Raw genomic sequence first — 144,179 nt, 5'->3', positions numbered from 1 at the left:
GAGAGTTTCATTCTGTTGTCTATTTCTTCTTTCATTTAGCAAATAGTTACACTGCCTGCCTCTGTATGCGGTGCAAAAGAAAACACATTAACTCGGTAGCCAGAACGATTGCCTTTTAAGAACCTCCACCCTAGACAGGACAGAAGACAGTGTGGTGAGTGCTTATATAGGTGAGGAGTTATAAGTTGGGATACTTTGAACTGCAAGTAAAAGAACCTATATTAAAATTGACTTGACCAAGTAAAAGGTATGAAGGATAAAAATGCTAGGAATTCTGGGAGGAAGATGTAGCAATTAATTAATCCAGCAGTTCAATGACATCATTTGCAAGCTCCGGTCTTTTCCATCAGCCTTAATGTTTTTTTTTTTTTCTTCCTACAAGATGGCTGCTACATTGCCAACCAACATGCTGCCGTGTTATCATGCATCAAAACTGGAAGGGCAGTTCTCTTCTAAAAGAGGGTTGTTGTTGTTGTTGTTGCTTTGGGTGTGTTTGTTAGTTTGGTTTTTTTTTTTCCTTCAACTAGGAAAGACATTTTTCCCCAGAGTCCCATAGCACATAGCCACATTTTAACTGTACCGGGAGCTTAAACAAAAAGAGAATCTGGTCTGTCCACCCACTGAGGGCAGGAAGGAGCTGAGAATGGGAAAGACTGTGGGCAGTGCCTGCTTCCAGAGCATAGAGGAGGAACATGAAACCCAGAGATGGGGCTGGAGAGATGACTCAGCAGTTTAGAGCACTGACTGCTCTTCCAGAGGTCCTGAGTTCAATTCCTGGCAACCACATGGTGGCTCACAATCATCCATAATGGGATCCGATACCCTCTTCTGGTATGCATGAAGAGAGTGACAGTGTACTCACATAAATAAATAAATAAAATTGAAAAAAATTGAAGAAAGAAAGAAAGAAAGAAAGAAAGAAAGAAAGAAAGAAAGAAAGAAAGAAAGAAAGAAAGAAAGAAAGAAAGAAAGAAAGAAAAGGAACCCAGATATAGATGTGTGAACTCCTGGAAGAGAAACATTGGTCCTGTATGATATCGACCCTAGCTCCATTTCTGATGCTGTGATGAATCTGGCAAAAAAAAAAAAAAGAAGCAAGTTAGGAGAGAAAGAAAGGGGTTTGTTTTAGCTCACAATCCCAAGTTGCAGTCCATTGAGAAATCAAGATGGCAGGGACAATGGATACACCACACCTGCGGTCGTGAAGAGAGAGGAGAGAGAGTATGCAGCCTGCATGCTCAGGGCAAGGTGGAACTGACAGGATCTATTGAGGGTACATGAAGGGTGAAGGGGAAGAAATGAGAACAAGGCAAATTCATTCATCCCTTGATTGTTAGTACTCTCCAAAGACAGATAGACATAGACACTCGGGCAAGACAGACATCATCTCTATTCACAGAACTTAAAGATGTCTCACTGCTCAGCCTGGTCCCTGGAGTCAGTTTTCACTGCAGGAAGGAGAGCAGGATTGAGCGGAGGAAGGAGCAAAGAGGGTGAACCACTGCCCACTTCATTCGGATGTTCATGGCTCAATCAATGGTGGGATCCTCCAAGACTGGAATAATGCATTCAGGACTCTATGTGAGATCTGGCCTGGGTGGCAAGGCCTTGGGATCACCAGAATATACAAGGCAGTGATGTTGACTCATTCTGATGGTGGGCGTGTAGCTCAGTGATCAAGTGTATACTTATAGCTCAGTGATCAAATGTATGCTTACCTTGCAGAAGGATCCACCCTGAATGAGAGACCCACTGAGTACTAGGACTGACTTCTTCCAGGAGTGCTCAGAACAGATAATTGAATGAGGGAGTGACTGAGAGGGGCAAATGAATAAAACCCAATAGACAATTCTCTCTCATACTGCTTTACATAACAGAGAGGAAAGCCTTGCTCTCGCCTTTTCTAAAAGGCATTGCATGGCCCCAGAATATCCTCCCTTGTGGTTTAGATGTTGAGCTAAGTCTCTAGTTTCCATTTAGATCAGTTGGTGCTCTCAAAATGGATCCTCTCCCTGGATGACTCGAGCATTCCCTTGGGAGGAATCAACAAGCTGGGTGACTAATGCACTCACTCCCTTGAGAGAACTCACAAACCTGACTTTCAATGTTTCCAGAAAAGCAGATATTTCATTTCACAAGGCCGAGATGGTTAAAGCAAGGGTGGGCAATAGTGAAACTGGATGTGGTACCCATGTGTGCAGTTCACTGTTTTCCAACCTTTGGAATTATATATGGTGTATGCCAAGAAATTGACAGGCAACTGTGGTCATTTGAATAAGAGATAACTCCCATCATCTTGGGAGTTTAAGCACTCAGTCCCCAGTTAGTGGCTTGGGGAGATTTAGCTTGTCTAGCCTTGTAGGAGGAAGTATGTCACTGGGGCCTAGGTTTGAAAGTAAAAAGCTTTGCCTGCCTATATGTTTTGTGCTCTCTCTTTCATGGTTCGACTCAACATGTGAGCACCCAGCTTCCTGCTTATACTTGCTCTACCATTATAAATCTCACATTCTAGGACTATAAGCCCAAAGCAACTTTTTCTTCCCTATGTTGTCTTGGGCTTGGTGTTTTATCACAACAACAGAAAAGTAATTAATCCAGCAACCATCTCGAATACTGTAAGAAGTCTTTGGGATTAGAATCCAGGAGAAGGAAACCGTTGCACAGGTGATTAGGAAGGCGTTTGCTGATGTCAGGTACAGAGGCTAAAACCCTGTTCTTCCACATACCAACGGTGCAACTACAAGATGGTCGGCTTACCTACTCCATGCACCAATTCCCTCAACAGTAGGGAGCACTAACAAGTGTGGACACTATGCCCCTTCTTAGAATTGGGAACAAAACACCCATGGAAGGAGTTACAGAGACAAAGTTTGGAGCTGTGACGAAAGGATGGACTGTCTAGAGACTGCCATATCCAGGGATCCATCCCATAATCAGCTTCCAAATGCTGACACCATTGCATACACTAGCAAGATTTTGCTGAAAGGACCCAGATATGGCTGTCTCTTGTGAGACTATGCCGGGGCCTAGCAAACACAAAGTGGATGCTCACAGTCAGCTATTGGATGGATCACAGGGCCCCCAATGGAAGAGCTAGAGAAAGTACCCAAGGAGCTAAAGGGATCCGCAACTCTATAGGTGGAACATCATTATGAACTAACCAGTACCCCGGAGCTCTTGACTCTAGCTGCATATGTATCAAAAGATGGCCTAGTCGGCCATCAGTGGAAAGAGAGGCCCATTGGACTTGCAAACTTTATATGCCCCAGTACAGGGGAACGCCAGGGCCAAAAAGTGGGAGTGGGTGGGTAGGGGAATGGCGGGGGAGGGTATGGGGAACTTTTGGGATAGCATTGGAAATGTAAATGAGGAAAATACCTAATAAAAAATATTTTTAAAAAAAAGAGGCTGAAAGAAAGAGCTCGCTATGGGCGATTAATATTGGAGTTGCAGAACATGTTACCCAGTGTATCAGTTTCCCAAGGCTCCTGTTACAAATGACCAGGTAGCTTAGACAATAGGCTGGCAATTAGTGAGGGCTATGAGGGATGGTTCTGCACTGAGCCTGTCCTTAGTTCTCGCTGCTTTGCTGACAATCCTACTGCCCCTCAACTTCCTTGCACGACTCCTAAGAAGGTCTGGCTATACCATCTTAAGATATCTCCTTGTGTTCCCGTGTATGTCTAAAGTTCTACTTTTAATGAGGAAACAAGAAATATTGGATTAGGGATGCATCCTACTGCCCTAGGACCCCATCTTAATAATGACATATGTGGAAGCCTACATCTAATACATGTGAAAACACCAAGTTGCAGTTTCCTATATATGAATTTTACAGAAACATATCCCAACCTTAACAGCTAGGCATCTAGCTTCTAGCATTATTGCCATACTCATGCCAGATTGCCAAGTAAAGATATATATTTTTCTTTTTACCCTTTCAGCTTTTGTTTATTTGAGGATTTATAATATTTGTTGGTATTTCCTATTCCCAACACCAGATTTTCCCTAATGTTAACATAATTGCACTATAATTATCTAAACCTGGAATTAATATTTGCACAATACTATTGTCTTACTCCTACGTCTCAATTCAGATCTGTCCATTAATGTCCTCATGGTGATGTAGGATCAACTCCAGAATTCAATGCATTTAGTTTCCTACCACCACATCAACTCTAGGAACGTTCCTGGTCTTCCTCACTCGAACATTGCCCTGACACCTGTGAAGAACAGTGGCCAGTTTGTTGGTAATTGTCTCTCAGAGTTGTCTATTTCCTCCTGGTTAAATCCAGTTCTTCTTCTTTTTCCTCTTCTCCTTCTCCTTCTCCTTCCTCCCTCCCTCTCCCCCTCGCCCTCTCCCCCTCTCCCCCTCTCCCCCTCCTCTTCTCCCTCTCCCCCTCCCCCTTCTCTTCTTCTTCTTCCTCTTCCTCCTCCTCCTTCTTCTGTAATGCCACACTGATAATCTTATTTTTTTTATTTATTTACTTCTTTTTTTCTGTATACTGGAGGAGGGGGCTGAGCATGCCCCAGCAGGATGTAGAAGTCAGAGAACAACTTCCAGTCCAAGGTGATTTTGTTCTTCCATCCTGTGAATCCCAGGAACTGAACTTGGGTTGTTGGGCTTGGCTGCAAGCACTTTTATTCCACAGAGCCATTGCCTTGGTCCCTCACACCAGCCATCTTGTGCCTGGTTCAGCGAGTCCTCTCAGGGGGCTGACAGTGTCAGGGTTGGCGATGTTAACTTTGGCCACATGTTTTGGGTGGTGCCCTCAGTGGTTCTCTCCTGTGCAGACTCTTGTCTCTGTGGGATGAATGTACCTCTGGAGGTACACTACGAGACCCTGCTTATGATCACACTTACACACAAGAATATTATCACATATTGCTAATACTTGCTTGTAAGAATCATCCTTTAATGATGATTTCTTTTTCTTTTTCTTTTTTCCAGAGCTGAGGACCGAACCCAGGGCCTTGCGCTTGCTAAGCAAGCGTTCTACCACTGAACTAAATCCCCAACCCCTAATGATTATTTCTTATTTCCAGACATTATCAACCTGCATTCCACTGTAATTTATGTTACGATATGTAAGAAGAATCTATATACTCTTCTCATTACTATCATTTTTGTTTTAACTAAAGCCTCTCTCTAACTTTATATACTATCAGAAGTCATTCTGTGGCCGCCCTAAGACTCAATTCTTGAGTCTGCCCACATATTACACAAAGGGAAAAAAAAATCCTTCTTTATTTTGCATTTAAACCTTGTGACTTCCCATTAATAGAATCTTTGAAGGTCCCGTGTGCCAACTGCTTCTTGGGGCAAAGAGAATGTTTAAATTATTCAAGAGAACTGTTTTTATACAACTGGATATACACATAAAAATTAATGCTAATTACATACAATTTCCAGCTATTCATTAAAACAAACCCCAAGGCATTCCAGAAGTCCTTAGTTAGCCTAATGTTATTCTGGGTGCTTGAAAACAAATCAGCCTTTCTTTAGAAAGGAAAATTCTAAGTTGTGCTTCACACACACACACACACACACACAAACAAAAAAACAAAATGTGTATCCGCACTAGCGAGCACACCCTGCTCCCATTGGCTAGGTCTCCTTATTGCTTTCTCCCAGGTATCCATTCCACAGCCATGTTTGAAAACCTACTGTGTGCCAGCCAGTTGTCTACATGCTAGGTTGAAAGAAGTGAGCAAATAAATCACAAAACCAGTGACTCCAGGTTCCAGTTTCATGGGAAACGATCCTGTCTGTAGCAGCTGCTTGGTGAAAGCCTTAACCACGGAGGCACAGCAAGGTGACACAGGACAGAGAAGACTCTGTAGTTGGATGACCTGAACATGCCTCAGATGACACAGAAGAAGTCAAGTGGCGCAGAGGCCTGAAAAAAGGGGTCAGAAAGTGCTGTGACTTTAGGGGAAGGACAATCCAGGAGGGGGAGACCAGGGCAGAACAGTAATGGGCTACACTGGATAACGGGCAAGGTGGAGGCGGGATTGTCCTCCTACCAGCCACCTACTTTCTTCTGGCTAGGTTTTAAGCTTCCTTCCTCCACTTGATATTTCTGAATAGTCTTGAATATATTTCCTTTTCTAGAAAGCCAGTAAGTATATATATTATATTGCTGGACAGAAGTGGAGAGAGATTAATATAATACTCCTTTCTCTATATTTCTTCATATTATTGTTTAAATAGTTATATTATGTGTGTATTTGTGCACGAGCAGAGATTTGGGGCAACTTTCAGGAGTCACTCACTCACCACGTGGAGTGCAGGGATCAAGCACAGGTCATTAGGTTTAGGAATGAGTTCCTTTATCTGCTGAGTCATCTCATCTCTTTCTGTCATAGTTACTGTGTTTGATGCCAGGTCCCACCACCCTCTTAGCTTCTACTTCCACATTCAGACCTGGGTGAGCTGCTAAGAAAACTAGGAATGCTTCTCTAAATATCCCAATCCCAGGGAAGAAAACCACAGCCACCTATACCGCCCTGTGCAGACAGGCACTAGCACTTGGACTAGGGTAAGAGAACCTGTACCAGTAAAGGACACTCAGGGTTAGTGTAAGAGAATGTAAAATGACTCACTAATACCATCTGAGTTGGCTGTCTATTATAGTCATATCTTTTTTTATATTAATTTAAAGCATTGTTAACCTTTATGTCACCTCTCTGTTAAATGGAAGTACAAGAAAATTTTAAGTTATAGGAATGATTCATATTTGCTGTTCTCTCTTTACTTCTTTTAGATGGCATTCACCTATGCCAAAGTACTAATAGTGTTATGTCAGTCTTTTTGAATTCCTTCTTTGGGCATTTGTAGAATCTTTAAGTGTTATTTAAAACTGGAAAGATAAGTAGGAGAAATGACTCAGTGGTTAAGAATGTTGATGCTCTTGAGAGGACTCTGGGCGTGCATGTGATGCCCAGAGGCAAGCAGGAACACAAGTGTAAATGTAAGTAAAAATAAATACATAATTTTCAAATTAATGACAGCATTTCCTGGAGCTGTTATCATTAGTGAGGAAGAGGCTATGACCTGCCAAAAACTTCATAGGTAGAAACCATTTTTCAATCAGCCATGATTCTAAAACTGATGCCTACCTCCAAATGACTGTTCAGTTAAGTGAACAAAGACTGTGCCCGTACCTTGAATCCTACATAATAAACTAGAACCTATTTTTTTTTTTTTTTTTTGTCAAACGAATAGCTGAGTCTCAGCCAGCAGCAACACCCAAGCTTCAGACTATCACAGCCTGCCAGACCAACAGACTATACCCTAGTAAGGCAAAGGCCCCACTTCAGGGAAACAATCTCCTCTGCCCTGCACCCCACCCCCTTTCCTGTCCTTAAAGTTTCCCTGCCCTAACAGCAGGATAGTCACTGGGAGTTGCTAGTGTGGGCTGCCATGCTGGTGAGATGTGCTTCAGGATCAACTAAGATCTATCAAACTTATTATGTCTAAAGTTTCAACAGCATCCATACACCCCAAGGGACAAACAGCTTGGGGAAAATTACAGCAGTGGTGACATTAGAATCTAGAAATGCATTGATGTGCCTTGGCTTGTAAACCTTGGCTCCATATTTCAGGGCAGATATCATAGAAACCCCAATGTATGATGGAAAACGCACTGTATGATGGGAAATCCACTATATGATGGACGTCGACATTTCTAGGTGACTCTGTAGAGTACACACTGTGGTCTCTTTTAAAGAAAGTTTCTGTTTTCTAGACCCTTGTCCATAAATCAGCAGGACCAAGTTTGTTAGGACAGGCATGGACCAGCCTGCTTTGCAGGACGATGTTTTGAAACAAATTGTACAAACTAAGTCATGCAGAAACGTTATTGTGTTAAAGAGGTTAGAATTTAGAACATGCTTGGCGGATTCAGAAATTGTGCTTAATTAATTACTGCTGATTCTGATGAGCCGAAAAGAATCCATCTCTGATATTTAGTCAGTAATTTATGCCAAAGGAATGAATGCTCTGAGAATGCATAGTGTGGGGGAGGGAGTGAAAAATCAAGTGGATTTATTTGGATTATTGTGTAAAAACTGCTGAGGGGGCTGTAGAAGTGGCTCAGTGGGATAGCTGCTTGTTGCACAAGCATGAAGACCTGAGTTCAAATCCCAGCCAGCCTGGCACCTACAGTAGAAAATAGCAGAGACCCTGCCTCAAACAATGTAGGAGAGAGCTGAAATTTAGTTGTCCTCTGACTTCCACATGCTCCCCATAGCATATGTGAGCCTGTACACACACTAACACACACATACACACACACACACACACAACCACATATACACATACAACCACATACACACACACAACCACAACCACAAATGTCTTAGCACTTTTCAAGAGAAAAATGCAATGCTTTAAAATGATTTTTAAATTTATTTGATTATGTTTTGAAACAAACCAGAGTAATTCTAATTTCACTAGGTAAAAGAAATTATTAGCTCCTAACTCTTCATTGACAAATATACACACAAAAAGTAAATCCGTGAGTTTGTATTTAACCCATGGTTCACAAAAAGAAAGCATTTTTACTTCTAAATAGTAGAAAAATCACTCAAAATAGAGAAATCCATATATGTGATTTTACACTTCCAATTACAACTTGAAATTATCATTAAGCTTTATACTTTAAACTCAAAGCTATAATTTTAAGGTTGATTTTCAGTGTGTGTGTTTGTGTAAATATATGCCATATGTGTGCAGTGCTCACAGAGGCCAGAAGAGGAAATTGGGTATCCTGGAGCTCCGGTTACAGGCACTTGTGAGGCACCTGATGTGAGTGCTGAGAACTGAACTCTCGTCCACTGGAGGGACAGTATGGGCTGCTTACAGTAGACCCATCTCTCCAGCACTTAGTAAAGACCTTTATAACAAACAAATAGATAAATAACAGCAGACATTAATTAATGTATGTTGGGAAATAATGTACTTGGAAACTACACACAGAAAATAAAATGAGCAGTTCTCAAGAAGAAATCCCTTACATGTATGTCTTAGTCTCTTCAGGCTGATGACACAGAATGCTGCAGGCTAGGTTCATAATAAACCAGAATTTGTCTCATGAAGATTTCAAAGTCCAAAATCAAAGAGCTCCATCTAGCAAGGACCCTCTTGCTGTATCATAACTCAGTGGAAGGCATAGCCATTACCTGGTTGGGAAGCCAGACAGGGCTGGACTGGCTTTTATGTATTTATGTACTTATATATTTATGTATTTGTTTATGAACTGGCTTTTATGATAAACCCAATCCATCAATAAAAGCATTAGTTGATCCATGAAGGTAGAGACTTCTTGAGATCAACTCTCCTCTCACAGGTTCTTGCTCTGAGCCCTGTAGCTTTTGCCATTTCATTTTCAAGGCACAGGCTTTAACAGACATGTTGAAACCATAGCAAGATGGCAAAAGTGTCATCAGTTGCATGTACCAGGGTATGAGAACAATTTGACTTTTGACATGATGGCCAGGAAAAGCACCTGAATCAAGGTTACAGTTTATTGCAGGTCAAGCCAGTGCCTTCTCCATTGAGAAACGTTTCCTGTGATCTGTCTTATTGGGCTCATTTAATGGTACAGACATTAGAATGAAGGGCCTCCCCCATGCTAGTCCAGAGCATTATATACCACTGAGCTATGCCAGCTCTTCCAGTCACCCTGTTTCCTGGTACAGGGAACAAGCTGTCTTACATGTTTGTTTCTTATCCACACAGGCAGCTTCTCACCCCTATTCAGTCATCTATTGCCCAAAGGAATGGCTCAGAGTAAAGTGGAGAACAGAATGTCTGATTATTGGCTTTTGAGTCTCAGAAGCAAGGCAGTGAATTTAAGTAGATATTATGGTTCAAACCAAGCTTCCTGGTCTTCTTCAACCAATGAAATTAAATTCTTCTGTACTGAATGACTGCAAATACAGGAGAGGAAAATCAGCCTGTCAGGGCAGCCTAAAAGAATTCTGTTAGTCAGTGTTGTGACTTGACTGTAAAACACACCCAAAGGCTCATGTGTCCCAATAGGTGATTCCAACTGGTGGTACTTTGGGAAGACTGTGGAAACTTTAGGAGGTGGAGCCTTCTTGGAGGAAGTAGGTCACTAGGGGTGGGACTTAAGGCTTTATAGCCCTGCCCCACTTTTGGTTCAATTTGTACTTCCCACTTGCAGAGGCAACATGACCAGCCAGGCTTCAGTTCCTGCCATCATCTTCCCATGCCTGCTGCTGCATCTTTCACACCATGTTAAATTCTATTCCTTTGGAGATGTAAGCCAAATAAACCCTTTCTTCCTTGGGTTGATTTATCACATCAACAAGGAAGCCTCCACGATAGTTAGAGCAGCGACGAGAGTTGGATAAGCTTTGTTTTGTAAAGAATGTTGATTAATGCAGAGGGTTATGGCTGCTCAGAGTGCTGAGAATAAGTGCACAGGCCTAAACAAGACCACTGTAGTATCCCCTCTAAGGGTCAGCCTTATGAGTCAGAATATCCAACTAAGCTAGGCTTGGACTTTTAAGCTTAGAAAATTCGGGGTAATAAACATGTGGTATTTAAACCATAAGTGTGTGGTGTATGGCTAGTTTTATGTCTACATGACAATAGCTAGACTCATCTGAGAGGAGGAAACCTCAATTAAGAAAATGCCTTCATAAGAGCTGGCTGTAGGCAGGCAAGCTGGTAGGGCATTTTCCTTATTAGGGGTTGATGGGGGAATCCTATTGTCAGAAGGTCCACTCCTGGCATGGTGGACCTCTATGGCCTCTGTGCCAGCTCCTGCTTCCAGGTTCCTGCCCAATTTGAGTTTCTGTCTTGGTTTCCTTCAATAGACTGTAACTTGGGATATTATAAGCCAAATAAACTCGTTCCTCCCTAAGTTACTCTTGATCATGGGGTTTTATCACAGCAATGGTAACTTTAACTAAGACATTTGGGAATAGAAATATGTAAGGATGTTAAGATCTTGACATTTATGCATGGGAATACCCTGGTGACTTCATTCCAAAGCCCATGTTTACCAGGGATATACCGTTCCCTCCTGTTCACAAATAGTACTTTCACGGTTGTTTTTGGTCCCAGCTGAACTCTAACACACAGCTCAGCTGAGTTCCCCAGATCAGTCACACAAAAGGAGTTTCTCTGGCTTGAATCACACAGCAGAGCATTTGGGAGGCGGGGGTGTTTGAGACAGGGTTTCTCTGTGTAGCTCTGGCTGTCCTGGAACTCACTTTGTAGACCAGGCTGGCCTCGAACTCAGAAATCCGCCTGCCTCTGCCTCCCGAGTGCTGGGATTAAAGGCATGCGCCACCATGCCCGGTGCAGAGCATTTTTTTTTTCATGTGTATAGAGCTACTGGGAGAACAGTGACCATGTGGGTTCATCTTGGGCATATGTAAGACAATAAATGCCTAAGAGACATGTGACTCTCCCTACAATTGCTGCACACACAGAGGATATGAGATAGTGGTTCCCTGGTGACCTGGGTGACAGCAGGGCAACTATGTTTCACTTCCCACTTGTTGCTAGATGGCATCAGCTTTTTGTTTCACGCAACAGCCAACATTATTTTTTTATTAATCATTTTATTCATTTACATTTCAAATGATATTCCCTTTCCTGGTTACCCCTTCACAAAGCCCCCATCCCTCCTCTCACGCCTCCCCTTTGCCTCTATGTGGGTGCTCTTCCACTCAAAGGAAAGACAGGGACAAAAAAAATGGAGCAGAAATTGAAGGAAAGGTTATCCAGAGACTTAGGAATCCATCCCATATGCAGACACCAAACACCAACACTATTACAGATGCCAGGAAGTGCTTGCTGACAGGACCCTAGTGTGGCTGTTCCCTGAGAGGTTCTACCAGCACCTGACCAATACAGATGCAGATACTCACAGGCAGTCAACCATAGGACTGAGCCCAGGGACCCCAATGGAAGAGCTAGGGGAAGGACTGAAGGAGCTGGAGGGGATTACAACCCAATAGGAAGAATAATATCTTTTTTTTTTTTTTTTTTTGGTTTTTCGAGACAGGGTTTCTCTGTATAGCCCTGGCTGTCCTGGAACTCACTTTGTAGACCAGGCTGGCCTCGAACTCAGAAATCCGCCTACCTCTGCCTCCCGAGTGCTGTGATTAAAGGCGTGCGCCACCACGCCCGGTGCAGAGCATTTTTTTTTTCATGTGTATAGAGCTAGCCTCAAACTTACAGACCTGCCAGTCTCTGCCTCCTGAGTCCTGAGATTAAAGGTGTATGCCACCACAATCAGCTTCATATTTACCTCTTATCCAGTTGGGTTTCTATGGAGTTGTTCATTTGGTCATTATTTTTTCATATATTTTTTCTGAGTCATTGGGTCTTTGCCGCAGACTATCCCCTTTTTGGGTCTCCTATCTGCGTGGAACGGGTCTCTGGTTGCAGGTGAACAAGGAGTCGGCGAAAATTGACAGACAGACACAGACAGACACAGACACACACAGAGTGTGCTGTATCTGAATGTAATTTGTCAAATTGAGCATCAAACTTTTTATACAGAAGAAAATAGGGAAGTTGGGTGACACACCGGCAAGGTACAAAGAGGTTACTGGATTCTTACACAGAACAGAGGAATGCAAACATGGAAGGACTGGCTGGAACCAACTGGGATAAAATTCAATGTTAGCAACTGGGATCAAAACAGCTCCACCTAAGGTCCACTTAATCTTAGAAGCCAGGGGCAAGGGCTTCGTGCCCTTGCCATAGTTCCTACTCTAGTCTATTGTATAGTCCACCTTCCCCCTAGGCCATTGTAAATACTTGTGTATGGGTGTAACTCAGTTATCTATAGTTCTAAGCATCTACTTTGGTTCCTTCTTAGGTCACAAACTTCCTTCTTCCTAGATAATGGTAAATTCCTGCATAGGGCAGTGATTGCTAAATCAATGCCCAGGGTCGAATCAAGGTCTGCCTAGAATCTAACTTAGCTATATGTCAAAAAAAATCAATCCTTAGGAGCACTTGTAATAAAGCAATATTTTTTATTTTTTTTAATACTTTTTATTAGGTATTTTCCTCATTTACATTTCCAATGCTATCCCAAAAGTCCCCCATACCCTCCTACCCACTCCCCTACCCACCCACTCCCACTTTTTGGCCCTGGCATTCCCCTGTACTGGGGCATATAAAGTTTGCAAGTCCAATGGGCCTCTCTTTCCAATGATGGCCAACTAGGCCATCTTTCGATACTTATGCAGCTAGAGTCAAGAGCTCTGGGGTACTGGTTAGTTCATAATGTTGTTCCACCTATAGGGTTGCAGATCCCTTTAGCTCCTTGAGTACTTTCTCTAGCTCCTCCATTGGGGGCCCTGTGATCCATTCAATAGCTGACTGTGAGCATCCACTTCTGTGTTTGCTAGGCCCTGGCATAGTCTCACAAGAGACTGCTATATCTGGATCCTTTCAGCAAAATCTTGCTAGTATATGCAATGGTGTCAGCGTTTGGAAGCTGATTACGGGATGGAACCCTGGATATGGCAGGCTCTAGATGATCCATCCTTTTGACACAGCTCCAGCACACAGATGTGTTTACCAACTAAAGCAAGGACATTGGAGCATTCTTTCTACAGGATGCCACGATTCCAGGAGACTAAGTTTCCATGAACTTTTCGCCTTGGGACAGGGCCCAGGTTTTCGGGGCCTGTCGCGCTTGTCACTATTGGAGTGGATGTAGCAGTTCCCCGTTTTTTATTTTTTAGACGAAGTTCCAGAATGTCCCGCCTCGTGGTAGCTACAGATCTCAGAAGAACTCTAAAGATGAGTGGAAACATAATGATTACTAATAAAATAATGCCAGTAATAATAGCAAGCAAGATTATATATTGAACTCAATCCAAGGGATTCAATGGATGTAGCAGGTCTTTATATCTGAAAGTTCCTGGGCTGTTTAAAATGTGGTTAAAATACATTCATTTACACTCATAAAGTCTCACCAGCATGATTTGCCTAAACATGATCTGAACAAGGGGCAACACAGAAGACATGTTAACATATATGACAGAAAGCCCAGGAAGCCTTAGCCATAATGGGGAACTACAGGAAACTAAGGGATGCTGGGAGTGGGAGAAATAGTCTTCCTCGGGGAAGAACACACCACATGGTTAGCCAATAACAGATGGTCAGCCCTGAAAATATACGTTAGTAACATTATTAAGACTGAGCAGATTGTACATGTGTGTGTGTGTGTTTGTGTGTACGTGTGTGTGTAAAATGACAATACATGAATAAAGAGGCTATGATTTTGAAAGATAGCAAGATGGTATATGACAGGGTTTGGAGGAAAGGAAAGAAAGAAGGAAATGATGTGATTAATGATGTGATTATATTAAAACGTCAATGTTTAAATACATCTTAAAATAAATACATAAACGTGTTGTGCTTTTAGTTTTGCTAACTTGTCTTTTGTTACAGAAGGGCAAGCCTGGACTCATCGTGCACGATGAGTGAGCAAAAGGTATTAGATTTTTACCCCTACGAGATCTTTATAACCTTAGGTCTGCTGGGCAGTCATGAATCTGTAATCTTAGTACACCGCGGGGCTGAGACAGCAGAGGCAGCCTGAGCTACACAGTGAGATCCTGTCTTGGAAAGAAAGCGCTTGCTAGTTACTCTTCCCATTAGCATAACCTCATAACTAACAGGAAACGATTTAAAGAGGACAGGTTTTCTATTGGCTCTTAGGTCTTCAGGATCCAGCCCATCATGATAGGCAGGGAATGGTGGTAGGAAGATGAGCTAGCTGGCCAGTCACATAGCATCAGCAGTTCAAAACCAGAAACTTGGTGGAGCTAAGAAACCCCAGGGCCTACTGTCAGTGTTCCACTTCCCCCAGATAGCAACCACCTCAAGGCCTGTCTGAGGCTGGAAACCAAATGTTCCACCTCATGTACCTAGGGGGGGGACACATCAACGCGCTTCACATTCAAAGTAAAACAAAAATCAGGCCTCACATTGACTGCATAGATTCTCTAAAACAACTATACGTTTTATTTTCTTAAGCAATGAGCCAGCTAAGGGATAATAAAAGAGTAACTGTGGATTATAGAGATGCCTCGGCAGTTAGCAGCACATATTGCTCTTGCAAAGGACCCAGGTTCAGTTCCAAGTACCCGTCCAGAGGCTCACAACCATCCCTAAGTGAAGTTCCAGAGGATTTGATGCCTTCCTGCCCTCCACTGTCTCCTATATGTACATGATGTATATACATACATCATACATACATAAGTACATACATACATACATACAGGCAAACACTCATACACACAAAATAAATATGAAGAAATCTTCCTAAAAAGAAACATCTACATTCTTTTGAAAATGTTACAATTTTTTTTCAAATTGTGCACTGCACTATCCTCCCCCACCCCACCCCACCCCCCACCTTTGGACATTTAAACTTATTTTTTATATTTGCTTTGACTGAAATGTCCTACATCTTGTAGTAGAGTATGCCCTGAAGGACCTGATTGTAATGAAGCACCTTTCCGTCTATTTGTAAGAGGTGAGCACTGGAGGTGCTGAAGAGAGGGGCCTTGGGAATTGGGAGTCAGCAAGATTAGGGGACACGCCATAGCACTCATTAAAGTCTAGGGAGGAGGCGACAATAAAAACCATGAGAAAGAACACACACATAATGCTGTGTGAACTGACCACTTGTTCTCAGCTGCTCATGTATGACACATGGAGAGGGGTGCCCTGGCTACAGCAATTCCATGGGAAGAGATAGGGGGCTTCTTCCTGCATTTGCTCTGCTGCATGATGCATAGGCCATGGACATGCATGGACACTTAATGTCAGAACTCTGGACGGAGAGTGGATAGAAGTTACAGATGGCAATGAGACTTGGATACACTGAGCTTGCTGCTCTGCACATTGACTCTGTGACAGCTGAGAAACATGGGAGAGTAGTGGTCCCCATGCACGTGCATAGCCACTTTCTCCTGTTGCACGAACTCAACCTCTTCTTCCCACTTAATACTTGGCACCTCGGTTCATCATGATAGCTCAATAGTAATTGGGAAATTAAATAATAGAATGAAGACATGCACTTTCCTCTGAATACAATCTGTAGTCCCAGGACTGGCCCTAGCCTTTTACTTCTAGATGAAAAAAAAAAAATCATATCCTAAAAAAAAAAAAATGATACCCTCAATCAAGCCCAAAGCCTTACACATGTTGGTCAAGAACGCCACACCTGATCTAAGCCCCAGCTTGGTCATGAACTTTCTAGTTTTCAAATCTGATTTCTACACAAGAACCAGAAAGATTTTTTTTTTTATTTTAAAGATTTTATTTCTTTTTTTTCATACTGAAAGGAAATAAAACTTGAGATCTGTGATTCATGTAATGTATGTCAAATAGCCCAAAGAGTTGTTTGTGAGCTTTAAAACCTGGGGCTGAGCACATAGCAAAACAGGCCAGGACATGCCTGGTCAGGCCCTTCGTTACATGTCCTGACTGGCCTAGTGCCTCCCTATCTCCCGCCCTTCTGACAGTCTGTTGATGTTTAAATGAACCAATCATGTGAAACCGTGCCAATTCCTCCCCTGGCCCCACCCCTTTTCTATAAAAATCCCTAGCTTCCAAGCCTCAGGGTCGAAACCACTGTCTCCTGCATGAGATACGTTTCGACCCGGAGCTCCACCATTATGGCTCCACCATGTGGTCAACACCTCTGTCTCCTGCGGGAAATATGTGTCGGCCTGGAGCTCCGTCATTAAACTACCTCGTGTTCTTACATCAAGTTGTCCGTCTGTTCGTGATTCTTGGGTGCACGCCGAATCAGGAATTGAGTGGGAGTTTCCCCACTAGGTTCTTTCAATACAATATACTTTGATTATATTCTTCCCCTCCCAACTCCTTCCTGATCGTTCCTACCTACCCCATTTCATATTCTTCTCTCTCTCTCTCTCTCTCTCTCTCTCTCTCTCTCAAAAGAAAAAGACACTAAAAAACGAAAATCAAAGCAGACAAACAAACAAAAGACAGAACCAGTAAAACAAAAATATTAAAACAAGACAAAAATAACCAATAAAAATACATGGAGTCTTGAGTGAGGATCTTTTTGCATTTTCCATTTTCTTTGATTGTTGTGCCAATGTTCTCTATGGAATCTTCTGCACCTGAGATTCTCTCTTCCATCTAGTAATTGCCATATCCAGGGATCCATCCCATGATCAGCTTCCAAACGCTGACACCATTGCATACACTAGCAAGATTTTGTTGAAAGGACCTAGATATAGCTGTCTCTCATGAGACTATGCCAGGGCCTAGCAAACACAGAAGTGGATGCTCACAGTCAGCTAGTGGATGGATCACAGGGTCCCCAATGGAGGAGCTAGAGAAAGCACCCAAGGAACTAAAGGGATCTGCAACCCTATAGGTGGAACAACATTATGAACTAACCAGTACCCCGGAGCTCTTGTCTCTAGCTGCATATGTATCAAAAGATGGCCTAGTTGGCCATCATTGGAAAGAGAGGCCCATTGGACTTGCAAACTTTATATGCCCCAGTACAGGGGAACGCCAGGGCCAAAAAGTGGGAGTGGGTGGGTAGGGGAGTGGGTAGGAGGGTATGGGGGACTTTTGGGATAGCATTGGAAATGTAAATGAGGAAAATACCTAATAAAAAAAATAAAAAAAATACATGGAGTCTGTTTGGGTTCAACAACTACTTCTGAGCACGGCCCTGACCCCACAGTGTGGTTGATATACCCAGTGACAGTCCACTAGAGAAAACTGATTTCTCCTATGGTATCAATCACAATAGTTTCTGGGTTAGGAGTGGGACCCTGTGTCCATTTCCTTTCTCAGTGCTGGGACTTTGTCTGGTTTGAACTTGGGCAGGTTTTGAACATATTGTCAGTGTCTCCGTGAGTTCGGAATCATTTCTAGAAGTTTCCTTTTTAAAGGTTTACTTTGATTTCATGTGTGTGTTCACCTACATGTGAGTATGTGCCCATGAGGCAGGGAGCCTGCCGAGGCCAGAAGCACTGGATCCCCTGGAACTGGTAGTCATGAGCCACCCAAGGAGGATGCTGGGAAATGAACACAGGTCCTTTACAAGAGCAATACATGCTCTTAACTGCTAAGCCTTCTTGTCAGGATTCAGATGATTATTTTTTCTAAATATACATACGTGTATTTGTGTGTGTGTGATAATAAACATGATCACTGTGATTTTTATACAGCTTACAAGTATTATACGAGTCACAGAATCACACTTCAAATGGGGAGATTTCCTAGTACAGAAATTCTATCCCTGCGGAATCCTATCCTCTCTGTGAGCTTGCCTACCTCTCCCGCCACTTTTATCCCACTAGACCCTAAATCTGGCGACTTGATCCTGCCTGCAGGCTTGTCATGTCTTCCCACTGTAATCGTGTGAATAAATACTAAATAACAGCTTTTATTCAGATTTCTGTGCAAATGTCATTAGGCCTTGAATACAGTTCCATGGACCCATGGAAGATGCATTTGGTGAAGGCCTAGTCCTCCATATGTTAGGTTAGTGTTGTTGACAAGCAAGACCTATAACCAGTAGGACTCTGAGGAAGGCCTTCAGGTCCACTAGTAGTGTGCTCTTGAAAAGCATCATGGGAAGACGCCTTCTCTGGCTTCCTGCTTTGACAGTGCAGACTCTTCTAACCTGGTCTTATCGCTGTTGCCCACAGTAGTGTGATAGAATCAGGAAGACCTCGTCATGGGCTGGAGCCATGGACATTCAGCCTCTCACATTGTGAGTTAAACAAACAAACAAACAAATAGCCTGTCTCAGAGCCCCAGCTTTACCTCTGCTGCTGTGATTAAACATCCTGGCAAAAGCAATTATAAGGGAGAGAGAGTTTATCTGGATAAACACAGTTCCAGGATATAACTCACCATCATGGGGAAACCAATATGAAAACATGAAGCAGCTGGTCACACCATAGTCAAGAGCAGAGAGATAATGAATACACATATGTCTGTTCATGCCTAGTCAACCACCAGCCTAACTCCCACTACACACATAACTAGTCAGGCCTGAACCTCAGGGAACAGTGTCAAGTGGGTCTTCCTACATCAATCAACAGTAAACAACCCTCCTCAGACAAGCCTACAGGCCAACCTCATCAGGACAATCCCTCACTGAGACTCTTCCAGGTGATTCGAGAGTGTATCAAGTTGATAAATAAAACTATAGAGATGGAAAGATGACTCAGAGACAAGAACACATACTGTTCTTGCAGAAGACTCATATTTGGTTCTTAACACTCATGTCGAGCAGGTCACGTCACAATTCCAAGGGACTCCAATGCCAAGGAATCAGATGTCCTCTTCTGGCTTCCCCGGTCATAAGGATTCTGATGCACACACCTTCAAGCACGCATGCATGCATGCATACATGCACACACATCAAAATATAACACATTTTAAGCCTCTTAGGAAACCAAGGTAATATCTGCAAGGTATATGCCTAGTCCGTTTCTTTCCTTTCAAAGGTACACCCTTGGTGATGAGAATTCCAAGACTAATACGGCTTGTGTGGGGATGTAGGTCAGGGGTAAAGAGAGGCCCACAGTTCCAGCCATAGCACTGACAACTATAAAGAATGCACAGCTCACTTACAGACAGGTGGCTTGTACTGCACCTAACACCTGACTTCATACCAGCCTTTGCTCAAAATCACTTGAGCCTATGTTACCCCATTTGATCTTTGTCACAGCCAATGGGGAAGGCAGAACAGTTTCCTTTTTGGTGCTCTGTAAGGAGGAAAGACAAATGCATGGTTGAGGTCACTTGCCCAAGGACCTCCTTCCTGACTCAACACTTGCTGTTTCTTCTCAAAGCCTTAGAAGGGAAACCACAGCCAGAAGCAGAGAGAGGAGACCCCAGAGCAGGCTAACATCACATACTCACGTCAAAAGGAGGAGTAAGAGTAGATGGCAGAAGAGGTGAAGGGGAAAAAGGAGGAAGGAGAACTACTATTGAAAGGCGTTTAAGTTTCGTGAGGAGCTCTGTTGTTATTTTGTTGGAGAGGTCTCGCTACTACCGTATTCTGCAGAAGACCTCACTCTCATTTCTAGTCATACATGCCTAGCTTTCAGCTCTGAGAGTGGCCTGCCCTCTCTCTTCTAATGTCATGATCCATCCTAAGTCTTAGATCAACCAAAGAATCTCCAAGGGGTTCTAAGTTCAAAATGCTTGACATTCACACTAAGACCCACATGATTCCCCAAAACTATTCTAAAACTTAGACTTTTACATAAATAGCTAAGCATTTACTCTCCAAGGCACCTCTGAAGTTTTTGATGTACAAATACTTTAGTAGAAACTTGTATTATAACAATCTGTATCATAAAATAGTTCTGTTGATGACTTTGTGGGAGAAAATTCCACATAGACTTATTCACCGTTCATGGTTAAGTCAGTGCTCTGTCGCTGTAACAAAGTACCTGAGATAAACAACTGGGTACCTGGAAGGGTAACTGGAGGTGTCAGCAAATGGCCAGTTGATTGTACTGCCTCTCCGTATCTGACAGAGGTATGCTGGAGAAGGCTGCTTACCTGTGTAGGCAGGAGGCAGAGTTTGTGTCTACAGCAAAACCCAGCTTCCATATCTAGCAACCATCCTTTATTTATTAGGTCAGTACCCTTGGAGTCTGCCACACCCACTCCAGTGAACTCTGCATGACAGGCCTATAGGCTTGGACTCAGCCCCAAGGCAAAGAGTTTCACGGAAACTTAGCCTCCTGGAACCTTGGCATTCCCATAGCAAGAATGCTCCAAATCTGTCCCTGCGATAGTGTAGAGGGTCTTGCATGCTTTCTTACAGAATTGTACTGGATAGGAGTTAGAAATCTCAGGGCAAGCTTAGCGAAGTATACTTAGAATCTTCATTACAGTCAGGTATGGCAGACTACATTGTGTATTAGAAGAAAGTCGGTGAGTTCTTCTAACAAATGGAGATTCCCTACAGATACTTAAAAGAGCAGCCAAATTACTCCCAAATGCAAGAATTTACCATGGCCTAGGAAGAAGGAGGGTTGTGGTTTAAGGAGGAACTACAGTATTGCATTATTCATGAAAAGGTCTGCTAGAGCAGAAGTCTCTGGTGCAAGCTTTCACAATGCTTGGAGGAATAGCATAAATTGTGACTAGGGTGTGAAATCTTCACTTGGCTCCTGACTACAGCAGACTCTAGATAGGGCTGATCTTATCTCAATTGTAAACATTGCCTGGTTCCTGCCAGTCTTTTGTATGCATTTCTCTGTTTTGTGTCAGATAACGCCAGTGTACCTTGGCTGATGTGTTACCTAACTTCTTTGTTTTCTTCTGTAATATGTAAGTCTGATGCTCACTTTGACAAATTACAATCAGATACAGCACTCCCTTGTGTTTGCGTCTGTTTGTCACTCTTTTCTCCAACTCCTGCCCACCTGTACTGGGACTCTGATTCTCCCGCAGAATTGAGGGGCCGACTGAGGCAGGAGGGAGTTGTTTTCTCAAGGCCCTGCCTCTGAGCACCAGGGTCCAAGTCTTTAACACATGAGTTTTGGGGAGAAAGTTTTGAGAATCATAATAGTATTTTACTAGTATTTACAACTAAATGATACTAAGCATTTTTTTTACAGCTTTTCTAGTCTCTTGCCTCTGTTGTAGCTCTACCCCCACAGAAGACAACTAGTTCACTTTCCATAATTGAACATGCTTCAGTTGCTTGCTTGTTCACCTATAGGCCTGAATGCTACTATATATAGATACAAAGAATTCAATATCCCAGTGTTTGTTAATGCAAACTTAAAGGGCTCCTGGATCTCAAACCACTCTCTGAATGTAAGATTTCAAGATGTTATATAGTCATTAGACTAAATGTACACCCCTAAATATCAATTATTTTAATCTTAAAATTATGCGTGGCAAAAGTGAGTTTTAGCAGATACACCTTTGAACTGTCAACTGTGTGTCACAGAGAGAAGTCTTAAGAGTTAGAAGGTATAAAGGGTCTCATACCTTGTGAAATTATTATTCACACAAAGCTCAAGATCCCAAATGGCCTCAGTGATTAGTAACACACTGGCTCCAGACTTTGGTTGGAGTGCCACCTACTGGTAGGAGATGTAAAACCCCACCTGGCTAAATGTGGTTCCACTTCTGTTAAGAATGTGTTTGTTCTTTCCTGACCTAGGTTAATTAATAACTAATCTTTCATGTGCAGCTCACTGTGAAGTATGAAGCCCTTCTCTGTTATTTGGAACAATAAACTGTCATCACACATGGAAAATGAAACTAACCTTCAATGTTTTCTCTAGTCTAGGACAGGGGAGATGGAAGGGCCTGCATATAAACATGAGGACCTACCTGTGTTCAGATCACTGGCACTCACAGGAGCTAGAGGTCGTTCAGTGAGTAGAGTGCTTGCCATCTGCGTACTAAAGATGAGAGGTCAGATCCCTAGCACCTACACACAAGACAGATGGCAAAGTCTGTAATCCTAGCATTCAGGGGATAGAGACAGGGGATAGAACCCTGCTGGTAAATTGGCTTAGATTTATTCTACCTGATTCATCAAGAGACCCTGCCTCAAGTAAAGTAGGGAGCTATTAAAGGAAGTGTCCAATGTCAACCTTTAGCCTCCATGTGCACCCACACATCCACATGAGGAAAAAGCCAAACAATGCAAAATGAGCCTAGCATTCTGTACTGGGGATGTGCACAGGACTGAGCCAGTACTGGGGAGGCAGACAGGCAGATCCTGGTGTATCAGTAAGAGCAACTGAAAAGGACAAAGGCAATGCATACATGAATAAACACGTAAACATACTATTGGCCCTTAAATTTTCTTTTAAAAATTCCCAGATGTTTAAGAAACATTTTAATAAATTATTTTCATTATGCATGTTATCTAGCTGCTAAAATCATTTTGAATGTATAGTGATATACACAGAACAGCACACATACTTGTTTGAGATCATAGTTGCAGCTGGTCTTCAGCTCTAATTCTTTCTGCCTCTGCATTTAATTTTCAGAGGTCCTTGCCTGAACATGGTTGGTGAACTGACAAAGAGGTAAAATATTTGAGACATTATAAAACAGATAACCAATGTTTTAAAAAAAGATATTTATTATTTACACCACTGAAATAGTCCCATAAGAACAATGTACATCTGTTCATTTAAAAGGAGCAATTCCTTCCAATACAAGAACTGTATAAAGCAATACTGTCAACATAAAACAACAGTCACATACATAGTTGCAGGCTTAAGCATTGCAAGTAACAGGTATTTTTAATCTTATGGCTAGATGTTTGCTGCAACGGTGTTAGCAGTTACAATGACACCTAACTGGAGTAGGCAGAGATGCTATCCATGCTTCTGAGAGTCGAGTTGGTGATGGTGCCTTTTTACTACCGTGGTAAACTGTGCTCATAACTAGTTTTAGGCAGAAGTGCTTCTACTCGCCCTTGTCCTGCAGTGTTATTTCAGTCTGCTTGTCCTGTCCCTGTCGTGTAGGGCACAGCCTTATCATGCAGATGTCCTTCATTCTTAAGGAGCACTGGCACACCTCCAGCTTCAGGATCTTCCGGGTAGACTGCAGGAGAGAAACTCTGACAGGGAAGGACAACTCTTGCGAGTTTTCAGCATAACAAACCAGGTCTTTACTGAGAAGCTCATCTGGGGTTTTTGGTGCTGCTTTTGGTTTTAAGGGGGAAAGCACTAGCTAGTTTAAAGACAGATTTGGTCTCAGACTCAGGCAGCTGATTATACAAGGAGACAAAAGCAGAAAAGCATAAGACAAAACTCATTTCCAAAGTTGCAAGATGACAATTGTAGATATATTTTTCTCCTTTTTTCATTTTCCTTTCCTTTTTCCATTTTTAGAGGGTTTGGGAAACACCTCAATAATTAATGCCAGAGAACAATTCTTCAAGAGTAAATTAACATAGAGGGAAAAGAACTTTTTGTTTGTTTGTTTGTTTGTTTGTTTAGCACTTTGTTTACAAAGCATTGGAAGACCACAGCTAGGCAGGCTGGCATCTGCTTCAGTGTCCAGCACAGCCGTGGTAACCCCTAGCAAAGAAACAGAGGTCCACAGACCTCAGGATCTTCAACTCTGAGTGTAACTGCTATCTACTGTCCTTGCTTCTTTGATAGATACCTGCAGGAAATGAGAGAAACTCGTCAAAACAGAATCAGACTAAGCTCAGTAAAGCAATATACCTCTCATGCCAAAGGACTTATTTCAGGGCGGACCTTTTAAGATGAGTACAGTTTATAATTACTTGTGGAGTGCTATGTTCCTCGTATTTCTCAGGCACAAAGTGAAGCCAGTCACCAAATCAGGCTGCTCAGATTTACAATTAGCCTTGGGAGGTTGTAAGCACCAGATACCACATCACACTGCCTACATTCCAATGTTACATAGAGTTGTGATTTCTAATTAACTCAGAGTTCATCTAAAGATCTAATTTTTCCTGCATATAGTGAAATAAAAGATACTAAAGGAGGGCATACATGAATGCACACATATCACACGTAAAATATATTAACAAAACAAACAATAAAAGGACTCTAGTCAAAAACATAGAGGAGAAGGCTGTAGCTCACACAGAGACCTTGCCTTAAAGAATCATGGTGGGAGGAGTAGGGAATTCAGAGAGCAAGGTGATTACTGTCCCAAGTGACTCCAGCTTCTCAAGTTCCTACTACTGGAATATTAAAGACCTGAAGGAATGTGGTTATGAAAAAGTTAGGGGCTAGAGGAAATACCTTTGAGGGGACTCCAGTAGACTGAAAAAGTGGTTTCAGACTTTCCCCACCTCATACAAAGTTCAGAGCAGAGTTTGGCACTGCCAGTGTGTTTTCACTCATTGGTCCCGAGAGTAAAGCGACAGAGTTAGCAGTTACCTCTCCCAGTACTTGTGATTCAGCTCCAGGAAGTCATCAAGCTTGGCTATCTCCTTGAGGTACTGAGTGAGCTTCACCAGCTCCTTGTCTTTATCACGGTTCAGATGAGCTTTCATAAAAGGCCTTATCTGTCAGAAAATGAACAAATCTCATCAAACTTCATCCTGTGGCAAGAAAGTTAACAAAAGCCTATGCTACTCCACCATTTCAGTCAGTTGCTGAGGCTAAAATACCAGTGCAAGTGACTCTCATACCACCTAAGTTTCTAAGAAGTTGTGGGTATTATTTAAGCTCTTCCACCTACCTATTCTATCTCAGCCTAACTGACAGCACAGCCTCTCTTAGCCTGGGGTCTGCACAGCCACTTCTCTCTAGCGATGCTGCTCACACTTCATGTCCTTCCGTCACCTGAGTGCTCTCCACTAACTCATTTCATTGCCACTGTCTATTGTGGACAGAGCCAGCTAAGATCTGAGCTTGGCCTGAGCACAGCAGGGTTATCTTTACCAGAGCACTCTCTCATGAGCTTTCTATCCTTCTCTCTTTATTTGCTGTGTGTCTGTGCATACCATATGCACACAAAGAGGACACTTGCAGGAGTCAGCTCTCCCCCTCCACCATGTGGATTCTGGGGAGGGAACTGCCATCATGTAGGCCCCACTCTACACTTCTATAAGCTGAGACTATTACACATTCATACCAGTTTTCTGCCACATTTTGTCATAAACATTTCACTTTGCCATTTATTTATACAGAGCAGTCTCCATAAAAAGGGCAGTCAGTTATGTTCTCCCAAATTGTAAGGTTGATGTATTTTCTAATATTAATATTTCATTTTAAAAGCATTACTTCAAACTATAAAAGTCAGGAACACAAACATTAGTGAGAGACTCAATCTTGACTATAATTATGAGTTATTTAATTTGACACACTTCTGAATGATTTCCCTAATAACTTTTCTTTTCTTAAGATCAGCTCAGACATGTTTATACAACTAAATATAGCCTTTCACATTTTACATTGAATTCTAAATAAAATGTTTGGGGTTTGTTTCAGAGTACTAAAAGACAGAGGACAGAGTGAGCACACTTGCTTCTCGCCCAAGCCGACAGGCTACATCTGTAGGGATAAACTCCAGGGCTTGTGTCACCATTCCTGAGACTTATACTCACTACACAGCTAAAACCAACTCACTAATTTATAAAGGCTTAAGGACCTACTTTGTACACTCCCATCCTTGTCTGTACTCAGAACCTAACTGGCTAAGTAGTTCAGGACAGAGAAAAAAAAAAAACCTCTTAGCACCAGGATATCCACAGCACAGCACATGGAGACATCCTCACTGCTGACACAACACAGAGCACCTCCGTGTTACACGTGCAGCTATGTTAGCAGCATCAGAAGCACTCGAGCTCTAGAGTTCTCCACCACAGGGTAAATATCTCTAGTTCCTACACAGATTTCATATGACTTGTGAGAAGATTATCACTGACCCAGGAAACAAGTCACACAGAAGTTGTCCAAATTCTGTCAAACACCCATTGCATACATGATTTTGAGCAAGTCTTGACTTTCCATCCTAGAATGAAAATCACGGCATATACTCTATATACACCTAAGCCTGATGGTCTAGCATGCTGCTCCCAGGCCACAAAACCGCATGTTCCTGTGTTAAATACCATAAGCAACTGTAGCACAATGATTAAGTATCTAGACAAAAGACACAGCACAGTCAAAACACTAGGCAACAAAGTTTTCCACTCTATTATCTTACAAGAGCAATAATAATACTCATCCATTATTAACTGAAAGATCATCTAAAACTTCAGGACATGCCACAGCTCAGGTTACACCCACCAGCTTAAACAAGTAAAGCCGCCTTACCTTCAGTCCATTTTGTGGATTCATTAGAAAATTTCTTCCTATGTCATCGAACATAATGGTGTTCTTTTTGCTGTAGAATTCAGAAAACTTTCCCCAAATGACACCAAGAGGCTTCACCTTAAAATAAAGGTTTATATTTAACTCAGTTGTATTAACAGTTCCCCCATCCTAAGGTAAAGGAAGCTCCTTCCTGCCTGGGGCTGCAATAGTAATCACCAGGCACCCTGTGAGCATCTGCGCATGTCCAACCCACCCAACCCAACCATAACACCCCATACAATTTTCATATGAAGATTCTGGGCAAAAGAGACTAATCAACAGCCACCTCTCTCAAGACCTTTCACTAGGAACTTCTCAGTGAGGACAACTACACAGCTCTGGAGTTGATAATCTCGGCATCTAATGCAAAATAAATCCATGGCTTTTGTCTGTGGTGTCCCTTCAGCTCTGTCTCTGGAGTCTCACTCTGCAGCCCAGGTTGGCCTTAAACTCCTATTCCTCCAGACTCTGCCTCCTCAGCACTGGAACACAGGTGGTTACCTCTGTGTCCCTTTGATTTTTGTCTTTAAATCATGATACCGGTGCCTGATTTCCACAGCATTTGATCCATGAACTTCAAAAAGCAGCAGAATTTTAATTCCTGGTTTTTAGGACTACAAAGGTTTCTACACAGATTTCCAAAAGTCTAACACAATGAAAAATGAAAGCAATGCTTCTCTATAAAAGGGTCATCAGCTCTGCATGAGATGGAGGAATAGCTTCCTCGGACAGTGGTTCTCAACCTTCCTAAAGTTATGACCCTTTAATACAGTTCCTCACGTTGTGATGACCCCCCAACCACACAATTATTTTCACTGCTACTTCATAACTATAATTTTGTTAAGTACTGTAATATATAATACTGTATATAATAAAACATCTGTGTTTTCTGATGGTCTTAGGTGGCCCCGGTGAAAGGATCTTTCAACCCTCAAAGGGGTCTTGCCCCCCAGGTTGAGCAATGCAGTCCTAGGAAGATGAGTTCAATAACTATAAACCTGACTTTATTTTGAAGAATAAATGCAAATGAATAAAACATTGAGAAAAATGCCTTAACTACATTTTAAAAAGCAGATTCTTAGTTAGTGGCAGGAATCCCACTCAGTGATGTCAGGACTCAGCAGCCAGGAGAGAAACGCTGTCCCAGGGGCCTCCGCTCCTCCTTGGTCTAACATGACTTTTTCTTCCCTATGAATTACTATTTAAATGTTGCTAAACATTTTTTTCACCTAAATTATTTTCTATTTGTTTATTCTTGAAACAAAACTGCCTAATTCCTGAGACAAGAATATAGAAACACAATAAGGCAGAATCTAGGGGTTTGCAGGGAACTTGTCTCAGGATGTTCCCGGACAAGACTGTTCAAAGACACCAGGACCGAACAAGACAAGATCCCACATCTGCTTGGAAATTAAGTCTAGCACACCCGTTCCCTCAAACATAGACTACTTTTTAAAAATTCGTTTTCTAACATTGCTGACCATAGAATAATCTGAAAATACAGAAAGGCACAAAGGAAATTTCCAAATCAGATACTAGACAGTCTGATTTATTTATCTCCAGGCTTGTTTTGTTTTGTTTTTTAAATAAAAAACTGCCTCAGCAAATTCACCACTAAGCTGAAGAGACTATATAGGACACAAGGCTAAGACCCATTCTCACTGGCCTGCCAATGCCACCTAGATACTCCTACTTGAGTCCTTAACTACTCTACTACATCAATGGAGTAAGAGGATTACAGCACACTGCACCAAACCCAGCTCTCATTCTTAGCCAAGGGCAGTTAGCTGTCCTTCGATGTACAACTATTACAACCCTGCTGTGCTTAGCATTTCCCAAGCTCTCTAACACTTAGACTGCAGAAGGTATGCAGTAGGTCATAATTCTACTTCTCCCTTGGTGTGTGCACTGAGCAAGTCCTCACATACTTAAGACGACTTATTTTACCTCTGACAGCACCCATGCTAACCTCTCTCCATTCCTAGGTTGTTTTCAAAAGGCATGGATGACAGGTCCCTTATCTCTCTAACCATGCCTGTTGCAGGGCCTTGTAGAAGCAGTCACTTGAGGAGTCAACCATATTAAAATTAGCCAATTTAAAGCCTGATCCTCTTCTCTGATGAACTGCTGGTATTTTCTAGGGGTACATGTGCAACCTGATCCCTGTACTATAGTGCAGCAGCTTCTTCTAGAGAAGAGTGAGCAGAACTTGCTTTGTTTCAGCATGCTTCTTGCTAATGTTCAGTGTTTTTCTCATCTACCTTGTCTGACAATACTTCACTGCCATTATCACAGCCTTGACGCAGTTCCTTTCTTGATAGTCCTCCAGTATCCTTAATTGCATCATTATAATTCATTTTTTAATTTTTTAAAATTAATTCATTAAATTTAATTTTTGAGATAGGGTCTCATTATATATAGCCCTCACTGGCCTGGAATTCACTATGTAGACCATGCCTAGCTTTGAACACAGAAAGATCTGCCTGCCTCCTAACCGTTAAAAATCTTTTAAATACTATGTCTCTGTCAACATTCAACTGTCATTTTACTACTTGTTCAGATGAAATTCTAAATTCTTTGTAGGTTTGTTTTTTTTTTTTTTTTCTGTCAGCTTCAATACAGAAAGTGCACTATCTGAAAGTACAGTCATCGTTGCCCACAGTCACAGACTTACGTCAATGAGCCCTCTCCGGGGCGTGTGCACAGTGATCATGGCCGCACTGTCCAGCATGAAGGTAATCTTATAGTTGGCATTTGTGCTCACACCCAGCTCCTATAACACAAACATTCATGCGGTGAAAATACAAATGTGGAAAATCCCAGACTTTCTGAGCATTCTAGTTGCAAAATTCTCAAGCCAATTTCTACAGCAATGGCAGCTACAGTTTGCTACACAACAGCAAAAGTACTGGTTTGCTGAACTGTGTCAGTGAGTAAACCAGAAGTGGATTCATTCCTAACTGACCATTTTAGAAATGAATGAGCTCGTCAGTATCACACACCAGAGCAAAGGGCAAAACAAACATTACTGCAAAATAAGGGCGGTAAAAGGGGCCTTAGCTTTTTCTGGTAAACAGCTTAGGCATTCAGATGAATCCACCATTAAGCAAGCTCACACACACCTCTACTCCCAAAACTGGCATTCTGTATCTACTAAAAGATAGCCAAAAGAAGCGAAATTTATTTTGGTTCTAGAACCTTATTCTGTCAAATGTGATTTCAAAGCATTGTGAAATGGCTTGTTTCTAACACTTACTTTCATTTTAGCTTCAATCCACTTCATATTTGTTGCAGCTAAAACATGAGGAATAATACAATACATATGAAAAGTTTTGAGTTTCATTTTTAAAAATTTTTTTCTTCTGAATAAATAAGCTTCTTAAGCAAGACCACAATTGTTAAAACATCATGAATAAACTTACTTTAGTGTGTCTTCTAAAAAGTATAAAACTTAAACCACTTTAATTTATAAGACAGAGGTGACCATTACAGTAAAACCCAGACTCCTTTTAAATCAGCCCTGCCACTATTTGTTCATTCCACAGTCAGTGTGAGACGAGTAAATCCCGTCTCTCTGGCAGCAGGGCAGCAGACCAGGCAATGCATAAGCACGTGGAGTAGCAGAGCACGCACACTAACTAACGTGTGGCAGACCAGTCAGGACTAATGACGATGTGTACTTTGTCAGGCTTCCAAATTAAGCTCACTAAGCCCAGCACCTTAAAAGGAGCAGAGACAAATACATACAGTCCCTCTTCATTCCATGTCTGCTCCCATAAACGCTGACTGACAATCACTGACAGGAAAGTCACTCTCATCTTTCCATGCTCTCCTGCTCTCAACTTGCACTTTCCATGCAGTAAAACTCTAAGTTTAAAGTGTCCTATCTACAATGAAAACATTAGTAAGAAAAAGTTAGCCTAGTACCTGTTCTACATGTAATTTATAGATGAAAAACAAGGAGATAGAGTAAAATACTTGTTCATTGTGAAGTAATCCTTGTATGTTAGCAGTGGTGCTGGTTACCACACGGGGACATCTATTCTTACAATCCATCTAAAATATAGGCCAGGTTACTACCTTGAGGTGAAGAGCGTGAGGCTCACAGAGATTACATGCCCTGCCTGATTTCACAAAGGATACACTTAATATCCTAGTGTGTTTAGCTCCAAAGTGAAGTACCCCTTTCAATCTACAACAATAAAATAATTTACCACTTATTTTTAAATATATGACTATAAAGGTTGTCTAAAAGTCTAAGTCAAACTTAGTGAAACTGACTTCCTTTTGTCCTATGTCATGCCAAAATGCTAAAAAAGAAAATTGCTTCAGTGAGCTCTCTTCTACCAAATTGAACAATAAAATCAGCACATTCTGATCATGTTTTTAATCCAAAGAGTTGTGAGCTCAGTGTCACTGAGCAAGGGAAAGACTCTGAATCACAAGGAAGGCAGCAAGGAAGCTTACAGACTGCACTGTCTGGCCTCTCATCAATGCCGACTGCACACTCTTATACTTGATGGGATCTTATTCCATTCAGGGAAACTCTCTGATTATGAAACTGCCAAAGAGCTTCAAGTGTTTATAGGGGGTGGGATGGCAATCAGTGCTTAGCTTCAATGATCAGGACATGGGAAGAAGATGTCAACTAAACTCAACACATGTCCTTAGTAACACTTAAGTTCCTACTGTATTGCGGGTCTGCGTGTACTTCAACGTCCAGACCTCAACCTAACAAGCCCTGCTTCTGTTGTGTATTCATTTTTCCTGAAGCAAGTCACACTGTCTTCATTCTGTCCATCACTAAGATTTATCTTTAAAAAAAAAAAAAAAAAGAAGTCTGTCTCGAAATATCTTGAAACTAGAGTAAAGAAAGGGAAGGAAGCACTGAAGTAAGGGCTTGGAGTATAGCTCAGTGCAGAGTACCTAGTGTACGCACAAAGCCCTAGTTCACCCCCAACTGCAAAAACAAATAAATAGCTACTTTTATTCTAACACCATGGTCTATTCTTATCCTATATTCACCTATGTCTAAGCAAATATACATGTACTTCATATAATAATGTAAGAAAGTCAAACATCATTTTAGAAATTTACTTAAAAAGAGAAAACATTTACATTTAACAAGTCTTTTTAAGTCATGCTTTATACAGTAGGATAGTATAAGTAACCACCTTATTTCCATAGAAATCTAATAAAGAAAATTAAGCTTACACCAAATAACAATGTCATAATCTTCATATGCAGATGTTAGAAATTCATGAAGATATGGTCTCATTAACTCTACCCCAGTCTCTGCACAAGACCTATGATCTAAAAGAAAGTGGATCATAAAAACATTATTAGTTTATTATCTGGGACAAGTACTGGGTATACAAAGTAGTCTATGAGCTACAATACACTCAGCTGCAAAGCACAGGAAACTGAAAGACACTGAGGACAAGTAGATGTTTTACAAAACACAGAATTTGACACCTGTGACCTGCAGCATCAGTAGACCAATTCTGTATAATGTGCAGCAAAGAGCACAGAGAATTCAGGCTTCCATGACCTGCTGGACACTTTTCTTACTGAGTTTGAATATTATTTACAATAAGGAACACTAAGGCCCCCATACTCACATACAATTATCATCCTGAGAAAATCAACTTCACTGCACAACAGTTGGTTAATTCTTAAACAAAGTGCACATTAAGTTACAAAACATTTAACATTTAGGGTTACAAGCAAGAAAATTCTAGCATCAGAAATTATTTATTGCCAGCACAAGAAGATAAAATGAATGCCTTTCTTTTTCGATTAAAATCAGTAATTTTAAATTTAAGAAAGGTGCCTGAATATACTTAAACAGAAAACAAGGGTAAAATATAAAACACTATTTTTAAAATAGTCCTCATAAAAGTTTATGGTTGGTTAAATTAGGTCACATCCATATCCAGTGCCCCACGAACACCTATGTGCATACAGATATTTATAGGAGGCTTAGCTGGGGTTTCTATTGCTGCAATAGACGACCATGAACACAAAGCTCTCTTACAGCTCTCAGGTGACGGTCCCTCATGGATAGAAGTCACAGTAGGAATTCAGGGCAGGAACTGTAGCAGAAGCCATGGAAGAATGCCACTTACTGCCTTGTTCCCATGGCTTGTTCAGCCTGCCTTCTTATAGCATCCAGAAAAACCAGCCTAGGGGAGGCACCACCCACAATAAGCAGAGGCCTCCAGTCAAGAAAACGCACCAGAGTGTTGCCTATAGGCCAATGATATGGAGACATTTTCTTTATTAAGATTTCTTCTTCCCAGATGACCCTGGCTTGAGTCAAGCTGGCATAAAAACTGGTCAGCACAGTGTGTGATTCATAGCAATAACAAAAAAAAAAAGATACATACAAACACATTTAAAAAAAACATATCAAACTATTAAATGTGGCCATCTTTTGTTCTTAAATTTTCAGGTAATGCCTTCGTTTGCTCATCTGTTATTTCCTAAAGTGAATGATTTGCTTCTGTAACAATAAAGGAAGCTTTAAATACTTCATGTGCACACTGAGATGCTGGGGGACAACAAAACTGTTACGGGTAAAAGAGCATGCAGGCACCTGGACAGACTCACCAAATAGTGTATAGTCAACATCCAGCACCAGGAGCTTCTTGCCCTCCCGGGGCGGGTTCAGCACCTCCACCTTGTACTCCTTGACTCTGCGAGAGACCTTCAGGAGGTTTTCCTCCCTAAGAGAAATGGGCAACAGGGTGACGACCTCCTCTCTTCCCACGGGACAACGTCTTTGAAGGCCAAAAGCACTTACCTATTTTCTACTTCAACTACTTCATCTTCAATGTCAAAATCATTGATGACATCATCATTGTCAGGAGGAGGACATAAGACATCTTCCTATTAAGACAGGAAAGTTGTGTTTCACCGTAACAAACAAGTATTGGGAATTTGAGCTCAAGCAAACATGGTGGGAAAATCCCACTGTTAACTGCTCATTCTGTATGTCCCGTGGGCAGATCTGCCATGTTAAATTTTACCACACTGGTTGCATATACTTATAACTAACTACATACTAAAATATCCCACTACTTAATTCTGCAGAGTTAATACCACACTCACTGTGCAGTTATTTTTCACTGATCATTAGATGGCAAGTTTCACCACAATTTAAACTACACTATAATAGTACGCGCACATCATCGCATCACAACACCTCCAAAAGTCATCTGGTAACAAAAGTAAACATTTACCAAGCTCTCCTCACGAGTTCCCATCATCATGATTTTAGTATTTGGTTTCAGTTTGAGAGCTCCAAGCTTAACATCATTTTCTGCAGGTTTGCCTACAAGACAAGCAAATGACTGTTTTCTCACCAAGGTTCAGGTGCTGAGTCACTATTCCATTACATAAAAGCCATACGTTGATTGACGGGTCTGATAGTTTGAGGTTTATTTTTTTTTCCCTTACATTAAAGAAGAAAATAAAAATCATTACTACTAAATATGTTATCTAGCACAGTAAGTCACAAGTCATACAAGGGTTGGGTCCCTGAGTCCCATCTGGCCCATTAGTGTACTAAGCAAAGCTCAAGATAAAGCAAGTGCTGTCTTAGAGGCCCTGAAGCCAAAGACAAACCTACAGACTCTCTATTCCTCCAAACTCACCTGTCAATGGCACAAAAGATACAGGGAAGCTAGGAAGGAACAATGCCAATAAAACATAATCTCCACTTCTGAAAGGAGACACAATCTGAGGAGAATATAAGGCCCAAGACATAATGAAAGGTAAAGTGCAGATGCCAGAAATAAATGATTCAGCTGGGATTTCTGTGCCTTAACAAGTAAATATCAACTGTCAGGGGAACCAACATCATCCAAACAGTGGTGGTATTTTCAACTAAGTTCATTAATCCAATTTTTACCACTTAAACAAGTTAGGAAAATAAAAAGAAATCTTTTAAAAAATTTTTTAAAAGATTTCTTTGAAAAAAAAAAAAAACAACCTACAATGGCATATATGAAACCTCCTAACTGTCAGCGTGGAAACCATGCAGTGGGCATTACCTTTGACTTTGAGCCCTAGTAGTTTCTGGCGCTCTGGGAGCACTCCCGTAAGGGTCTTGAGAAACTGCTTAAGATCCAGCACAGTATCATCTTCTGAGAGCGTGGTCACTGAGTATTCCTGCCCACCCCATTTCACTATGATGGGGAGTGCCATTCTTCACGCATATGAAGCAGGACTTTCTGTCGGAACAAAACACCTAGGAGACAGGCACATGCAAACGAGGAAATGAAAACTGACAGGTCAAACACAAACTTGTATGTGCAGCCTGAACTCTGCTATATAGTCTGATGGTAGAGATAACTGTGCCTCCTCAGAGAGGACCTCCCCGAATTCTACACGTGACAATTTTCCTACTTGTTTTGGCTTAACGTTAGTATTTCCTACCACTCTTTCAGACTCCTCCTCTTGTTCACCTAGAGAGGACCAATGAGCTACCTACCCTGCTGCTGTTTGGCTGGATGTATGCTGGAGAGGCAAGTCCCTCCACCACGGACATCTGTGTTCAATGAACGTTAGAGGCATTCATTAGCACTGAACCCTGAGCAAACTATCTGGGCTTAGAGTCTAGATTTCCCATTTACTATCTGACTATTTCGCTTAGCATATGCCTTTCCTATCTGCAAAACAAAGGCATACGATTTGTATATTAGGGTTCTTATGAAGAGTAAATCGGTTCACATTTCTAACTCACATAGTGCCTGGTAAACTCCGTACTTCTTAAAATAACTCAAAAGCTGAACGTTTATTATGTTTCAGGCAGTCCTAGATTATATACCACTATGTGTTTTAAGTTTTATGAACTGACCAGATGTACGAAGATCATCTCATGTAATTAAGGTGTCTGATAAGAATATCCCTCTTTGCCATTACAAAAACAGCTACATCTGCAATAGTGTCTGGGTGCAGTGGTTGTTTATGGGTACCCAGGTAGGAAAGTCTCTGGATAGTCATTTCTTCCATCTCTGCTTCGAACTTTGTCTCTGTAACTCCTTCCATAGGCATTTTGTTCCCCCAGCTGAAAGGAGCCTGATATAGCTGTCTCCTGAGAGGCTCTGCCAGTGCCTGACTAATAGAGAAGTGGATACTCACAGCCATCCATTGGAAAAAGCACAGGGTCCCTAATGAAGGAGCTGAAGGGGTTTGCAGCCCCATAGGAGGAACAACAATATGAACTAACCGTATATCCAGAGCTCCCAGGGACTAAACCACAAGCCAAAGAAAACACATGGAGGGGACTCATGGCTCTAGCTGCATATGTAGCAGAGGATGGCCTAGTCGGTCATCAATGGGAGGAGAGGCCCTTGGTCCTGTGAAGGTTCTATGCCCCAATATAGGAGAATGCCAGGACCAGGAAGTGGGAGTGTGGGTAGGTTGGTGAGCAGGGCCAGGGGTTAAGGGGATAGTGAATTTTTGGAGGGGAAAACTAGGAAAGGGGAGAACATTTGGAATGTAAATAAAGAACATATCTAATTTTTAAAAAAGGAAAAGAAACAGCTACATAATCTACTCAACATGCGCAAAACTGGTGTTGGTTCCCTGACTAAATCTCACCACATCCTAAATCCAGTATGTCATAGCTGTCTAACTCAGAGTCCATCTACAGGAGTCAAAGCATCAAACTGTAGGATTTTTTTTTTTTTAATGCGCTCATACAGATCCAACCACAGAAATGTTACATGGCAGCTGCTATTCTCCCTAACAACTAAACACAGGTTGCTTGTCCCATTAAGCTGTCAACACTTATAACCTCACTTCCTTCATGGGTCAGAGCACTGAGTTCCTGAATCTCAGACCACTGGCGTTTTTGCAGCGCTTTCGCATGGGTGATGAAGTATTTGATCACATAATTCATGTAATCATTACAACCAATTCTGAGAGAAGGTAAATTTTAATTAACAATCTGCAAAGACTTAACATGGAAAATCTATTACTGTGCTTCAAAAAGCGTACCAAATCCATATTCACATTGGCTTCCCCGTTTCCCTTTAGAGTCCCACTTAGACTTACTTACTCATGTTAATGTTCTGCATAAAACCTGCAAGCATGCTAACTTAGGACAACGATGCCACTTTAGGCAGAATCTGCCCTAAGAAGTTTTATGACCTTGGCTAAAAAGGCATGTGGGGGTCAATTTGAAATCTGTAAGACACAGAAACAGGAATGATTGTTCGTAAGAGCTAGGAAGGCTTCTAGCTGTGCTGAGCTGTGCTGAGCTAACCTGTGCTTGGACTGGCAGGGTAGTCTGGAGACCATCAGAGTTTTTTGACCAGTGGTTCTCAACCAATACCACTGACTTAAATTTGACGAAGACTTCTTGGAAGTATCATCAGAGTAAGGAAAGGGAACTAACAATGTCCACTTTAACCAGTCTTTTTCTACCACCTCTGAAGCATGCCTAAGGCTGAGCATGCAACTCCTCTGGGCTCTTCTGTTACCGGTTTTAGAAAAACCTGCCAATGGGCCCCATGCACTTAACAACAGGCACTACTTCATAAAGAACTTGTGCCACAAATGGTAACAAGTTGACAAATGCCCCAAGACCCTGGGCATAGGAAAAAAAGGTTATACAAACCTTTCCCGCTTAAGTTTTTAAAACTTTTTTTAATTTTTGAATCTCACTTCATCACTACTGAGAATCATGCAGGACAAAAAAGCATGGGCATTTTTATACTTTCTCATACAATTCTAATGGTTTATCACATTTGTCCCCCAAATTGGGGGGTGGGGGTGGGTGGTGATGGCGATCCAACTCAAAGAGGACATTTTTATGGCATATGTAATCAACGTATGTTTATACTGGAGTTCTGCCTAACATCCTGTGTTGGGTTTGCCTAGTCTCTTACCTCTCTGGCCCTCAGCCTTCCAAACCCCGAGATGAGTCAGTTCACATGTATGTGTTTTGATAAGCGCTAACACCTGACTGCATTTGATAAGCCGTGAGGAGCTAGGAGAACGGTAGCAGTGAGGGCTGAGCACGTTAACTATCACTATCTTAATCTTCACAATCCTGGACTAACAAGCGACCTCACTGTACAGATTAGAATCCTGCAAAATAAGTCACAGCGACTCTCGCCCAACACCGCATCACGAAAAGCAGCCAACGGCGGCAATTTCAAAAGTGACAGTGTGAACTTTTCATCCAGCCCGGCAAGAGTGAGCGTGCGGTGCTGGACCGCGGGGGCCCGCAGGAGCCGCGCGGGGTGCAGCCGGGACTGCCCCGGGAGCATCCCAAGACAGGCAGAGACTCAGAAACAAGCTGCCTCGGACGCCTTCGACAACCCGCGTGAGGGGAGGACAAGACAGACCCTGCAGGAGCGGGGGACGAGGCCCGCGGACGCAGAACATTCTGGGACGTGGGCAGCCTTGGGGTCAGGTGAGAAGGCCGGATGCGAAGGCGGCGGCCACGACCCGCAGCGCGCCGGGACAGGGGCCTCTGGGGGCCAGGCGGGACAGCTGCGGTCCCAGCCCACCCGGACCACAGCGAGACAAACCACGGGGCGCATGCAGTTCAGTGGCATCCCCCGGCCGCAGCGTCGCCTTCACAGGCAGGCGCGCCGGAGAACCCCGCGTCCTCTCACCTGGAGCGCGGCGGAACCAGCTACAGCGGACGAAAAAGCCGGCCGCAGCGGAACCTAAGGAGACCGGAAGCGAGGGGCGGGACCGGAACCGGCGGGCGGACCGGAAGTGTGGTTGAGACCGGAAATGTATTGTAGGGGAGGGAGAAATGCGGCTGCCGCTTGTTTGGTTTCTCCTCCGATGTGACGCCTGCGGAGCCCCGGGCGGCCGAGTGTTTTCCAGACTGTGACCTCTGTGAAAGAGACCCCTCAGGGTTCCTGGTGGCCGCCGCCGGCTGTTCTGCGCATGCTCCGGCCCGGTGGCGATTTTTTTTTTTTTTTCCACCAGAGCTGAGCTTTGCGGAGCCCTGTGACTCCTGTGGCAGTGTCGCGTTCCGAATGAAGCCGACTTTGAGGACTGAAGAGGAGACTTTTCTAGAGACGCAAGGAGCCAGGAATATAATTTGCCCACTCCAGGGGAAAGCCGGCCAAAGTGATCCAAACACTCAAGGAACAAATATCCGTGTGACAACGGTGTTCCAGATCTGTGTGTCGGTCGGCTCCACCCACTCGTGCCTGCTTTGCCTCCTTCTTAAATGCAAGGAAAGCTAGTTCTCTTTACAGAAGAATGCCATGCTTTCATAGAAATAAATGCTGCAGCGTTCGAAGACACCGAGAGACCGGAGACTCCATTTAAATTATAGTTAGCCGAGTTTTTCTTCTTAAGCAGCCGCTCTCTTTAGTTCCGGTGAGCTAAAACAGGAAAGGGGCTTTTAAAGGCAGGTTACAATTACTTCATTTCTGTGGGATTGACAGGTATGTGAGGAACTGCCTCACTCCCCCTGTGCGTGATGATGAGTGGAGTTCGCAGAAATCAGAGCCAGCAATTAATCATTTCATGGCAGTTTTCCAATTCTGGGGAAGGGGCAAGGAGTCAGAGTTGCTAGGAACTTATCTTTTCGGAATTTAGAATGGGTGCCTCACATAAAGTGGAGTTTTTCTTAGCTATCAAAGTAGTCTCCATCTGAACTCCTGGAGGCGGCTCATGCCTGTAATCCCAGCTGAGGCAGTAGGATAGTGCATAAGTTTGAAGCCAGCCTGGGCATAGGGAATTCTAGTTCCAGCCCTGGGATACAGACTGAAACCCTGACTCAGACAGAAGAAAGCCTCAACAGTACCTAACCCTTCTCATCCATTCAAGAAATTCCCAGTGTTACTTGTTATGCAAAAGAAAAAGAAAAGAAAAACCTAAAAAGTAACTTGAAGAATGTTTAAATCATCAGCCTCTAGATAAGTGTATCTGATACTTTTTTAAACTTCAATTTCAAATTCAATCTCAGAGACCCGTAAGAGGCATGGCCACCTCTTGACAGTTCTCAGACTTCTGTGGCCTTGGTACAAACAGACCCACAGAAAAATTAATGTAATTAGGGGGAAACATGGTTTCTCTGTGTATAGCTCAGGCTTGCCTGGAACTCACAAAGATCCACCTGCCCAAGTGCTAGAATCAAAGGCATGCACCAGCATGTCTGGCTAAATTAATGTCATTTTAAAATTATAAAAACACAAATCCAAAACGTTTTCTTAAACCAGTTTCTTCCAGAAGGGGAGAATTAAAAGGTAATATTGGTTCCATGTGTGCCTTTTCTTGTTTGTAGTCAATAGAGCTGTACCTGCTTGTGTATGTTTTGTTTTTTCATTTCTTGAGCTTGTTAGAAATAAAGCAACTAAATTTTGTGTCTTACCAATTCTTTAAAAGACTTGTTTTTCAATGAGTATGAGTATTTTGCCTTTGGAACTGATCTTAAAGAGAGTTCCGGTTCTCATATGAGTGTTAGGAACCAAACCCAGGTCCTCTGCAAGAGTCATGGCTCCAGTCCCAACTTAAGGGTTCTTTAGTTAAGAGGTTTGGGGTTTTCTGTTTTGTTTGTTTGTTTTGTTTTGTTTTGTTTTTCCTGTACTTAATGAGAATATCTACTCATTCAAAACAAATCCCTTGCTTTCTTCAAAAAAGAAAAGACTTTCTACAAAACCCACACGGAAGTTTAACAACACAGTCAAAACGACCATCAAAAAGCAAGAAACTAATCTCCAAGATGAATATGCTTTTTCACCTGGATCATTCATCCACTTGCTGCTTGGCGAGGCCAGTTCCTATTTTCACCAGCACAATCAGTAAATTTGTTTATCATTAAGGTCAACTAAACTTTGTTTTGGTTTGTTTTGTTTTCTGGAAGTGAGTATCAAACCCAGGACTTTGCATATGCTAAACCAGTGCTCTACCAAGTACATCTCTATAGCTTTGTGTCCCTGTGTTGCCCTCCTGGCCGGAAACTCTTCATTCTCTTGCCTTGGTCTCCCTATTTCCTGGATTACAAGCATACACCAACATGCCAGGCTATCTGAGTTCATTTCTATTTAGCTCAACCTTCATGAAATGAAAAATACAATTAAGAAACAATTGGATGGCAAGTTCGGTGGCTCAGGGATACAGGATGTTGCCCTCAACCCTAACCACTTCAATTCCATCCCTGTGGCCCACAGGGTGAAGAGAACCAAACCTTGCAAATCCTCTGACCTCCACTCCTGTGTGGGAAAGTGTGTATGTTCTCACACATCACAAAATAAGTAACATTTACATTTTAAAAAAGAAAACATGGGATGAATGGGAAAGTATTATTATTCCTTTATTTTAATAAAGAAACTGAACTCTTAGTGATCAGGAATAACTGCAGAATTGACCTAGAAAAGGCCACACAGCAGTTCACAACAGCCAATAAGAGAAACTCTCTGTCATTGCTCCCTGGAGCCTCTCCTAACGCACGCAGAGTAAATAATAGTCTTGGCCTCTCCTAGTGTCTTTGCAGGAACCAAAGATCTGTAAACAGCCTAGTAGATGGTTGGTTAACAGGTCTAAAAGGCTTAAAAGAAATAGCCAGTTTAACAAAATTAGACGCTAAATTTCAGATGTCACTATGGCCATGATTATTTTGGAAGAACAAAAGATATTTCCTAAACCAATATCATTGCTGTTCTGGTTGATCTCAGCCTTTCCTAAGAACTACTTATTTTCTTTTCCCTTTCAATCCAATCCTCTTTCTCTAGTGATGCTTTCTCTTCCCACATGAGGCTCTGTAAAAGACATGCACTACATATATATTATATATATGCATATATATACATATGTATGTGTATATGTATATATTGTGTTATTTAGCTCAACTCTAGAATTGTATTTCCTCTTTCTCTCTCCAGATACCTACCTCCTTTCCTCTCTTGTCTGCAATCACCATGCTAAAAATAGCTAGAATTTTCCCCACAGGACAGATTCTACAGACTCTTAACTAAGCCTGGCAAATTACATCTCTGTTCAGCTTTCCCAAAACAACCACTTAAAACTTCCACTCTGCTCAGACTTCAGACCTTCAATTGCTCCCTTGTTCTAGGTAGGTGGTATTGTCCTAGATCTCTGCAGTTCCTCTGCAAACCTCTTCAAATCTAGAAAGGAAGCCCTGTCTGCTCTCATCTTCACGTCTTTTGTTTCTGAATGAATCAAAACAGTTCCTTTCTACCCAAAGCCAGCCCTTGTGCTTGAGTTCTGGCTCCATTCTTATCAGGAAATAGTCTGTAAGTCCAGGGTCCCAACCTTTCTGTCACAGGTCAATACTTCAAAGCATTTGTTTACCCTTGTCTAAATGTTGCTTACCACTAAGTGTACACTACCCTTGAGCCTTTCTTTGGAACATTATTGACATAATCGTCTCACCCACTGTACTGTCAACTTTGTGAGGAAACAAACCATGTTCTATTTATTAACAATTTTAGTTAATTTAGAGACGAGGGTGATGTTGGTTAAAGTTGGGGCTCAATAGAAATGGGATCAATTAGTGAATAACATGCTAAATGAGGATATATCATCATATAATACACCTGCATGTAATACTGTATATCAATGAATACTTAAATGGGTATATATATATATATATATATATCGATGAATACTTAAATGGGTATAATACTCAGTGTTTGGAATGTTCTAAAATACATATTATATATTAATATTTTAATATATCATATATTACAATGTTATAATATATTATAAGTTATAATATAATTATAATATATCTGCCTATATAATAATATTATATGTGTATTATGTAGTATGATATAATATGTAGATTTGTTGTATATTTATATATTAATATTTAAACATTAGATTACAATGTCAGCAGGTCATAACATCATCACTGTGAGAAAATACACAAGATGATCAGTTTGAAAGAGGAAAGGGGGCTGGTGAGATGACTCAGCGGGTAAGAACACTGACTGCTCTTCGGAAGGTCCTGAGTTCAAATCCCAGCAACCACATGGTGGCTCACAACCACCTAAATGAGATTTGACACCCTCTTCTGGTGTGTCTGAAGTCAGCTACAGTGAACTCATGTATAATAATAAATAAATCTTTAAAAAAAAAAAAGAAAGAAAGAAAGAGGAAAGGTTCATTTGCACTGAATGAGACGTTCAGTGCATGGCTGTCTCTCCTAATTGATTTGAGCCACTAGTAGCACACAAAGGTGGTCTCTTCACCTGATGGAAGCAGACAGAAGAAGTAAGGGCTCTAATTTTTCTTTCAAGAATCCACCTCAAATGACCTAATTTCCTCCCACTTGGCATCACCTCCTGAGTTTATATGACCTGCCCGTAGTGCCAGAGGCTGTGTGGGGAGAATAAATGTCACATGGCCTGGGGGTTGACATTCCAGATCCAAACTAGCAGTTTTTTTTTTTTAAATCAAATTATACAGATACACAGATATGTGTAAATTACACAGTTATGTTCTTACCCGTTATTTTTGTTATCTGAAAATAGGTTACATGTGTCATAGAACACACACACACATATGGTTTGGATATTATGTTTTTGAGAACAAGTGCTTGTTTTGTTTTGCTTCAGACAAGATCTCACTATGTATACCAGTATGAACTCCCTGCCCCACCTCCTAAAGGCTGCAATTACAGGCGTGTGCCATCATGCCTGTGTGTGTTTTTAAAAACAGATAATAATAGATTCACAAGAGGTTCCAAAAAGAGACAGGTGCGTCCCTTACTCTTTTTCCCCTAATGATTGCATCTTCTCTACCTGTGTACAATGTGTGCATATAGTTCTTCGTCCCTTTACCCTGTTGTAGGGTTATACAGCCATGACTCCAGTCAAGATGCAGAACTATGCATCACCGTTCTTGTCAACTGTGCTTATCTGTCACACTCCATCCTAATTCCTCCAGAATCCCTGGCCACAGTGTTCAAGCAATGAAAGCATACAACATAAACCTTCAGGGTCCCAGAACTTAAGGCAACTGCTGCCATGGTGGAGGTACCATTTGGGTTGTAAGCATCACCATAGAGACAACACCACTTGCCAAAATGAAAACAAAGACCTAATCTGGGAACGTCTCTAAATGTCCTAACTTAGCTTTTTCATAGTTCTGCTTCTAGCTAACTGAGGTGTGTCAACCCAGGATGTGGTTTCTATGCTTAAATGCTTACCCTGTGAAAGAGTTGGACTGCACCGGGACCCCGAATACCCAGTGTACTTGAGGGCCGGATAATAAAGACGTATTGTTGGCTTAAACCCATAGCAGACTAGTCTTTTCTGATGGACAGTCCACAACAAAATGACCTTTTATTCCACATAAGGCTATGAAATCCATTGTAACCAGTATGTACAATAGTAGTTTACTTTCTCTTACGACGGGGTGTGACTCTCTGGTATAGATTTATCACAATTTAGCCACCCTCTGTTGGGGGCTTTTAGAAATGAAGTGGAGCACTTAGATGGGATTGCTGACATGATACGGCTTAGTTGTTTGTATTCATTTTTGGCTCCTGTTGTTTCTGTTTTTGGTTTTCTGCTTCCCTTATCTTTCTGTTGCTTATTTAAATATTGTTTAGGATTTCACTGTGATTTGTGTATGGAGTGTGTGAGCCTTGGTGTACATTTTCTAGGGTACATACCTTTTTATAGTTGCTATTCTAGTGTTGCATGTACATGACTCGCCATAGTGACCAGATTATACCAGTTCAAAAACTCAAGACCATGAACTGTGTTTCTTTTTTTCTTTTCTTTTTTTTTTTAATTAGGTATTTTCTTCATTTACATTTCAAATGCTATCCCAAATACCCTCACCATACCCTCACTCACCTACCCACCCACCCCCACTTCTTGGCCCTGGTGTTCCCCTGTACTGAGGCATATAAAGTTTGCAAGACCAAGGGGCCTCTCTTTCCACTGATGGCCGACGAGGCCATCTGCTACATATGCAGCTAGAGACACGAGCTCCGGGGGTACTGGTTAGTTCATATTGTTGTTCCACCTATAGGGTTGCAGATCCCTTTAGCTCCTTGGTTACTTTCTCTAGCTCCTCCATTGGGGGCCCTGTGTTCCATCCAATAGCTGAATGTGAGCATCCACTTCTGTGTTTGCCAGGCACCGGCATAGCCTCACAAGAGACAGCTATATCAGGATCCTTTCAGCAAAATCTTGCTAGTGTATGCAATGGTGTCAGCGTTTGGAGGCTGATTATGGGATGGATCCCCGGGTGTGCCAGTCTCTAGATGGTCCATGCTTTCATCTAAGCTCCAAACTTTGTCTCTGTAACTCCTTCCATGGGTGTTTTGTTCCCAATTCTAAAAAGGGGCAAAGTGTCCACACTTTGGTCTTCGTTCTTCTTGAGTTTCATGTGTTTTGCAAATTTTATCTTGTATCTTGGGTATTCTAAGTTTCTGGGCTAATATCCACTTATCAGTGAGTACATATCATGTGAGTTCTTTTGTTATTGGGTTACCTCACTCAGGATGACACCCTCCAGGTCCATCCATTTGCCTAGGAATTTCATAAATTCATTCTTTTTAATAGCTGAGTAGTACTCCATTGTGGAAATGTACCACTTTTTTTTTTTTTTTTTTTTTATCAATTCCACTGTTGAGGGACATCTGGGTTCTTTCCAGATTCTGGCTATTATAAATAAGGCTGCTATGAACATAGTGGAGCATGTTTCTTTCTTACTAGTTGGAACATCTTCTGGATATATGCCCAGGAGAGGTATTGCGGGATCCTCTGGTAGTACTTTGTCCAGTTTTCTGAGGAACCGCCAGACTGATTTCCAGAGTGGTTGTAAAAGCTTGCAATCTCACCAACAATGGCAGTTCCCATGATGCCACACAGGACTTACTTTTCTCCTAACTGTAACAGGTAAAAGGAAGACTCCTGCCCAAAGGCAGAGTAGGTTATCCTGCCTAGTTTTTTGTCAGCTTGATACAAGCTTGAATTTTCTGTGAATAAGAGCGTCAAATGAGAAAGTGCCTTCATCACATCAGCCTGTAGACAGGTTTGGAGGGCCTTGATGGATGATTGATATGGAAAGGGCTGGTCCACTGTGGACAGTGTCATTCCTGGGCTGGTGGTCCTAGGGCATATAAAGAAGTAAGCTGAACAAGCTTTGGAGAGCAAGTTAGAAAGCAGCATCCCTCCGTGTTCTCTGCTTTAGCTCCTGGCTCAAGGCTCTTGCTTGAATTCCAGTCCTGTCCTCCCTCAATGGTACATTGTTACATGAAGATGTAAGCCAAGCAACCCTTTCCTAGCAGAGTTCCTTTTGGTTACAATGTTTATCATAGTGATTGGAAAGCTAACTGAGACATATGTTTTACAGCTACCAACGTCTTATATGCCAGAAGTCCCAGACTCTCAGAAGGAACACAAGTATAAGAAGTCTAAGTAACATAGTTTGCCATGGCTGCCATGGTAAGTTCCTCTTACCACTGAGGGGAAGTTCCACATCTACGTAGAAGGTTGTTGGTTATCAAGAAAGGACCGACTTTGCAAACAGGACTTCAAAATGAAAGTGAAACATATTTATTAGTATATAAACACATATGCAAATATAGAGTTAAAAGTCACCAACCAACCAAAAAAAAAAAAAGAAAAGACGAAGACGAAAGAAAGAAAGAAAGAAAGAAAGAAAGAAAGGAAGGAAGGAAGGAAGGAAGGAAGGAAGGAAGGAAGGAAGGAAGGAAGGAAGGAAGAAAGAAAGAAAGAAAGAAAGAAAGAAAGAAAGAAAGAAAGAAAGAAAGAAAGAAAGAAAGAAAGAAAGAAAAAACAGCCAGGCGTGGTAACGCACACCTTTAATCCCACAGCACTCAGGAGGCAGAGGCAGGTGGATTTCTGAGTTCAAGGCCAGCCTGGTCTACAAAGTGAGTTCCAGGACAGCCAGGGCTATACAGAGAAACCCTGTCTCGAAAACAAAAAACAAAAACAAAAAAATTCACCAACCAGAAAGGAAAAAAATATCACTTTATTGCATTTATCCTAAAAGAATGCATTTTCCCTAGATCTACAGAAAATATTTAATAACTATAGAAAATGAATTCACTTTTCTGGCTTAACATTGCAGTGTGTGTGTGTGTGTGTGTGTGTGTGTGTGTGTGTGTGTGTGTAAATGAAATGAAAATTTCAAAGTTAAAATGATTGCAGAGTAGAAGATCTAGAGTCATTTAATCTCGCCATTGTATTTTGTATCAAGAGAGAAACAAAGACAGGAGCGACTGAAAAGGAGCTGCAGCCCAAAGTGAAGGTGTTTCAGTACCGAGTAGAAATACCCTCCTTGAGTTAGGGAGCTCTTTTCTTGATATCCCACCCATAGTGAGCAAAAATTTCTTTCACAAATATCCTCTAAAGCCAGGCAACAAAATCTTGGCTGAAGATGAGCACAAGGAACTTTTTTGATAAGCTAGGGAATTTTATTTGCTGGTAGCTGGAGTTCATGTACAATGGACTTGGTGGGTGGCTCAGCAGGCATACTGAAACAGTGCCCCTTCACAGCTGTGAAGAGACACCATGACCACAGCAACTCTTATAAAGGAAAACATTTAATTTGGGGCTGTTACAGTTTCAGAGGTTCAATCCATTATCATCATGTTGGGAAACATGGCGGTGTACAGGCAGACATGGTGTTGGAGAAAAGGGGCTTTGGTCGGAAAAGCAGGAGTTTAGTATATGGCTGGCTTTTTATCTTCTAATCTTCCCAAAGACAGTGTTGAAGATGGTTCAACGTGCTTACGAAAACAACATGCTCACCACTCTAAATCTGTCTGCCCCAGGTCCTTCATGGACTCCTTGAATATAGTTATGCCTTATGTGCATAACCTTTTCAGAAATGAAATGGAATCTGCTGCCACTTCCTATGCTAGAGAGACCAAGGGTTTGAGATGACAGGCATTAAAGAGATAGAAAGACACACGCTCTTCCAAAGGTGAACTCAGAGAGGCAGGGAATCATGATCTTCAGTCGTGAGAGAGACTGACTACAGCTCCAGAAAACTCGCTGCTTCTGCTGTCTTAAGACCAGAAAGCAACTGGCGCAGGTGAAGTCGGCCATGCATTTGTTGGAGGGCTTCCTCTCTCCGATGTGCTCCAGCAAGGCCCCGGCTGAATGGGTGCATCTGTGCTGGGCATCGTGCAGCAAGCATCAGAGTTGACCTGGTTCTATCTTTCCTTCAGAAGCCAGGCCTCCACTGATGAAAGAACAGAAAACTCAGGCTGGGAAGCACAGACTTTGTTGTGCCTGCTTCCCTACAGTTCCCACGGAGAGAAAGGAGGACACCATCAGCCATCTTTTTCCACTGTAATTCCATCCTTAGGTTAGCCGGCCTAGAACTGCTCCCACGGTCTTCAGTCTCCAAAACGTATAAAAAAATACATTCGTTTCCAGTTTGTTGGTGCCTCTTAAATGTCAGACAGGAATATAACATTTCAATAGAATGTTTTATTTCATTTTCAACTCCTTTGTGAATTCATTTATATTTAGTAAATTGGCCAACGTTTTATATTTCTGCTTTAAATGCAGGAACAATTTAATATAAGATTTTTTTTAAAGGGATTAAACATAACACATCAATCTTTGGCCTTTGATATAAATATATTTAATTTAGAGGTGTGTGTGTGCACACATTGATAAGTTGCATGTATATACATACACCTAGTGATTGGTCAAATAAGATACAAAAGTGCTTATCATGCCAAGTTATTTCAAATACACTTCTCAATGTGCACTGAGCCATGGAGGACACTGGATACTCAAGCAATTCTCCTAACTTTGCATTATATTACAATATTAAAATCATAACCTGGCACTTGCTTATGTGACTCCGTAATTTGACACAAATAAATAAAAACTTGTTGGGGACTAAAGAGATGGCTCAGCGGTTAAAAGCACTGATGGCTCTTCCAAAGGTCTGGAGTTCAAATCCCAACAACCACATGATGGCTCACAACTATCCATAATGAGATCTGACGCCCTCTTCTGGTGTGTCTGAAGACAGCTACAGTGTACTTACATATAATAATAAATAAGTCTTTTTTTAAAAAAAAAGTCATAAGACAGCGGGCAAGAAGAGTAGAGATTTCCCTGTGATTGACATCTAGATGTAGCATGGGCTCCTCTTTTGATAGGTTGCTACGCTGCTTCCATGCAGTGTATTCGTGGGGACAGTAAAATATGTGGTTCCTAGTCCCAGGAGTAATCATCTCAAATATCCCTACCCACTAATTCTAGACTAATAAAACTAAAATGAATTTTAGCATAATATATCGATGCCTAATTAACAACCAATTGAAGATCATGAACATTGAACTGTTATGATATGGCAGTATTTCCCATTATGAGACAATTTCATTTATCTGCGTTTTCTGTCATCAGTGACTCATAAGCAAACAAATTAATGTCTCCCGTGCTTCAGTAAATATTGATGAAATGTCTAGACACTTCTAGTCTAAGCATTCACAACATGACAAACAAGTTTGATCACAGTCAGCCGGGGTAATGGATAAGCTCTCTATTGCTCTATTCATTACACATCTGGTCTACAAGAGATGTTTAACAGTGGGCTTATTTTCAAGGAACATGAAATATCTAGAAGCAGCTTTGTCTAAAATTATCCTCCTGACCTTGAAAACATCAATTTCCCCTGACCCCAACCACCCTGTTTGTGATAGTGAACTCACTGAGTAACCAAAAGATTTTATTTTAAAGTCATATCTTCCACAGCCAGTTCAAGTAGTTCTCAAATAACAGCCTAGGACCATGGACTAGTTTTTGATAACACTTCCATCAAACTTCCAATTGCTCAATAGAAAAGCATATAGAAGAGTTATGTAATACGGAAGTAAACTTCATATTGAAATAAGCTGCATATTGACAAACTTCACAGAGACTTTAGGTTTAGCTTTTAGAATTTTACTGATAACATCAATGTGGTAACATTTATCTTGATATTTTGTTAATGTTTTTGTAGTAGGGATTTTTTTTTTTGACATTTTGGTTGTGAGCCCAGCCCTTAACAGTTGAGCCATCCCTCCAGCCTGAGTGATTTTTTATTATTTTCATTTTTAAAATAAAAGAGAGCTCTGCACTCGGTGTGATGACATGTGCCTATGATCCTAGCACATAGAAGCAAGACTGAAGGGCCAAGGGTTCAAAGTCAGCCTCTGCTACTTCGTAAGTTTAAGTCCATCCTGGGTTATGTGGGACCCTATCTCAAACAGAAAAGCAACCTCCCCTCGTAAAGGGGCAGAGGCACCCAACTCCTGTGAAGTTTCCTGAAAACGAAATAAAACAAAAACCATTTTGCTTTATTCACTTTTTACCAAGGATATTCTGGCACACCTCCAATGGTATCCGAATACTCTGCTGTTTTTCAAACTCTTCCCAATTCAAAATTAGCGGCACCGTTTGTCAGACACGCTAAAACATCATTCCACTCTATTTTCCACTTCCTTCGAATCATGTTGTTGTCAATAAGGATGGCCAAGTTGACCTCCTTGCCCTATCTGATTGTCTTCAGAGTATGTTTGGACCCCGTGCACACTTCCCAGGGTTTTTATTGTTGAGATCAGATTCTGCTTCCAGCTAGGGATCCCCCTGCCTCAGCCCCTTCTGTGCTAGAATTAAAGGAGTAGGCCAGCATGCCCTGCTGTTTTCTCCCTACTTTTCATAACCAGTCAGCCAGAGCTGACTGAATTCAATTTGATCTTTCTTGTTGCTCTCTTTCCATCTTAGGTCCAAGATGGCCGTCAACCGGTAGCAACTACGGTGATGGCCCAGGTGAAAGAGAAGATAGACTTCCTATGATGCCGAGCTCTTGGAGCGAGAGCCAAGAGTTATAGATACTATTTCTGGTTTTAACGTCAGAAACTAAATCAGGTTAGCTTGAACCCAAGAGGAGTGGGTGAAGAGTGTGGAGAGGCATTGCCATGGCGTAGTGTCACAGACATTAGGTGAATATTGTTGATGTAAGAACCAAGGCGACGTTAAGGCCCTCAATAATAAATCCACAGGTCTCATCTCTAGGATTCTGCTCTCAATCTGCCTCAGGCCTCATGTCTCTGTAGTGCTTAGCTCCAATGCCTTAAACCTTATTGACCTATCTAATCATGTGTCCATTTCTGAACCAATTAGTTCTCTGAGGGAACCAGTATCTGTCAGGGATGGGGGCTTTTTACAAGCTGAATAGCCACTCTGCCTACACAGCTAGTCGATTCTTTTCCTAATAGGTTCCAATATTGATTTATTTTCTTTCCATTGCCTTATAATTAATTTGCTATTCATTCACCCATTCTATAATGATTATCACATTTTATCCACAAGCAAATAATTAATTTTCTTTCTCCATATCACAGCTCTTTGGATTTACATAAACTTTAAATTCTGCCTCTTGAAAATGTATTTTCAGGCATCATCATTACACGGATATGTAAGAAGTATTAAAGAGTTCCAAATTATTCATGGTTCTCAAATCCTGAAGTGTTTCACATTTTAAATTAGCACAGCTACCCACATTAATGTCTTCTTAGAATTGCTTCCTCCAAATTTGATTATATTTTAATAATTCTAATCTTGACATGGCTCACAGTTACTCTCTTCTTGACATGGTGAATCAAATCTATAACACTGATGAGGTAACTCCCTCATAATGTTACTCATTAATATTCATAAGCCCCTAACATCATAGATATAATATTTCATTTGATTGTTTTAAAATATTTATGTATATGTGTGCATGCCCAATTATCTGTATGTACACCGCATGTGTGCAGGTTTCTGTGGAGACCAGAAGACTGTGTCTGAGTCCCTGGAAACACAGTTATGGTGGTTTTGAACCACTCTATGTGGGTGCTGGGAACTATGTCTTTTGCAGGAGTAGCAAGTGCTCTTAATCTCTGAGCCACCTCTCTGGCCCCTTTACTCAATCTGTACAACAATTTTATGAGTAGTAGAATGGTTTTTTTTTTTTTATTTTGCCCAAATAAAAGTGATGGGTAAGCTCTATATTCAGGGGTTTGTTTGGGGTTTCAGACCACCACTGATAGCAGTCTTTTTAAAATAAGAATTTGGTGCTTCTAAGTTTGACTTGGTTTAGTTTCTGCTTCTTCAAGAGTGCCGAGAAAGGATGCCTCAAGGCCATTCAGTAGCCACACAGGTGTCACGGTCCTTCTTTTGTCAATGGTATGTTAGTTTTTAATGACTACAACAGAATACCCAAGACATGGGAACTTCTGAAGAAAGGTGCTTATTTGGTGTCTGAGACTTAATGGCATGGCGCCTGCAGTAGCTCAGGAGTGCTAAGAGGCCTCTTAAGCTGCAGCACACTATGGCAATGGTGAGATCATGTTCAGGAACAAGTCTCTGTATCATTAGACTAACAGAAAGTTAGAACTCATTCCCAAGCCCTTCCCAAGAACATACTCAGTAGCCTCTGCTTCTTGGGCATCCTCAACCTCATCAACACCACAATGCATAAATCAACCCCAAATCATAAATGTATTGATTTTCGTTGCATAGCAAAACGATAATCTGTTTCTGTTCCCTCCTTGTTTTTCTCTGTAGTGATAGGCGTGAGCAAGAGGAAGGAAACTCCAAACATTAACTAGCAACTTGTTTGATTCTCAACTGAAGAGGGTGGAGGAAGAGGAGGGAGCAATAAACTGTTCTAGCAGTCCTTCGATGTTCTTAGTTATATCCTGTTTTAGTTTGCTTCCTGTTGCTATAATAAATTGTGGCCTCCCTTCCCCCAGCCTGGAACCTGCTTGCTCAAGGGTGGAGCTACCGGCTCATTCGTCCTGTCACGCCTACCTACTGCTGGAACCTGCCTTTGCTGCCTGGAGGCACACACGTGTTCATCCTGCTACTGGACCCTGAGTTACTTGGCGGGATATTGGGTTCCCTCCCCCTTCCTTTATAACTGAGTGTCTGGAATTAGTAAAATTGAGCCTTGATCAGAACTTGTTGTCTTGGCTCCATTGTTTCTTCCGCCCCGTCTAGATTCCTCTCTTTTCAGCGAACTGCCATTCTCAGTTGAACCGTTCGTGTTGTGGACTGCGGGCAGGCCGCAACAATAAATGACCAAAAGTAACTTGGGGAAGAAAAGGTTTGTTTGACTTACATTTCTAGATCACAATCCATGACCGAGGGAAATCAAGGCAGGTACTATGGAAGAATGCTGCTTACTGGCATACCCCCATCTCCGTGGTTCATTCCCAGCTACTTTTCTTATATAGCATATGCCCACCTGCATAGGGATGGTTCCACCCACAGTGGCTTAGTCCCTCATACCGCAATTAGCAATCAAGAAAATACTTCACATACATATCAGGCCAATCTGGTGTAGGCAGTTCCTCAGTGGAGAGTCCATCTTCCCAGGAGGCTCTAGTTTGTGTCAAAGTAACAATAGAAACCAATCAATACATATTGGGTGTCCAAATCTGTGCTAAGAATGAGTTCACTCTTTGGTCATTCCACTGGTTATCTCACTTGTAAGTCAGTGATTACCTGACGCTTGCCAAGATCAATATATGCAGTAACAAATGATTCTCATTCAGGTTGAATATTAACATTACAACCCCTGAGCAGATAAGGAAACCATGATATTGTATTTTAAGTGCTTAAGGTTAACACCTTAAATCCATGAGAATTATTTATAAACTCCAGTAGTTTCATTTTAAAACAGTATTCTTTTAACAAAATAGCAAATTCTGTTGTATATACTGTTAAAATAGTATTTTAAGTTTTCAGTGACCAAACCTGAATATATAGTAACTGCAGAGATTAATAAGATATTTTATTTAATCCAATGTACCTAAACTATTTCAGTTTCTGATTAACATAGAAATGAGTGTGATTCATACAAAGCTCAATCTATTCTTGCTATATGATGTAATGATCTAATTAGTATTTATCCACTGGAGTTAAAAACTTGTCTACACAAGAACCTGCACCATGAATATTTATAGTATTTATAGGACTCATATGCTCTCCCATGCAAACCCAACCTCTCCACTTAGCAAGACCTTTCACATCCTTCTCCTGAGTCTGCCTGGTCCTCCTTCCACAAACCCTCCCCACCACCCATTTCTACTCCCACACGCAGGCTTGGACCAGGAGACACACCCCACTCCTCTGTGTCCACTTAAGCCATAGGTAACTTCTAAGCCCAACCTGACCTGCGCATCCTCTATTCTTCCCTAACCTGTTCTGTCCATATTAGACACAAAACTAACAAAAGAGGTGCACATGCCCAGATCTCACCACAAAAATATAGTAGCTTTATTATACAATTTGAAAGGAACCAAAATGTCCTTCAGTAGGCAATAGCCAAATAGCACTCGTGCATCTGGACAATGGTCAACTAACACCCCGAGGTGAACACTCTGTCTTCTAATGCCTCTCTGCACCCTCCAGCCACACCTGTGCACTCAAGCTAGCCTGGTTACTTTTCTGTTATTTAAAACCAGAAATGAGAGACTGGAGGAATGGTTCTGCAGTTAATAGCATGGGCTGCTTTTCTATAGGACCAGGGTTCGATTCCCAGCACCCTCAAGTGGCTCATAACCATTTGTAACTCCAGTTCTAGGGAACCCAATATCCTCTTCTGGCTTCTCTGGGTGACAGGCATTAAAATGGTGTGCATGCATATGTATATCCAGTCAAAATACTAACACACGTGAAATAATAAAATAAATAGTTGAATAAAACCAACAATGAAATCTCAAACAGGAAGGTCCTGGCATCCTAACTCTGCTATGAAAAGCTCAGTATTGTAGAAGTCCTTCTTTCCTTGATTCTGGGCTATTGTGGCAGTTACAAAGACACACACACACACACACACACACACACACACACATATGCAGGTATACATAAACATCCATGTCTGTGTATGTCAGAGGCCAGAAGCTAACCTTGGGTGTTATCATTCCTCAGGTACGGCCCATACCCATGTCATCTTTTGTTTGGGGACAAGGTCTCTCATTGGCCTGGAGCTTGCTATTTAGACTAAGTTAGCTCACCAGTGAGGCCATGAAATCTACCTCCACAGCAGGGAGATTAAAAGCCTGGGCCACCACAAAGTACTTTTTTACGTGGGTTCGAGGGGTATAAATCAGGTCCTGTGCTTGGACGGTAAGCAGTTTGCTACAAGCACAGCCTCACAGGGGTTCTTCTTCCTTGTCAGTAGAGACACATAGAACTTGATGGGAGCACCACCAACACAATCACATGAGGCTTGTTTCCCGTGTTTGGTCTGAGTACGCTATAGCTTCTTCAGCTGTGCCTTTTCAGAGACCAACACACGGACCCTTGATGTTCTATCCCAGGACTGGAATGGACCGAATTTCTCCCTGGGGTGAGTAGCCTACAAGATAAATGGTCAGCTTGTCCTGAGTTTCTATATGAGCATAAAATAAAACCAAGACATTTGCATATCTGAAGCTTTGTTTCGAAGACAGAAGAATAGAGAAATACTAAAGAATCATTTTTCTTCCATGCCATAGCTCCCCCACTCCCCAAGGATATTCCTTTGGACATACTACTTCAGCTATTTTGCTTTAGTTCTCAAATCACTAAAACTGACATAATAGTATTTATCTCACAGACTAATCTCCTGGTATATTGGTGACTGCTCAGTAAATACTGTCATTTTTTAAAACTTATTTACATCCTGTTCACTGCCCCCTTCCCAGTCATCCCCTCCTAAAATCCTTCCCCCACTCCCCATCTCCTTCTTATCCAAGAGGGTAAGAGTTCCCTGGGTATCCCCCCAACCCTAGTACATCAAGTTTCTTCAAAGCTAGGTGTATCCTCTACCACTGAGGCCAGACAAGGCAGCCCAGCTACAAGAACATATCCCACACACAAGCAACAGCTTTTGGGATAGCCCCTATTCCAGTTGTTTGGGGCCAATATAAAGACTAAGATGCAATCTACTATATACGTGCAGGGAGGCCTAGGTCCAGCCTATGTATTTTCTTTGGCTGCTGGTTCAGCCCCAAGGGTCCAGATTAGTTGACTCTGTTGATCTTACTGTGGAGTTCCTATCCCCTTCATAGCCTGCAATCCTTCCCCCTATTCTTCCATAAGAGTTTCCAAGCTCCATCCACTGTTTGGAGGTGGATGACTGCATCTGTCTGAGTCAGCTGCTGGGTAGAGCCTCTCAGAGGACAGCCTCCTGTCAGCAAGCATAACAGTATCATTAAGAGTGTCAGGGATTGGTGTTTACCCATGGAATGGGTCTCAAGTGGGGCCAGTTATTGGATGGCCATTCCAATAACTGAGGTCTCTGCCTTATCCCCTATCCGTTGAATCTCACTTAGAAGTAGGAATAAAATAGACATAAGAGGCAGGTGGAGGGAGGGCATTGGTCTGGAAAGGGGGTGGGGCAAGGAATGGGGTTTTCAGGATCAGATGTGGAGAGGGACAAGAGAGCTGGCCAGATGGCCATGAGAATGAATAGAAATCTGCAACTGATGGAGGTAAGAAGGTGGCGGGCATCTCCAGACAAGACAGAAACCTGGAATAAGGGAGGCACCCAAAAATAAATGGGGGTGACCTTAGCTGTGACTCACAGAATTAGGGATATGGACCTGAAGAGGCCACCTCCTGTAGTCGGGAAAAACCCCAGTGGAGCGATAGGGACACCATTCCACCCACAAAACCTTCTACTCAAATACTGTCTTTTTCAATGTGTCTATTTTACAATGATTTATAAAGCAGCCCTCTACACTTTCCGGTAATTGAATAAGATTCTATAGATTACCTTTCAGATAAGTGCATGAAAGGGGAATTAAGCATGCGCAAATGTAATGACATTCATTTTTGAAAAAAAAAAAAAAAAAAAGGTCTTCCAGACAGGATAATTTCTAGTAATTATGTGACACTGCATAGACCCAGAGAAACTTCAGTCGCAGCAAAGCTGGAGAATGGGGAGTCACTTAAAGTGTAGGGTTCCCCAGCATCTGCTCTTTGTTCCTCCTTGAAGACAAAAGATTTGAATAATCGATCATTTCCTTCTTCTTAGACCTTGCTTAATGCCCTTTCTGGCAGGGCTTACATTCATTTAGGTCTTGCCAAGAGCCTGCTCTCAATGTGCTCAAAGCATGGGGCACCCCTGCATCTGAGGATACGGCAGACAAAGAACTGTGGTGGTCTGAATGAAAATAAACCCCATAGACTCAGGATGGGGCACTGTTAGGAGGTAGGGCCTTGTTGGAGTATATGTGTCTTTATTGGAGTGGGTGTGGCCTTGTGGAGGAGGTGTGGCCTTGTTGGGATGGGTGTGGCCTTGTTGGAGGAGGTGTGGGCTTTGAGGTTTCCGAAGCTCAAACTCACTGTTCCTTCCTGTTTCCTGTAGACATGACATACAACTCCCAGCTACCTCTCCAACACTATGTCTGCCTGCCCGCTGCCATGCTTCCTGCCATGAAGATAATGGACTGAACCTCTGAACTGCAAGCCAACCCTAATTAAATGCTTCCTTTATAACAGTTGCTGTGGTCATGGTGTCTCCACAGCAATAAAACCCTAAGACAGACCCTTTCTATTAAAGACGAAGTGAGCTCTCCCAACTAACAATAGTTTGACTTATACTTTTCCAATTTTAAGACAAAGGCAATTTTAAGACAAAAGCCTTAAATGTGTCGTAGGGTAGGCATATGGTGCGCATGTGTGAGTGTGGGTGGGCGGTGCCCCTGTGGACTTGGAGGAGTGGTCTCAAGAGGCAGTTCTCACCTTTCCCTTTTATGTGACTCCATGAGGTAGCCAGGTTTACGCAGCAAATGCTTTTATCCACTGATAAGGCCATCTTGCTGGCTTTTAACTTTTTGGTTTTGTTTTGTTTTTCGAGACAGGGTTTCTCTATACAGTCCTGGCTGTCCTGGAACTCACCTGTAGACCAGGCTGGCCTCGAACTCAGAAATCCGCCTGCCTCTGCCTCCCAAGTGCTGGGATTACAGGTGTGCGCCACCACTGCCCAGCAGCGGCTTTTAGTTTTTTAACTCCTTGAATTTCTGTTTTTCCTCCAGGTCTCGTGAAAGGAGGTCTTGTGATGCAGGACATCAGAGCCAAGCAACGCTGCAGATCAGCCGTGCCACCAGGAGGGGAAACGTATCCCTTGTCTCTGACTGTGATGCTAGGCTGGGTTGCCCAGTGTGTGTAAAATGCACTTTTGAGTTACCGTAGGCTTAAGGATAAGTAAAGCCATTGTAAGTCAAGAATCATCTATGCATCTGTGAGAAAGTATGAAGGAATTTGTTACTGCCCACAGTAGTGATTCGCCAGTCTAACTGCCATCATCAGGTCCCACCCCGAGAAGACATGCATAATTATAGGTTTCTTATTTTCAGGGTATATTTTGCCGTTAATAAGCGTAAGATTGTGCTGCCTAAAAGAAAACTCGCGTCCCTAAGGGTCTGTGTAGCATGCTAGGCAGAAGAAAAATTAAAATCTACGTTTCCCTTCAATTGCCTCTTTTTTTTTTGTTTTTGTTTTTTTGTTTTTTCGAGACAGGGTTTCTCTGTATGTATAGCTCTGGCTGTCCTGGAACTCACTTTGTAGACCAGGCTGGCCTTGAACTCAGAAATCTGCCTGCCTCTGCCTCCCGAGTGCTGGGATTAAAGGTGTGCGCCACCACGCCCGGCTTCAATTGCCTCTTAAATCATGAAGAATAAAAAAAAAAAAATGCCTTTAGACAGAGGTTAAAATGAAAATTTATTTAGATAGATAGATCTTTCTTTTGAAACATTTATTTTATTTTTACTTATGTGTGTATATCTGTGTTAGTGTCTACAATGCATGTGTAGATGCTCTTACAGGCCATCGGAGTCACATGCAGTGGTGAGCCTCCTGCATAGGTGATGGGAACCAAATTCAGGTCCTCTGCAAGAGCAGTGCATACTCTTAGCCACAGAGCAACCCCTCCAGCCCCATTGTTCTCTAGTGCAAGTAATTTCCGTCCCCAGTATGCAGACACGACTGTTAGCTTTACATCTCTGCATGTGTTACAAACTGCTTGTATACAATTCCAAACTCAGCTGCTGCTCTTGGTCCTGTGGACTTGAGAAATGCCAACAGTTGAAACCCCATCCTTATACAATGTAGGAGCTAAAGAAAATTAAATTTCCTTTTAGGTGAATCTCTGAACATTCTCGTAAAACTTTTAGTCCTATTGATCTTCCATTGGAGCAGCTGTGTAATCAAATCACTACTCCACAAAGCTGGAGATGAAAAATGACTAAAGCAGTTCACAAGGCAAAAACTCCTGCCCTTTTCTGAATCGATACAATAGAAGAGTCTTGTTGAGCAGTAGCATCAAAATGCTATATTTCATGTAGAAATTAAATAAAATGGAATCAATTTTCTGATAAAAAAAAAAGAAAGAAAAACCCTTCACTTGCAAACTGCCCATCTGTGAAACCCTGCCCTGAGGTCTGTAATTACAATGCACTCTGCTGTGACTCCATTCCAGCCCTTGCCTCATCACTTAGGAAGAAGCCATGAAGCCAGAAGAAAATATTGGTACTTCCTTAGGGAGGCAAAAAGTCTTGTGTTTCTGGTTGATTCTAGTGAACACATCAAGTTAGTTTTGTTGTTTTCCATAGCAATAATTAAAAAAAAAAAAGTATTGTAATTGCCCTACCTCAAAGTGGACAGAAATGGTAACAATTTACATTTAGGTAAATGGACTGTTACAAAACAATGTCTTAAGAATTTCTATTCTGTCTACATTCCATTTCAAACTTAGAGTGATCACTTAATGACAATAAAATTTAGACAGGATGTCATAATAACATTAGAAGGAGATAAAATCATGTCTGGTCTCTGGAACTGGGCCGGCTAAAGGTTGGATCAGCCTTGAAGGTGCACAGCTTCTCTCTCCCAATTATGTGAACCAGAAATAAGTCTTGTGTGTGCACAGGTGGGCTACGGAAAAAAGTGTGGGGATGGTCTACACTGGCTTGTTAGGACATGATGGTGGGGGGGGGGGGGCGGGCTCTGTCTGGAACTTTCCCCAAGACAGATCTATAATATCTGATCTCTAGCAGGAGACTGAAGAACGACAGAGCATGGGAGGCAAGCTGCTTCCCCTTCTGGTGGGCGGATTGACTCTGTTATAATTCAATGCCCAAGGATCCCCAGTGATGTCATTCCTGCTAGGACATCAGTGACTTCAGACCTCCATTCTGAAGGAGTGTGTCTTTTAAACAAAAAATAAAAAATAAAAAACTACCAAAAAAAAAAAAAAAAAAAGCTCAAAACAAGGTCCTGATGCCTGGCAGTTCCAGGAGCCCCAGGAGAAGCCCTGTTTTGCCACCATGACGGATCAGGATAGGGTTGTCCTGACAGAAGAGTCTGATCTCCACCCAGTGCAATGTGGGATCCTTAGGCCATCCTTGATCCAGTCTTTGGTAGGTCCATTTCTGGAGACTAGAACATCTTTTTTTTTTTTTTTTTTTTAATTTCCTTCTCTAATGTAATTCTGACATCCTGTCTCATATTTCATCTTCCTCTTGCTTGGGATTCCAGTACCTCTTGAAGCTTTGCCACATGTCCTTTTGGAATTTGACAGGCATAAAGATGACATTTCTAAGGAACTGTAATTTAAGTTCTCCATAAATATTTTTCTCAAGTATGGATTTTATTTCCTTGTGTGGTCAAAGTTTTTCTCAGCCAGTAAAACTCTCAACTGTGTGTTTGTGTGTATGTGTATGTAAATGAATATGAACCAAAATGATTTTCTTTCTGAATTTTCTAGAACACATTTGGCTTGTATTCTGAAGATGCCAGCTCTTCATATGCATACACAAATATTTTTTATCTATTTAGGGATCTTCCCATTCCATTGTAAATAATTTTAAATGGAGTACAGTGTGATCATTTTGTCTTATGGATTTGGTTTAGAAATGACTTTGAGTTTTTGATAATACTCTGGGATCTCACTTTCAAACTGGGTTTTTCATTTTTCTTTTGGATTTTTGAAACAGGTTTTCTCTGTGGAGTTCTGGCTGTCATGGAACTCATTCTGTAGACTAGGTTGGCTTTGATTGGGAGGCAGAGGCAGGTGGATCTCTGTGAGTTTGAGGCCAGCCTGGTCTACAAACCAAGTTCCGGGACAGCCACTGCTACACAGAGAAACCCTGTTGTTTTAGTTAGGGTTTTACTGCTGTGAACAGACACCATTACCAAAGCAACTCTTATAAGGACAACGTTTAATTGGGGCTGCCTGACAAGCTCAGAGATTCAGTTTAGTATCATCAAAGCGGGAGCATGACAGCATTCAGGCAGGCATGGTGCAAGAGGAGCTGAGAGTTCTACATCTTCATTTGAAGGCCTCTAAGAGAAGGCAGACTCCCAGGCATCTAGGACTAGAGTATTAAAACCACACACACACAGTGACACAAGTACTCCAACAAGGCCACAACTTCTGTCTTAGTTAGGGTTTTACTGCTGTGAACAGACACTATGACCAAGGCAAGTCTTATAAAAAACAACATTTAATTGGGGCTGGCTTACAGGTTCAGAGGTTCAGTCCATTATCATCAAGGTGGGAGCATGGCAGTATCCAGGCAGGCATGGCACAGGAGGAGCTGAGAGTTCTATGTCTTCATCCAAAAGCTGCTAGTGGAAGACTGACTTCCAGGCAACTAGGGTGAGGATCTTATACCCACACCCATAGTGACACACCCATTCCAACCAGGTCACACCTATTCCAACAAGGCCACACCTTCAGATGGTGCCACTCCCTGATCCAAGGATATACAAACCATCACATTCCACTCCCTGGTCCCCATAGACTTGTTCAAAAACATGAGTCTATGGGGGCCATACTTAAACATAGCATAATGCAAAATGCATTTAGTCCAACTTTCAAAGTCCTCATAGTCTGTAGCGGTCGCAACAATGTTTAAAGTCCAAAGTTCAAGGTCTCTTCTGAGATTCATTCAACTTAATTAACTGTAATCCCCAAAGCAAGGCAGGAAACCAGCTGGGCAATCTCCAAACTGCATCTCCATGGCTGATGTCAAAGTGGTCTTCAGATCTCCACTCCTTGTTCATGTTTTTTGACTGCAACAAACTGCTTTCTCCTGGGCTGGTTCCACTTCCTGTTAGCAGCTTTCCTCAGCATGTATCCCATGGCTCTGGCATCTTTAACATCTTTGAGTCTCCAAGGCAATTTCAATGTTACAGCTTCTTGTTTCAGTGTCTGGGATTCCACTTGATCTTTTGGACTCCTCCTAAGGACTGGCATCACTTTTCCATCTCTGTGCTCTGTAGCACTCTATGCTCAGGTTGATCCACTCCACTACGGCTGCTGTTCTTGGTGATCATCCCATGGTACTGACATCTCCAATACACTGGAGTGTTCCACTCCAACTAGGCTTCACCAATAGCCTCTCATAGGCTCTCTTCAGGGTGCCAAGCCTCAAATTCTTTGCATGACCCCTTCAGTCCTGGGCCATCAACTACAGCTGAGGCTTCAACTTCTCCAATGGCCTTCCCTGGCCTCTCACAGTGCTAAGCCTCAGCTTCTCTCCATGATCCCTTCATTCCTTCATGATCAGTACCACCTGAGTGACTCTTACACATTACCAAGTCCAGCCGCAGCATGAAGTACAACCTTGGGTATCTCTGGAACACAGCTTCTTTGTGCTCCCAGAAAACAATTTCCAGAAGATTTCACCTCAGTAATGTTGGTCTCTTCTTAATCACTGCTAATTCCTTAGCTCCAGCTAACCAGCATCAATTTTCCCAGTGGTTCCTCCCATTCTTAACTCTAGAGCCAGAGGCACAATGGCTGAAGCTGTCGAGTTCTGCTGCTTACAGGAACTAGAACATGATTCCCTTGTACTATCACATTATCACTAGCTTTATGTTTTCTAAATCCTTCACTGCCTAAGCTTGGCTATCCTGGTTCTTGCTCTGTAGATTGACCTTGAATGTAGAGATCAGCATGCCTGTCTCATGGGATTAAAGGTGTGTACCACCATGCCTGGATCTAATTAAGCTGCGTAGAATCTTGTCCCAAGGTCCCACTCCCTTAATCTTTATCTCCTAGAACACAAGATTTTGCTCCATTTCACTTCCTGGTACTCCTTTAATACTCAAACCATATATTTTATATTTTTCCTTTCTAAGCTTGCTATGCTTGTTCAAACTTTTCTTCATAAGACTTAACCAGAGAACAAAGTCTCTGCTGGGCTTTTTTGAAACTTCTTTTGTCAATGCAATTAATCCAAGTCTCTTCACCTTAGCCTCAGGCAAACTTTTCAGACAAGGGCAAAAAGTAGCCACATTCTTCACCAAAATACCACAAAACCATTCTTTATGCCACATTCTGAAATTCTTCTCCTTTGAAATCTCTTGGGCCAGGTCAACACAGTTCAAATTACTCCCAGCAACAAAGTCTTCCATATTCCTACTAGGATGACCCATTAAGCCCCATTTAAAGAATTCCACTGCTTTCCAAATCCAAAGTCCCAAAATCCACATTCTTTCAAATAAAAGCATGGTCAGGCCTATCACAGCAATACCCCACTCCTGGTACCAACTTCTGTCTTAGTTAGGGTTTTACTGCTGTGAACAGACACTATGACCAAGGCAAGTCTTATAAAAAACAACATTTAATTGGGGCTGGCTTACAGGTTCAGAGGTTCAGTCCATTATCATCAAGGTGGGAGCATGGCAGTATCCAGGCAGGCATGGCACAGGAGGAGCTGAGAGTTCTATGTCTTCATCCAAAAGCTGCTAGTGGAAGACTGACTTCCAGGCAACTAGGGTGAGGATCTTATACCCACACCCATAGTGACACACCCATTCCAACCAGGTCACACCTATTCCAACAAGGCCACACCTTCAGATGGTGCCACTCCCTGATCCAAGGATATACAAACCATCACACCTTCTAATAGTACCACTCCTGGGCATGAGTATAAATGAACCATCACATCTGTCTCGAAAACAAACTAACTAGAAAAAACAAAATGTGGACCTAAGCCAAAAGTATACTCGTGGAGGACTGTGGGAGAAAAATATGTGGTAGATGTGTACAATCCCACTCTACTCAGCCATGAAGGGAGAGGAATACGAGGCTTAGTACATAGAACATCATGAACCTTGAAGACATAAAGGCCACACAATGAGATTCTTCAGTGCAACAGAACCTTTCACTGCCCTGTTAATCATACCCTATGCACCTAAGATGCCAAGGCCAGGCACCCATGGTCACAGAAGACTGACTAAGAGCAGCGGCTTGAAGTTCCTAGCATCACACCAAAGGTTAATGATGTGGATTCTCATGGGCGTATGCAAAGCAGAACCAGATGTTATGAATTATTACAGAACATGAGACTATGAGGGAAAATGAGAAAATTCCTGCGGTGGGGAAGGGTTCCCAAGGGAGTGAGAAGTTTTTTGGTTCTATGTGTAGGTGAGCTTTACAACTCATTGGCAGAACTGGAAAATGAAGTGACTACCATTGAGATTAGCTAATCTTTGGGCTGTGGTGGTTGGCGCCAATGAAGGGCCCCCACACTCGGTGCCTGTCTCCCTGGAGCGAGCAGGTCGTGCAATGTTCGTGTGCAGCTCAGCCAGTTAGGAGGGATGGAAGCACCTCTTTCCTCCAACTCTGACTCTGGCTGTGTTAGTCTTGATCTGGACTATTGTAATGGCTATCCCTGGATGTCAACTTGACTACATCTGGAGTGAGCTGCCATCCAGAATTGGAGGGCACACCTGTGATCCAGATTTTGAGGCTGGAAGACACAAGTTTCTCACCTGGATCTTGGCATGGAAATCTTAAGGCATAGTGGCCAGGGGAAGCTTAGGTCAAGGCAAGGTAGTACGTGCCTTTAATCCCAGGAGACTGAGGTATGGAGATCTCTGAGTTCAAGGTCAGCCTGGGACAAAGCAAGTTCCAGATCCATGGTAGTACACATCTTAAATCTGGGCCACACCTTCTGTTGAAGGCCTACATAAGGACATTGGAAGAAGGAAGATTCATTCTTCTTTGGCTGCTTGCACTTACTTGCCAGTCCATCTGTAGGAACTTACTTCTACAGAAGACCAGCTTAACAACTAGCCTCGTGGGACTGAGCAACTACTAGATTCTTGGACTTCCCATGCACAGCTGGCCATTTGTTGGGTTAGTTGGACTACAGACTATAAATCATCACAATTAATTCCCTCAATATAGAAAGACATTCCATCCATTCTGTGACTCTAGAGAACGCTGACTAATACAACAATCATTTGGCATCATTCATTAGTGTGTAGACCAAGTGCTGTTAATTATACTAAGTTCTGTGTGCTCTAACGCTTCCAGGGACAACTTGTATCTTTACTATGACAGGTATCTGTCACAACCACCAAGATATAGCTGATGGCTTTGTTGGCTTCTTCAGCTTTTTGCCTAGAGTGTCATCTGGGGTGGTCTTCTATGTGGAAGCTTGCAGGAGCCTTCCTTCCATACAATTAAGTCTGTTGCAATGAGCTGCCTTAGAAGCAAGGGCATGTGAAAGGCCAATAGCGCATATGTTTCTCTCGGACTTCCAGGGGTGGAGATGACAGCCCTACTGTCATTGGCCCAGAGCACAGTTCCTCCTGCTATCTGTCTGGTTTGGCTACCTCATGCCAGCTAACAGCTTCTTACCCATTTTCCTCAGTGCTTCTGATTCTGCAATTTTAACCCTTAATCTTCCTTTTGAACTTCAACCTGTGTTTAACCTGGAGCATAGGTGAGCAAGTGGGCAGTTTTTACTATGGGTCCTTTTCCGATAATATGCACAGAAAGTAGGTTCCTACCACAACATCCTGTGTGAGCCCAGTTGTGTTTAAGGTAGACAGGTGCCTAGAGACAAGCACTCCTCATTGGGTAAGGCAAGAATGGGGCATCGATTTACAGTGTGTGGAGTTTTTGTTGTTGTTTTTCCTCCCCAGCAGCCAGTGTTAAAAGTCTGCTTAAGAATCTGGCAAAACCTGAAGTTTTTAAGGCTCCACCAACACTCCCAAGACCAAAAGAATAGTGTTTACACTTCAAAAGATAGAACCACTTGTATATAATGGTGTATAAATTAGGAAAGAAGTTACCTTTCTTCCCATGTATCCAACTGCAAATAAACCCCATCAATGGCCACTCTACAATTTCTGAAAATGGTGGTATGGTGCTGCTGCTGCTGGTGGTGCTAGTGTTGCTGGTGGTGGTGATGCTGATGCTAGTGGTGGTTGTGGTGGTGCTGGTCAAGGGGTGGTGGTGGTGGTGGTGGTGGTAGTGGTGGAGGTGGTGGTGGAGGTTGTGGTGGTGATGGTGGTGGTGGTGGTGGTGATAGTGATGGTGTAGTCTCAGGAAAGCCAGTCTCCCAGAGTTGAGTTGGGAAGGCTGCTCCTTTCCCAAAGCCTGTCCTGGGCCTCTGCGCAGAGCCTCAGTCCAAGGCTTGTTCCTTAGTGCCACCTTCCTGGTCCCCAAACTCCAGAGCTTCTCCCAAGACCAGATTGGCCCCTGGGCTCTCAGTAATCTACATCTACTGCTTGAGAGAATTGCCTTGACTGGAGTCCACTCCCAGTTCCTTCTAGAAGTCAACATTATTCACGGAAAAGCTGGAACCAGCTCCTCTTTCAATTTCAAAGACTGCACCAGGAAGTCCCAGCAGGCTCAGCTGTCTGAGAGCTCCCTGAAAGACACCAACACCTGTGAGGTCCCAGGTCAGTTATGTCTCATTGCTCACAGGCATGCCTCCAAAGCCCTCCAGTGCTTGAGAAACAAAGAAGAAAGGCCCTGGGGAGAGGGCCCCTCCCCCTTCCCCCCTGAGAGAGCAGAACTGGGGTAACAGGAAACCAGGCTGTCCTTTCTTGGCTTAGAAAGTGTGATGCCTTTATTAGTCTGAAAGAGTTTACAGGGAAAAGTTACAGGGCTGTCAATAACCTGGACCCTCTGAGCATACGATTCTTTCGAGTTGACAACAAGGGTCTGACATCAGAGTAGCAATGGTTGTCTAACACTGTGAACATACTTAAAGGCACTGGTTCAAATACTTTTTAAAAGAAAATGATTAGCTCGTGCTTTCTGAATTTCACTTCAATAAAACTGCCATTTTATTAGTCTTCTGGGCAATCTTTCCTCTCTGCCAAGTGAGATCCTGCTTATAGATCTGTAAGCCAAGAACAGCAACCTAATCTTAAAATTCCCTAGAAGTTTTAATCTCTTCTGCTTGTTCTTTTCCTTCCCTTTAACTTCTTGTAACTGCTGACTCGTACTTGGGTGAAGACAAGCCACCTTTTATTAAGGCTGTGCCATTCATTGCCTCATGTGTTGACTTTAGGGCTACTTTAGTCGAATCTTCTTGCACTTGGACTTCCCCTGCATTTTCTAACAACCAGCTCTCTCCTTTTCTTTTATTCTCAGCTCAATTGTTTTTGAATGCTCAGATTGCTCTTAAAAATCTGCCGTGTCAACTATGGGCAAACAATGGCTTCTGAGCGGGGGAAGGTTAGCCTTCTCCAGGGTCAAACCCTTTATCAAGCCCTTTAATAAATTATCCAAGCCCAAGTGTTCAGCCCTTAACACATATGCATACAAGCAAGACTAAATGGACTCCATGGGGTATATGTGTGTTTATGTATAGTCAAGGAGCAGTAACAGTGGGGTGGGGGTGGGGGGCTATGAACTTGAGAGGGAGTGAAGATGGCATGGAAGGAGTTGGAGAGGCAAGAGGAAGTGGTGAAATGTGGTAAATAAGAATACATGTATGAAATTATCAAAAAATTTTTCAATTTTAAAATCTGTCATTTAACCCCCTGGTAAAGAATAGGATATTTTCATATTATTGTTAATAACCACCTTAAAAAAACAAACTTAAGATTACTTGATTCCAGGCTGCCTTTGTAAAAGATTGAAATTGGGGGCGTGGAGGTGATCATTGGTTAACAGTGCTTGCTGTGCAGATATGAGGACCCGAGTTCAGATGCCCAACACCCAAAGAAAAAGCTGACTGTGTGCATGCTGGAACCTCATACACACACACACACACACACACACACACACACACTGAAACCTTCTGATTGTATCTGAGTGGGGTTTATAAAAACATTAATATAATACATTTTTCTTTCTTTCCTTTAAGGAAAGGCAGGCACTTTAACCTCTAGTCTTTGGTGTTTGGAGATAGCCAGACACCTCAGTATGACAGGACATACCATTAACCCATAGCACTTAGACTCTAACATCCAAGAAGCATGGTCTAACCCAATCTCTCATGCTTCACACATCAGACGAAGTGCCCTTTGCTCAGGATACCTTGAGACGAGTCCTTAATTATGACCTCCAGGGAAGCCCCGGCTCTTCCCTTCAAAGACTCATTATAGTTTGTAATCACATGCCTGTTGTTGCCTAGAGGTAGCCATTATCTCTAACTTGGTGTTAAGTTTGGCCCTTGTTTTCTCTGCCTCCCACCACATGTGTCATGGTTCCAAACTGTTTATAATTTGGTTTTGTCTTACCAAAACAAAAACAAAAACAAAACAAAAACTCTACAATTAAATCATGTCAGGCCTGGCTTTCTGTGGCTCTCCCTTCACAACGCATCTGGGATCCATCTACTTGTCTGTGAAGCTGTGTTCTTCCTCACAGTTTCAGAATCTATTTTAATGATAATAGAAATTTCATTTGGCTCAGTTTCTGATCCTCTTTTGAACTGTTAGGGGCTATGGCATAACAGGTTTCTTACTACTATCCGGGGCTGAACATGAGCAAAAAAAGCCTGCTTTTTTTAAAGAATGAAACTGGTTGGTACATCCTGTGTGCTACTTGAGCTTACTGAGTGGTGTAGTCGGTTCCTACGACTGTTTGATAATAACCCAGAGGGCGAATGCTTGATGAGCCATAAGGAAGGGCATTATCTGTCTCACAACTCTGGAGGCTGGAAAGGCTAACATGCGGGTCTTTGGGCTGCGCATGTCATAAAGAGCACAAACAGCAGTCACAAGACTGAGATAGGATGGGGCCCAAACGTTCCACTTACCAAGACCACACAGGGAGGAAGCAGAGGTGGGGTGGGGGTGGTAAGGACAGAATGAGGATGTGAGCTCAGGCTGCTTCAGAGATACTAATGATCTCTCTTCCTTCAAGGGGCACATGGCACCTGTCTCACCTTTCTTTCCAATTCCAGGTCTTTCGTAACATCGCTGCCAGAGCTGTATTTCTGAGCCTAGTCCTAATTATATCTATCACACGAGTGAGCTCATGCCCTCTGGCTCTCTTTAAGTACTAGGATTCCGAGGATTCTACATGTGATGTTTTTTGTAGCTCACGGTACTGGGAGGTTTCATCCAGCCCCATGAGTCTCAGGGTGATGGCTCACAGCTTTGAGTCTTTTCTAAACTCTAGAACCACACATGTAGCTATTTGGTGCACACATGTAGCAGAGATCAGGTTCCACATGCTTCAGAGTGAGTGAGGCTAACACTTTAGCCATTGCCTGCCCTACTCTGCTCCCAGCATCTCCTCTTGTATTCTATATAGTTGACCATGGCCAATACTTAGAAATCACTCACTGGATCCCTTTGCAATTACAATCAGCCATGTTAAGGTCTTTCTATAGTACTTGCTTCCATTTCTTAAAGATATACATTCTAAAGACTTGGCAACAATGTAAAATTGTTTAGGAAAAAAAAACTACGAAAGAACACATATCAACAGGGCATTTAAAATATGTTTTATTACTTTTATAAAATATGTATACATGTGTGCCCATGTTGGAGGTCTATACATAAGAACTCTAGATCATTGAAAGAATAATATACTGCAGAATCATCTCTTCAGCCCCTAAGGATATTTTTGCAATTCATATTTATGTGTGTTATAAATGGGTAGGAAAAATCTGAATGCAAATCAATATACAATAATAGAATTTTTGGTAATTTACATTTCATTCTTTTTGTTCATCCACGTTTCCTTAAAGATTTATTTTATCTTAGACTTATTTTTATGTGTATCTATGTGTGAGTGTATGCCACCTGTGTACCTGCGAAGTCCAGAAGATGACATCAAATCCCTCAGTGATAGAGTTACAGGTATCGAAGAGCTGCCAACACAGGTGCTGGGAACAAACTAACTCTTAAGCTCAAGCTATCTCTCCATTCCTCCATAATTCCTCAAGAAGTGTAATTTATTTGTTTGTTTGTTTGTTTATTTATTGGTTTTTCAAGACAGGGTTTCTCTGTATAGCCCTGGCTGTTCTGGAACTCACTTTTGTAGACAAGGCTGGCCTCAAACTCAGAAATCCGCCTGCCTCTGCCTCCCGAGTGCTGGGATTAAAGGTGTGCACCACCACGCCCGGCAAGAAGTGTAATTTAAAATTGTCTGGCTCCTGTTTTCCACTCTTCTTGATCCCCTCAGAAAGGCTATCTACTTGGTTTACCCATACCAAGGAGGGAGAAGGAAGAAGATGGAAAGGAGGGAGAGGAGTTAAAGGGCAAGGAAGAGGAGGAGGGAGAGGAGGAGGGAGAGGAGAGATGAGAAAGAGGAGGAGGAGGAGGGAGAGGAGGGGAGGGGATGGAGAGGAGGAGGGAAAGGAAGAAGAGGGAGGGGCAGATTAAAGAGAAGGAGGAAGAGGAGGAGGAGAAGGAAATGAAGAGAGTAGCTGAAGAAAGAGTGGGAGAGGAGGAAAGAAAAATTAACTTGAGTTTTTAAAGAATTAGAATCAAAGGATGAAAGAATTTAGAAAATAAAATATGAGTGAATATGCTAAGGGAAAAAGATTTGAGAAGGCACCGATGTAAACAACGGGCTCCAAAGCCATCTGGGATCCGAGAGGACTGTCGGAGAGAGAAGAAGGCACAAGCAGCATATCTGTGAACCTCTCAGATGACTTTAGCTTATGTCAAGTTAAACACTGGTCAGCACATGGTTCCGGCACCGAGTGAGTCCATTGTGGTGGGGAGGACACGGCATGGCAGCAGGGGCAGGAAGTTGAGAGATCACATTCTCCTTTTCAAACAAGAAGCAGAGATAAATAGACCTTAGACTCTATCACCAGTGATGCACTTCCTCCAACAGATCTGCACCCCCTAAAGGTCTCATAACCTCCCCAAAGAGAGCCCGCCAGTGCCATACCAAGTCTTCAAAGGCATGAGCTATTTGGGACCTGTGAAGACTAGTTTTATGTCAGCTTAAATAGGCTAGAGTCATTTGAGAAGTGGGACCCTTTATTGAGAAAATGCCTCCATAAGATCAGTCTGCAGACAATGTCCATGGCATTGTAGGTAAGGCCAACCCTGGGCTGATGGTCCTGGGTTCTAGAAGAAAGCAGGTTGGGCAAGCCATGAGGACATGAGGGGCAAGCCATGAGGATATGAGAAGCAAGCCGCTAAGCAATACCCCTCCGTGGCTTCAGCATCAGCTCCTGCTTCCAGATTCTTGTTTTGTTTGAGTTCCTGCCCTGACTTCCTTCAATCATGAACAGTGATGTAAAAGAACAAATCAAATAAACTCCTTCCTCCCAAGTTGCTTTGATCATGATATTTCATCACCACAATGATAACCCAAACTAAGACAGGATGTATGAGTCATATCTTTGCTACTGTATCATCCACAGCATTCAGGAAAAGCATATGCTGGTATATCTGTCTACCTGTAGACTTACTAGCAATCTAGTCATTTTATTGTTTCATGTACTCTGTACCAAGCTTCCTACTGTTTTTATATGTCATTGAAAAATACACATACCTCAGTCTCATCCCTTACTCCCATTCAGGCAAGAGTCTAAGTGGCTTTGATCATTACATCTTGTCTAGTCTAATGTTTTTCCCACCCCATTCCTCACCCTATTTGGTTTAACTCAAGATTCATCTCAAGATTCTACAGCCTCTCTATAGGAAACCGTCTCTCTTTACCCAAAGCTGAGTCTAGAAGTCACACAGTGTGCTCTATAAATTCTGTGTATGATTTTCACTATGCAAAATTACCCTGTTCAGTTACTACAAATACCCTGTTCAAAGTGGTCTTTCTTGTTTTCATACACCATGATCTCTGGAAACATAATTGGTCCCTTACTTATGGTGGAGTTGCACACTGTAAACCCCACTGAAGCTAAAAAATAGCATCTCCACAATGTGTTTAACACATTTAACCTACTGAACATCCTGGGTTAGCCACAGAATCTCATAGAGTGTGGCACTGGTTGGACATTGCAGCTCACTGTCATTGCCCAGTGTCACAAATGAAGAGAACTGAAATTCAAACACTAAAATGTCGTGTGACTGTGTGTTGAATATGTGTCATGTTGTGGCGTTATGAAAACCAGGTATCTTAAGTCAGAGGACTTCTGTATTTGTCCCAACGGAATGTGAGTTGATGACAGAGATGTTTTGTGTGGAACATAAGCTTTAAAGTCTAGCAAACACTTAGTGGCATGAGCATGGATTTGGAGCATTTCCTTAGTGTCACTTCCCATGTCTTTCCTGGTGCCCTCCTGTGAACTTTCTACATGCCTAGTCATGCCTCATTGGACTCCACATTGAGACCAACATTCCACAATACTCACAGGACAGGAGACATCTGAGGTCTAAATAACACCCTATTACCCTTCCCAGAGTGTGACAGCGCATACCTTTAATCCCAGCACATGAGAAGCAGAGGCAGAGGCAGAGGCAGAGGCAGAGGCAGAGGCAGAGGCAGAGGCAGAGGCAGAGGCAGAGGCAGAGGCAGAGGCAGAGGCAGAGGCAGAGGCAGAGGCAGAGGCAGAGGCAGAGGCAGAGGCAGAGGCAGAGGCAGAGGCAGTGGCAGATGGATCTCTGTGAGTTCAAGGCCAGCCTGTTGTACAAAGCAAGTCCAGGACACCAGGGCTCCTTTTGTTTGTCACGAAAAGACACTGACAGAATCAAGGATTCAATTATTATTTTATTCATGTAGCTTCGCTAGTCAACAGTGACAGAATCCAGAAACCTGAGCTGCAATGATACAGAAAAAAAAGGAAGGCAGTTGGTGCCCTTGACAGCTGAAGCTGGGACATCTGAGAGTCATGTGACTGTGTCCTGAATTGAAATGTTCTCTCTGTGATCGTTGGAGCTGGGCTGTAAACTGACTCCTCTTCCTGGGGAGAAAATCGCCTGTTCTCTATGCCTTATTGGCACTATTCTTTGAAGCACCAGACACTTTCTTCCCAGGGCGTCTCACAGTTATCCCTCTCTGCTCATGTTAATTTTAACAGTCCTGGGAGTGTTCCACCCCATCATACCAAGTTCCATGCACTGCTTCTTTAAATAGTACTCATATGTGGAAATTTCAAAAAGAGCTGGAAGTACTGATGTGCTGGTAAATGTTCCAAAACCTCCTGTCTGAGGAAAGATTTATTTATCTCTTTTTATTTTAGTCTTTGATTTTTTGATACATGTATATAATGAGGTGGGAAGTTTGCACCCCCTAGCCCCACTGAAACCTTTTTCTTCCCAACCATCCTCCTCTTAACTTTGATTTTTTTATTTACCCATAAACCTCACTGAGGGGAGGAGCTTATGAGGCTCCACCCCTATGTATGTTGAATCATTGATGGGGCCAATCATGTGAAAAGGTTTTCTGGTTTTGTTCGTTGTTGTTTGTTTCTTAGCTCCAGGACTTTTGTTTTGTTTTGTTTTGTCTTTTAAGAATTATTTATTTATTTTATGTTTATGAGTAGTACACTGTGGCTGTCTTCACACACACCAGAAGAGGGCATCAGATCCCATTACAGATGGTTGTGAGGCACCATGTGGTTGCTGGGAATTGAACTCAGGACCTCTGGAAGAGCAGCCAGTGCTCTTAACTGCTGAGTCACCTCTCCAGCCCTGTTGTTTGTTTCTTATAAGTAATGATAGTTGCTGTGAGTTTATGAGTATAGAGTGGGTCACGAATGTCTCTCCAGCCTCTGGCCCTTGCCAGTCTTTCCACCCCCTCCTGCACCGTTTTCCCTGAGCTGGGTGTAGAAGTTCGATGGATGATACAAGGCCTAATTTATGGCCTGAGCACTTCCTGTCACTTACTCTCTGCATTTTGACCAGTTTTGAGTCTCTATATGAACTGCCACCTACTGAAAAGGGAAGTTTCTCAGATGAAGGCTGAGAGCCTGGCCAACCTATGGGTATAAAGAAGGCTATTTGCAAGGTAGCTAAAGTATGTGACGGTGTAGCAACAGCACTGTATAAGAAGATGTCTTGTGTACACTTGGAAAAGACCTCATCAGAACACACTGCAGACTACGTGATCCACTAAGAGGATGCCAAAGGCTGTCTGTCCACTGCTCTGCGACAGCAGATCCGTGTACCCTTTATGCATGTGATGCCATACCACATTGGAAATCCCATACCACGGAAATGGGCAGTAAATTCTGTTCTGGCAAAATGCCCATGCATTCTGGGAATTCCCCTACCCTTCCCCTTCCTCTATGCATGGCTCTCCTCATCTCCTCATCTATCAGCTTCCCCTGCATGTGGGGCTCACCCTGAGCTTATCCATGCTCACCCTCAAATGCCTACTTTGCCTTTGAAAGGATAGTCTTCTCCCGGTACCCCTCTTCTTTACCTTTGTTTATAAATTCTCTGGTGCTGATACAAAGCTGGGAACACTCAGTGTGAACTCCCTCCTTAACTCCCCAATTCCTGGCTGGCAACTTCATGGGCAATCCAGCCTGGAATTGATCAGTTTTGTCTTGTGGCTGTTCTTTCTCGGGTTGGAGCTAATGTACTATGTCCTGCGGACATGGGGTGGAGCAGTGAAATGGGATGGTAGTGTTCGATCACCTCTTAAGATTTCCATGAAGGAGCAAGTGATTCACAGCGAGGAAAGAGTGACACTGGGTCATTCTGCTGATGACAAGAAAAGTTCCATCCAACTACATAGATTCATAGCAAAACTATCATACTTCATCTCTGTGGTTTCTCCCATGGCACTTACATGTATGGTTCTAGTTCCAAATCTCTCTTGTACTCATTGGGTGATCTTAAAAACCATCAGACTTCTAGTATGTTTCCTTTCCAATGTATAGAGCCATTCTTTGACTCCTGCCCCTACCATCTGACCCTACCTTGGGTAGACTGTGGGCCCTGCGAGTGTGTGGGCTGTGCTCTCAGACAGCATCAGGTATGGAGTTCACAGAAAGCAAGGCCTGGATGGCCCAGTGAGCCTCTAAGGAACCCCTTGACTCCCTTTCCTGTCTCTGGCACATGGTTGGGGCCTTCTATAGGCTTGGGGGGGGGTGCTGACTATGTCCAGCTGGCTGTGCCTTGGCCTCTCCATACCACCTCAGACACCTCTAAGAGACCCCAGGGGCTGATAAGATAGACAAGGTAGAAGGAAGGCCACTGGCAGTTGTACTGTGTCAGGTCTGATAAGTCAGGTTGACAAGATATTCTTTGGTCATTCTTAGGATCCAAAAACGCTAAGCACTGCAGCAGTTCCCAAGATGTAACCACAGACTCTCACAAGCAAGCAAAATCTTGGTGTACTTAGGTTCATCCCTAGTCACGGGGACCGTATGCAGCCCAAGTCCTTTTCCATCTTTAGAGGTACTGCCTACACCCTCATTCATTTACTACCTGCTTGTGGTATCTACTCTACTACAATTTCTTTCTTGCAGCAACTTCCCAACCATTTCACTGTTTGGGTAAGTCTTTTTATGGAATTAATATTTTTAAAAGATTTATGTGTCTGTGGATATATGCACACATATGTGTGTAGATGCATGTTCCCATGTGCCTATGGAGACCAAAAGATGGTAACGATGAGTCTCTCTGAGCTTTTATGAGGTACTTGGCTTGTGATATGGGTGCTGGGATCTGAGCTCTGGTCCTCATGATTATGTAGAACGTGCTCTTAATGATTGAGCCATCTCTCTAGCTTGGCATTCTATACTCTGGCATCTCCTTCAATGGATTCAACTGCTCGTTCTATCTGTATCTGAGCAGAGAGTCTTCAAGTTCATGCTTGTTCAGTCAGTTCTTCTCTTCTGCCTATATCAAGAGGCAAAACAGGAGTCTCTTCGCTTCTAAGAACTTCTATCCTGATACCTTCCCTAGATGTCTCCACTATCATAGTTGGTCATGCACAGAGCTTACTGGCTTACCCCCCCAAAAGAAAAGTGCCCTTCCCCCATTCTGAAGGCCTTAGCAGGCATATTACCACTGTTCCTTGGCATCAGGGACACATGGTTGCAGAAACAACAGACCCACTGAATGGAGCCATTGGATATGGTCATGAGTCCATTCCTTAGGGATGACTGCTTTATATCCTCCTTTTAGGTCTCTGAGGTGTGATTGGGTGTATCATAGGGAAGAAAGAGGTTGGTGAAGCTGCAGAAGGTCATAAAACCTTCAAGGGTCAGGAAGGTTAGACAGTTGCAAGATTCTCAAGCTCCACCCACACCTGGTTATGACAGCAGCAGACAGGTGTTCCTTGAAGGTAGAGACTACAGTGGTGAAGCTGTCTGCAAATTGGAGCTACAGAAATGTAGCTCTCAGGAGCTGTCCCCCAGACTGGCACAAGCTTGATGGTAATAGACCAGTCTTGGAGTGACCCTGTAAGTAACCTCTCACTCAGGATCCTATATGTAAGTCTTACAAATGTTACTAGTTCCTCATCTGCCTTCAGTGTTCTGTGGTGGATAGAATTTTCTTTATCTCTGCCTAGGAGAAGTCACACAAAATCAACATTTCTTGTCTAGCCACCCGACTCCCAAGAGGGGTGAATATGGTACCAAAATTTCAAAACAAAATGGTTTTTTTCCCAATGTAGGAGGCTTCAGAAAAGCTAGGAGTTGGAGAAAAGAGTCTGTAAAGCAGGATCCTTCACCATTGTATTGTAGTTTAGATCTTAAAACAAGTTTTGAGGGGAGCCTGGGGGGTGGATCTGGGGAAGAGAATAAGTTGGGGAAAAGACTAGGGGAGGAGGAGTAGAAGGGGAAAACTGTGGCCAGGATGTAATATTTGAGATGTAATTAGAAAAAGAAAAAAAATTATCTATGGGTGTTCTGCCTGCATATATGCCTGTATACCATGTGAGTGCCTGATGCCTACCGAGGGCAGAAGAGGAAGTTAGAGCCTCTAGAACTGGAGTAACAGGCTGTTTTGAGCCACCACGTAGTGCCAGAAATCAAACTAGGTCTTCTGGAAGAATAGCCAGTGCTCTTAACCACTGAGTAACCGCTCAGTCATTTTACAGTTCAATTTCTTATCAAAATAGAGGCAAGTGTCCTGAGGTCATATATCTGGACTATTCCTCTATCAAGGCAGTGAGAATGTTCAGCTAGTATGAGTGCATGCTGCCATGCCTAAAGTCTTGAGTTAGATTCTTGGGATCCGTGTGGTGGAGAATGAGATCTGACTATTGAAGGTTGTCCTGTGATTGACACATGTGTGCTGTAGTATACCTATGCACACACAGAGAGAGATAGAGAGAGATAAATGTAATTAAAAGTGAAAAAAAAAGCTGCCCATTTTTGTGTATACAGTGTTATACTCCCAACCCCTTTAGATAGACTACTTGGGAAGCAGACACTCTAAGTAGACTCGTTTTGCAGAAGTCACCTGAAAACCATTCAATGGGGTACAGGTTTCAGCGGCAACCTTCATCCTCAAAGCTCTAGCAAGCCCTTAATCACCTTGCAGTTCCTCCGATTTCTCCTGTCTCTTTTCTCCTCTGTCCCCAGTGAACACATCTAGCTTTGCTAACCTGCCAGGAACTCCAGGGCTCCTTGAGAGGCCACCACTACATCCCCCACCCATGACCTATGTCTCATTTACAGGAGGACAGCCCTGTTAGAACTGGTAGTGGCATCTCTTACCAACCAATCTGTTGTCTCTTTCCCAGGAAGTATTCACTGGGGAAGTGAGATGGAGCCATTCAAGACCATGCATCTTTCTCCATGTATGACTTAGCCATGTGCAATCAAAAGCCATCCACATTCAGTTCCATGGACAGAGCTCTCTCCTTTTCCTTTGAGTAGACTCGAGAGGGTGTCACATGATTCTATTCACTTACTATACCCAAGAAGAAAAGCACCGTTATCAGGACCCAGGCTGGAACCTTTGCCAACAGTTAGGCAGCTTGGCAGCTTAATCAATATCCCCAGCTGCTGGGCTCCACCCAGCAGCCGGCCTGTGGGAAGTGGACTGGGGAAAGACCATGATAAGCTGCTTGTTAGAAGGCATGCTTGGAAGGTATGTTGGACTGCATGTAAGCGTAGACAACAGCTAGAAAGTTACACCAGGCTCTGGGGAAAATCTGACAGTATTTCAGAGAAGATGTGATCGTTCATTTAAGAACTGCTTAGGAGGTCAATAAAGCACACACCTGGGTGTGTCTTTGAGGGCATCTTGACATAAAGACATGAGGGCACTGCTGTAATTCTCTAGATAATCCCCTGGTGGACGCATTATTGTCATAGCATTATTCAAGATGGTACAAGGCAGAAGATGGGCATTGGAGAGCTACATGGCTTTGACCTCTTTGTATGCCCTTTGTTTTCTGCTTCCTGGCTTTCAGTGACATGGATCCACTGTGTTCTTCCACAGTTCCTCCCCATGGTGTATTGACACCTCTGAGATGATGAACCAAAATGAGCAACTCTTCCCTTTAAGCCATCCTCAGGTACTGTGGCCACACAGATACAAAAGTAGCATAGACAGCTAACCGGAGTATTCTAACATCAACCCTGGCACTCCGGATAGATGGACTGTCCTGGGAACTTACTTTGTTACCCAGCAGTCAACCTTTGATAGAAGAAAAAACCTGCAAAACTTAGCAATGGGGACCCTGGACTCCCAAGCATAATTACTAGACACTGGCTTGGGGTTAATTATTGGGATTGGGCAAAGGAAATAGAAAAAGTCCAATAGAACCAGCATAGATAAACTTTAAGATATAAACCTCAGTCTTGATTTGGTGAATAGAATATGCTACATAGCTAAATGTTAATTAAATGCCTCAATCTCTATTTCAAAAGCAGGAGTTTGCAGGCCAACCTGGGCTATACATGAAGACCTTGTCTGAAATGGGAAAACAAACACCATGTTCTTTCTGTCTGTGAAGACCCATGGCTGGCGTCTTCTCTCTCTCTCTCCTTCTAGGTACTGTCCATATGCTTATCAGCTTATCAGATTCCATATGGGTGAAGTCTACTCGACTAGGTGTTCTTCAAATCTACCAGGAAGCTAGTCTTAGCTTTTTATTTCTTTGGTTATCATCATTTTTTAAAAATAGCAACTAATTGAAAAGGAAATGTAGACACACAGCTTAAAGTTACCTAGCTGGAAAAAGAGAGCCCACAATATCCCAGAATCTCGCATTGTTTGGTGAACTTGTTTCCATGCATTGATCGAGAGGGGAAAGGCAGCCTTTCAGGTTGCCTCTGCACTGTAGAACACGTAATACAAGTAGATCTTTCACAGAACTGAAACTGTTCTTCATAGCACAAGGGGTGGGTTTTTTTTTTCTAATATAACTAATCAACCATGGGAAGAAGTGGGTGGCTCTCTATGGATTGTCTGACGATTCTTAACGCTATTAACTGTGATGTGGGTGGATTCATCTGTCCCAAATCTCCACATGTCACCCAGATTTTAAACTTCAGTTTCTTACTGCTGGGCCCCTCTGCCAGCCTGTTTGCTTCTATTGTACTGGCCTCCAGTACACCCAAAGCTAGTACTCTTTCCTGTGCGCTGTCGTCCCTTTGTCTTAAACATTTACTACTCAAGAATGAGTGTCAACTTAAAAGCAGATCGGGACTCTTAACTGAGTATAACAGAAAGTACCACCTAAATTGCCATAAGCAAATGAGGTACTTTATTGGCAATGTCAGTAGGGGAGTAGGGTATGGGCATGTTGTTAGGCAGGCTGAGCTAGGTCCCATTTCCCGAGACTTGGTTTGGGTTTATTTTTATGTCTCAGCATTAGAGGTAACCCCCCAAGTTAGTATTGACTCACATTTATGATTATTTTGTTGCTTCAGCACTTTAAATGTTTTATTTATTTATTTATTTATTTATTTATTTATTTAATTTTAACATGTGCGCCTGCACGAGTGCAGTGCACACACATGTATCTGTGTGGGTATGTCCACATGAGTGCAGATGTTATCAGAAACCAGAAGTGTTGGATCCCCAGGAAGTTGCAGTTATAGATGGTTGTGAGCCATCTCACAAAGTGGGTTCTGGGAACCAAACAGGCCATCTACAAGAGCCATATGTGCTCTTAACCATAGAGCTATCTCTCCACTTCCCTGTTTTGTTTTGTTTTGTTTTGTTTTGTTTTGTTTGTTTTGTTTTTGAGGCAGGGTTTCATTGAGTTCACCCTGAATTAGAACTAGCTTTATAGTTGAGTGTTGTGGTTTCTTTCAATGTTTATATCATGTTAGCTGGGTTCCCAAAATTGCATGAGAATCTGCTCATAAGATGTTGAGGGTCCCTGTCCCCAGTTGGTTTTGATTGGTAAATAAAGTTGCTGGCGGCCAATGGTTGGGCAGGGAGACAGAGGTGGGACTTTTAGGATTCCTGAGAAAGGGACCAAGGGAAGAGGAAGGAGTTAGTCAGCAGGTCCGGGGAGGAAGAAGGAAACATCAGGCCTGAGAGAAGAGCCAGGGAAGAGCCAGGGCTTAGGAGGGCTGCAGGTTTGGGTCTGGAGCAGCCAAGATGGAATATAGGTTTTAGTTCGAGATGAGCTGGGATTATCAGAAAGTACACCAGTCACGTGGAGGTTTGGAAGTGGCCCAACCATTGAGCTGTTTAAGGCATATTAAAATATAAGGCTGTGTGTATGTGTGTCCCACTACAGCCACTGGGACAATTTGAGTAGAGTTATTTGGGTTCAACAACAGTTGAGTATGGTTTTGAACTCCTGCTTCTCCTGCCTTTACCTTCCAGGTCTTGTGTCTGCAAACAGTCATCCTGACGACTAGCTGTTTCAAATTTTAGTTTACAAGGGTGTGGTTGCAACATCAATAGAAACAACACCTCGGGCTGGTGAGATGGCTCAGTGGGTAAGAGCACCCGACTGCTCTTCTGAAGGTCCAGAGTTCAAATCCCAGCAACCACATGGTGGCTCACAACCATCTGTAATGAGATCTGACTCCCTCTTCTGGTGTGTCTGAAGACAGCTACAGTGTACTTACATATAATAAATAAATAAATCTTAAAAAAAAAAAAAAGAAACAACGCCTCTAGTTTTTAAACATTTTTTTTTTTGAGACAGGGTTTCTCTATATAGTTCTGGCTGTTCTGGAACCTGCCATGTAGGGCTCACACTCACAGAGATCCTCCTGGCCCTGCTACTGACTGCCAGGATTAAAGGTGTGCACCACCTTGCCCGGCCTGTTTTTAACTTTTATTTTTCAGTGAGCTAGTGGTATGTTACACGACTCTTTCAGATAGCAGCCACTCAGCCCTGCTATCTCTGGAGTGAGCAACCCACACTGCACACTACAGTGTGCTGTGCTGCTAAGCTAGGATGATTACTAGGGTAAGTGCATTAAGTGAACTTTCAGCTACAATAGTTCCCTTTCAGAGTTTATCAGTGCACCACCCCATTTGTGAGGTGAGGAACATGTGTACAAGCTTCCTTTCTCAAGTCCAACAGTAAATTTTTCTCCCGAGTGGTTTATCAGAAGCGCTAGTGGTTATTACCTTCATTCTGATTATCCTCTTGAGTCATAGATCCTTCCTTGATTTATTCGTTAAAAACTAAGATAAATACTCTCAATTCTTCCTTCCATGTCATATGGCCAGTCGACCACATGACTGGTCTAGTTCTAGGCATTACTGGAATAAGACAATAAAGAATATTAGCAGGAAGCAATTAGTACATCACCAGGACCGTCAGTATCCATCCTAGCTGGTTAATCTTTATACTTGGAAAAGGACACTCAAGTTCATTCCACTCCCTACTGCAGATTGAGCCGGAACAAACACATAGAAAAAAGCCAGGTAGGAAGGTATATACCAGCTAAGCCTAGGTTTGAAAGCAACAATAAAAATATTTTTTCTTGGCTAACGTTAGAAACTTAAGATAATCACAAATGCCCAGGTTGATTTAAAAAAGCCAGTCTGGGAGTGGGGGAAGAGGGATTCGGCTCAATAGCAACTGCTTGCTTAGCATGAACAAGGCTGTCATTTTGATCTCGAGAACAGTCAGTAGGTTAATAGCTTTGTTAAAAAGCAACAAGGTAAAGCTGGCTTATCTTTTGTAAGAATGAAAGTAATGAGTCCAACTTGATGGGACCCTCCCTGGAAGAAAAGTGACATTTTGACAATGATGGGGTGATCTATTGCCTGGGCAGTGAAAGAATTAAAAGCATCTTTCCTTCTCTTAGGTGAAGCAATAGCAATTGGTAATTTTGAAGGAAGTAGCAGAGGTAGTCTTAGAATACTTAGGGGTGAGGTATGGTGGTGTTTTCAGCCTACCCTCAAATAGATTAGTGGCACACACACACAGATAAGGCAAGTAACTTAGGACACTGATGAGTGTTGAATCTAGACAGTGTGTATACATGCAGTCATCAGAATATGTTCTCAATTTTTCCATAAATGAAGTGTTGGTGGAAAATGTGTTCAGGAAAATCTGTAAAATCCAAAATAAACAGCAAAATCAGTATACACTCACTCACACACTCACATACACACACACACCCTGAAACACATACACTGACACACACTTGACACATACACACACAGAGATACACACACATTGACACACAAAGACACACACACACACACACACACACACACACACTAAAACTCACCCAAACTTGGCTTATATTTCTGTTGTTCCCTTCTGAAGTCTCAGATTAGTTCCATAAAAGATAGGGAGTCTTAAGCTTATATTAAAATAACATAAGATTTATTGATTTTCCAACTATATATGAAAAGCACCTATAGGTAGTGCCAGCTATGTATCTACTTCTCTGTTAATAGCGTATTATAATTTTGTTTTGTGTGTGGATTTACTTGTGTGTTTCAGGACACAAGAGCACACATGTCCAGGACACAGAACAACCCCGGGTGTTACTCCTCACTTGCAATCCCTATTTATTTATTTGGCCTAGAATTTTCTGAGTAGGCTAGGTTAACTGGCCAATGAATCCCTTGAATTTGACTGTCTGCCTCCATAGGGCCGTGATTATAAGTATATGCTACCATGCCCAGTTGTTTTCTGTTGTTGTTGTTGTTTGTTTACTTATTCATCATTTATTTGACAATTAAAACATAATTACATTGTTTACCCCTTCCCTGTCTTCCTTCCAACCCCTCTCACATACCCCCTCAAATTCATGGCCTCTTTTTCTTTGTTATTGTTACATATATACAGATGCATAAACACAACCTGCTGCTTTCATTCAGTGTTGCTTGTATGTACGTCTTTAGGGCTGACCACTTAGCACTGGGTAATTAACGAGTGAACCTGTACCTGAAGAAGACAGATCTCCTCCTCTCATTTCTTTGACAATACTCTGCCAAATGCAATTAGCCAGAGCTGTGTCCCACCAAATACTGCCCCCTTTATAGAGCATATACTACCACTGCTGTGTAAAGCAGAGAGCAGGTGAGGACGGAGGATTCCTGATTGCTCCGAGCTAAGAAGAAGGGCTTAGAGTGACTGCTAATGATCCTACTCCCCTGAGGTTATGATGAAATGTTCTAAAGCCGAATGTAGTAATGGTTGTATAACTCAGAATAATTAAAAACAAACAAACAAACAAACAAACAACACTTGAATATTTTGGTAGATTCAACAGTTTGTGAATTTAGTTGTTACATATAAAAGGAAAAAAAAAACCCTCCCTGTTTTAGTCTGTAGATGGATTTTAATAAACTCTACTAGTTATTCATATGGCCCGGACAGCCCCCTCTCTGTAATAACTGAGGCAAAGTTCTGTGGATTTATTTAATCAGCTCTTGTACAATGACGGGGGATTACCCCTGATCTGTATTGCTAATGCTAGACTGCCTACTTCCCAGCTGCATCACCCAGATACTTGCTGTTTGAACCTTGCCCAGGTTACCTCTGCTCCAGCAGTCTGTCCTGGAGGGGCAGGGGGTGTTACACTCAGGCCCATGCTCCTGGCCCATCATGGCTAATAGAGACCTCTTGTTCTCTCCCTCTTCTTCCTCCTTCACTCTCCTCTCCTCCTCTTATCCTCAGGGCCTCTACCTGCGACCCCCAGCCAGGTAACTAAATCCCCACCTCTTCTATTCTCCTCAGTAATTAGCTGTGGTCACTTTATTTAACCAATCATTTAAAATTGGGAAGCAAAATTCACATAGCATGATTTGGTGTGCTGAGATCTGCTCATCAGGGTCAGATCTTGGGGGCTAGTGTTTAGCATTTGAATTCATAGCAGCACCACACTATTGCTGTGAAGAAACACGATGACCATGGCAACTCTTATATAGGAAATATTTGGGGGCTGGCTTACAGTTTCAGAGGTTTAGTCCATTAGCATCATGGTGGTAAGCAGGGCAACATGAGGGCAGACACTAGAGCAATAGCTGAGAGTTCTATATCCTGACCCTTAGGTAAAGAGGAAATACTGGGCCTAGCATGGGCTTCTGAGACCTCAAAGCACACCCTCCCCCTCCCCCTCCCCCTGTGACTCCTACAACAAGGCCACACCTCCTGATCCTTTCAAATAGTGCCCCTGGTGACCAAGCATTCAAATCTATGTGCCTATGGGGGCCATTCTCATTAAAACCACCACACTCCCCTTAATGGGCTATATTGCCTAGTAACAATATCATTTTCTTTATACAATTAACTTTCAGAAAGAAGCCATGAGGATAGTTAAGTAGAATGGGATTCTTGTAGACTTCTAGTTTAGGCAGTTGATTGTGAGTGAGAGTGTGTGTGTGGTATACGTGTTACATGTGAGTATACTTGTCTGAGCCTATGGGAGTGAACGATACAGACAACAAAGGAGGTTTTCAGTTCTTTTCTCTCTCTCTGCCACTTGCCTAAGCTGGTTGATCAGAAAGCTCTTGGGATGCACTAATCTCTGCCACTCAGTTTTAGGGTACAGGCATGCATGTTCAGCTATGGCTGGCTTTTTATGTGGGTATTGGGAGAATTCAAATTGAGATCTTCATGCTTGCAGAACAAGCCTCGTGCCCACTGAGCTATCTTCCTAGGCTTTTAAAATTCTCAGTGTTGATTGTATAATAATTTTAACTGGATAGAAAAGATGTCTAAATACTCAGAGAAGATAGTATAAGAATAAATGAACACATGAAACGTCTCCTTCAATTCTCAAGTTGGCTACCCAGGGCCTTTGGAGGGTGGCTTAGTCGTGTGAAAGCTGTGCTAGGAGAGCTCAACTCTGGATTGCAAAAGCAGTGTCCCCTGAACTGGCCATCAGTTACCTGCAGATCTGCCACAGATGCCCATTTCTATTTAGTAGCAAGCGTTGGTTGGCTCTATAAGAAATGGGGGAGCTAGTCTTTTAGAATGGCTAGAACCGCAACAAATACTCAAGGTTTAAAACACCGCCCTGACGTTCTCCTGGTAATTGGATGCGTTCATATCTTTAGAACTTCGCATGCTGTCGTTCCCGGTTCCCTTAGCTCCCAGGCTAGTTTCTTTTATGAACAAGTTGTGGCAACTGGGCATTTTCTTAATTTTGTTCCCATAAATGCAGTTCCTGGTTTTTCCTGCTTTGGATGGCTGAGTGACTCTTTCCAGGCAGTACTTACACTCCGGTGACCCTTCTCTTCTATTCCGGTGACCCTCTCTCCAATCCCAGCTGGGTTCTTTTTTTTTTTTTTTTTGTCTCTGGGATTTTCTTTTTAGTTTTATTTACTTAGTAGCTCCTGGAGCCTTACCCAAACTGGATTAGCAGCAAGGTTCCTGCAGTAACCCTTTCATTACCAGAGCAATTTTCTTTACACATTGTTTTGAACTTCAGCATTTACAAGCCACTCCTGTAAAACTCAAAGGTAAAAGGACACATGACTTGTTCTTGCTTTGACATGTCCAGTGTAGTTATGGTGGAGTGCTTAAGCTTTGAAGCCATTTTCTTTCTCCTTTAAAAAAAGAATGGCAGAGGGCAGAGGTCAGCCTCCCCCCCCCCCCCCCTCCACTAAGGCAAAGCATGAGTCTAATGAAACGTTTAAATATTGTCAAAACTCTGAAATTTATCTGAGAAGGACAAAGGCGACCAATTCAAGTTTAGTGTTATATGCAGTTTGAATTCTTTATTCTGTGTTTCTGGCCACTTATTTTCCTACCTTAGCCAGTAGTGAAACTTTGAGAGTAAAAGCCATGGAAAGCTGTTGCTAGCATAGGCAGCTTTCTATTGCAACCATCAGCCAGTGTGGATTTTTACCTAGGAGGCTATATACAGAAGAGACTCATGAAACCACTGCTCTGTGATGTGACAGGTTTAATGGTTATTCCAAGGTGGCCTAAGGGATCCAAACAAAAGTGGTTATAAGGAGTTATGAACAGAATCCCCAGAAACATTTAAACCCTGCTATGAAGCTAGTAGGTGACAGTTACCGATAATCATCAATTTGACAAAATTAGTCACATGGGACCATGGCTCCTGAGGACATTCTCTTGATTAGTGTGATGCCATCCCTTGGATAGGGCATCCTGGACTGCTTACGAGTGAGGAACATGAGGCACTGAGCAGTGACATGCATGCATTCGCATCCCTCTGCTTCTAGACTATGGGTGAATTGACCAGCTGTTTCAAGTTCCTGATGCCTTAACCTGCCCCACAAGGGACTGTGCATTAAACAGTGAGCTGAAAGACACCCCATTCTCCATAAATTCTGTCCAAGTTGTATCACAATAACAGAAAATGGGAGGGAAGATATGCTACTGTGAACTTTAGTGATGGCTTTGGCTATATATTACTTATTTTACATCTATGAATGTTCTGTCTGCAGATATGTCTGTGCACCATATGTTTGTAGTGTCCATGGAGACCAGAAGAGGGCGTCAGATCCTCTGGGACTCGAGTTACCAGCTACACCTGGGTGCTGAGAATTGAACCTGGGGGTGGGTGTTCTCTAGAACAGAAAGGCTCTTAAGAGCTAAGCCATCTCTCCTGCTCTGATGACCTTGTATATGTAGAGGCTGTGTTTACAGTTTTATAGCAGGGGAGAACAAGAGGTTCAGAATCGTGTGTGTATGTGTCTCATGAGCAGTGGACAGGGACACATAAACATCAAAGAATACTCATTTTGTCTTGTACAGATTGTAAGGTGGAGGCTCTTGGCAAGTTTCCGAATGAGCCAGAATGGTTGCAATGCCTTACAAATCACTTGGTGTTCATCTTCTGTTACCTAGGCACTGCCTAATGAAAGGCCATACTAGTTTCTAGTGGCAACTGATTCTCCAGGGACTAAACTAAAAGCAAGGAACAACAGAGCAAATGGCAGAAGGTAATAGCGAGGCAATGGTAATACAGATGAATGTAGTAATAGATCCCTGCAAAGACCAGCTTAAGTCCTCAGCAAGCTTGAGACCTTATACTATAGGCACAGATCCTGCTCTAAAAGCTTCTACATTTAAAATACGGCAAGAATGTGCCATAGTATTAGGCGACTAGAGCAGAACAAAAGGGTTTCCTGCATGTCAGGGAAAGGGTGTGTGCACACTAACGTGGTTTGAACCTTGAACCAAAAGAAATGACAAACCTATTTACACCTTTTATTTTCATACAGTAGTTAATCATTTGCACCAAACGAAGAAGCCGGAATACAGTCCCAGGGAGCAATTCCAAACCATTCACTCATCCAGCATCTGACCTTTTACTCTTCATAGTCCCTGATGCCTTGGAGACGAGTCTTAGTCTAGTCAAGGAGAGAGTTAAAAATTGCTCTGGGTTTGCACGCGGCAGGGACCAGCCTTTCACATTGTCCCACGTGGTCCCAGCAGGTGAGTGTAGGTGTGGGCGCGTGCGGCTCGTGGTGTCTGCGGAGTAAGCGCGAACACGTGTCAGAATGGCTGGGGTCACAGTGCATGTCCGGGTGTCGCCTCACCCTTCCTCTGAATAGTCTGCCGGACCAGCACCAGAGAGAAGCCGGCATTTCGGGCCCACTCACCGGAGGCGGTGCGGGAAGATCCCGCCGTGCGCGATTGTGAGTGAGCGTGGGCGCACGGGGGCCGGGCGATGGCGAGCTTGCGCGCAGGCGCAGAGCGCGCTAGCCGGCGGTCGCCGCAGAGCGCGGGGGGCGGAGCCGGAGCGCGGGGACCAGGCCATGGCGGCCGCCGGGCGCTGGTGCCGGCGCTCGGCCCGGGAGCGCCTTTGTCGCCGCGGAGGATGGTGACCTCACGGCTCGGGCCGCTTCCGCTGCCTCCGCCTCCCGAGACGCCGCAGCCGAGGCCGGACGCGGGAGAGCCGCCGCTGTGAGCCGCGCAAACCGGCCCCCCCCCGCCGTCGGAACCGAAGATCTCACCGGAGGGGCGGGAATCGGAGCCGGGCAGCAGCGGACACCGCCATCCCCAGTGCCGCCCCGCAGGCAGGGAGGCTGCGGCTCCAGGTGACTGCGGTCAGCCGGGAGCATCCCGCAGGCCTGCTGCCCACTGCGCCTCCCCTCCCCTCCCCCACCCTCGCTCCTCCCCGCCGCGCCCCCTCCTTCTCCGGCTCTTGGCCCCGGCCTGGTCCCCCTCCGCACCGCGCCCTCCCGCCCACCCCTGAGCAGCGATCAGTCTCCTGCGACCTCCTCGCAGAGCCTCATACTCCTTCCCGGGGCCTCGGCTGCCTCCTCACCACCTTCCATCCTTCCTTTCTCCCGCGCCTGGAGAGGGAGAGAACCCTCACATTCCTGAGATGCCCTCATTGGGGCTCACCCCTCTCTGCTCTCCTGTACCCCGGTTGCAAGGCCTTTCCCGGTCTCTGTGGCAGAGGTGTCCAGTCCGGGCTCCTTTGCTCAGGTTTGCATTTCTAACTTTTTGTCTTTTGCGTTTCTGTTCACTCTTTGCTTTCAGGCTTCTTCCCTCTTCCCTGGCGTCTCCTCACCTCGCAGCCCCTTAACTCACCCTAACCATGTGCAGGCGGTGCAGGTTGCGGATTTCAGAAAGACCTGCCAAGCCCAAAGAATAGGGGGACCCCTGGCTTAGTGTGCAGTGCGCCTCTCTTCAGTCACGAGCAGCTCACCTCTCTCTTACTGTGTTCCTTTTCCCGCTCGCCATCCCTGGGTTCGCCCTCTCCAGTTCTGCTTTCCCACCCTAGGACCTTTGTGGAATGTACCCCTTATTCTACCTAGGGGTTAGGAACTTGGCTCGACTCATATAAGCGCGCCTTTCGGTGTGAGGCGCGGTAGAGCCAGCACCCTTGGCGAGGCAGGGAGCACCCGGGCTTCTCTTCCTGGCAGAGTTTCTGCTCCACGTAATCCCCTAGCCTTGGGGCTGCTGCGTTCGTGCCGCGCTGCTGTGCTGTGCTGGCTGCCTGCTTGCGGCGAGCTGGCTTGGGGTTACTACAGTTCAAATGTATCTGAGCAAAGCAGGCGGGGTTGGGGGAGGTGCGGGGAGAGAGTGAGATGGGGCGGGGGAAGGGGCCTTTGCAGTGGGAAGGCATCAAAGATTAATGGATGGCTTTGCATCGCTGTCTGCAGTAAACAGGAAACTAGTCTGAAAGGAAGGGGTGTGTGTGGAGGCCGTGTGTGTGTGTGTGTGTGTGTGTGTGTCTTTATTTTATAAAATACCGAGTATGCAGTTTTGTGAATCTTGAACCAGACCCAAAAGGATGAGCTGCCGGTGCTGCAGTCGTGACCCAGGCTGAGCGTCCAATGGCAGAGGTAGCGTTGTTTTCCTTTTCTGTGTCGGGCCCTTAGGTTGGACGATGGCTCTTTCACTGGAGTGTGAACTCTTATCCGTGGATGTGGTTTCGGAGATGATGAGGAATCACAGGATTGCTAGTAGTTTCTGTGGAAACCAAGTCCCTACAAAGTTAGCTAGCAACACAGTGGGAGTGGGGAGAACTAGCTATATTTAAAACGTGTGCCAGCGCTTATGTAAGGAAGTTCTCTTTCCTGGTCTCCTTTCTGGGCGGAGTTACTTTTGGATCTTAGGGTCCAGCTTCGCCCTCTCTTGTTTTTGTTTTTGTTTTTGTTTTTTTAAGGTCTCAGCATTCGAATGGATAGACAGCCTCCTTGTCCCCCATTTGCTTAGATTCAGTTTTAGTTGATTTAGATTTTGTTTGAATTGCTGGGAGCAGAGAAGGAAGGTTGATGGTGATGGTTTTGTTTGCCTTTAGATGAGCAAGGAGGTGTAACTTTCAGCCCCAAAATTATCTGTTATCAATTTAAGTCATCCCTAATTTTACAGTGAGTCATGTGTTACTCTTATTTTTGCTTTGTCTTTTTTAAAAAAGTAGTTAAGGAGTTGTGGGATTCCTTTTTTTTTTTTAATACCACATTTCTTTTTTTTTTTTTTTTTTAAGATAGTTTTCCAGCAGAGCCCATCCGTTGCATTTTTCTTACTGTTGAAGTTTCTTTGTCTGATTTCTCCCTATTCAAAACTAAACTTTGGTAGTTTTAGGAGATGCAGAGTGAGGATCTGGTGTTTCCTAACCCTCGAGCCCTGTAGTAAACTGCACATTATACAAGACGTTGTTTCCATGTCTTGGAAAGGCATTTATTGAAGCAGCCAGGGTTTGGGGTTTTGGTGAGCATTTATTGAGTATTTCCGTTTCTGGGAAGAAAAATTTTCTGTTTCTGGAAAGAAAGTTTACTGTTTCTGGGACAAAACTTTTCATTTATTTAGCTGCTGGGCTGCCTAACATGGGTTTGAGTCACCTTTAGTTTACGGGGCTTGCAGAGACATGATGGAGAATTCATTTCCAGTTTGTTTCTATAACCCAAGGAAATTTTAGGATCTTACAGGGAAGATAAGATAGGGCAGAAAGTTTACATATTTGCATTTGGCGGTGTTAGACCTTTTGTTTTTGCTGTTCCTGTGTCTAGGGTTGCTGGGTATCGTGGTTTTAAGGGAATGCTGAGCTCCAGTTTAATAATTGTTCATTAGCCGTGTTTGACCCTGGATCCAGAATAACATATAAGGTTTGAGCCAATCATTAAGGATCTATGATATCAGTTATTTACTTAGCGTCTCTGTGTGGGCAGATGTGCAGTGTTTTGTTGCTGGTGTGGAGGTCAGAGGACAGCTAGAAAGTTCTCCCTTTCAGCCATGCGGGTCTCACACCTGACCTCCAGCATCGAAGCCTTCCTGCTGGCCCGGACGGCTGTGTTTTTGCTTCATGTTCTTACAGCCTAGTGCTATGGAAGATAAAAGTAATCACAAGCTTCTATGATCATGGCAAATACCTCTGAATTTTGTCTGGATGTTGGTTTAGTGCATGGAGCTAGAGTATAGAACATTGATTTCTATTTGGGATGGTTTCCACCTGCCCTAGTTATGAATTACAAAGTTCTGAGGCATGGGCTTTGCTATTGCTTTGCTTATGCATGTTGTTTTCTCCATGTATCACTATAGGCTTCTTTTTTTTTTTTTTTCCTTGTTTTCGAGACAGGGTTTCTCTGTATAGCCCTGGCTGTCCTGAAACTCACTTTGTAGACCAGGCTGGCCTCGAACTCAGAAATCTGCCTGCCTCTGCCTCCCGAGTGCTGGGATTAAAGGCATGCGCCACCACACCTGGCTAATAGATTTCTTCTTAAGTGGGCTACTTCATCTACCTCAGTCCCTTTAGAGGTTTGGCTTTTGAGTGAATATGCTATCATTGTTTCTGGGTATTCTTCTGCACTGACAACTTTAGGGACCCATGGTTTCTTTTCTTTTTTCTCTTGGTTATATTCCTGAGACAGGAGCTGTAGGTGGGAATTCCCAGGGAACATGTACCTTTCGGCTAATGGGTTTCTTTTGTGACACGGATGATCCTCTAAGGATTAGGCAGCATTTTTTTCCCCTACCCACATTCAGATCTAGATTTTCACAATAGGAGTATGTGCTAATTTTTTTCCTTTAGAGTTACAATAAATGGAAAACATCGTCATTTAAAAAGTAACATTAAACACAGAGGAAGTTTCCAGATTAGATAAATACTGACCACAAATATTAACTCATTGATGCCTACTTTTGCTTGTTAGACAAATGGCAGTAGCGAATTATATTGGATTCTAGAATATGCAGAAATATTGTCACTTTACCATATATAATTAAGGCCTCAGTGCTTCTTCTGTTTCCCTCTAGGTCGTGGGACATCTCTTAGATACCCAAACCTGCAAAACCCGAGGTCCCTTTCATAAATGGCATAGATCTTATGAGCATCTTTCTGCATGCCTTTATTACATTGTATTAATGTCATTCAGTAGCAGCCTATGGGTGGGACCCGGGACAGCTTGTGTGAGTTTGTTCTTTCCTTCCACCATGTAGCTTCTAGGGCTCAAACTCAGGTTTCCAGGCTTGGCTGCTGGCACTCTTACATGCTGAGGGCCATCTCAACTGCGCCCACCCCATGTCCAAACCATCTCTAGATTACTTACAACACCTAATACAGTGTTTGAACTAGGTAGGTAGTTTTTATACTGTATTATTTAGGGATCAGTGACGAGAAAAGGTCTGAACATATTTGGAACAGACATTTCAATATTTTCAGGCCGAGATTATTGACTGCACAGATGCAGACCCTGTGGACACCCAGGGCTGGCTCAAGTAGCAAGAGTGTCCCCTAAGTTGATGTTTCTCCACTTTGTGGTTTACAGTCATGTCAGGGTATAGAGATGTTATTCTTTGTGATAGCTTTTTCCTTAGGACAGAGTTGCTCTGTCCTAGTCCCACGGTATATTTTTGTGTATAGGAAAATGATTAAAAGCTCTCATTTCAAGTCATCGGAATTACAGGCTTTATCTATAAAACAACCATAGCGTATTATTGTCAGCATGTTTACATATATAACAACATTCCCATTATGGGAATGATTAAAGAGAGTCATTAATATCCTCTCAATGGTGTGCTAAGCCGGGTTCCTTTTAAAGTATCAGAGCTAGGGAGTTCCACTGTTCCAGAGTCGGACGGAACACTGACAAACACTTAACTAGCACAGCAATCTGTCACTATAATTTCCTTCACAAATAAATGTTTTCACTTCTCCTGTAATGTCTGAAATTACTGCCAAAGCTAGAAATGTATTTAGCTTTCTCAGCAGAATTCTTAAAAGGATATTGTCAGAGCCAAGAGTCCAGGATCCTCTTTACTCTTGAAGCTGTCCTTTACCCACTTGGGTTTGCCCCGTGCCATTCCACAGATTAATTTGTAACCATTTCTTTAAATTGCCCTTTAAGATCCAGATAACCGCTTTTCAGTTCCTTCCTTTCCCCCCACCACCCCCTTTCCTCTCCATTTTCTTTATGCTTGTCATTGTCTAAGCAGCGATCTCCCAGACTCAGAGCTTGGCACCTCCCATGGCCATGCAGGCCTGCTACCGTGCCAGGGAAGCATTTGATGGGCTTCATTTTCCTTTTCAGAAGAGAGACTTTGAGGATTCCAAACTAAGTGTGGAAAAAGGAAACAATATTGCAAGTTATGTTTCTTTGTGTCTTCACTGAACATTCTCTGCATTGTATATCCAGTATTCAGTTGGGAGTTTTTGCTCCATAGGCATTCTGTACAGAAGCAGGGTCATGGGTCTGATCTCTGTAACTGTCAAAAGGAACAAAAGGAATTCTTAGTACTTCCATTTTGATTATGAACAATTAAGGATCAGGGCAGATGTAAGATTCAGAGAACTGAACCTGCTACACTTCCATTACTGTATGCTTTATCATTTAGTAAGTATTTTGCCTCTTCTTAGATAACTCAGTCTCAAATAATTACATAGGGAGGATATTTTCTTCAAATTAGAACATTCTCATGGGCTGTTTTTGTTGCCAGGGTAGATTTGGAGCTGACAGCTTCTTTAAATTTTGAAATGTGAACATTTAAAGTCTGAATCACATTGGGGCAAATATGAAAGTTTGAGCATTTTGATGTACTATAACTGTGGAAACACAGTAGAGTGTTTCCGGGACAACCCATTAGGTTCTTAGGCTCTCCAAAGGTGGTCCGTGTTGACTTTTTTTACAGCTTCCATCTTTTGGTGTCTTAGGTCTGCTCCAAGGAAACAATCCAAAAGCAACCATGGCTGCGAAGGAGAAACTGGAGGCAGTGCTGAATGTGGCCTTGAGGGTGCCGAGCATCATGCTGCTGGATGTCCTTTACCGCTGGGACGTCAGCTCCTTTTTCCAGCAGATCCAAAGAAGCAGCCTCAACAACAACCCTCTTTTCCAGTACAAATACTTGGCTCTTAATATGCATTACGTAGGTAAGTGTCTGCATGTGCTCTCTGGCTTCACGGTGAGTCTGCTTTTGTTTACATTTTAAGAATGATTTCTTAAGGTATGCTGTACTCCCTTCTCCTTCCTCCCTCAAACCCCTCCCACGTCCCCCTCTATGCTCGCTTTCATATTTACAGCGTCTTTTGATTAGTTGCCGTCATATCCATGTTTTAATTTAGATAAAACGAGCCTCCAGCACATGGAGTTGACTGTGCTAATGGATGTATCTGCAAGTTTGTCTTGTTGTGTAGGATTAACTGAACCAGAGGAGAGTCGGATTGATTTTGCTAGACTAAAATAGGAAGGCACGGGTAAACATTTTTCCTTTTAATATGATGAAATGTAAATTGTGAGAGATACCTTTCCTGGAATCTGGCCTCTTCTGATTTGGAGTTAAGTAGGAATTACAAAGTAAGCTTTTTTATGCAATATTTCTTTCTTTCTTTCTTTTTTTTTTTTGGTTTTTGATTTTTGTTTTTTCAAGACAGGATTTCTCTGTATAGCCCTGGCTGTCCTGGAACTCACTTTGTAGACCAGGCTGGCCTCGAACTCAGAAATCTGCCTGCCTCTGCCTCCCAAGTGCTGGGATTAAAGGCGTGCGCCACCATGCCCAGCTTTATGCAATATTTCTTATTACTAAAAAAATTGTTTTATAGATGTATGAGGGTTTGCCTGGATGTATAGAAGTGTAACACATTCATGCAATGCCTACAGTGACCAGAGGGGGCGTTGGGCCCCCTGGAACTGGAGTTACAGATGGGTATAAGCAACCATATAGGTGCTGGGAACCAGACCCGCGTCTCCTGGAAGAGGATTTAGTGCTCTTAACTGCTGAGCCACATCTGTAGCCTTTCTTACTACTATTGAGTCCAAATAAAGCATTAGAGTCACTTGCAAGTATACTATTCATTTCAACTAAATGAAATTTTAGACAGTAATATTTCCTTCCTGAGAAGATATGCTAGACTAAGACTTGGTATGCTTTGAAGGTAAAGAAAGTCAGGATATTAAGGCATGGAGCAAAATCTACTTAAATTAACTTTTAGCTAAACAATTATTAAAGACAATTTTGTTACTAGATTTGTAAAGCAACAAAGTATATCTTTTATAAAGTTGTAGGCAGTTTGTTCTGTCTCTATGAGATATTCATTTTATCCACAGAAGGGTTTCTGAGCCCCAACGCCTTAGCCATCAGAAGCCTGTAAGAATATGCTGGGTCAGTCATGAGAAGAAGGAGGTTGAGGTAGGAAGGACAGCACATCAGAGACAGAGCATGTAGGCTCCATGAATGCCCCTCTCCGTGTGACACTACCACAAGAAAATGAGTGACATGCGGAGCTTGCCTTATGTTGAGGACCCTGAAATGCTTAGCCTTAGACTTTCTTTTTTTTTTTTTTTTTAAAGATTTTATTTATTTATTATATGTAAGTACACTGTAGCTATCTTCAGACACTCCAGAAGAGGGCGCCAGGTCTCGTTGTGGATGGTTGTGAGCCACCATGTGGTTGCTGGGATTTGAACTCTGGACCTTTGGAAGAGCAGTCGGGTGCTCTTACCCACTGAGCCATCTCACCAGCCCAGCCTTAGACTTTCTACGTGAGCCAGTTATGGGAAGTAGCTCCAGTCAGTTGTTGAACAATGACAAATTTTTTTAGCTTTAATGTAAGAAGTATTTTCACCTGTGCTTTTTTTAAACAGGGGCTTCTATCCTATTATTTCTAAAATGTTTGCACTCGTTATTACAAGACAGCTGCCGACTAAGTAGAAAATTAATTTTAGAAGTTGAGTAGGTTCTGATGCAATGGAAATCCCCTCTGGCTTGTAACTTGGGGAACTCGGTTGAGCCTTCTTAAATACAGTGATTAGGTAGAGTTCATGGTAGGGTGAGCACAGCGTTTGTGTGAGCACAGCGTTTGTGTGAACTGGTGTTTTGTTGTTTGGTTGGGGTGCCTCTGACAGAGTATTGTGTAATCTAATGCTTCAGTTTACAGAATTTACTCCTAGATACATTGTAACAATTCTCAAGTGTCAGAATTGCATTTGTGGTCAGAAATCAGAACATTAAAAGTGTTTGTTAAAGTGTTTCTTTATGTGGTCCTCTGAGTACCTTAGAGTAGCTATTATTTCCTTGTGTGGCAGTCTACGTTTCATCTGGGGGTAGAAGTCAATATGAATGCGTGTATCTTCCTTTCCTCTGTGATAGAGTAGTGGGCCTGGCTGGGACGCCTTGGCTCGCACTTGCTTATGTGGAAACATCACTACTGTGCGCGGGCGCTTGCGTTTTTCTATTGAGACTGGGTTTTACTATGTAGCCCAGGCTACCTCCAGATGCACTATCAAAGCTACCATCCCCCTACCTCAACTTCCCAAATGATCTCCTTACAGGGGTTTATCACACTCAGGAATATAAAGTTTTGTGCTGTGTTGTTTTGTTCTGTCTTTTCATGTTGGCACATTCTAGTCTACCAAATTTTAAGATTCTACTTAAATGCCCCCTGCCCCGAGCTGATAAGTCTTCACTCTCAAGAGTCTCGACCTGGGTATGATGTTGCAGGTCTAGAATCCCAGCACTGGGTAGGCCAGGGAGGAAGGAAACTGTTTGATGCCAACCCAAGCTACTTAATGAGTCCCAGCCAGAAAATCTGGGGCGGGGGTGGGGGGTGGGGGAGGGAGAAAGAGTTGGGTTGGGTTTTGTCTTATTTATGATGGTTTCGTTACTACTTTGACCTCTTTGCTCTGCTTGGAGCTAACCTGTACATGCAGGTCGTGGTGTGTCCTTGAACCGTTTCTTCTAAGGCATGTGTGTTAATGTAGTGGCTGTTCTCCTCAGTGATGTGTTGTAAATGCTCGCGTGTGCTCTGGTCCGGTGCAGACGCCTGCCTGCTGTTTTAGGCATGGGTGCCTGGGCCCAGTTAGTGCACTGTCTTGTATTCACCGAGGGCTTGGGTTATGTTGTATAGCCTGAGATGGTTGGCTTCTTCCTTCTTAGGGCTTTTATTATTAGTTTTCTTTTTCTTCCCCCTCCCCCCACTTCCTTCCTTAGGAGAGGAAGCCTCTTAAAAATTGATTTTATAAAATCAAATTTTTTTCTAAAAAGCAGGACACAATTTGAAATTAACCGTCAATCCTGTTCTCATCAAGATTCAAAATTATAGCTCTTTCATTGTTTTGTGAGAATTTAAATACCTAGTTTCACTCCTCAGACAAGAACCCTGTGGAAATTTTACTGCGATTATATTGTTAGTGTGAAACGATAGCATTAAAGATGTTCTTCTCTGTGAAACCATAGGCAGCTTGTCTATATTCAAGATTCTTTTTTTGGTTTAGAAAAACAGTGACTCATTGACTTCAGACTGGCTAATAGGATAGGCTGGCTGGTCAGCGACCCCAGGGTCTACCTGTTTCTGCCTCCCCAGCACAGGTATAGTAAGCACGCACCCCCACATGTAGCCTTTTGTTTTGCACTGAGAACTCAGGCCCTCCTTCTTGCTTTGCTCTCATTTGCTTTCTCTTACTAAAACACTGAGCAAAGGCAAATTGGGAGATGAGAGGGTTTGTTTCAGCTTGTACTTCCTGGTCCGCCATTGAGCGGCGCCAGGCTGGACCCCAAGGTGGAACTGAAGTCCGGTTTATGGAGGACATGGCTTACCTGTTGCTTGTTCCCTGGCTTGTGCTTAGCTTGCTTTCTCATAGAGCCCATGCTCATCTGCCCAGGGACAGTGTCTCCCCTAGTGGGCTGGCCATACCTCCCATGTTAACCCTCAGTCAGGATTGTCTCACAGGTATGGCCACAGGCTAGTGGGATCCAGGCACTTCCTCAGTTGAGGCTCCATCTTTCCAGAGGACTCGAGGTTATGTCATGTTAACTAGAGAAACTAACAAGTACCCTCCCACCCCAGTTCTTTATCTTAACTTATTCCCTTACTCCTCCCATCCCTCTCTCCCTCCCCCCCCCCCCTTCCTTCTTTGAGACTAGGTAGCCACTCCTTGGCATGGTTCAGACACGGTCTTGATAGGCAGCTACTCCTTGGTATTTAGCTCAGGCTGGCCTTGACCTCAGCAATATGGGCCTATGCCACCATGTTCAGATTCAGACTCCCTAGGTGTTGCTGGTGCTCAGGATTTGGGTTCCATTTTCAGCTCTGTTGGTTCAGAAGATTGCTCACAGTTTTGACTACAAAGCTGTTTCTGTTTCCCATTGCTTCTGGACCACCTTTGGGTGGAGTTAGTGTTCCTCCTCTGTGACCATGACTCCGTTCCCAGTCTCCCACATTGCTTCTGCTGCACTGGGGGCCGTGTCTCTGATGTAGAGATCATGAGCTCCTGTCTGGTCCCACGGGTTGTCTGTTATCTCTGCGTTCCTGCAGGTTCTTGTTCTTTAGGGAGCTCATCTCTAACCACCTCTTGGTTGGCTGGCTTCACGTGAGCAGCCTGGACAGTGCCTCCGGGCCAGCCACTGCACACACCTTGACTTCACATCAGACTTCCTCTTCCTCCTGTGTTTGCTGGTTCAGTAGCAGAACCAGCCTCTTGATTGCCCAAGCTAGAAAGTTCATGGCCACCTCCACTTCCGTCTTCTCAGCCACTCATGCAGAGAACAACACTTAGATCTGTTTAAATATGTTTCTCAGAGCTGACCATCGACTCCATAACCAAGCTGCTGGTTTGGCAATAAAACTTACAAGGATCTCCTGCCCCAGGTCTTAGTCTTATTCCTTCATTCCTTATGACTCTTTCTCCTCCCTCCCTCCCTTCCTTCCTTCTTCCCCCAGTTCGTCCACAGTCCTACTGTCTCTCTAATAACAGAAATAAGTAGGTTCATCGATAACATGGGGTTTGATGTTATGTGTTGATTTTCTGTTTTATGTATTAAAGTGTTTTGTCTTCATGTATGTCTGTGCATGCAGAGACCAGAAGAGGGCATCTAACCTGTTGGTTGAAGTTACAGAGAGTTATGTGCTGGGGATCAAACCTCAAACTTGGGTCCTCTGCAAGAATAAGTGATCTTAACTGCTGAGCCATTTCTCCATCCCCAGTCAATAATGTATTAAAGAGGTCATTGCTTTTAAATGTTGCCAGTTTACTTAGTTATAAATTACCATTGGCGTAGCTTCATCATTACCAACCTTACTTAGGGTTTTCGGTTATTATCACAGGCAAACAGTGATGTATATTTGCTCAAAATCAAACTGAGTTTGAGTGAGGGGCTCCCATAATGGAAGAGGTTATGCTAATCCTGTCAGTAGCAGGCAAAGAGCTCTTTGTACCTGTTGGTTATGTGAACACATAAGCAGACCCTTCTTTTGATTTTGGCTGACCATTCGGAATAAAGTGGGGTTTTTTGTTTGTTTGCTTTTTTTGTTTTTTGTTTTTTCATACCCAGGAGGATTTTTGGAAATGACTTGTGGGTATTGTATCTCAAAAAATGCTGTCAGTATTCAAAACAAGAGTGAATGCTTTGTGCCAGATCCTTTACGGCTCCGTAGAGAGAGGAGCAGCTGTGTAGAGAGCATGCTGCCAGCATTTACTGCGGGAGGTGAACGGAAAAGCGGGAGGAAGGGAGAAAGGACAGGTCAGGAGGAATCTGGGCTCTCAGCTGAAAGCCTAACAGTGTTGCCAGGGTTTGCCTCCGGATGCTGGGATCAGCGGGATGTGGCTGGCTTCTGGGTTAGATAGCAGAAAGATGAAAATAGTTTTGTAGCAGAGGAAGGGTTAAGTAGATGGCTAGAAAATAAAGGATTGGGCACAAATGGTTTGAAATAATGGAGTGAAAAAGTTAATCACCAAGGGGAGATTGCTGTGAAGGGAAACGTTCTGGGTTTTCCCTTCTGGGATGGGGAAGAGGACCTGTGTTGGGTGTTGGAGTGATGGGTGGGAAGATGTCGGAGAGATGGGTTGGGGGGTTGAGATGGGGGGGTGGACAAGGACACATGATAAGTAAGGCCTCTGGAGATGGAGAAATCTAAAGAAAGGGCAGCAGCTCCTGGGAGCCCAGAGACAGGGTGAGTGAACTGGTGTAAAACAGGGAGGAGCCTCAGGAGAGGTGGGTGTGCCTCTGTGTACTGCAGCTAATTATAAAGCAGAAAGATGGCGCAGAGAGCAAGGCTACTTCCAGTTTTAAATCCAGAGTGATCGTTTTGAGCAGAATGAACCTTGGCAGTAAAATTAAAAGGGTAACCTCCATTTGTGGCTAGCGACTTGGAAAATCAGTCGGAGCGGGAACGGCAACCATTTCTCCTTGTGTCTCTCCCCGCAGGTTATGTCTTAAGTGTCGTGCTCCTCACTCTGCCCAGGCAGCATCTGGTGCAGCTCTATTTGTATTTTGTGACTGCCCTGCTCCTCTATGCTGGACATCAGATATCCAGGTAAGGCTGCCACCCCAGTTTTGGGATGTGTGAATGAGTTGAAAGTTCTTGGGTTTTGTTTTTGTTGTTTCTGTTTTTGTTTTCTCTTTCTTTCTTTCTTTCTTTCTTTCTTTCTTTCTTTCTTTCTTTCTTCCTTTTTTAAGATAGTTGGTTTTTAATGTCAACATAGTGTTTTTTATGAATATTGTTACAAAGTTAAGGCTTAGGTAGGTTGCTAGTCAAGACCTGCTAAAGGAACAGAACTGATAGATTATTTGTATTAAGACAGGATTTGTTAGATTGGGTTACAGGATGCAGTGGAGGTGGTCCAGCTGTTGGTTTTCTACATTGAGAGCCCAAGGAAGTTGGCTCTAGTATCTGCGGAACATGCTGCCGGAACAGGATAGCTGTACCTGCCAGCAAGAGTGAGGGGAAACAGGCAAACAGCAGTGTTCCCTTCTTCCTTGTCCTTGTATCTGGGCTGGCAGGTTTGGCCACTTTAGGGTCACTTTTCCACTTCAAATAATCAGGTTAAGCAAGACCCCTCACAGCAGTGGGCAGGGCATAGGCTTCCAGCACAGAACTTTTTTTTTTTTTTTGATATTTGTTTTCCCATAGATATTATCATTGAAGATTAATAGCTAGGATTATGTTGAGATTAGGGTTTTGTGGGATGAGGGAAGCAAGACAGGAAACAGGCCTTGAGGTTATATTTAAAGACATGCTTCTGTATTGTCTGAGAAGAGAATTCTCTGCAGACAGACTGAGAAACGGTTAGCTGTCCTGACTTCGCAGGTCCTGTCTTCACTGGAAGATACCGGTATAAAATGATGGGAGTCAGGGTTAAGTTGTAGATGTGTAGGCTGGTGACATCAGTTAATTGGTGGGACTAGTTGTATCTGGGAGACTATAATGCTAAAGCTAAAGTCTGCCATACCATATGAGTTTGCTGCCTTTGGGATAAAAATTTTAGAGTGTAGTTGAAACTTAAAGCAATAAATGTAATGGGGTAGTACATATTTTCAGATATAGTTTCTTTTGCACTTAAATTTCATACTTTTTGATTGACATGTACTTACTGTAATGAGATACACTCTGAATTCTAAGGAGATTTGGTAGTGGCCTTGGGTATAAAACAGATCTTACACATTTTAATATTGGCTTGAAGTTGAATCTAGAAATCTCATGTTACATGACTGAAATTGAATTGATTTTTATAAATGATAAAAATGTAATTTTTTTCTGGTTATAAGATTGCAGTCCTCATTGTAGATAAATTTTATGGAAATTCAGAAAGGTTAAGGTCGTGACAGTTACCTTACCTGCCCTGTTAGTGTCCTGAGGTGTCACCCAGCTTTTCCCCGTGTCTTTGTGTTCCTTTGCTTCTGTGGACACCTGTGCTGTCCCTTGCTTCTGGCCCCTGGGCTGGGTGAGCATCCTCCCCCCTCTTTGGTCGTTGATCTCTCACCCCCGGGTTGTGTCGTAAGTACCCAGTCCTCTTCTGCCTGTCTGCACTGTTCCTCCCTGGGTGAGTGCGGTGGTACCTGGAGGGTTGCATACACTTAACTTCTGCCCTTCTTACTGCCGCAGATGTCAAGTCACGCAGTCTGGAACTTGAAATGGTCCCAGATTTCTTAGAATCCTGTGTTTCCATCAACCTTGGTTCCTCAAGTAGAGGCCTTGGTTACTCTGTGTTCTGCATCATGTCCCCGGGTCAGTGAGTGGAAACCAGCTTCCAGTTATGTTGCTTGGCAGAGAGAGCAACACGGCCTCACCCAGCAGTACCAGATGGTATCTGTTGGTTCGTAATCAGAGTGGACATACTTCAATACTCTTTGTAAATGATAAAATACTGAACAAAGGATTTTAATAAATCAAAGTCCCATCCATGAAAGACACTCTGTTTAAGACCAGGGCTCTGGGGCTAGCGGCTCAGTGTGCAAATGAGTGCCTAGATACCTCAGAGCCATGTCATGCATGCGTTTGTAGGTGGAAGGCTGGGTGGCTGGGTGCATAGATACATTTAACTCTCGGGTTTCATAACTCACTGCTTCACAGTTGGCATGTGTGCACCAGGAAGACTTAGTGTCCTCACCTCAAGAACCGGTGATGGCAATCTGACAGGACTGCGGTAAGAGGAAATGGGCTCTGAATTTCTCAGCACAGTTCTGGCAGACAGTAAAGGCTTGTTAAAAGTTCCACTAACGTTCTGTTAAGCTGCACCATAGTTTTATTCAGTGACTGTTTCTTGTGCTATTAGTCTTTTGAAGTTAACTTTTTAAAATGGTAAGCATTCCAGGGCACAGCCACGAGCCTGGCGTTTCAGAGAGGATAATCAAGAAAACCTCAAAATTCAAGGTCAAGCTATCCAAACTGCTATTTTTATTACACTCATAATCCTGGGTGGAAATCCTGGGCATTTCCATGTGGTTTAATGGTGTAGTGACAACCCAAAACATGAATTTCTGTCTTTATCTTCATTATTGCCAATCCACCCGTTTCTAAGTGGGGCAAACTCCTTTTATGTAAGGAAAATGGGGGGACCTAGAACAGCTTCAAGGGTATAAAGAAAAGCCCATTTAAGGTGTGACCATTGGAACTGTTTAGTTTTAGCATAAGGGTCTTTATTTTAAATGGTTCATCATTAGAAAGCCAAAACATATAAAACACTAACAAAGAATTTGAATATTTTACAGTGGGCAAGAACAGTTTCCTGTCCCAGTTCATGTCACTTGAGAATCTGCAGAAGGAATTTTGGACAGGAGAACCAGGGAAGGGCGGCCCCTATTTGACTTTGCTTCTCCTAGGGAGGGATATGATCAATGGAAAGAGAATTGTAGCATCAAGTTTGTCAGCTCAGTGAGTATGGTGCTGTAGCAAGCCTCTGCTTGGAAGGCGCGGACAGTGCCTGCTTTAGAGTGTTAATGTGGGATAACTTTTGTTTGTTTGTTTGTTTTCGAGACAGGGTTTCTCTGTGTAGCCCTGACTGTCCTGGAACTCACTTTGTGATAACTTTGAAGATAGGACGTATCCTACTGTTTCCTATCACTAATTCACTGTCTTTCCTTTTCTTGTTAAAGGTCAGCAAAGATGTACTGCCCTCGAATTATTTGTGACATGTCACATTTAAGAAACACTGATGTTTGAACACACTATATTTTAAGATACAAATGTTGATGTTTATACTTCAAAAATAGTGACACATTAAAATTGCAGGTCACTTAATACTTTCCAATATTTATAATGTCACCTTAATAACCAAATTTAACAATGCTTTTACATTTTGTTTCTCGTGGCTTCACACAAGGTTTACACAGCCCTTTACAGTCTCCAGTTCAGTTCTGTGCCTCTTAGTGCTTTTGCAGAGCTGTGTAAACTATGGTCACAATAGATATTAGAGTTTTCTAGTCCCTCCTAAGACAGTGCTTCCCAACTTTCCTAATGCTGTGACCCTTTAATATAGTTCCTCAGGCTGTGATGACCCCAACCATAAAATTATTTTGTTACCACTTTATAACTGTAGTTTTGCTATTGTTATAAATTCTAATAGAAATATATGATATACAGGCTATTTGATATGCAACCCCTGTGAAAGAGTCATTTAACCCCTAAAGGGGTTGTGACCCATAGGTTGAGAACCACTGCCCTAAGAGATCTTAGTCCTCATTTCCCGTAAGTCCTTTGACCATTCCCAGGCTGCCATCTGCTCCCCTGCTCCTCCCAATGTAGTTGTCTGTGTGAGCAGAGACCAAGGCACTGGGTTTCCAGATCTAACACTGCCTTGAGTCGCTGAACCCAGTGCTCAGCTAGGCTGGCCGGCTGGTGAGCTGGAAACGGCTTGTCTCCACCCCTGCGTTGCTAGGATTGCAAGACATGCACAGCCATGTCTACATTTTTATGTGGGTGTTGGAGATTCCAGTTTTGACCCTCAGGCTTTCGTGGCAAGTGATCTCATCTCCCTAGCCTTTGTTTTGTCTGTTTTTGATTAATTTATCTTGAACTGTACAAGCGTGGCCTTTGGTGCTGAGTTTTAAGACATTGGTTGATACTGCAGTATTTTGGCTTCTTTTCCTGCTTCTTGCCCATCCCTTTCTCCCTACTCCCTCTTTTTTGTTTGTTTGTTTGTTTGTTTGTTCTGTTTTTAAAGCAATGATGTGCATCTAACCCAGTGAGCTGTAGCCCCAGTACTTCTTCTGTCCAATAATGCCCACTGGGTAGCTTTGGTGCAGTTTGTTACCTGTTATGCACCCATGCAGGGGCACTTAGGTAATGTCTGCTTTGAAGCTATTACACTATGAACTTCTGGGTGCTGGCTTGTATGTGGATATGCGTCTTTACTTCTCTTGGGCACCTACTGTGGAGCAGGATTACTAAACTGTACAGTCTTTATATTTAGCCTTTTTGGGGAGCTGTTTCTTTTTAAGTGACTCCACTGTCTTTCGATCCTGTCAGTCTCTGTTTCTCCTTACCCTTGCCAACAAACATTTCACTGTGGCATCTTCACCACGCGTGTGAGGTAGTAGTTCCTTATTCTTTTTCTCTTGACTAATGATGTTGAACATCTCTTCATTTACCAAGTGCAAATCTTATCTGGAAAAATATTTACTCAGCCCCTTTGCCAGTTGCTTTGATTGGATTGCTGTTACTATTAGTGAGTCTGGAAAGCCTGTATATGTTCTGGACACAGGTTCCCTACCAGATAGTTTAGTAGATAAGTTACCTCCTTCACTGCTATATAAGACACAGTGTCTGCACTGGAGAGATGGCTGAGCCCTAAAGGGCTCAGGCTCCCAGCCAGAAGGACATGACGGTGCAGTGCTCCTGGAGAGTCAGTACTTGGGCAGTTTCAATAATTAAATTGCTACTTCAGAAACTGGCCATGGAAGATATTTATCCATATTAATTTACCAACTTGAAAATTTTATCAACACTTGGAAAGCTGGGTTTCTGTCTTTTGTTGTGGTTGCTAATTATTTATATCATGCTGAAAATTATCTGTGAGTAAAATCTTGTTTGAAATTTAACTGTACACAGAGTTTGTAGTATAGTAGAGTTAAATATCTAAAACTCTGTGACTTCACTCAGTGCAATACAAATGCTTTAAAATCTTCCCATTTGTGTGTGTGTGTGTGTGTGTGTGTGTGGTGTGTATGTGTGTTTGTGTATGTACGTGTGTGTGTGTGTGTATGTGTGTGTGTATATGTGTGTGTGTGTGTGTGTGTGCGCGTGTGCATGTGTGTGTCACTATGATGTATATGTAGAGATCATATCACAACTTGAAGTTGATCCTCTCTTTCCACCATCTGGATTCGAACTCAGATTGTCAAGCTTGGTAGCAAGCACCTTTCCCTAGGGAGGCATTCCAACAGTCATGAGCGTAATAAAAAATATTTATTGGTAGTATTTTAGTTGAACTTGGTTAAAATTTTAAAATATTATCTTCCTTGATTTTTAAAACTTGTGGAACTCTGCTCTTCACATGCAGTGGTATAGTTAATATAAATCCCTAAATGATTACTGCTTTAAAGTGGAGACGATCCAGAACGAAACCATACATGTTCCTGTGAGCTTGTGGTCATGAATAATTACGTGTCTTTTGTCAAAAACAAAACCAAGCAAACAAAAAACCTGTTAAACTTTAGTATTTTTAACTCTTGATTTATGAATTAACATACCAATTTTACATGCACCCTTAATTCCCACCAGGAAGGGCTTTCAAAAGAGGGAAAGTATATGAATTTTATTCTGTCTGGATGGGCATGGAAGTTTGCTTTCAAATATAAAACAGTCACAAGAATTTATATGTAAAATAGAAACAAATAGCTCCGACTCTGCAACAAGCTGTAGATTGGGGAGTCTCTGTCCTGGGAACAGGAGCATTTTAGCCCTGTTCAATCTCTGTTGTGGTGACTGCACATGACTTCTCCTCTCTGGCTGTGGCAGCACCTCCTCCTGAGCAGTATCACAGCCAAAACATGTCCCCAGACATCACTGTGAGCCACCTGGGACCCCGGCTGCCCTTACGCAAAAGCTGTTGCTGGGAAGGGGTCCTCAAGTGGACCGTTGTCATATGTACACTGCAGGTTAAGTTTCCAAGGAATAAAATGAATCAGCTCCGACATTTGTCTCCTCTTCTTTGGGACATCATTAAGTCCAAGCCGTAAATAAGGAGTGGGGAGAAAAAGCAGGTATGAGAATAATTAAAATTCACCTGGGTATGCAGTCACCAGCCCAGTGCTGAGACTGTAGTAGGTGTGTGTGTGTGTGTGTGTGTGTGTGTGTGTGTGTGTGTGTGGAGTGTGTACACATCAGGTACTTAAATGCATGTGCTTGAATACCTGAGTGGGGCTCTTGTGTGGGTACTTTTTATTTGTTCAGACTGCAAAGATTTTGAGCTCTCTGCTTTGTTCAGTATGAAAGTAGATTAGGTTTCTTTGAAATTAGCGTCTTTTGAAAGCTTCCTGTAAGTGGCCAGAATGTGCAGATTGTTCCCACGCTGTCCAGAGACCATGTCAGACTACCTAAGAGGCGATTGCATAAAGGAGTCACTCACTAGCTGTGGTCGTAAGCGCCCTGGATTTGTTAATTTTTGTTGCTGCTATTCATTTACTTTTAATGGCTTGTATACTACTTTATAGCAAGATTTTTTTGTTTTTGTTTTTGTTTTTGTTTTTGCTTTTCGAGACAAGGTTTCTCTGTATAGCCCTGGGTGTCCTAGAACTCACTCTGTAGATCAGGCTGGCCTCAAACTCAGAAGTCCACCTGCCTCTGCCTCCCAAGTGCTGGGATTAAAGGCGTGTGCCACCACTCCCAGCTTTTTTTTTTTTTTTTCTACTTGCAAAGTGGTATCCTTGGGGGCTTCTCTGTGCATCTCACATATTCTTTATCCTCTACTCCATCTCCCCAAAATGTTCCAGTTGAAAGTGATGAGGCTGCCACAGACTGGAGAGCAATGTCCTGGTGTTTGGTTTGGTTTGGTTGTGCTCGGGGCTCATGGTCAGCATTCCACAGTTACAGAAATGGAAAAGGCCCACGGAGGAAAAGGCTCTGGTTCCCTGAAGAATGCAGGAGTGCTCGCTCCCAGCTGGCTTAGTGCGCTGTCGTCAACTTAGTCTTCCTATTGAAAAGTGAGAATGTTCCTTCTGAGCAGCTCATCTGATCATTTCAGATAAGATTAGAGCTCCTTGGCTGGTACCATGAGTCTGTCTTTGTCCTCATGAGCTTTGAGGTGTGCACGTGTGCTCACTCACTTGTATGTGGTTGGATGCACATGGAGGCAAATGTGTGGAGACCAGATGTCTTCCCCCATTGCTCTTTGCTTTATTTACCAAGGCAGAGTCCCTGGCTGAACCCAGAGTTCTCAGTTAGCCAGCTTCTGCCCCTCCCTCGCTGCCTGGAGTTATTAGTGATCCCCTGACTATCTGGCTTTTATGTGAACCCCATTCCTCATGCTTGCAATGGCAAGTGCCTTGGGCACCGAGCCATCTCCAGCTGCCTTTCCCACTTCCCCCTTCTCTTCTCCACCCTCTTCCCATCTTTCCTTCTCCTTCTTTCTCATTCCCCCTTCTCTCTCTTTACGTTGTAAATTAGAACTTGCTGAAATCTGGCAGTGTTCTCTTTGTCAGTCTGAGTTGCACTGAAGCCATATAAGTTGGACTTGGAGATGTTTGTCTTCCTTGCAGTTTGGTGTGCAGTGCTAACCTATCCAGAAGTCCATCTCCATAGTGGTTTCCCTATGAGCTGAGCCCTCACCACAGTCGCTTTCACTTCCAACAAGCTCATCTTAGCTCAGCTGGGCCAGCAAGGGAGCCTACCTGCTTATGGGTTCGCTGTTTTACCGAAGCAAGCCAGATGGATTTAGAAGGCCTGTCCTGAGAAAGGCAAACTTGATGAAGGTGAAGGGAGGTAAAGGGCCTAGGAAGGATGCTGCTCTCTGGAGGGGGGTGGTCAGTAGGCAGGGATAGGTTAGCCTGGAGCAGTGAAGGGGGCAGCATTTGGAGTGAGCCATGCCTGGGGTCCTAGAGGGTGGCAGTGCCGGCACTGGCCAAGGGAACTGGATAGGGTGTCGTGGTTACAGCCCCAAAGCTGATGATTCTACTGAGATGTAGACCTCTCTTAGGGTCCTTAGCTGACAACATAGTGCATTTACAGAGCATGAAAAAGAACAGAAGTAGTGAAAGGGATTAGAAGGCTTTCAGATCGAAGGACTGCAATGTAGACCTGGCTTTTATAACAACTTACAAAGACAGGAGTAAAACAAGCACTACTGGGGCTGAAGCAAAAGCTGCACAGAACCGGTTAGATGAAAAGGAACCTGATGATGTCAACCGTCAAGGAGGTCATTTTAAATAGATCCATGAATGTAAGAATTCCATTTTCCAAAAGTTTGAGAGGGCCACCGTTATTTGCATTGTTGCTACAGCATTTCACACAGCTGTAACTAATTAGGAGAGTGGTGTTGCTGTAGCCCAGCAGGGTTCTGGCATCGGATCTCTGCATTGGTTCCTGTTTGAGTTAACAGTCCTGGCTAGATGAGAGTCCCACTGCTGAGTATGTCCCCAGCTTCTCCTTGTAAGTTTTGTTATGACATATTAGAATTTAAAATAAGAAAGGTCAAAGACCAAGCAAAACTTTTAAGAAGGTAGACTAGACAAGTCCTATGGTGGCAAATGACTTTAATCCCTGCACTAGAGAGGCAGAGGTAGGCAGATCGCTGAGTTCGAGGCCAGCTTGGTCTACAGAGTGAGTTCCAGGACACCTAGGGCTACACCCGAGAACACAGTCTCAAAGAAAAAAACTGAAAGAAGGCTTTTAGGTAGTGTGAGCGCCTGGGCAAGCACCTGACATTTCTCTGTGCAGTGAGATGAGCTAGAAGATAACATGAGTCTGCAGTTGTACTGTCAAATGTGGATGATAACAGTGACAAATTCAGCAGGGTCCTCCGTTCTACAATCTCCACAGTCTCTCATTTCACTTCTGGGACCCAGGCCCGGGAGCCTCCAGTGCTCACATGGCTTGTCTGTTGATGTGAAAGTCACCTGGCAGAGTGCATCCATGGACCTGGTTCCTCTACACACTCCCCACACGGATCCCTTCCACGGATCCCCAGTGTTGCCTGCTTCACTTCTGGGCTACAACGTCCTCATAAAAACAGGGTGGGTGGGGAGGGGTTGTTTTGCTAGCCTGTATTCCTGTAGTCCTGTTTTCCTGTTGTGGGGAAGTCAGGGCAGGAGCCTAAAGCCTCAAGTTCATGGTTAAGAGCAGAACGGACAGACACACAGACCCTCGCTTGCTTCCTCTTGTGGTCTCAGCCAGCTTCCTCTGCTCCTACAGGTGTGGCCCGTGACACAGTGCTGCCTCATTCAGGGTGGCTCCTCCTGTCTCAGTCGTCAATCAGTCCTAAGACAGTCTCCCACAGACATGTCTGCAGTCAACCTGTTTTGGATAAGGCCTTAATTGAGACTGTCTTTTTAAGTGATTCTAGGTTGTGGCAAATTGACAAGTTGACATTTAAAACTAACCACCATGGCCAGTTACATTCATACCCCCAAACTCCCCACCTCCCTTTCTCAGGCTCTATCAACTTTAGTCAGCCTTCTGCCTGTGGGGTTTCCCTGTCACCTGTTTACATTTGAAATGGACCAATGTACAGAACGACCGACCACAAGGAAAGAGCTGGGCTTCACGGGCCTGGCAGTGGCAAGGCTCAGCCATTTCTCCTTTAGACAGACTGTTGCCTGCACAGTGTTTCTAAGGCTTTGTGAGTATTGATGGCATGTATATACCTGTTGTTTCTGTCCCACCCTGCAGCTGTGTACCATTGTTAATGTTGAGCAGAATTTTAGGTGTCGTTTGCAGAGGTTGTGTTGGTGCCTCTTTAACTCAGAGCTGAAGTTTTTGGGGTTTGCTGTTCACACTGTGGGATGCTTAGCTTTTACTCACCAGAGGCCAATCATATGCTCTCCCCAGCTGAGACAGCCACGGTGACAAAATGTCTCTTTAGACAGTTGTACCTGGTTGACAAACGCTGACTAAAATCTTTCCTCTGAGACTCTGGCTCTTTTCTTTGAGTATAAATGTGAGCACATCATGTGTTAGAGACAGTCATCAGAGGGTAATGAAGGAGAATACGCCATGGCCCAGGGACTAGTCATTGGCCTTTTCATCGCTCCCTAAACTGTTACTCTTTAAAAAAAAAAAAATAAGTTTTCAAGTTTGGCTTTTTGGCAAGCCTCTGCTGACTGGTTATGCAAAGCTCATTCCAAGCTGACTACGCTATGCTAAAGGAATCCAACCTGATTGCCTAACTGGAAGTACTTTCATGGAGAAGGTAAACTCAGAATTTGAGTCTGTTAAGAGTACTCGAAACCTTGACAGTATTCTAAAGCCCAGTGAGTAGCAGCAGCTGAGGACGCAGGGGAGCATCATTGTCCACAAGCGTCTGTCTCTAATATCAAAAGCTACTGTCGACTGGCTCGCAGCAGTCCTACCTGAGATTTAAGTTAAGATTCTCCCCTTTCATGCTTCCTGCCTGTATTTTCTGAGTGTGAACAGTTCTCACAGGAGTGCTTAAAACTTTGTATTTGTCCCATCCTGAAGGAATTATATTTGGAAAGTGCTATTTGATGCGATCTGGTTCTTGTTTAAAAATGTAAGCAGTGGACCTGGGGACTCCCTTAAGAACGGTCACTCCTCTAACGGGGACCAGTGTGTGCGTCCCTCCTTCACAGCCACCTTAACCTCGGCTCCAGGGGATCTGACACTTCACTCAGGCACAAACCCACACACAGATGAACACATACACACCTAATTAAAACAAAAACCTCTTTTTTAAATATAGGTGTTACAGTATCGTCATGGATCCTCTGGATTTGAAAGAACAGCTGTGAAGGACTGCCCTGCTATGAGTCAGTTTTCCAGCTAGTTTGTTGTTTTATGTATATAGCTAATGGAATGGTTGAGGACAGACCTTGGCAGGCAGACGACCCAGGTGGCAATGGGAGCGAATGAAGAGTTTCCTGTACTGTCTGTCATTAGACATTGTCTGTTCCTTAGTTTTGAGAGAGGACATCTCAGCTGGTTTCTTGCTGGGTATGAAATATCGAGTAGCGTGACGGGAAGAAGAGGAGAAATCCCACAAAGTACAGCTTCTGCAGCCAGCTCTGCAGAGTCGAGTTCAGTTCTGGTCAGCAGTGTCCGTCTCCGCTGTATGAAAGATGAGATGAAGGCAGCCCTGTGTGTCCTTCTTTTTATCAGAGTCTTCCTTAGATGTCGAAAGACAAGTGGGAGCGTGAGCCAGTAAGAGCCGGTGCCTGAGCCGCCTCTCCCTCATGCAGGATGTTCTTACTGTTTTTCTCCAGGGACTACGTAAGGAGTGAACTGGAGTCTGCCTATGAAGGACCAATGTATTTAGAACCTCTCTCCATGAACCGCTTTACCACAGCCTTAATAGGTAAGTATTAAGAAGTAAAGGAGTAGAAACTGACTACTCTCTTTTGATTAAACAAAACAAAACAACAACAAAACCTGATTCAGAATCATTTAGAAATAATTTTAAAATTCAAGTTTATTTATTGACTCCCCACATAAAGCTATTGTTTTGTTTGGTTTTCTTGTTTGTTTGTATTTAGGAGTCATTTGTTTTGCTTTGATTGTTTGACACAGGCTCTTGCTGTATAACATGGGGGAGAGGAAGGGGACTCAAAGTTCTCCCTCTGCTTCCCTCACACCCCTGGCCTCTTCTCTCTGCTTCCCTGACTCTTTTCATAGGCAAGCGGTGCCACATGCACAGTTTGATCTCTGTGTCCTTTCCTTTCCTCTCATTCCTCCCTTCCCTCCCTCATTCCCTCCCTTCCTTCCTCCCTTTCTTGCTTTATTTCTGACAGCCCCTTACAAAACCCAGGTGAGCTTTGAACTCACAAAGTAGCCAAGGATGACCTTGAACTGCTGGCTCTCCTGAAAGCAGGGATTTTATGCAATGCTAGGGATTGAACTCAGGTATTTGTTCTTGCTTATGTTAGAAACAAAGGAAAATCATGTTGTACAAAGAAACATATGAAGGAAGTAGAAGGCCACCGGGCAGTGGTGGCGCACGCCTTTAATCCCAGCACTTGGGAGGCAGAGGCAGGCGGATTTCTGAGTTCGAGGCCATCCTGGTCTACAGAGAGAGTTCCAGGACAGCCAGGGCTACATAGAGAAACCCTGTCTCTAAGAAACCAAAAAAGAAAAAAAAAAAAGGAAATGGAAAATGGAAGAAGCTAGGCATGCAGCTCTTTCTGCAAGAAGGGTAAGACAGAACCCATCCCTAGCCAGCAGGCGCGAGCACACTGGGGCAGGAAGGTCACTTGGAATTTATTCCAATGCAGGTGGTGACTGCCTTTCCTCCATTGCCTGGAGTCTGACTCAGTCTTTCGAAGTTGACTTGTCTTAGAAGAGTCAGCACAAAGGAAGTCCAGGTCAGGGGTCAGGGGTCAGGGGTCAGGTCCTCACACCAACATCCAGTTATAGTAATGCAGCCAGGCCTTTAGAGTAGACAAAGGTGTTGTCGGGTGGAGATTAAAAGGTTAGCATAATAGGTAGGAAATTCATGGAATTTAGGGCCTTAGACTGTACCTTTATAGAAAACAAAAAAAACCACCCCATGGTCCCTCACACTGGCAGGTACTCTACCAGCCAACCTACACCCTCGGCTACCTTTACTTCCTCACCCTATGCTCGCTTGATAGCTTGTTTGCTTGCTTGCTTGCTTGCTTTTCTCTGTCTCTTTCCTTCCTTCCTTCCTTCCTTCCTTCCTTCCTTCCTTCCTCCTCCCTCCTTTCCTTCCTCCCCCTTTCCCCTCCCCCCATTTCTTCCTACACTTATTGAGTGTGTGCGTGTGCACGCATGTGTCATGTGCTCATGCCTTGATGTGTACGTCAGAGGGCAGCTTGCAGGAGTTGCTGTTCTCCTTCCGTCCTGTGGGTCAGGTCATCAGCTTGTTCACATAGATGCTTCTTACTGTTTGTATTTATCATCATATCAAAAATAGTTCATAGAGGCTTGTGGTTCTTAAGGGGTTTTTAAATATCGGAGAAGATTAATTTTTAAACAGCTAGTCATTACTTTGAAAGGCTAAAGTGATTAGCTATGTCTCAGGCTTACTTACTGCTGCTGGAAGTGAGCGTCCTGTTGTCAGAAACCTGTACATGGCTGAAGCACAATGTTAAAAATAAAAGTGCTGAATAGATACAGTCCTAAGTGAACCCCGCCATGCCAGAGACCCCACACAGGAAGCGAGGGAACCGACTCTGAAGCCAAGCCTCTTGTATTAAAGAGAGGGAAACAGAGGTCAAAGGACTGCCCAGATCTCTATATAGAGAAGATTCTGGGGTGCACCACTAAGAGGGTTGTGTGTCTGGGGACTGATCTAGGATGTCCAGCTAAAGCTGTGTCGTCCAGAACTCAGCCACACGTGGCTGCCAAGCACTGGAAATGCCCCTCTCACGCATGGTACTCCAGGTACACTTAGTGCAAGAGAGTGTAAAACACCTCTAATATGTGCTGATAAGATTTAAGGTATACTTGATTTTGTAAAATATATTGTTTTTACCTCTTTCCTGTTACTTTTTGAAATGAGACACCTAGGGGAAAAATGTAGATTCTGTATGTAGCCCCTCTCTTCTGATGTGACGTCCAAGACTAGCAATGGACTGTTGAGCTTCTGCGTGTGGAGTGAAAATTCTTGCAGGGTTTTCCCTGAATCTTCTGAATTGTAAAGGCAAAGGCTGGGTTCCCGGAAGCCTGGGAAAGGTGGCTGAAACCTGCACAGTACTTTCTCTTGAACTTCCAAATCTCGGGGGTGGGGTGGGGGTCAGAGCTGGCCAGTGGTGCTGCCTTCTCAGGTGGTACTTGAGGGATCCCTAGTGATGAGGGCAGTCTTGGAGGCACACGTATTTGTCTCCGGGAAGAAAACCAGTTGGGTTTGTCTAGTTGAAAGGGCACCAAAAAGACGTCATTCATTCAGCCAAACAGGAATTGACCCACTTGCCCACAGTGCTGCAGATTGACGGAAGGAGCAGGCAGCAGAGCGCTTCCTGCTCTGCCCGGTGTAGGCTGGCTGTTTTTGCAGAGGAAGGGGGCCTTCAGCTGTGCTGCCTCTTCTTCTCTTCCTCCTTCCATTACTGCTCCTTACTGTCTAATTTTCTCACCAGTTCTCTTTCTCCCCCACCCTTTCCTTCTTCCTCGTACCCTGTTTGATTTGTTTGGTCATTTGAGGCAGGTTCTGCTCTGGTCCAGGCTGGCCTGGTTATGTTCTCACTGTCAGTATCTTAACTAAGAACTAGTTGATGAGGAAAGAAAATGATGTCTGTGCCATATTAAAGGGTGTTTTTTTTTTCTCACATTGATGTTTTTTGTTTTGTTTTGTTTTGTTTCGTTTCTCTGTATAGCCCTGGCTGTCCTAGAACTCACTTTATAGACCAAGCTGGCCTTGAACTCAGAAATCCACCTGCCTCTGCCTCCCGAGTGCTGGGATTAAAGGCGTGCGCCACCACGCCCGGTTCACATTGATTTTTAAAGTAAATTCTCTCTGCTGTTTCAGTAATAATGAGCTTCTGGGTTGGAGATGCAGCTCTGTAGTGGGACCATCAGCTCAGCAGGATGAGGCTCTGTGTTCCGTTCTCAGCACTACAAAAAGAGAACTAACAAACACAAAAGCAGCAGTGTGTGCTTTTAAAGAAAACCAGAGCCATTTAAATGTTCCATGAGTTCCTGGAAGTTCAACCCTCCTAGAGTTCTTTCTAATTGTGGAGTCATGAATTCAGAGAGTACAGAGTCTAGAGTGATTCTGATTTACTCAGTGTGACCATTGGGGTAGGGGCCTCTCGGAGCTGCAGGGGATTTCACTGAGTCCCTTGCAGTAGCAAGGATCACTAGTCCTAGAGGAAAATGCCTTCTGAGGCATGGTCCCTCAGAGGAGATGTGGACGTGTGGCCAGAGCGAACCCTGCCTGCTGGGGCCTGGACTCGGGACTTCAGAGCTGGGCAAGGGGTGAGGGTTGGGGGGAAGTTTCCATCCTGTTGACCAGGGAAACCGAGGGAGGCACCACACCACAGCCCTCTGCTGCCCGAGCACTTACTCCCAGCCTTTGCTTTTCTGCTTTCACTTTCTGATTTTGAGTATTTTAATAAAGGAAATGTCCCCATTCTTATCATCAAAAATGGGCTAATAATGATGAAAATGAGCTTCCTCCTGCAGCCTCTCCCGTATGCTCCATCTGCCCCCGGCCTCTCTCAGTTCCTGGTGACCCTTCCCCCAGGGCTGGGTGCTCTTCCTTGTGGAAATCCAGCCGTCCTACTCGTGCATCCTCCTCCTTGCCAGCTCTCTCCCTCTCTGTAGCTTCTCAGTGTTTGACGGGAGCTGTGCTTTTGTTTGGCTTTCTGATTCATCAGCTCTGTCTCCAGTGGTCTCACATTCTAAGTTTTGTTCTGCGTTCCTTCTGACACTTGTTCTATTGACTGCTTCCTCTTACTTTTTAAATGTTTACTTCTCACATGAAGCATTTAACTTTCCGGAGGAAGACTTGGTTCTTTTGTTTGTTTGTTTGTTTTTGTTTTTTTTTTCGAGATGGGGTTTCTCTGTGTAGCCCTGGCTGTCCTGGAACTCACTCGAACTCAGAAATCTGCCCGCCTCTACCTCCCGAGTGCTGGGATTAAAGGCATGCGCTGCCAATGCCCGGCTGAAGACTTGGTTCTTTAAGTTTATCTGGAGGTGTATGTCAGAGCCCATAAATTTTTTTTTTTTCCTATCAGGCTTCTAGTGTACCCTGTAGTCCTAGGTTAGCAGGGAAATGGAGGCAGGAGGATCCTGAATGTGAAGCCAGCTTGGGTGACTGATCCACTGTAAGCAAATATTAGGAAGCATCCTGGTTTATGCTTACTCATGGGTATTATAAAAGTGCAGGGTTGTCATAAATATATATGCTTATTCCTGCAAGTACTTCATAATTATGTGACATGAGGAAAAGCTGAATGCTGATACGTCAGACACACTCAACATAATGTACCTGGCAGGTGAGAGCAATGCCTCCTGTGGGGTAGACCTGGGCCCACAGTGAATGGAGTGGAGCAAGTCGTTTGCAGAACAGTTGAACACTCTAATCATTATATAAATAAAATATGGGTGTGTGATTCGGGGCTGAAGAAATGATGGCTCACTGGTTAAGACCGCTTTCTGCTCTTGTGGAGGACCCAAGCTTGATTCCCAGCACTCACATCTGTCTGCTCACTACTGTCCTACAAGCCCAGCTCCAGTTCTAGGGGTTCTGACCCCCTCTTCTGGCCCTCCCTGGCGTACACATGTATGTGCTCATGCACACAATGCACATAATAAAGTATAGTAAAGTATTTTAAAAACAAAAGACATTAACATCTCATATTCAGAGTAAATCTGGAAGGTTACTGAGTATGCAAACAGCTGTCGCACAGTGGGTTTCACATGCTGCTGTCGCACAGTAGGCTTCATACTCACCAACGTTCCTGGCTAGGGAGCTGCTGCTGCTGCCTGTGGGTGGCGGGAGCAGAACTCCTTTCTCTGCACTCCTCTCTGTGAGCCTCAGCCCTCTGAGAAGAACAAAGTGTGCAGACCTTTCAGCCTTCCCGCTCAGGCTTGGGCTGTCTGGAAGGTTTACATGGTTTAGTCAGAGATTAAGAGCCTCAGAGCAGATGGCATCGTGTTGAAGCGTGATGATGGGCAGGAAGCCTTTATCTTGGGCTTTATGCTTTGCATATATATAGTGCAGAATACTCAGGATCCAAAACCTTGGAAAAAGAAGCTGTATGAAAAGCAATGGACTTGTTGCGACACTGACGTAGACATTTAAAAATCCTTCCTCTGTTCCTCAAACCATCACAAATGTGATTAAGAACTGTAGAGGGTTATTTATTTTCCGAATCAGCCTTTGGGAGTAAGTGTTCCAAGTTCATCATGCAAATATGTAATTATATCTAGATGAAATGAAAATCTGATTTAAAGTATTGCTCAAGTCTTTAGACTTATTCAAAAGCTGTGATAACATCCTTAAATTTTTTTTAAACATTTTTGGGGTGTGTGTGTGTGTGTGTGTGTGAGAGAGAGAGAGAGAGAGAGAGAGAGAGAGAGAGAGAGAGAGAGAGAGAGAGGAAGGAGAGACACTGATGTTAGAGGACACTGACACAGTTTTGGGAGTTCTCTTATTCCACTATGGTTTGGGGATCTAACATAGGTCCTCAAGCTTCACAGCAAGTCAGACCCTAGAGCATCCTCCTCCTCCTTGTCCCTGTCTTCCTCCTCCTCTTCCTTCTCCTCCTCCTTGTCCCTGTCCTCCTCCTCATCATCATCTTGTCCAGATGCTCAGGGTTAATGCTGTCTGTTCCCCTTCCAGGTCAGTTAGTGGTGTGCACCTTGTGTTCCTGCGTCATGAAGACGAAGCAGATCTGGCTCTTCTCGGCACACATGCTTCCTCTGCTGGCTCGCCTCTGCCTCGTTCCTCTGGAGACCATCGTCATCATCAACAAGTTTGCTATGATTTTTACAGGATTGGAAGTCCTGTACTTCCTAGGGTCTAATCTCTTAGTACCGTATAACCTCGCTAAGTCTGCATACCGGGAGTTAGTTCAGGTAAGTGCGCCGGGCACACGCGGGTCAGTACATTCCTCTGTCCACTGTGGCTGTGGGAACACTCTCTCCAGCTCTTGTTCTCATCAGGGGAGGCAGTGAAGGAGCGAATCTGGGGATGCAGAGCACTTGGGTTCATGCCCCTAGGCTGAACCTGTGTGGCTTTGACATAATCACGCCTCTCTACTTTCTGTGATAGGAAGCTGATAATACCACAGCACTGTGCTCTCCTCAGGGTAGCTATGAGATCCAGATAAGCTTTGGGTCAGGCAGGCGATGTGTGTAATGTCGTAACTATTATAGTAAAGACAACAATAAGAAAATACCTGATGACAACCATTGATTTCTCTTCTGACTCTACTCCTACTGTGTCAGCAGTGTCTTCCCCTTTGTTTACCTAGCCTGTTTAACCTAGGAAGCTAAACGGGTTGGAGTTACAGAGTGATAGGTCTCATTTAGCGGCAGTGCCAGAAGCTGGCACACGGAATGTGCTGCTTGTAATTGTCTCTCTCCTCCTCTTTGCCTTTGCTCTAGGACAGATGGCCCCAGATTAGACATTCGGGAGAAACTTGCTTCTACTTGTGACCAATTGATAAGCTTCATTGTAAATGCAGAGTGTTGATCCGGTTTCTCTTTCACCTCCTGGCTGTGTGCATGACTGTCACTTAACAGATGAACCAGATTAATACCCCTGGGGGAGAGGTGCTACCTTGTGCTCTGCCAGCAGACCTGTGGGCACTCTTCCCTAGGCCCTGGGCCTGAGCCTGATTCTCTCCTGCCCAGTGATTAACATGGGTGCTCTCCCCGAAGTAGAACCCTGCTCAGCACAGAGCTGCCTTGCAGCGAAGGGCTGTGTTTGTATCTAGGATGAGAAGGGCAGTCAGCTCAGCTCAAGACCTGCATTTTATCTTCAGGTCATTATGGTGTGGAACAATTCTACATTATAACAGAGTAGCCATTTTGTAAACCTTTATTTATGTCAACTATTTAATGGCCATAAGACAGCGTCTCTGTTTCTCAAGGTCGTGGTGAGGTCCGTGTGGTTGCTATGCGGTTCACACGTCACTAGGGTGAGACGGGTGAACATAAATGACAGGTTGTAAAGTTTATGACTTGAGAATTGCATAAGCAAGAAATGGAAAATGTCAGGCTTTTAAATGGTGTGCTCGTGATTGGAAAAGCAGCAGCCTGCTGTCTACTTCAGATAAATTAGCCTCTAACAGTCACGTTCCAAATAGTTAACAGTTTACTTAAATATTTTCTAGATGGGAAAAAATTAGTTTTGACCAGATTGTAGAAAAAGTATATTTTACTGATGAAAAATTTAAATTAGAAAAAAATAATAAATGTGAGGCTGGAACAATGGCCCTGCAGTTAACAGAACTTACAGCTCTAGTATAAGACTCGGGTTCAGATCCAGCACACACGTGGTGACTCACATACCCCGTAGGTCCAGTGCCAGGGCATCTGATGCCCTTTGTGGCATCTGTAGGTCCCTGGATACACATAAACTCACACAAGCACACGTATACACATAAATGTGTGTGTGTCGGGGGGGGGGAGGTTCTGGGGGAAAACAAATAGCTAGAAGTGAGGTTGAGTGTGTTTGACACTGCACCTCCAGCTCTGTGTTTTATTGGAATGCCCAGGCTTCATATCAACAGATTCCTTCGGCTGCTGGGTTAAGGATTTGTAGGCCGCCTGTTTCAGTGCTGCTAGCTCCTCTGGGCCTGGTGCCTGATCAGGAACTCTAGAAGCTTGCTTACACGTCTCATCTCAGATGTAGTAATCAAGAATTCACTCAGTGATTAATGATTCCTGCTAATGAGATTTGTGAGAGATGATTTATAAACTGATAAACTTTGTGAGTTTTGAGTTTAGTAGCTGTTAAAGTGTATCCTTTTCATTGTACTGTATTTGGCACAGCAAATACATGGTGAGGATGACACACATGGTGAAGATGTGGGACAAGCAAGGGAAGAAAGGGGAATCAGTTTGTCTATGGGACAGACATGCTAAGTTCTCTTTGCTCCTCTGTAGTGAGGACAACAGAGATGAAGTACTCTGTCACAACTGTGACATTCATTAGCCAACCCTGAGCAATTCCTTTTTAAATGTTCTATTCCTTTCTGTATGAGTGTTGGCCTACATGTTTACTATGTACTACTTGTCTGTGCGATGCCTTTGGAGGCCAGCAGAGGGCTTTGGATCCCTTAGGACAGAAGTCATGGAGCTTTGTGAGCTGCCATGTGGTTCTGGGATGAACCTGGGTCTTCTGGAAGAGCAGCCAGTACTTTTAACCTTAGGCCCATCTCTCCAGCCCCACTCCACCCCCCATTTTCTTTATCAGTGTCCTGATTAGATATGATCATAAACCAGGTTTCTTCAGAGCCACCATTGAGGTTGTTTAGTTTTGAATCCAGCCTTCTCTCTCAACCCTTGGGGCAGTGTGTTGTTGCTGACCTGTGCACATAGACCATGTGTGAATAAGAATGTGAAATTCAGTACAAACGAAACCGGGCTGCCTACCGTGTATCCAGCTCTGAAGGAGTCTAGTGAGACCAACCCTGCGGGAGGATTGAGCTGTGTATTTTATAAGTACTTGAGATCTAAGGCAGCCTTGTCTCTCCTCTTCAGGTAGTGGAGGTGTACGGCCTTCTGGCCTTGGGAATGTCCCTGTGGAACCAGCTGGTGGTGCCCGTGCTCTTCATGGTCTTCTGGCTTGTTTTATTTGCTCTTCAGATCTACTCCTACTTCAGCACCAGAGATCAGCCTGCATCCCGGGAGAGGCTTCTCTTCCTTTTCCTGACAAGGTAATCCACCCTTGGAAGTCTGGGAACTTGGGTCTGGGAAGTCAGGTATGCAGGCTGCTTTTAGCAGTATCACACCACTGTGTTTAATCAAGATGGGACTTTTAGCTATGTGGGACCTATGGAGTGAAGGGATATGTGGACTGAAATATTGTGTGTTCAGTTGCCATGGGGACCAGGGTACAGAAAGCGATTTGTGGATATGTTACTTAAATGATAGTCCTGTTCAGTTTTTAATACATGCCATCTTCTAAACATTTTTACTCCCTCCTAGTCTTTCCAGCACTCTTGAGGGACAGGGACCTTTATTGCCATTTTCTGTCTACAGTGAGGAGAGTGCAGAAGAACATCTCCCTGGTGACACTGTGACAACAGGCACAGTTGCCACTCAGGCCAGGTCTCAGTTCAGCATCCGTACCTGTTCTGTGCACTTGGACCATATCCTCATATTCCTCATGTTTTGCTTAGTGTTGAGATAATAAAATAATTGGCTAGATGGGTGTAAGCACTTCCCTGGTTAGCCTCTGTCAGTGACCATCCAGGGTAGACTGAGTTAGGCATTGATGGGTGGCAACAGTGGTTGTAGGGGCAGCAATTGCTTACTATTTGGCAGTCTTTCTCTTCCTTTAACTCTTTGCTGTTCTAAGGCCAAAAGCCTTGGGGTTCTGGTAGTTTGACTCCTGCTGTTGGTAGCAGGGGATTAAGAAAAGTTAGTTACTAGGGCTCTTTTCTCTCTGGCTCAAGGGCCCCTGGCTGGCCAGATGAGAAGCTCAGAATTTGTTAACTCTTCCTGAACCAGAAAGAAAAGAAGAAAGCAAAGACTGTATGGAGTTGGGAAAGCTGCACCATTGTTTCGCTGTGGTTCGTAGCTGTTATACCTTCTCAGGATGAGTGATCACATGGGTTTCTAAGCATATTTTACATTCCATGAGTTCATAGTTTAAGCCAGTAATTCATGTCATAAATCAGTAAGACTTAAGGAATAATAGAATTGTTTACATGCCTTTCCATTAAGACCAGTGTCTCACTAAACATTTATTATCTATCTTCTAGACCCGTAAGTTCATTATAAGTTTAAAGCAGTAATTTTTATGCACAAGTTAGTACAGTTTTGTCAAGAGACAAATCATTTGTTTTGTGTCTTACTATTTTGAAGTTTTGTATAGACAAACTAGTCAGTATTTTATTTTCTATCCTTGCATCTGCAATAAGTTGTTCATTCCCAGCTTATGATCTTTAGTTACCAGATAATGGTCTCACACCTAACCTAGAAGGAATGTTTTGCTTGACTGTGAATTTGTTCCCAGCCTGCCTTCTTCTCCAAGTACAGTTAGCCCTTGACACGGGAAGCTTCACAGAGCTCTAGTTGCAGCTTTTATTCTGTAGTGGGCTTGAAATTACTCGATCAACTTAGGAATTCTTTAAAATCAATACCAGGAATTATGAAATCATCAATTCTTCTATACAGCATTAGTATATGAACGTACATCTTTATACTGATTCTGCACGGAATCTGCCCAATAGGGTGCATTAGTGTCCAGATCATTAGGCTATGCAGTAGTGATGGGAAAGGCACATCAGCAGTGAGAAGGAATCCTGGGGTGAAGTCTCTGAGGACCCTACCCATTGCAGCCATGCAAAACAGTGGGCTGTCCCCAGAAAGCGCACTTGCTTGCCTTAGCCTGTCCTAGATAGTTTCTGACAAGCCCCAAAGGAATCAAACCTGGGTTTTCAGGATTTAAGGTTGTTCGCGTATGTGGGAGTATGTGCACACATGTATTGGTGTGCACACATGTATTGACATGCACATGCAGAGGAGAGTACTGGATGTCCTGCCGCATCAGTCTCTGCTTTATTACCTAGAGACAGGTGTCTTGCTGAACCTGGAACTGGCTGGGCTTGTAGCTAGCAAGACCTAGTGGTCATCTTCCTGTCTCTGTTTCCCCTCTCCCCTCAGTGCTGGGATTACTGGTGCACACAGCCACACCCTGGATTTTAGGTGGGTGCTGGGATCTGAACTTGGGTCCTCATGTGTGTGCAGTACTCACTGAGTTATCTCTTTGACCCTAGGTTAGGGTTTTTGTTTTGTTTCATTTTAATTCTGGTGTATCATTTGAGTTCTTTCCCACTGTGGTGTCCATTGTGAGCTTAGATAGGGTCGACATTTGCCATTTCCACTGAGATTGACTTTGAAATGCTCAGCTCCCTGTATAAATGTTCATTCCTGGTTTGCTGTCTTATTTATTCATTTATTGATTGATTTTTATGTGTGTGTGTGTTGTGTTCATATGAATGCTTGAATGTACATTGTAAAAATTAGGTATTTTAATTATTAGTAGCTTTTGTAAACAAGAAATTATCAACAAAACCAGATGTATTTTAATGACCAGTTGAATATTAAATAAGTCTAATGTTTATTTTTGTTAACAAGGCTTGATTTTTAATTTTTAAAATTGCAGCAATGTTTTATGGATCATGAACTCTATTCCTGGGTGTGCTCTCAAAGTAGCCGTTTAAAGTTAGATTCTTGTATCTACACCCAAATTAGATAAAAATTTGTGGCCCCCATAGTGTGGCTGGTACTGCTGTATTTGTGGGGTGAGTGGGTAATAAGGAGGCTCTTGCTTGATAATGATTGGTCAGGTAGGGAACTCTGAGAAGCCCCTACCTGAGAAGTGCAGTCTGCGCCATTGGAGCAGCCAGCAGTTGCCATAACAACGTGCGCATAGCAGGTTACTTTGGAATATTTGCCATCATGTGAAATTATATGGTTCTGGAGGTGTGGGCAAGGCGCTCTCTGAAGTTTACTGCACTTGAAGGTGATAGATAATAAAAAGTAAAGACCTTGCTGAGATGTGTTGCTGCATACTGAATATTTGCTGAAGAGGTAGAAGGCTTCTAGTGCAGAATGGCAGGAGGTAAAATGGCTTAAATTATTTGTGGTAGCCGGGCATGATGGTACTGTCCTTTAATCCCAGCACTCTGTAGGCAGAGGCAGGTGAATCCCTGTGAGTTCCAAGCACCCAGGGCTACATAGTGAGATCCTGTCTGAACAGATATAACTAATGAGGTGTGGGGGGTGGAGTGGGGTGGGGTAAGCAGCCAGGGCTACATAAGTGAGATCCTGCTCAAATAAATAAATAAATAATCAATTAATCAAAGCAAAATGAAAAACTAACTTCTTTATGGGGTGATGGGTGAAGCCACCTCAGGTTTGGATCTGGGATGATTTCTGACGATCTCACTCTGCAAAGGTAAAGGCTTAAAATGGTTTTTTATCACAAACAGAGAACTCAGCCTCCTTTCCTTCCTCCCTCGTTTTCCAGCATCGCCGAGTGCTGCAGCACGCCCTACTCCCTTCTGGGCTTGGTCTTCACCGTGTCCTTTGTTGCCTTGGGTGTTCTGACACTCTGTAAGTTCTACCTGCAGGGATACCGAGCCTTCATGAACGATCCTGCCATGAATAGGTAAACTGTTCACTTACAGTCTGAACCTTTTTGTAGTAATAATCATGAGTGTCTTTGAGTTTTAGAGAAAATGAATTTTTAAAATTTTTTGTTTCTTGGCTTAGTTGCATTATTGAGATTGAAGTACTATTAAAGACTGTTACTAGGTTATAATGCAGAAATACATTTTAATTATCTGTATATTATGATAAATGCTGTATATTTAGCTTTTCTGTATTTGAGAATTTGGAAAACTTGTCTTTTCCCATTTGAAGAACTTGTCCTGTTAAAATCTGATTTCTGTTTAGTGCTTTCTCCCAGGGGCTTTTTGTTTTGGGACTGTGTTAGTGAGTGAGTGAGTGTGTGTGTATGTGTGTGTATGTGTGTGTGAACATAAATTTATTAAGACTCACTGAGCCATCAAAGAATGATTTGATGAGAATTAACAATTCTCAAAGGCTGAACAATTAACCCTCTGCCTAGCTGGACATCTTCGGAGAAAAATCCCAGATGCAATATTGTTATTTTGCTCCTAAAAGTTTCAGTCTATAGTTAATTTATATGTGCGTGTGTTTTGCCTGCCTGTATGTCTGTACCATATACATGTCTGATGCCTAAAAAGAGCAGAAGAGGGTATTTGATCCCGTGGAACTAGAGTAACAGACAGTTGTGAGCCATTATGTGGGTCCTGGGAGATGAACTGTGGTCAGTGTTCTTAAGCACTGAGCAATCTCTCCAGCCCCATCTGTAAATGTTCTCACAAAGGTACAGCTAGGGTCAACCATGATATGATAGCCAGTTATTCAAATTCCTCTGTTGGATTTTTTTTAGTACTTTGCTCAAATAAGACCCAAGTTGCACTTGACTGCTCCATTTCTTACGCCTCCTTAATGCTTAGATTCCTGGTGGTTTTATTTTCCTGCTGTCTGTTCCGCTTTGGCTGGGTGCTTCTGCACTGTTACAGAGCATATCCCAGGATTCACTGTTTTCTTTTATCATGTTTTAAATTTCTGTGTAGACCACCTGTGGGATTGCTGAGTAGCCAGGTTTGTGCATTGTACCTCAGTATTCAGTGACTTATTAGCCCGAGTTCTCCAGGCAGGTGTGCGGGTGTATGTTCTCAGGCCAGCGTGTTCCCTTTTTCACGCTGTAGTGTGTGGTGCTGTCACGTCTTGAAGGATTTTCTAAAACTGTACCCATCATTTCTCCTTTATGTGAGTTTTTCTAACCAAACCAATCGGATATTATAAAGTCTTGTGACTTGGCATATATTATTCCATATGAAAACTGAATTGCAAAGAGATTTGTCTTTTTGCTGTCTACAGCTGATTTTTTTAAAAGGATTTTTTCTTCTCCAAGATGGTGAAAGCAAAACATGTTTTAAATAAGTACTTTTATATTTAGTGTGTGTGTGTGTGTGCGACAGAGAGAGATCAGTATATAACTGATGCTGTGAATCTTTACATTGGCTATCTGTGAGGAGAGAAGGGTCTGTCTCAGTGGTGTCTGCTTAGGAATTAGTTATTTTATAAGTTGTCTTTTCTTTCATTCTATCCTAAACCAACAGCATGCTTTTGAACACGTAAGGGTGCATGTAAATCGGTGTGCCACCCCACTGATGCAGTGAGACATGAAGTTACTTTGCATAGGACTTTAGCTTGAAATGTCCGAATAGATTTAAAGCTATGCCATCAGCATTCAGAGCCCTTGGAGTACCGTCGTGGGGTTTGGGGATGGTTGGAATATGAATTTACTCCTGCACTTGTCCGCCCGCCAGGGGGATGACGGAAGGAGTCACTCTGCTGATCCTGGCGGTGCAGACGGGGCTCATAGAACTTCAGGTGGTTCACCGTGCATTCCTGCTCAGCATCATCCTCTTCATCGTCGTTGCCTCTATCCTGCAGTCCATGTTGGAGATCGCAGATCCCATTGTTTTGGCACTGGGAGCATCGAGAGACAAGTAAGGAAATCCCTAATTTTTGATTTAGTTAATGGACTCTCTTCCCACGGACTGCCTAAAGCCTGAAGGATGGATGGAAGCTTGCTGTTCAGTGTCTTTGTGTGTTGTTTGTATGTTATGTTTGCCTTTGCATGTACATGTGCGTGTTGAAGCCAGAGGTGGATGCTGGGCTTCCTCCTTCTCTACCCACCTAATTGACCGATGCAAGGTCTGAGTGAACAAGAGCTTGATGGTTGAGTTAACCTAGTTTTGCCTTGGGCGGTCTTCGTCTCCAACTCCTAAATGCCAGGAACATAGGCAGGCACTCTGCTGGCTTTGACATAGACTTTGGGGCTCTGTATTCTGGTCCTCCAACTTACACAGCCAATGTTTGATCCACTGAGCCACCTCCTCAGCCTGTCTTTGGCTTTCCTAATCAGTTTTGGTTTTCTTTTTAGGATTTCTATAGTTAAAAGACACTTCAGAAGCTTTGAAGAAAGAAACTCTTTTCAGAAAAATTTAATGCATTTTATGTGTCAGTTTTCTAGGTCTAAGAGCACTTAGTAAATATATGGCATCATGTGTGATTGTATCCTATGTAATGCCAGTTAAAGGGAGCAAAGCATTAGGGGAAAGTGCACGTGGAGAAGAAGGATCGGATTCCTAAACACAGGGACTTACAGAATTGCACCTCCTTTGATGGTCTCTTAGGAAGTTGCAAAATAGAGGAGGATAGTCTAACGTAGATTCTTTTTTTTTTTAAGAGCCCCAACCCCTGTTTTTAACGATTTATTTATTTTATTTATATGAGTGCACTGTAGCTGTCTTCAGACACAACAGAAGAGGGTATCAGATCCCATTACAGATGGCTGTGAGCCACCATGTGGTTGCTGGGAATTGAACTCATAACCTTTGGAAGTGCAGTCAGTGTTCTTAACCTCTGAGCCATCTCTCCAGCCCTTAATGGAAATTCTTGATGCCATATGGGACCAAATAAAATTGGGAGCTGGATCTGTGTACATCTAGTATTCAGAGAAAGCTTAAATTATATTTACTTTTATTATTTAAAAAATATTGTTTATTCTTCTGTGGGTATGCAGTCATATTTCTGGAAGCCAGAGATTGATGTCAGATCAGAGAGTCTTCATGAGTGAGTGCATGCCTGCCTGTCTTTGTGTGTGTGTGAGTGTATGTGTCAGAGCTTGGTATTGGGTCAAGGTCTCTTTTTTTTTTTTTTTTTTTTTGGTTTTACGAGACAGGGTTTCTCTGTGTAGCCCTGGCTGTCCTGGAACTCACTTTGTAGACCAGGCTGGCCTCGAACTCAGAAATCCGCCTGCCTCTGCCTCCCGAGTGCTGGGATTAAAGGCGTGCGCCACCACGCCCGGCTTCAAGGTCTCTTACTAAGCCCGGAGCTCACTGTTTGGCTACACTGCCTGGCTGTTCAGCCCCAAGGATCTTCTTGACTGTCCGTAGGCTGCACTGAGGCTACAGACACTCTAACAAGTGAGCTGATGGTGTGGTGGCTGCAACTCTAGACATTTCAAAAGACCTAAAACCCAAACTATTATTGCTTCCAAGATACTGCTTTGCATACCGGGCATATCTGGCTTAGTGGTAGAAGATTTGCTTAGACTGTTTGGAGACTTTAGATCAGTATCTGGCACCTAAAACAAACACACAAAACTGACTGTACTATTTTGGTTCGTAGTTCATACAAGAGATCCCAGATAAAACTGATTACAATTCACTGTCACCATTCCCGCGGCCCCCCCCCCCCCCCCCCCCGTATTCCCTCATATTTTGATGGTTGGTTCTAGAATTTGGTTCTGAATTTGTTGCATGGAGGAAGTAGTCTCTTGGGAGGTAGAATTGTGAGAGCAGATTTGTGAGATAATTCTTAAATTAGCTTATAATTACAGTTGTTCAGCTTTGCTTGAGTGCCCCATAGTCCGCTTGGGCAAACCTTTTGTAACGTCCTCTGAAAAGGTACTGTGGCTGAAAAAGTCAGTTTCCTGTGCCTCCAGCTCTTGGCTGTGTGTCAGTCTCAGTGAGCATAGTGAATTCCAGTTACTGGGGCTTGATTTAAAGCTGGAGGTTTCTCCTTAAAGCATGTCAGGTGGTTAAGAGCGGGCTCAGATGAAAAGCCCATGCACACTGCTACCTGGACTTGGCTATAGTTCATATTTTGCTGTTTCTGAAAGTGTCTTTTAAAGAGTACATTAAATAATTGTGCATATTGATGAGTGTGCTAGAACACTATAGAACGTTTATAAAAGCTGATGAGAAAAATCCCCATTGCTCCATAAGAACTGGTGTGGTTCTGCATCCCTTCAGGGTGCTGCGTCAGGCTCACTCTTGGTCCTTCTCCACCAGAAGCAGACGGAGAGCCTTGCCTGAGGGTCTGGGCTGTTGCTGGAGTTGGTGTCTCTGCTAGCATTACTCGTGGTTGGAGCAGCATTCGCTAAAGCAGGGTTCTCTCTTGGCTGTGGGAGGAAAACAAAAGTAGACCACTGGGTGCCCCGACCCTGTATGCCCTTAGTGGTTTTTAGAAGGACACTGGTAGCTATAGTGAACGGAAAAGCCATGAGAAAACCTAACCCACCACAAGTGACTCCAGAACTAAGGAACCGCCGTTGTGCCCTCACTGCCGTGGTGAGGAAGCAGTTTGTGAACAGCTTGACTATAAGACTCTTGTGCCTTGTCCAGGAGTTTGTGGAAACACTTCCGTGCTGTGAGCCTCTGCTTGTTCCTCCTCGTGTTCCCTGCGTACATGGCCTACATGATTTGCCAGTTCTTCCACATGGACTTCTGGCTTCTCATCATCATCTCCAGCAGCATCCTTACCTCTCTCCAGGTGAGCCTCACAGTGACACTGTGCCCTGGTTGCCTGTGTTCTGAGATGAGTGAGTGGCTTCGGGCTGCTGTCACTCTGCATTCTTTACTAGAGCATCCTGCATACTGATGGAAGTGTGATATGAAAATGCTAAACTGTCATGTGGTCAAAACTGTCTTCATGATTGCAAGTATGAGACTTGCATGTCATGAAAATACTTGATTTAGTAAATGTTACCTAACCCAGGTGGTGTTCCATTTGTGGTGATGACAAAAGCCTTTGGCTTTACTTTTATTATGGTGAAAAAAGTATTTAGAATTAGCCATCTTGACTGAGTTTAGGTGATCCCAATTTTGTTGGCAAAATCCACATCATCATAATCACGAGCCAGCTACACACGTGCCTTCTCTCTGTCCAGACTGAGCAGGGCGTAGAAGGTTTTCTCGGGCGGTTTGCCCTGGGGTTTGTTGGCCCTAACATCCACCGGTTGGCGGGGAACACAGCGCACTGTGCCTTCCTTCGTCTTCATGGCTGACTCTGCTCTGGCTCAGGGAGCTTAGTGATGGCAGAGCACCCAAGCTTGTGCCTCCTGGGAAAGCTTTCTTTTCCAGGCTGTTGGGGTTGCCTTCCATCACTGCCTACTTTCTTGGCTCTGGGAGGGAGCCTAGAGGCCTCCTCCTTTAATTTTAAAGCCATCATGGCAAAAAGTGCACAAAGACAGACAAAACACAGCAAACCAGCAACAACAGAAAATGTAATTAAGACTTGCACATGTTTTTTTTTTTTTTTTCAAAATGGTAACGATCTTTTTTAAATTGACAAAAAAACAAAACACTGAAATATCTTAGAGCGTGTTTAGAATGGGCTTTTCATGTCTCAGTTTAACAGCAAGTCTGTAGGAGCCCAGTGAAGACTCCTGAAATGTCTGTAGTAGCTGTTAGTCATGTTTGAGCAAGCGGAGTATGAACAAAGTCGTTCATTGCACAGGGTTAACAAACAGTATGTTGCTAGCTGAGGCTAACTGCTGTTTTATTACAACATTACCTCTTGTTTTTATAAAATGTACCAAGATTTTAAATTTATATCTTTATTTTACGTGTTAAAAAAAGTTTCTTTTATCACCAGTGTTAGAGTTGTCTTCTGTTTTTTTGTTTTGTTTTAGTTTGTTTTTTTTCTTATTGTTTTCTTTCTTAGTCAAAGAGTAAACAGAAGAATATTATTTTGGTAGCTTTTCATTTTACTTTTGTAATGATTAGGGGATTTTAGACTAAAAATTGGAGAAATTTCTGCCAAAATGAAAAAATATGTGACGTGTATTGATAACAGAATGCTAAAATTGTGGTTAGTGCTTATTTATTCTATTAATTGATTATTTGCCTGTTTTTAAAGAAACATGCTTTATTTCTTTAAGCATCTTCAAAAGATGACTTTTCTTGTCACATTGTAGCCAAAAGAAGCAGAGAACTTCTTGTCCTGCTTTTGGTTCCTGGTTAACCAGGTATAATGAGCTTTACAAAGTGCAAATTACAAACTGTCACTTCTGTTCACCTCCACCAAAACTTGATTTCCCCTAGCTATTAATTTAAAGTTGCCTTTCCTGCAGCTGCAATATTTTGAATAACACAGATTGTGTTAATTTTTGAATGTTTGTTTATATCTAGGGGTAATGGAAAATGTAGTTCCCATGTAACCTTATTCACTCCAGCTGTATCATATTTCATTTTTCCCAAAGTTCTTTAATTTTAACTGAACACCAGCAGTATTTTTAGTAATTCTTTAAGATACTTGGAAGATAATTTATCAAGCTGAACTGTCTCTAGACTTAATTATTGTGAATGTCTGTTTTCTTTTATCATGGTGGTTCACATGGCTCTGATGTTCAGTTTGTATTTTTGAAATTGCTTTACTTAGAATTAAAACAGACCAACATTAAATGTTTGTATTTTTAAAAGAAAAAAAAAAAGAATGGGCTTTTCAAAGTAAATGTCTACTCAAAATACCCTTGTAATATAAATCTATACAACTCACATATGCACACGCATGATGTGTGCCATAAACATACATAGCTAATGTATGTACCACACAGACAGACATGTGTTTCATATGTATGAACAGCATCACCGGGATGCGGCAAGCTTTTTGGGACTTGCAGAGGTCTCTGCTGCCTGGTCAGTAAGAGGTGACAGTAAGAGGTGACAGGAAATGTGGTTCTGGAAACGATGCTTTCAGCCCTGTTCCTTGTAGAGGTGAAGTGTTTTAAGAGACAAGGACTGGACGGATGAGGAATAAGGAAGGTCAGGGAGAATTAGTAGGGTTGGGTGGGCCTGAGGAGACTGAACACTGCTTCTGAAGGTGTAGCGTCTGCTCTCTCAGTAACTGGTCACTGTCATCCACACACAACCTTCAGTGGTTACCAAGAGTTCATGTGTTATTATTTTAAACTTAGGGAGAATGTTTTTCTTATGATCACATTTATCTTAATATATATATATATACTCTCCCCTCCCCAGGTTCTGGGAACACTTTTTATTTACGTCTTATTTATGGTTGAGGAATTCCGCAAAGAGCCCGTGGAAAACATGGATGACGTCATCTACTACGTGAATGGCACTTACCGCCTGCTGGAGTTTGTTGTGGCCCTGTGTGTGGTGGCCTACGGCGTCTCAGAGACCATCTTTGGAGAGTGGACTGTGATGGGCTCCATGATCATCTTCATCCATTCCTACTACAACGTGTGGCTTCGTGCCCAGCTGGGCTGGAAGAGTTTCCTTCTGCGCAGGGACGCTGTGAATAAGATTAAGTCTCTCCCCGTCGCGACGCAGGAGCAGCTGGAGAAACACAACGACATCTGCGCCATCTGTTACCAGGTGACCTGCACAGGGGGAGTCTGCTGATAGGTCAGGCGGGGTAGACCGCGGGGCTGCAGCATGCACCAGTCACAGTGTAAATTTCCGGGCACAACTAATCTCTGGATTGGAAAGAGATAATGGGGCTCATAGATTAGAGTAATAAAGCCCTGATACAAACATATCCATTTTAGTTCTAAGTTCAGTTTTAATGTAGTCTTTCAAGTTCTAATTATTATTGTTTTCAACATTATTGCTCACCCATAAATAAAGGAAAAACAGGTTAGGTGTATTTTATATTATTACTGACTACACACACAGACACAGTGTTCATGTGTATGTGTGATTAAATATATCCTAGCAACCAGGAGTCAGCAACTTCAGAAAAGTGCTGTGCCAAGATTTTGACTCTGCTTAATATCTTCTGGGTGGGGAAGAAGCACCCAGACTTCATGGTGGGGGTGACTGAATGCTGTTCTCTGTCAGAGACTTTCAGTCCTGTGGGGTTTGGAAAGTGTTGATAGAAGCAGGCGGAAGGGTCCTATTGAGGGTAGACAGACTGCCTGCCATCCATAGAGCACTGGCCCCAGACCGAGATGATGGTTACCCTGTAGTACAAGTGAAAGATACGTCATCTTGGGAACATAGCGAGAGTTTGGTCCCCAGTCACCTGGGGACTGTCAGGTGATCTGAGTTGCAGCATTTAGCATTAAGCTGTACTCCTGGAGGTGTGGACAAAGTTACCTGGCAACAGCTGCAACCAGGCCCCAAGTAAAATCACTGGGAGTGTAGGCTGGTGGCAGCCAGCCATAGATAGTGGCAGTGTATATGCAGAAATGCTTTTAGGGCTGCATGGTAGTGCAGATGCTGTGGGTAGGTGTTACCACGATTCGAATCTTTTCTCATAGTAACATGAAGCTTCCACCTTTTAAACGAGTTCTGAGAACACTTTTTGTATGCTAGTAACCCTTGAGTGCAATGAGAAGGCATATGGCCTTGAGCCTGTCCCTGCCCTTCCTTCTCTGTGCTCCTGAACTAGACTCTGTCTTTTGTAGCTTCACCGTCCTCAGGGCCACCCTGGGAAAACCAAGTTTGGCACAGTCAGCTTGTGCCGCCCACCCGCCATGTCTCCTCTCCTGGGTGGGGTCTGAGAGTCCTCTTTGTCGGTGTCACATCACTTTTTTTGAAGTGCTGGAACTACCTGCTGCTCACACATGGACCACGAGAGTGGAGTTGCTTAGCTTCCTGGCTGGCTGCTTTTGTGTGGATGGCTCCCTGCTTCACAGTTGCCTCTTCCCCCGCCCCCATCCCCTGGTGTTACCAGCTCTTGGCAAGGAATTTGGGGGATATTCACTTCCTAATTGTGGATGTTAAGCAGTGGTTAAAAAAAAAATCCATGTGTTTTAAATTCCTGCCTTAGGCCTTCCCTCCCCAAGGAATACTGATAGCAAAAGGAGGTGTCACCATTTTTTCCTCATGTTTGTGAAGCACGAGCACCTAAAAGTCCCACATGGGACTTGTTCTAAGTATAGATTTATGGTTCAGATTTTCTAACTCTGTAGGTTTGGTACAGCCTGAGCATAGGGGGAAACTGAGGAGCGCTGGTTTACACAGCAATTGTAAAATGTCTGTATATTGGCCCTGATACAACTGCGACTTCCTTGCCAACACTCTGGTGTCCCGTGGCTGAGTTTTGTCTCCTTGCATATAGGCTCATGGTAGAATAGTCTCTAGCTGCATTGGCGCATAACTGTGGGAAAAGTCCTGTCTGCGGTAGATTTCCTGAGGTTGTAGTTACTGCCTTAGACCCGTGACTCACACCCTCTCACTGCGAGCATAGTGCGCCCGCTGTGTTCCGTGTTTAGGATACAGTTTCTTCCTCACTTGACTCCCGTTTGTTTCACCGTCCACAGGTCTCTTACGTTACTGTGTAAGGCCTCCTCTGATAGCAGCTTTAAGAGCAAAGCCAGATGATTCTAAGTTCTGTGCTGCAGGTTTTTCTGTTTGTGCTACAAAGCTTATGTTGAAGTCGGAGCTTGTGGGGTGGCATCAGGAAGGTGAAATGACTGACGTTGCTGAGGTACCTCTTTTGACTTCTCTTCTAGGACATGAAATCCGCTGTGATCACACCTTGCAGTCATTTCTTCCATGCAGGATGTCTTAAGAAATGGCTGTATGTCCAGGATACCTGCCCTCTGTGTCACTGCCATCTCAAAAACTCCTCCCAGCTTCCAGGACTGGGGACAGAACCGGCTCCACAGCCTCCTGCGGGGGCTGAGCAGAACATTGTACTTCAGGAAGGTCCTGAACCCCCAGACCATGAGAGTCCACCAGGGACTGGGACCCAGGAAGGTTCTGGGGACAGTAGTGAACACATCAACAGAGGCTCAGCTAGCCAGGAGGGGGCTGCTGATGCTGGAGAGGATCCTCAGATTCCAGAAGGTGAAGCGTGTCCTGTTGAGTCCGCCTAGAGGAGAAGCAGGCTTGGAGCTCTGGACTGTGGAGAAGGCCACCCAAGGTGGAGTTCACACTCAGATCTGAGGAGTGAATGGAGGAGAGGATTAGGCAGGAACCTGACATTCCAAGGATCTGCTCCAGGCTACTCAGTGGACACACCCGCTCTCCACCCCACTTCGTGTTGTTGGAGAAATTTTGCAATGTACACTAATCAAAATGTATTTATATGTTCTATGCTGATGTTTTGTAGAGGTTTGCCAAGAAAACTTAACCTCAGCAACTTCAGGAATGGCCCCTGATTTGCGAGGGATAATGAAATCAGGTCTGAGTGCTTGAAAGGGGCTAAGAGGACACAGATCTGGAGGTCAGTGTGGGAAGATGAAGGCAGAGGTGGACCTGGCTTTCCCCTTCCCATGGGATGGGGTCGCTCTGATTGGATAGTGTGGGTAATGGCCGCTCCCCTTTCCCTCAGTTGATTAAAACCACCAAATGATTCTGGAGTTTTCTACAGAACCGCAATGAAATCAAAGATATAGACGCATTGACTTTCCTCTGAGATGGAGGAGCACGGTACGTCAGGATGTGCCTGGGAGGAGGGGCGGGCGTGCACTAGGCCTTGCGGGTGCTCTTGTGTCGCCTGAGACTCTTAAACTTGATGCTGGAGTCCTCATTATTTTGATGTATATGGAACTTTTGTTAATATATTGTATACTTTGTTGGCTGTGTGAAGTAAACTAAAACTCTAGTGAACACTTTGGAGTCCACTTTAACAAAGGAGCCAAAGTGGGAGGGGCTTTAGGGAACTGATAAAGGCCCTGGGTGTACTGTCCAATCCTGTGTAATGTTTAATTCTTGCAACTGAATCAAAAGCAGTGTTAAATTATGGCAGTGTTTGCACTCTGGGAATGAGTACTGGACTGTATGACCCCACTCTGCAAACACCACTTTTGAAGCTGTTAATACACTTTGCACCCTTTCTTTGACAAGGATGTGTCATATTTAAATTTTTACATTCATCATGGCTACAGGTAGAACTGGGGAGGGGGGATGTAATTTTTTTATGGGATTTTGATATGAAAAGAAACTAGTCATTTATTTATACAATAAGCTTGGCTCAAAAAAAAAGTGTATTTCCGACTTGGTATTCCTACTGTGGGGTGTGGTTTTCCTTTGTTTTTAGTAGCAAATTTGGATGTAGACTGACAGACATAGCTGAATGTCTTAATAAATTTAAATTTGAAGATAACCATTGTATTCCTGTGATGTGTTAACACTATGGGTGTTGTGTTGGGATTGGATTCTCTTCTGTGCAGTTTCTCTTCTGAACTCCCAGGACCTCACGTGTTCCCATGCCACACATGTTCTGCACATGGCAGAATTTGTGAGAAGGCCCAGTTGTTTGTTTGTTTGAGACATGTCTTTGCTGTTGTGTGTCCTTGGATGGCCTAGAACTCCATATGGACAGCATCCACTCAGATGAGATAGATCTGCCTTCCTCTGCCTCTGCCTCCCGAGTGCTGGGGTCTTAGACACGAGCCATGACTAGTGAAATATTTTTCATCTTTAACTTGTTCTTTGAGTTTCATACATGCAAACAATATATCTTGATCATATGCAGTCCCACTCTCCTAGGCACCCCCAACATGACCCCTTTCATGTCCTCTTTTTTTTTTTTTAAGCCCACTGGGTTTAATTAGCACTGCCCATTGGCCTCATCTTGTGCAGGTGACCATAACCATAGTAAGCTCATGATGCGGGGACCGTGGCATGTTGGCATGTCCAGGAGACAGCACTTCACAGCACTCCTCATCCTCATGTCTTCTGCCCTGTTTTCAGTGGTGGGAATCTTAAATCCTGGTGGTAGCACACTCCAGCCTGTATCAGAAGCTTGTGGGAGCTTTTGAAGAATGAGGAAACAACACCCAATTTCTGGTCATCTCTTCAAAAGTACCGAGTCACCAGCGGCGGCGGAGGCCTGTAAAATGCACTTGAGATTCCCCAGGTGCTTTGATCCAGCTCCATTTCGAATTCCTCCCATCTTTTTAGAGAGCATGGTAGAAGAAACTAAAGCAGATTTGAAGTTTCTGTTAAGTAGCTGGGTTGATCTGAAACTTCACGTAATCTTCAGTGCTCCTGTGGAGGATACATGCTCGGTTATATTGTGGTACCTTATTGAAGGAAAACCCAGCGGCTGAGTTTGAGAGTCATTTCCGGCATGCCTACCTCTATTATCTGTTAGCGCAGAGTACCTATATGACAGCTTGCTGAAATCTATTGCCTAAAGGACCTCACACTGTCATAACAAAGGCTCAGGTGCTGGGTTCACATTATGTAACACACTGTGCCAAGTCAGATGAGCCTTTCAGCAGCCTCTGAACATGAAATTCAAACTGCATCCTTTATCCAGGCAGTGGTGGCACACACCTTTAATCCCAGCACTTGGGAGGCAGAGGCAGGCAGACAGATCTCTGAGTTCAAAGCCAGCCTGATCTATAGAGAGTTCCAGGACAGCCAGGGCTACACAGAGAAACCTAGTCTTGAAAACAACAGACTTCACAAAAAAAAAACCCAAAAGACTCTCCATCCTTTGTTTCAGGTCAGTAGTGAGACAGACCTGAACATTGCAGTGGTTTAAAAGCACTGTTTATCTTTATGCACGCGTGTACCTGGCAGAGGCTCGGATGCTGCCTGAAACAGGCACTCGTGTGCCATTCCTAATGGTCCCACCAACGGCTTTATAGTTGTCTTCTCCCAGGCGAGGACACTGGTGGCTTGACTAGGAATGGCTCCTAGGGCTCATATATTGGATGTTTGGTCATTAGGGAGTGACAGCCACTTGACCAGGATTAGGACATGTGGCCTTGTTGGAGGAAGTGTGTCACTGGGGGTGAAGAGGGGTGGGCTTTGGGGTTTCAAATGCTCATGTCAGGCCCATTGGCTCTCCCTGCTGCCTGCTGATCTAGATGTAGAACTCTGGGCTTCTCTAGCACCACGTCTGCCTGTCTGCCACCATGTTTCCCGTCGTCGTAATAATGGACTGAACCTCTGAACTGTAAGCCAGCCCCAATGAAATGTTTCACTTTATAAGGATTGCTGGGGTCATGGGGTTGTCACAGGGATAGGACACTAAGATACCACCAGCATCTCCTTGGAACCACTGCAGTGGGTATCACATGCAAAAGTTGTCTTTGAAGGCCTGGACAGAGCTAGCTAACACTCTGGTGGAGCAAAACCTAATTTTATTAGTACTTGTTTTTTAAAAAACTTAGCATATACTTATGGCTCCTTCAAACTATTATGAACCTCTGGTTTAATGTCCCTTGTTCTGGTAACTGGGGGATGGTATATCAGCCGACCCAATGGTGTCAGAACTCTTCACCATGGAGGCTATGGGGATTAGGTTGTTGTTAGGCAAGGCTGCAAATGATGTCACCTACTGAGCCATCTTACCCTCGTGTGTGTGTGTGTGTGTGTGTGTGTGTGTGTGTGTGTGCGCGCGCGCGCGCGCGCGTTCTATGTGCAGAGTCAGGACAACCTGTGGGAGTTGGTTCTCTCTTACCATATGGGTCTCAGGAATTGAACTCAGGTTGTCAGACTTGGTGGCAAGTGCTTTTCCCCACTGAGCCATCTTGCTAGCTCACTGGTCATTTTTGGTAATACTTTCCATATCACAGCATACTTGACCTAGGAAGATCTGCTAAAGTTTAACCATCTAGTTAAAGAAGAAAAAGTGAGAAAATTTACCTTCAATTATACTTGATGTCATCAATTCTACTTCTCCTGACCATGTAGTATTCCATTTTATAGATAGGTCTTCATGTCACCTGTGAGCAATATGCTAAAAAATATACTTAGCAATATGCTAAATTTCTGGCTCCAGCCTGCAGTCCAGCAGCCTTAGCCTCCACTCCCTTTTAGAGTGTGTGTGTGTGTGTGTGTGTGTGTGTGTGTGTGTGTGTGTAACTTGGACTTAGCTCTATATAAATGTACGTAACTTGGATTCAACTCTCATTTAAAAAAAATAGATCTATTAGGAAAATGAATGTTTTTAAATAGCAACTATGTGGCTCTCTTACATGTTTGTCAGTGACCTCATCAGGATGCCAGCAGCCACCTAGCTGGTAGCCTTCTTTACTGAGGTTAAAGTGTGTGCCATGTGACTTAAGCACACATCTTCAGGTGACCTCACGACCTAGAACAATCACTGTAAAACTTCTCAGTCCTGACGAGCGAGCTCTGTTACCATTGTACCTCTTCTTAGACTAAGGAAGCAACAAGTCTCAGATATTTTGGGTTGGTATGGATTTTTGTATGACGATGAAAGTTTAAGGTTATATTTGATACAACCTACTGTACATGTGGTTCAGCTCTGGTTTAGAATATATCCTATGTGATGATTAAAAATTTAAGGTTCTAAAGGTCTATTTACATTAACAAAGGCTAAGTTAAGATGTGTGTCAAACTCCTTATGTCTTTGCTAACTGTTCAACAATAAGCTGCTAGAAAATTTAGGTAACACCATATGCTTGATAAATAATATATATTTGATAAATCCCTAGTTCACAGTATGATTAAATGTTTAATTTTGACACTAGAAAAGCTTTAATTAAAAAATTGTTATTTTTAATGTTCAAACTTAATAGGGAAAAAGCTGTAAAATATCTAATCTTATAAAAACTACTAACTTACTGTAAACTGTTAAGGATAATTAAGACATGTAAGTTGATAGTCACATTATAAATGATCAAATTCTTTAATGTGTTCAGAACTATTTTTGTAGTTCTAATTAAGTACTAATTAATTTTAAGAATAAGCTTTATTTAGCCTCTTGTATAGATTTTAAAAGTGAAGTCTAAGACAAGTAACTAGAAATAAAGAAAGCTTGTATATTTATATATACTTAATGGATAGATTGTCCTCAAACTCTCTAGAGATCTGCTGAATATAGCATTTAAAATGTTTAATAAGAGTATATCTACCTAATAGATAATGGTCCCCAACCTCTTCATAGAGGCTGCTGAATATGGCATTCACAATGTTTAATAATAAAGCTTCCTGTGATAGAGGTACCAGTTTCTGGCAGCATCCCTAAGATCTCCAAAGAATATGGTGGGCCCCAAAGAATTCCAGCTGGAAGCTGCTTTAAGTACAGCAAAGCTGGGCACTGGGTGACGAACAGCCCTTCTTTACCTCTCCCACTGCCAGGACCTGTTAAAACTGGACAGGCAGGATACTAGAGTGTTGATTGCCCTGATTTGCCTAGACAAGGTAGGCCAGTTCCCTCAGATCCTCCTCCACGGGGTAGTCTGTTGGATCTTCTGGGCCTGGCAATCAAAGACTGATACCGGCCTAAGACCTCTTCCTGAAAGGATCATAGAGCAACCTAGGGTGATTTTCTGCCATGGACTGACCTCAGTCGGTCCCTCCATCCACAGGAGAATCAGAGTCCTGGAACAGGTGGGCAGGGAGTCAGTGAAAAGGATGACAAACAGACTCAAACACAAGGGAGTGTTATATCTGATTGTAATTGGTCAAAGTAAGCATCAGATTTATATATTACAGAAGAAAACAAAGAAGTTAGGTGACACAACAGCCAAGGTACATTGAAGTTATCTGACACAAATCAGAGAAATGCATTCAAAAGACTGGCAGGAACCAGGCAGTGTTTACAATTGAGATAAGATCAGTCTTATCTAGAGTCAGCTATAGTCAGGAGCCACACCCTAGTAAGGATTTCACACCCTAGTCACAAAGTATGCTATTCCTCTGAGCCTTGTGAAAGCTTGCACCAGGGGATTCTAGCTGACCTTTTTGTGAATAGTGCAATACTGTAGTTCTTCCTTAAACCACAACCCTCCATTTTCCTAGGCCATGGTAAATTCTTGCATTTGGGAGTAACTTGGCTGCTCTTTTAAGTATCTGTAGGGAATCTACATTTTTCAGAAGAACTCACCAACTTTCTTCTAATATGCAATGTAGTCTGTCATACCTGACTATAATAAAGATTCTAAGTATACTTTGCTAAGCTTGCCCTGAGATTTCTAACTTCTGTCCAGTAAAACACTGCAAGAAAGCATGCAAGACCCTCCACACTATCACAGGGACAAATTTGGAGCATTCTTGCTATAGGAATGCCAAGGTTGCAGGAGGCTAAGTTTCCGTGAAACTCTTTGCTTTGGGACTGCGTACAAGCCTTTAGGCCTGTCAAGCAGACTTCACTGGAGTGGGTGTGGCAATTTTCCAGGTAGCCAGTAAATCTCTGTCATTTTCAGTAGATTCAGAAGCTGCTTGGCCTGAACTTCTGCTTACTCCAGTGAAATTTATCCTCAGCTCTCTGATGGTGTAGATGACTAGGTAATGATAGCTTTGTTAGTTTATCACAGTGACCAAGGCTTTAGTTGCCTTCTCAGCTCTTCATGTGCAAACATCAAGTCTCTGGCCTTACTTTTCTAGAGCTACTACTGGGTCTAGACACAGTTTACCTTGCTACCAGACTCTAAAAGGAGATAAACACATTTCAATGTAACTTTTTACTATTCCTTTATTTAAAGGAACTCTATTTACAGCGACAGGTCTCGGTCAGCCACAGGCAGAAAAACAGGTGTAAAGTTTATGTAAGGTCTGAGAGACGAAAGCTTAACTTGTGAGGGCCTAAGAAAATATTTTAAGATATGTCGACGTAAGTTATAAAGGTCTAAGAAAGTGTCTTAATGTGTATAAATGCAGTGTGTAAAGGTATAAAAAAAATGACTTAAGACAGGTAAAAATCAAAAAAGCACTTCAGATGTCTTTCCTTAACTATGCTATTGTTATATTAAGACTTCAAAAGTTCAGTTTTAACATTAATCGGGAGAGTTCAGATAAGCTATTAATCTAGCTAGCTCTGGTAAAGTACTGATAATGTTATCATACTCATAAGTTCAAGATTTTAAATTTCCTTTGGTTGTCTTCTATGTATAGACTTAAAAATGCTTGTCATTGTGCTAAAAATATCTGTCTAATATTTATACACCCAGACTTCTGGATAGAGGAAAGATTGTCCATACTTTTAACCTAGAGTCACTTTTGGGTCCCCAACATTTTACTGTGACTCAAAGGCATGAGTCTACTGCCTTTTCTACAACGTGGGTTTCAGTACAGATTACAAAGAATGGTAATGCTAACATATCTAAAATTTATTTCTTTTTGTAAAACATAAAAACATTTTCTTTTTTTTTTTTTTTTTTTTGAGACAGGGTTTTTCTGTGCAGCCGTGGCTGTCCTGGAACTCACTCTGCAGACCAGGCTAGCCTTGAACTCAGAAATCCGCTTGCCTCTGCCTCCCAAGTGCTAGGATTAAAGGTGTGGTCCACCACTGCCCAGCTACATAAAACATTTTCTCATAAGCTTCAGGGAATTGATTTGGATCCACCTCTCATAGGTCAAATCAACTCCAGAAAAGTGCTGTCAATCAACAACCTGTCCCCACTTGCCAACCCCTCCTATCCTTGAGAGTGGGCTCCCCTCCCCCAGCTACCACGCCCATGGGCCTGAACATTTAATGTATGTCCGGATAAAATTTTCCATAAACTCCTTCACTTTTCCTTCACTCCCTAGTCTGTCTATCCCAACAGACTTTAAGTCTACTGCAGATTGCTCCAGCACCTGTTCCTGGTGTCCCCTCCAAATCTGCATCCCAGACTGCTTCAAACCGGCTAGCCCCAGGTGATCTGGCCTTACACACTGCTCCAAATGCTGCCTGCTTGTCCCTAGCCCTAGCCGGTTCTGCAGAGCCTGGATAGCAAGTGAAACAGCCTGTACTTCTAGGGCTTGCCAGCATCACAGCTTTCTTGGGTCCCAAAGATGTTGACACCCCAGACACTAGGAAGCAATTTAAAGAGCACCCCCATTCCTGCCTCACTCTCAATCACCCCTTCCGATCTCCTCTTTTATAATAAACAAAAGGGAAGTATGTTGGGAACTGGCGTCCCCTCCCCAACCTTTAGCAGCAACTTAGCATCTGTAACCAGTCAACACCAGTTGCCAAATGCAACATCCGTACCCTTTAAAAAAGTTCCTGCCTCCATGGCGCTCTCTCTCTCTCTCTCTCTCTCTCTCTCTCTCTCTCTCTCTCTCTCTCTGTGTGTGAGTGTGTGTCCTTCCCTGTCTCTCTCATCTGTGCCTCTCTTTCTCAGAAGTGGCCTCTCACCCCTTCCCTATAAATCTCTCAAGTGAGGTCTGTCACTCAGTGAGATCTTTGCAGCATTCCTTGACCCCAGTATTCTTCCACCACAGAAACCCTAACAGGCCGTATACCCTAGATTATACGGACAGCACAAATTAGACTCAATGTGTTATTAAAACTTAAAAAAGAAGAAGACATGAAATTGGGGGTAGAATAGGGGATGGGGTCGATCTGGGGAGAATGGGAGATGAACATGATCAAAATACATCAAAATTCTGAAAGCGTTAATGAAAATTTAAAACCCTGAGTGGAGGTGGCCTGAGGATGTGGATTCAGGTCACATGTCTATGGTGGATATGACATGTTCCACCAGAGAACTGAGCACACAAGCTCTTTGTCCCAGGACGCAGAGAAAATATAACCACTCCGTTTCCCAGAGACAGCGTAAGAACATCAGGTTTGCAGAGCATGGGGATTCCCGTTACAGGGTTAGATGTGGATTGGCACCATCCTTCCTTCACTTTTAGGTTAGTGAAAGCCAATGATCTGCCAGAGTAAAATTTGCCTGATAGAAGGCGGCTGTGAGGTCAGTCACGAGTGGGCCATAGGGACTACAGAGGGGGCTGCAGGTATTCTGAGATCACTTTGGCTGTGGATTTGCAACATCCCAGCTCTCCATATTTTAGTCAGACTTGTGGAATCAACAACACAGGTATGATTCCCCCTCCTCCCCATTCCCTAAACTCAATTCATAGGCGTTCTAATCTATCTCTTCTGAATGTTGGCTGGCTCACTGTTTCTCTGGTTTTAATTAATGTAAGCAATTCCTGTGTCCCTTTCCTGTTGCTTTCATGTTCCCAGGTAAGGAAAAAAATGGCTTCCAACTTAGCTGAAAAAGAATCTGCACGGAGCCAGTTATAGTTGGAGATTCTGTCACTTTCCAGATGAGGACCTCCCAGCTCTGAGGACCCTGAGTGGCAGTGAGCCCCAGGTCCTTCCTGCTCCCCCGGGACACTGGGAGACAGCCTGAGCAGGTTGAGGTGCCTGCAGAGAGGCAGGAATCCACAGTTCAGCTTTCTCTCCTCTGTGTGCTTCTTGGCATTTGTTTTTGTGGACTTTGGGTTGCTAGGAAAAACAGTCACGGTTTCTGAGGTAGCATTCGGTCTTTGCCCATTTGTATTTTAAATCTTCATCACTGACTAATGAACTTCAGATACTTTTAATGTGCTGTGCCAAATATTAGCCAAGGGTCTGGAGCTCTGCACAAGCAACTGGGTGAAGTAAGGAGCTGACTGTGGGACACAGAACTATTCCTTTTAGAAGCAGAGTGGAATACTGCACAACAACTAGATGAACTTGACTCTGTCTGTTTGTTTTTGATTGTCTTCATTATTTCAGCTTCTAAGCCCTATATCAGACTTGAGGTCGGCATCAGCTATGTTATTTGGTTTCAACGGGGCACTGGAGATCAGTTTTAAGAGGTATTTTTCTTTTGAAGTCTGTCTGTCTGTCTGTCTCTAGAGGCTAGAGGTATGGAGCTGGAGTTACAGACAGAAGTAAGTAGCCTGAGTGCCGG

The 144,179-nt window shown here is 43.3% G+C and overlaps 2 protein-coding genes across 7 annotated transcripts; one reads left to right on the top strand and one right to left on the bottom strand.

Annotated features, from left to right (window-relative positions):
• Window positions 1–23,141: 23,141 nt before the first annotated feature.
• Window positions 23,142–38,594, bottom strand: Ublcp1 (ubiquitin like domain containing CTD phosphatase 1). The gene is made up of 11 exons (XM_021176768.3): window positions 38,496–38,594; window positions 34,917–35,113; window positions 34,104–34,195; window positions 33,665–33,750; window positions 33,472–33,587; window positions 32,074–32,172; window positions 30,116–30,153; window positions 29,534–29,632; window positions 26,821–26,937; window positions 24,937–25,064; window positions 23,142–24,187 (listed from the first exon to the last, which is right to left on the bottom strand). Exons 2-11 carry the CDS (start codon window positions 35,068–35,070, stop codon window positions 24,160–24,162), a joined length of 957 nt encoding a protein of 318 aa, XP_021032427.1. The 5' UTR covers window positions 35,071–35,113; window positions 38,496–38,594; the 3' UTR covers window positions 23,142–24,159.
• A 49,123-nt stretch (window positions 38,595–87,717) lies between these two features.
• Rnf145 (ring finger protein 145) lies at window positions 87,718–135,685 on the top strand. Of its 6 annotated transcripts, none has more exons than XM_029483598.2 (11): window positions 87,718–87,738; window positions 93,905–94,120; window positions 100,390–100,498; window positions 111,838–111,929; window positions 117,876–118,111; window positions 120,746–120,921; window positions 124,245–124,385; window positions 126,142–126,324; window positions 129,010–129,157; window positions 131,647–132,003; window positions 134,088–135,685. In XM_029483598.2, exons 2-11 carry the CDS (start codon window positions 93,937–93,939, stop codon window positions 134,451–134,453), a joined length of 1,992 nt encoding a protein of 663 aa, XP_029339458.1. In that variant the 5' UTR covers window positions 87,718–87,738; window positions 93,905–93,936; the 3' UTR covers window positions 134,454–135,685. The 6 variants fall into 6 exon arrangements, with proteins under 6 accessions (XP_029339458.1, XP_021033379.1, XP_021033378.1 ...); XM_021177720.3 differs by lacking the exon at window positions 87,718–87,738 and adding an exon at window positions 87,752–87,941; XM_021177719.3 differs by lacking the exon at window positions 87,718–87,738 and adding an exon at window positions 87,976–88,343.
• The last annotated feature ends 8,494 nt before the right edge of the window (window positions 135,686–144,179 follow it).

Source organism: Mus caroli, unplaced genomic scaffold (genome assembly GCF_978045245.1).
Source record: "Mus caroli unplaced genomic scaffold, Mus_caroli_1 scaffold_13, whole genome shotgun sequence".
Lineage (NCBI taxonomy): Eukaryota > Metazoa > Chordata > Mammalia > Rodentia > Muridae > Mus > Mus caroli.
Note: the sequence above shows the minus strand (reverse complement) of the source record. Positions and strands in the feature narration are given on the sequence as shown.

Bases quoted from the DNA above. Each gene is read 5' to 3' on its own strand.
- Rnf145 (XM_029483598.2), top strand. From the start codon at position 93,937: ATGGCTGCGAAGGAGAAACTGGAGGCAGTGCTGAATGTGGCCTTGAGG. The intron at 94,121-100,389 runs GTAAGTGTCTGC...CTCTCCCCGCAG, and splicing joins TCTTAATATGCATTACGTAG to GTTATGTCTTAAGTGTCGTG. The intron at 124,386-126,141 runs GTAAACTGTTCA...TCCGCCCGCCAG, and splicing joins AACGATCCTGCCATGAATAG to GGGGATGACGGAAGGAGTCA.
- Ublcp1 (XM_021176768.3), bottom strand. From the start codon at position 35,070: ATGGCACTCCCCATCATAGTGAAATGGGGTGGGCAGGAATACTCAGTG. The intron at 33,751-34,103 runs GTAAATGTTTAC...CTGTCTTAATAG, and splicing joins GAACTCGTGAGGAGAGCTTG to GAAGATGTCTTATGTCCTCC. The intron at 33,588-33,664 runs GTAAGTGCTTTT...CATTTCTCTTAG, and splicing joins GTAGTTGAAGTAGAAAATAG to GGAGGAAAACCTCCTGAAGG.